The sequence below is a fragment of the Taudactylus pleione genome, unplaced genomic scaffold (assembly GCF_031769625.1).
Source record: "Taudactylus pleione unplaced genomic scaffold, aTauple2 ptg001807l, whole genome shotgun sequence".
NCBI classification, from domain to species: domain Eukaryota; kingdom Metazoa; phylum Chordata; class Amphibia; order Anura; family Myobatrachidae; genus Taudactylus; species Taudactylus pleione.
In genome coordinates, this window is record NW_028286204.1 from 203,034 (window position 1) to 347,212 (window position 144,179).

Here is a 144,179-nt window from a genome sequence, read left to right on the forward strand (position 1 = left end):
AAGGCTCCCCTCTGGAGCAGACTCATCCGCCTGTGTCTCTGTTAGGAAAAATGAGAAAAGACTCACATTAGAATCTACATATTGGCCCACTAACATTTCAGAGTTGGTGACATCAAAAGATTTACCTGGGACAACATGAGGAGCTACAAAGTCTGGCATGTCCGTATCCATGTTGGACACGCCAAACACCTCCACAGGCTGCACACACCCCTGTGCCAGCTCTTCTAAACCCGTCAACTCCAATGACACAGGGGTGGGACCCCCACCTGTCACCCTTGCATGCCTAGCCCTGTCCGCGAGTTTTTGCTTTAGGCGATATTTGAAGTCGGCCCATCTGTGAGAAAAAATGGAAGCCATTATCCTTTTGTTTAAAATGGTGTTTGTTTTTAGGGGGGGCAAGGGTTTACTTACCGCCGTTTGACATCCCGGGCTAGACGGACATAATCACCCACCCTATTGACAGCAACGGCTACCTCTTCCCACATTCTCCACTTCTGGCTTATACTCATATTCCTGTCTGCCTGTGGCAGGATGTCCACACACTTCTGAATCAAAACCTCCATCTCCTTTCTTGTGAAATGTGGCTGCCTTTTTTTTTTGGCAGCTTTGGCCGGAATACTGGGCCCAGCAGCCTCTTCCATGTCATCCTCCTCACCTATTTGTGTAAATATTCAGATTTCTCAAATTCACAACTTGCCCAATCTTATGTTTCAAATTAATCATTGAGACAAAATGCATGAAAGACTTACCGCCTGACTCTTGGCCATTGTTTCCCTGGTCTGTAGCCATGTCTGAGGTCCAAACAAGAAATACACCAGAATTTAAATGTGTTTTCGCGACGTATTTATACATGCGTCCTTATTTTGCGGCCGCATCATTGATTGTGCGTTCCTATGATCCCTCCTTAATTTGTGCGGGAAACGAAACACTATTTATGGCTTGGTGTGTCTCGAGTCGAGGGGGCGTTTTTGGATTGTTGGAGGTTACCTTGGTTGGAGTTTCTTGTTTGCGGATAAAGGAGTTGGCGTTTGGAGTTTATTTTGTTTGCTAGGTTTGCGTTTTTATTTTCCGTTCTCTTTTTTGGTATATTTTTTTTTGGCCTCGTTTCTTGATTTGGTAAGTTTTGTGAAGTCTAACTTTGGTTCAATTGGTGTCTCATTGTGTTTCTTCTTGTTTTTAATTTTTGGATCCATAATTTCATATCTTTTAGCATTTTTTTAATTTCGGACCCAAAGACCTTTTGATTTGGAATCTTATATATTTGCTCTTGGTAAATCCATTTTTTATCTTGTATTTGCGAACTAATTAGCGCATTTTTCTCATTTTGTTTATTAACTTGCATTTGCGAACTAATTAGCGCATTTTTCTCTGTTTGTATAGTGACTTGTATTTGCGAACTAATTAGCGCACTTTTCTCTGTTTATTAACTTGTATTTGCGAACTAATTAGCGCACTTTTCTCTGTTTGTTTATTAACTTGTATTTGCGAACTAATTAGCGCATTTTTCTCAGTTTGTTTATTAACTTGTATTTGCGAACTAATTACCGCATTTTTAAATGCTTATTAATCCTGTAAAATTTTTGGTGGTTGCCCATTGGCTTTTTTGGCTTACATTTCAACCCATTTTGATGTACTGTGTGCAATGTCGTTTTGCTCTTTGGCCAAATGTGTGTTTCGCATATTTTAAGTTTTGTCTATCACAAAATTTAGAGACATAAATGCACACACTAAAATTTTTCAAATAATTTTTGTGATTAATTTCAGTTTGGCCGTATCATGACAATACCCCGGGATGTAAGCAGCAATGGATGGTATCATCAAGCTAAGTTGTTCTTAATTTTCTTTTGGGGTGGGTCCAAAGCCTTACATTCCAATCTTGCCATTTCAGGTTGATCTTGGGCGGATTGTTCTGGCCATGCTCCCGGAAGCCGACCAACCTCAATCTCGTCCCAGGCGTAGGCATCGTAGGCGTGCAAGGCCCCAGATATTTCGAACACATGTCACCCTTTTTGGAATGCCCGATGATGAGGTTTTAAGACGCTACCGTCTTCCTCCCAAAATCATCATAGACACTCTCTCATTAATAGAGAGTGATCTTGAGCGGCAAATTGACAGTCCAACAGCAATACCACCACTTACGCAATTTATGGCGGTGTTACATTTCTGTGCCTCAGGATCGTTTCAAACAACGGTGGGAATAGTGGCGGGCATCTCACAATCCTCCTTTTCCAGGATCCTGAGGGCAGTGATGGAGGCACTTTACAAGCACCTCCATCATTTTATTAAAATGCCTTTGGATATGGGTGCCCTTAGTGTGGCCAAGGCCAATTTTTACCAAATAGCTGGCTTCCCACACATCATAGGGGTTGTGGATGGTACTCACATACCACTTCAGCCTCCAGCATGGCTGGAGGCAATATTTTGCAACCGAAAACACTATCACTCCCTGAATGTAATGGTGGTATGTGATGCCTCCCTCCAGATCCTGTCCCTGAATGCAAAATTACCAGGAAGTGCACATGACTCCTTCGTCATCCGGCAATCAGGGATATGGCACAAATTAACCAACCTACAAGCTGGTGATGCGTGGCTTCTGGGTAAGTGTAGACCTTTAGTACATAACAATGTTAAGCTTGATACACAGTGATCCTGATGTTGTCTATTCTTTTTCACAGGAGACAGTGGATACCCTTGCATGCCCTGGCTGCTCACTCCTTATTTGGCTCCCACACCAGGTCCACAAAGTGAGTTTAATACCGCACTTACAGCCACCAGGCAAGTGGTGGAGCACTGTATCAGCCTTTTAAAAGGCCGATTCAGATGCCTCCACCGCTCTGGTGACGAGCTCATGTATTTGCCAGATATAGTTTCGAAAATTGTGGTCCTGTGTGGGATCTTTCACAACATCGCCATAAGGAGTGGTGTTCCAATGCAGCCAGAGGATGCCTTACCTGAGGATGGCCCCCCCGAGGTTGGTCGGAGGTCAGTATGTGGGGGGGGCCATATGCGATGATGTGGTGGCCCGATATTTTAGGTAATTATTGACCAAACAACAGTGTGTATACCCAATGTGTTACGGTTTTTTAGCGTTCATCTTTTTTTATATTAATTCTTGCACCATCTTCTGTTTGTTTGCATAAGCTTTGGCACTCCCACGATGACTACTTCCTGCTACCCTTCAAAAACCTTTATGTGGAAACTTCAGGAATATATTCTGACACCAATATTGCAACGCCATATTTTTGAAATCATGTGGGCATGGACCTTCGTCAACCAGTTCTTGATTTGTTGTGTGTTTGTTTCGTGTTTTTGGTATGTGGTGTATTTCTAATTATCACTGTGTGTTTTGTTTGTGAGTGACCACTTTGTATTTTGATTTCTGTTGTGAATAAATATTTGGAGAGTGTAATTTGTTTCCTTTTTGGGCACGTTAGAAACAAGTGTAAACAAACTCCCAAACGTTAATTTTACCTAAGGGGTAACCCAGTAATGAAGCAAGTGGAGCTAAAATGTAATATGTTTTCGGGGTACTAACCAACACAACAAGGAATCCTGTACAATCAGTTGCCTTCGTAAGATTGTCCTAAGCAGTTTGGCCACCAAATAGGAACCTGAAAAATGGTGTAAACTATCATGTTGACCACCACAAAAAAGGAAAATGACATTGGTACTGGGAGGTGTTTCTTGTGCCTGTTTGCATTCAAAATACAACACACAATCTGTAGTGAGTTTCTGGGGCAATCCTTGCTTGAAGAGTCTACTTATGTCAGTGTAAAGAATCTTGGATTTACTCCAAACGCATGAGACAGAGCTTGATTTAAAACTGATTTATTATGAAACAATTAGAAAATAAAATTAAAAAAAAACTAATTCCTAAGGAGGACCAACAGATGGTCAAGGCCCTGCATAAGCCCGGTGACCTGCTCCCGCATACGGCCCACACAATTAAATATTTGTTCCCGACGCCTCTGTTCCTCTGTGGGTGACAAAAGTTTGGGGATTAATAAATCGATACTGAAGCAACATTCTAAAAAAACACAAAACAAGCAAACCAAAACTTACAAGCTTGTGGGCCAAAAAAACATTACACGGATAAAACCCAGCACCCCAAAATGTCGTAGGCCAAAAATACAAGGGCCCTAAAAAAAGGCACACAGGTGTGATATGTGTATGGTGACATCAGCAGGAACAGGTAAAGACAACCCCCAAAAATACCCTAAGGCGACAGAAAGCCAAAAAAAATGGGGACGACACATGATTACATACAAACAGTTTGTGGTGTCCAAAATAAAATTTCAAAACATACCGTTCTCCAAAACGCCAGAGCCAGAAGCCACTCCCTGGACCACCTCGGAGGTGGCTACATTCCCCAAACCTAGGGGCAAGGTGTTTGAGGAATCCTGGGAGGGGGTATTTGGAGGAGGGACGGATGGAGGAGAGGGGGAATTGGGCTGGAGGGGAAGTAGGCCCGAAATTTCGGCCACAGGGTCTGGGGAGGAGGGGGTAATAGACGAATTGGGGGTTGGAGAGAGGGGCCGGGACCGGCGTCTTGTCTGGCGATGCCGCCGTAGTGTTTGCTGTGCCTCTAAAAAATGAAAAAAATATTGTGGTTAGTTTCAACAGGAATCCAAAAAAAAAAAAAAAAAAAGACTCAATAGGACAGACATGAAAACATGCACATGCAGATATGACTACAATGACTCAATAGGACAGACATGAAAGCATGAAAACATGCACATGCAGATATGACTACAATGACTCAATAGGACAGACATGAAAACATGCACATGCAGATATGACTACAATGACTCAATAGGACAGACATGAAAACATGCACATGCAGATATGACTACAATGACTCAATAGGACAGACATGAAAACATGCACACGCAGTTAGGGCCCACAAGATAAACTTGAAAACCACAGTCCAGAACACTTACTTTCCGCAATCTGCATGCGAAAGCATGCCAGCAAGCGGGGCGTCCGCTGGTGCAGGTCCGACCAACTGCGCTCCAGCTGGCCAATATGTCGGCGTGAGCCGAAGGAGCGCAGGCGTCGACGTACCTCCGCATATGCGGAACGCTTTCGCCTATTGGAGATGGGTGGAGGATGACTGGTGATCCGCCTGTCCATCACCTCCGTCAGCACCAGCAGTTCGCGCCTGGTGAATGCGGCGGATCTCATGATGGCAATGGTGTTTTTTTGGCAAAATATTTTTAATAAAGCACCCCAAAAAAATTTGATTGGCTAATGTATTTGGGAAATTAACAGGACAAATTCTATTGGTTAGTGTATGAGTCATGTGTCCGACAGGGCCACAAATCTCTTGAGAGTTATGATAGGCTTGATGCAGTGACATGCGTAAGCAAATTTAAATAAAGAAATGAACCACAGAAAAATTGTGGGGAGACAAACAAATAGAACAATTGTTTAATTGGGGCTAACATGTCTTTTGAACAATAAAAGCGAAGGTTTCAGCCGTACGTATTCTGCGAGCAAATACAAACACGGACAAGATTAAAGTTTTTTGCATTGTGTTGAAAAAAAAACAACAATTAAGCTAATTGATACATTGATTGACATGATACGATTGAGGGAGGTAGGCAGAAAAAACGAGCAGGTCATCGGAATCTGACAGTCCCACTTCCGGTTTGTACTTGTGCGTGCGTTCCCTTCAAGCCATTTCGGGGATGTACGCTCGCTATTTGGCACGCTCGTTAGTTAGAGGAGGGGTCGCCTGAGTTTGGGGCGGATTTTTAGCTGCGTACGAAAATACGAGCGAGTGCTTGAATTAAAATATTTTTTTACGTACGCCGAACGTACGTACGCCCACTTGCGAGTGGGTCTGAATCAGGCCCAATGTCAGGGAAAGCCCAGCCTGGTGTGGTCCCATCTGATATGACAATGTCAGGGAAAGCCCAGCCTGGTGTGGTCCCATCTGATGTGACAATGTGAGGTAAAGCTCAGCCTGGTGTGCTCCCATCTGATGCGACAAGGTCAGGGAAAGCACAGACTGGTGTGGTCCCATCTGATATGACAATGTCAGGGAAAGCCCAGCCTGGTGTGGTCCCATCTGATGTGACAATGTCAGGGAAAGCCCAGCCTGGTGTGGTCCCATCTGATGTAACAATGTCAGGGAAAGCCCAGCCTGGTGTGGTCCCATCTGATGTGACAATGTCAGGGAAAGCCCAGCCTGGTGTGGTCCCATCTGATGTGACAATGTCAGGGAAAGCCCAGCCTGGTGTGGTCCATCTGATGTGACAATGTCAGGGAAAGCCCAGCCTGGTGTGGTCCCATCTGATGTGACAAGGTCAGGGAAAGCCCAGCCTGGTGTGGTCCCATCTGATGCGACAAGGTCAGGGAAAGCCCAGCCTGGTGTGGTCCCATCTGATGTGACAAAGTCAGGGAAAGCCCAGCCTGGTGTGGTACCATCTGATGCGACAATGTCAGGGAAAGCCCAGCCTGGTGTGGTCCCATCTGATGCGACAATGTCAGGGAAAGCCCAGCATGGTGTGGTCCCATATGATGTGACAATGTCAGGGAAAGCCCAGCCTGGTGTGGTTCCATCTGATGTGACAATGTGAGGTAAAGCCCAGCCGGGTGTGGTCCTATCTGATGCGAGAATGTCAGGGAATGCCGAGCCTGGTGTGGTCCCATCTGATGTGATAATGTCAAGGAAAGCCCAGCCTGGTGTGGTCCCATCTGATGCGACAATGTCAGGGAATGCCCAGCCTGGTGTGGTCCCATCTGATGTGACAATGTCAGGGAAAGCCCAGCCTGGTGTGGTCCCATCTGATGTGACAAAGTGAGGTAAAGCTCAGCCTGGTGTGGTCCCATCTGATATGACAATGTCAGGGAAAGCCCAGCCTGGTGTGGTCCCATCTGATGTGACAATGGCAGGGAAAGCCCAGCCTGGTGTGGTCCCATCTGATGTGACAATGTCAGGGAAAGCCCAGCCTGGTGTGGTTCCATCTGATGTGACAATGTCAGGGAAAGCCCAGCCTGGTGTGGTTCCATCTGATGTGACAATGTCAGGGAAAGCCCAGCCTGGTGTGGTCCCATCTGATGCGAGAATGTCAGGGAAAGCCCAGCCTGGTGTGATCCCATCTGATGTGACAATGTCAAGGAAAGCCCAGCCTGGTGTGGTCCCATCTGATGTGATAATGTCAGGGAAAGCCCAGCCTGGTGTGGTCCCATCTGATGTGATAATGTCAAGGAAAGCCCAACCTGGTGTGGTCCCATCTGATGTGATAATGTCAGGGAAAGCCCAGCCTGGTGTGGTCCCATCTGATGTGACAATGTCAGGGAAAGCCCAGCCTGGTGTGGTCCCATCTGATGTGACAATGTCAAGGAAAGCCCAGCCTGGTGTAGTCCCATCTGATGTGATAATGTCAGGGAAAGCCCAGCCTGATGTGGTCCCATCTGGTGCGACCACGCCAGGCAAGTGGTTAAAGAATAAAAATACAATGTGCTACTTATAAGATTATGGACAATTATGAGTTCACTTGGTTAGTTTTATAATAAATATATGTATGCGACCTGATACAGAGTTGTATACAAAGTGACACTATCTGCGATTGTTACCATTGCGCATGAGTCCGAGGACACCCGAGATCAAAGGCAGTTAGGCCATAGGGCTCACTGGGAAGATTCCTGGTGGGCTGATGTGTCTGTTGGGCCACCTATCAGCTGGGTGACTTTTTTGTAACATGTGGTCCCACCACTGCTAAGCCAGCGACAGACTCCACAACAATGGCTTCAGCAGGCTCCAGAAGTACAGGATCCGTAGTCTCATTGCTCTGGCTCCCCTCCCTCGACCTCCCTGGTCTATATGGTTCCTCATGGTGTGGCAGCTCCCCCAATCCCGCTCGTTGCCCCTGCTGCTCCTTCACCATCTTCTGTGGTTTCTCATCACCCCTTATGTCTGAAGGTTCAAAACTGGAGAAATGACTTATGGCGCTGAAAATCGGAACCCACTATGCGACAAGGCGCTGGCGAGTTACATGCTGTGGACGCTGGAGCCCTCTAGGGTGCAGAACATGTGGGACATCCCTATCCCTGTACAGATCAGCTAATGATTTTACCTGCAATTGCAGTGATACAAATAGTCAGTAAATGTCAGCCAATATGTAAAATAGTATCCACACAGCATTCAGTGCTCATATATTGTTACCCACAGTCTTAATGTTCAGTCTTAAGTGATGCCCCAAACTGTTAAGTGGTGAAAAAATCCACTGTACAGTATATAGGGCCTCATTCAGACCCACTCGCAAGCGGCTGTCTGCTCGCAAGTGGGTCGATGGTGTGCACTGCGCATGCGCACGACGGAGGGAGCTCCGTCGTGCGCATGCACCAGACGCGACGAGCGAAGGACTTTCCTTCGCTCGTTGTGTCTGATCAAAGGGGGCGTGCTGTCGATGTTGATTGACAGCACGCCCCCTTTGGTGGGCGTGCCGGGGGCGTGCCTGCCAGACGGAGGCGTTCCCAAGGGAACGCCTACGTCAGAAGCCGGCCCCACTGACATCACTAGTGTTGTCAGTGGGAGTGATTTTGGCTCTGATAGAGCCAAAATCACTCCAGGGCTTGTGGTCGAAAACCCCGACCACAGGCTTCTGGTCGCACTGGCGATGGTCGCGATGGTCAAGACCATCGCGACCATCATCCTGCACGCTCGTATGTGCTGTGGGTGGTGAAGCACACAGCTATACGAGCGTCCAGGAGGACGCTCCATTTTTATGGAGGACGGCCCTCATTCAGAGTGAGCGCTCTGCTCAGAGCGTCCGGCTCTGAATGAGGGCCATAATGTCTATGGAGCATCGATACTGTGGTTTCCCATTTGATTATGGTTATATGGTAGTTGGAAGAGAGCAACTCACTGCAGAAGCTGATTCCCTACAACCAGACTTCATTATACAGTGTCATTTTCTCACCACCTAACAGTTTGGGGCATAAAGACACTGATACAAAACCAATTTATCAATTGTCTGAGCATTAAGTCTGAGGACAATATATGAGCACTGAATGCTGTATGTATACAGCGACATGTTTTTCTATATATTGCTCACAATGATTGGACTATATCAGAGGTTCCCAAACTCGGTCATCAGGACCCCACACAGGTCACGTTTTCCAGGTCACCCAGCAGGTGCACAGGTGTATTCATTACTCACTGACACATTTTAAAACATTCACAGGTGGAGCCAATTATTTCACTTGTGATACTTTGAGGAGGTCTGGAAAACATGCACTGCTTGGGGTCCTGAGGACCGAGTTTGAGAACCTGTGGACTATATTATTGGACTAATTGTATCGCTGCAATTGAATGCTAAATACAGTGGAAAATTAATTTTTTACATATTGGTTCACATTTATTGGCCTACATTTATGTCACGGCAATTGCAGGTGAAATCATTAGCTGATCTCTACAGTGTACATATCAAATAACACTTTACCATTATTGTTTTCAAGCCGTATCACATTTGCTTGAAGCGGTGACCACACCTCAGACTGGACACAGGGTTTTTGCCGGGTTGGCCCTTATCCGGTACTTGGAGATTATTATTATTATTATTATCCTTTATTTATATGGCGCCACAAGTGTTCCGCAGCACCTTACATAGTACATAGAACTAATAAGTGAACAAGAAACAAGTAACTTACAGTACATTACAGTGCAGGACAAGGACACAACTTATATACATTGCTGCAATAGTGATTAAATCACTCACATTAAGCAGCCGGGAGTTATCAGTCACGTGTTAGGTGCCCTTATGGGGAGTAAGGAGTAAAAAAAAATGTAAGGAGAAGCACATGAGGGAAGAGGGCCCTGCTCGTGAGAACTTACATTCTATAGGAGATGATGTGTAATAGGGGTAAAAGTGATTTGTGAGGCTGGACATTATATCTATGCTGCTTAGGGCGCCAGTGTACCAGTTATTGTATTATTATAACCTCGCACACAAACCAGCTGGCTGGGGAGCCCATACATTACCTCATTACATACATTACCTCATTACATACATTACCTCATACCACACACACTGCTGCCCCTCCGCTGTTATACAGCACTAGTAGTAAATGGGGCAGTGTTTCCCAACTCCAGTCCTCCGGCCCTACAGTGCATGTTTTCCAGATCTCCTAGTTGGTGCACAGGTGTATTCATTACTGACTGACACATTTAAAAGATCCACTAGTGGTGATAATTATTTCACTTGTGACAGAGGACATCTGTAAAACATGCTCTGTTAGGGGTCACTGAGGACTGGAGATGGGAAACACTGACTTAGGGGCTCTTCACAGCTGGAGGTATTCTAGACACAGCTGACAGGAGTAACCCCCTTTTGAACACAACATTGTAATAGCAGAGAGCAGTAGCATGTGCCTTAAATGTATGTGCAAAGTGGTATATTCTGTCACGTATTGAGGACTTTAATTTATGTATTTGTGAAAGTTATCACTAGCAGAGGATGAAATGCCGCCCAGGTTTCACTTCCATCCTCTTTGTGGTACAGCAGAATACGTTGTAACCTCTTCGTGTGTAAGGTCCGGCGACTGTGACATGCTCCGCCTTTTGTTGGTGTAACTCTGCCTACCATTGCTTGTGGCCTTAGCCAGGTGTAGCGATGGACTAATCCTGCATACTCTGGTGTTGGTTCCACTTACAGTTGATTTGGTGCCGCCCACGTGAGGACATTTTTAGTTCCCAATCCGCCCCTGCCCAAGGCGTAGATACGCATCTCTGTAGATATGTTTAACTATACAGAATTGCACGGTAGTCAGCCAAGTCTTCTTAATAAATGGGCATAACTGGGAGGCAATGAGGCATCGCGTGTAGGATAATGTGCTGTGAGCATGTCCTGGGTGCGGAGCCGGAATTGGGGGCTGTTCAGTGGCGAGCGCCTGCAGCGATCTGCCCGAGTGCACCAAGCACAGGGCCGGTGACAGTCAATGCTAATAACCATGATGGCTGCGCTCACAGGCGGGTGCACAGGGGCCATGCAACTCACTGACTGCGGATTGAGAAGCGCAGCTATGCCACCACAGATGCAGCTGCTTTGCCTGTGACCCTGAATCAGGACCACAGAGTAACTGCACAAACCGCGGTGCAGTGTAAGGTGGGGGGGGGGAAATGTACTTCACTTTCTTTTAGCACGCAGGGTAAATGCTGACTGCTTTTGCATGTGGCACACACTGGGCCCTCTATCATTACGCTGCCATCTAGAGCTAGGCCACGCCCCTCCCAGGTCCTACAGACAAGGTAGTGTCTAAATCCCCTTCACGCAGAGGACCCTGATGTCATCAGCAAGTGTCCAGCGTCATTCCTTACCATCCAAGTGGGCATAGAGGGGGAATATAACCTTGTGGCTTGCGCAGCGAGCCACCGAGCCGGAAGCATGGCGAGCGCAGCGAGCCCGTGAGGGGACAACTTACTTCTTTAAGTGGGGACAACTTACTTCTTTGGCTGGCATTAATGGGCATGAACTGCACTTCCGCCCTCACTCACGTCACTTCCAGGTCCCTAGCATGTAGGTTAAATAAGCTCTACTCTACAGGCAATGGGGTTCATCAGGGGTGCCCCAAAGTGAGTCCAGTCCTGATAATTATTATTCTGCCACGTCTGCTTTATTATTCCCCAGAGGTAATGCACCACGGATGCACACTGCCGGGGCGGGATAAGTGTATCTGTCCTCAACATCATCTCTGGATTTTGAAGCCAAGAGAAACAGCTCATTACATCAGGTCCCAGGTCACTGCGATCTTCAGGTTTGTCATCAGCTTCAAAGGTTATCAAGTTATGTGCACATGAAACCCCCCCCCCCCAGGAACATTGCCCAGAACATTGCTGTGCAGAAACGTAGGGACTGGACACTGCCTGAAAGGTATCAATGACAATATGGGGGTAATGGGTGAGAATAACTGCTCACATGTATTATAGGGTAATACTGACACTAATACAATAATGTAAGGATTACATAACACTCATCTTGTAGCAAATACTAAATGGCACATCACTAATAAACATGGAATATAACAGAAACATCGCAATTCCTATGTTGCAGGCTAAGGATATAGTAAAAGAACAACCATTAAAGTAATGGGAAGGAAAACACATTACAGGAGATCACAGAAGCAGAAATGCTCATTCAAGGTCTGAGGCAGGAGCAGCATGTTGATGCCTTTCCATATAATTAAACTTTCACCAGATCCCTGATCATATTATCTCACTATAGCCAGATCCCTGACATCATATTATCTCACTATCACCAGATCCCTGATCATATTATCTCACTATCGCCAGATCCCTGACATATCATATTATCTCACTATCACCAGATCCCAGATCTTGTATCATATTATCTCACTATCACCAGATCCCTGATCTTGTATCATATTATCTCACTATCGCCAGATCCCTGATATATCATATTATCTCACTATCCCCAGATCCCAGATCTTGTATCCTATTATCTCACTATCACCAGATCCCTGATCTTGTATCATGTTATCTCACTATCACCAGATCCCTGGCATATCATATTATCTCACTATCACCAGATCCCTGACGTATCATATTATCTCACTATCGCCAGATCCCTGATATATCATATTATCTCACTATCACCAGATCCCTGACGTATCATATTATCTCACTATCGCCAGATCCCTGACGTATCATATTATCTCACTATCACCAGATCACTGATCTTGTATCATATTATCTCACTATCACCAGATCCCTGACCTAATATAATATTATCTAACTATCACCAGATCCCTGATCTTGTATTATATTATCTCACTATCACCAGATCCCTGACCATGTAATATTTGATCTCACTATCACCAGATCCCTGATCTTGTATCATATTATCTCACTATCAAAGAGATCCCTGATCTTGTATCATATTATCTCACTATCACCAGATCCCTGCTCTTGTATCATATTATCTCACTATCACCAGATCCCTGATCTTGTATCATGTTATCTCACTATCACCAGATCCCTGGCATATCATATTATCTCACTATCACCAGATCCCTGACGTATCATATTATCTCACTATCGCCAGATCCCTGATATATCATATTATCTCACTATCACCAGATCCCTGACGTATCATATTATCTCACTATCGCCAGATCCCTGACGTATCATATTATCTCACTATCACCAGATCACTGATCTTGTATCATATTATCTCACTATCACCAGATCCCTGACCTAATATAATATTATCTAACTATCACCAGATCCCTGATCTTGTATTATATTATCTCACTATCACCAGATCCCTGACCATGTAATATTTGATCTCACTATCACCAGATCCCTGATCTTGTATCATATTATCTCACTATCAAAGAGATCCCTGATCTTGTATTATATTATCTCACTATCACCAGATCCCTGACCTTGTATTATATTATCTCACTATCACCAGATCCCTGACCTTGTATTATATTATCTCACTATCACCAGATCCCTGACCTTGTATTATATTATCTCACTATCACCAGATCCCTGATCTTGTATCATATTATCTCACTATCACCAGATCCCTGATCTTGTATCATATTATCTCACTATCACCAGATCCCTGATCTTGTATCATATTATCTCACTATCACCAGATCCCTGATCTTGTATCATATTATCTCACTATCAAAGAGATCCCTGATCTTGTATTATATTATCTCACTATCACCAGATCCCTGACCTTGTATTATATTATCTCACTATCACCAGATCCCTGACCTTGTATTATATTATCTCACTATCACCAGATCCCTGACCTTGTATTATATTATCTCACTATCACCAGATCCCTGATCTTGTATCATATTATCTCACTATCACCAGATCCCTGATCTTGTATCATATTATCTCACTATCAAAGAGATCCCTGATCTTGTATTATATTATCTCACTATCACCAGATCCCTGACCTTGTATTATATTATCTCACTATCACCAGATCCCTGACCTTGTATTATATTATCTCACTATCACCAGATCCCTGACCTTGTATTATATTATCTCACTATCACCAGATCCCTGATCTTGTATCATATTATCTCACTATCACCAGATCCCTGATCTTGTATTATATTATCTCACTGACTAGTGGTTATTGATATCAACAATTACTAGTATATATACATATAGCAAATGTTATTAAATGTGGTTCTTATCATAAAGATTTAGGTTACATCCCCCCCCTCCACACATTCAATGCCCCCCACCCTTTTTTATCCATGACCCCCGCACATAAACATTTTCTATGGTGTTTTTTTTATCTAGTGGGGGTTTTTTTGTTACCTCGTTGGTTATTATATATACAAATTCACCTGTTAATAATTTAACAATGTTTTAATTACCTGTAAAGTTTGTAAAATGTTTTGGAGGAACACTACAGCATTTTCTGTAAAATATTATGTATATATATATGTTCAAACAAAGAACCAGCACATCCACTTTTGAAATGCAATATATATATATATATATATATATATATATATATAATATATATATATATATATACACACAAAATGATAATGTTACTATTTGTGATTATTATGACAAACTGATTTTGTAAGAGCGTCAACTTATTTAAAATGATTGATAGTCTTCCCAAGCCCAAAAAAACCATAATTGGACGTATTCTTCCTTTTTTTTTTTTTTTTAAAGACTGCAAATAGATCACTTTTTAATAATTAAAATAACGGTGAATATAATTTTCATTACAGACTGACGTCTTATTATTTATTACATTGAAAGTATAAAATGATGATGGACCCATTAAGAAACATTTTAACAAGCATGACTAAAAAATTTATTTAAAATTGTATAAGTGTGTGTATGTGTGTGTATATATATACACACACATAGTTAAAGTGAATGTACTAACGTAATTTGTACTGAATAAACTTCGATGTAAGTGTGAAGTCAGAGTGGTAAAGAAGATTCGTGCTCTCACCTGTCCATTCACATTCTTATACAACCTGAAAATTGCAGAATAAAGCTATGCAGCATTTGTGGGCTACATGCAGCAGCCGCCAGTATTTACCCTGCATGCAGCAGCCAGTATTTACCCTGCATGCAGCAGCCAGTATTTACCCTGCATGCAGCAGCCGCCAGTATTTACCCTGCATGCAGCAGCCAGTATTTACCCTGCATGCAGCAGCCAGTATTTACCCTGCATGCAGCAGCCAGTATTTACCCTGCATGCAGCAGCCGCCAGTATTTACCCTGCATGCAGCAGCCAGTATTTACCCTGCACGCAGCAGTAGTAAGGCCCCTGTAGTGCCCCCAGTAGTAAGGTCCCTGTAGTGCCCCCAGTAGTAAGTCCCCTGTAGTGCCCCCAATAGTAAGGCCCCTGTAGTGTCCCCATATGATGCCCCCAGTAGTAAGGCCCCTGTAATGCCCCCTGTAGTGCCCCCATATGATGCCCCCAGTAGTAAGGCCCCTGTAATGCCCCCTGTAGTTCCCCCAGTAATAAGCCACTGTAATAAGCCCCCTGTAGTACCTACAGTAGTAAGCCCCCTGTAGTGCCCCCAGTAATAAGCCCCCTGTAATAAGCCCCCTGTAGTGCCTACAGTAGTAAGCCCCCAGTAGTAAGCCCCCTGTAGTGCCCCCAGTAGTAAGCCCCCTGTTGTAAGCCCCCTGTAGTGCCCCCTGTAATAAGCCCCCTGTAATGCCCCCAGTAGTAAGCCCCCAGTAGTAAGCCCCCTGTAGTACCCCAGTAGCAAGCCCCCTGTAATTCCCCCTGTAGTAAGCCCCCTGTAATGTGCCCCCAGTATTAAGCCCCTTGTAATAAGCCCCCTGTAGTGCCCCCCCTCCCCCCCTCACGCGCACACACATACAAAAAAAATAAAAATACTTACCTTAAACCCCGCTCCATTGCCTGCTGCCGTCTGTCCCCGGCGCCCGCTCCTTGGAACTATGCGAGTGACGTCATAGGGCACTGAGGGACCCGGAGCTCAGGAGTGAGCTTCGTCCTCCGGCTACCGCCGGGGGGAGAGAAAGAACCGGGCGCCCGCTGGTAACACACTAGCGGACGCCTGGCAAAAGGAGGGTGCACCCTCCGTAGTTACACCACTGGAGGTGGAGCGCCGATCAGCGGCGCTCCTTCTTCATTCCGCTCTGCAGCAGTGCCCGGAATAGCCGGGTGACAATGGAGCCAGGTGCCCCCTTCAGGGCTGGCACCCGGCGGCAAATGACTCCATTGTCTCCGGGAGTTCCGCCACTGCCCTGCATGCAGCAGCCGCCAGTATTTACCCTGCATGCAGCAGCCAGTAATTACCATGCATGCAGCAGCCGCCAGTATTTACCCTGCATGCAGCAGCCAGTAATTACCCTGCACGCAGCATCAGCCAGTAATTACCCTGCATGCAGCATCAGCCAGTAATTACCCTGCACGCAGCATCAGCCAGTAATTACCCTGCACGCAGCATCAGCAAGTATTTACTCTGCATGCATTTGCACCCCCCACCCCTCCTGCTTTTTGTTGCATTGTTATACTAACTCTAAATCAGCCCCACTGTTGTTCTGGTTAAAATATATTATTGCTCGGCAAAACCAAGTTATTAGTTGGTTGTCCCAGACATGTCGCAATATGAGCATAATTCAATTAGAGGGAAACATTTTGAGCCTCTCATGTAAAGGTCGGATAACACGTCCTATACTGACATCTCCTGGTTGTTTGGTCTTTTACACTCCACGACTTCGAGATACAGTTTATGCCCCAGGGGATCTGTTCAGCATTAGTGACGATGTTGTCCCGAATATATTCAAGCAATATTGACACAATCATTTTTATATTATAATTTTTTTCCCCTTAAACTTTGCAGGGATAGTGGCTGCATTAACGCACTGTCCCTGCGCAGTTCATGAGGTCATTGTTTTTGGAAGTCTGAAAACAGAACCTTCCTTTTCTTGTTCTGTGCGGGCTCGGTCATGCGCTTACTTACACTGCGAATAGTCTCCTTCCCTGCAGTGTGGTGACCGCCATGTCCAGCTCCAGCCTCCCAAACCTGGCTACATTTATTATGTGTACACAGGCTTTATATTAGTCTATATACATTAATATTTATGTGCTTTTATATATACAATTTATAAATATATTTTATATATAAAAGCACATAAATATAAATGTATATAGACTAATATAAATCCTGTGTACACATTTTAATAACTTAGTTTCGCGAGGCTGGAGCTGGACATATACTTGGTGGTCGCCACACCACAGGGAAGGAGAATGGGGTGTAATTTCAAATTCCTGCAGGGACTGATGGGAAAGTTTCCTTCCGCCCCTGCAGTTTTTAGGATAATTAAGGATTTTCTCGATATAACGCAATCCTGAGATAGCCATATAAAGTAAAGATTTATCAAGTATCTTAACTTTTTTTGCTTAATGAATAGCAAAAAAATGTTAAAGCACTGTAGGGAGCAAATTGCCTGTTCCTTACAGTGCAATACTCTAAGAGATAGCTATTAAGGGAGAAGATAATTGCGTTATTTTAAGGAAAATTTGTTGGGACAAACTCATTGGACACCTCTTCATTATTAATTAGGCAATAATGAATTCAAATTACCCCAAAAATATTTTTTTTTGTTAATTTATGCTTCCCAAATTTAATTAAAGCCATTATTTAAATGAAAAATAACTGCTTTAGTTTTTTTTATTTATTTGTTTTTACCCCAATATCACCTTTTTGTTTTCTACTTTTTTCGTGGGTTTTTTATTTTATTTTTTTGGTTTAATTGTTTGTAAGAAAACTAAAAAAGTTTGCTTTTCATCATATTTTATATATACCTAATCTACTCTTTTTTTCCGTTCATTGCCGGGACCCCCTCTCTCTATCATTCCCAGCCCTATACCTACTGGCATGACGGGGAAAAGCAGAAGAGGGGTGTCCTATTAGACAGTGAACCTCCTTTCAATTTCTCTGAATAACATCTGTTACACACATTGGAGATAGCATAATATTACCTAGGGCATAGTTATACTTTGGAATAAGGGGACTGCACCCCAAATTGATAACACCCTCCAGTTCCCCAGTATTTGTCTTACAGCGCTGCAATTACATGGGTTATTATTACACTGGGACACCAGTATGAACTGTACGCCACTGTCATGATTTACTCATATGCTTACACGCAGGGCCAGATTAATAATGGGGCGGATGGAGCTACAGCTCCAAGCCTCCACAAAAAAATAGGCCCATCAACATGACAGCATGATTACCAGCTGCCTAACTAGCAATAAATAGTTTTTCTAGTTTTCCCCCTAAAAACAAAAATATGCAATTTTTGTATTTCTATGTAGTTAGGGAGACATAGGGCCTGATTCAGAGCCGCTCGCAAAAAGCGAGCGCTCGCTCTGAATCAGGGCGGCCGCATGTTTTTTTTGTTCGGCCTCCTGGCCGCTCGCTAAGCTGTGGGTGACCACCCACAGCTTTAGCGAGCGGCCAGATGATGGTCGCGACCATCGGGCTTGCGATGAGACCCTTGTGGAAGGGTGTCGTCCGTCACAAGCCCCAGTGAGCTTCCGGCTCTAATAGACTCATGATGTCAGTGTGGGCCGCCCCCAAACGGCAGGCGTTCCTTCGGGAACACCTCAATTTGGCCAGCCACACCCCCCCCCGACACGCCTACCAAACGGGGCGAGCAGCGTCGATCAACATCAACAGCCGCCCCTTTTGGATGCGAGCTCCGGAGTGTACGCACTGCCTGGCCATCGACCCGCTTGCGAGAGGGTCTGAATCAGGCCCAGAGTGTTCATAGTGTAGGAGTGTACACACCATGGTGACTTTGATCACACCCACACAGCACCGATCACAGCTCTTCCCCTTCTCAGTGTAGGCCCTTGAACATTTTCAGCTCCAGGCTCATGTGGGCCTTAATCCGGCCCTGCTTACACGTATATAATAAGGGGGTGTTTAAGGTATGCTTATTATATATATGTTTTTCATGTCTTGTGACAGATAATCACAGCTTGTGCTGCTAATTGTCTCTCTTACGAATGTAATATTTTCCCCTCGGTTCTCTATACGGCCGGATGATAATACTGACACATATTTCTGATATTTTCCTTAAGACCATTGTTATTTAGATGTCAGCTCGGTGGCTTTGTAAAAAGAATGTCTATATATATATATATATATATATATATATATATGTATGAGATGGATTAATCTCAGTAATTTTTGCTACATGCAGGGTATACTTTCTGTTTTTGGAAACTGTGAATTACAAATATATGTGTGAGATTGATTAATCACAATAATTGTTACTACTGTATATGTAAAGTATTTTTTTTTACTTTGTTTTCTTCTATTTCTTCCCTATGAAAGATTTTAAATAAATTGCATTATTAAAGGTTAAGTTTTGATTACTATTATATACTTTTTCAGTGGGGATAACTTGATAAATCGCTATAACTTGATTAAGTACCATGAGGAACAAAATTGGGGGTCTATTTACGAAGCAGTGTTCGGAGACAAAGTGAAAGGAGATAAGGTACCAGCCAATCAGCTCCTAACTGTCATTTTTCAAACGCAGCCTGTGACATGGCAGTTAGGAGCTGATTGGCTGGTACCTTATCTCATTTCACTTTGTCTCCTAACACTGCTTAGTAAATAGACCCCCTTGGATGTATATACTGTGATATATACTGTGATACAAAATGAGAAATCATAACTGTTTGCTTCCTGTTAAAGTGCGCCCCCAACAAGAGTCCCCTCTTTCCTTCCTCTTAGGACCATTTCATATCATTGAAGCTGACTCTGGGGTGCACCACTTGTAGGCTTAGTTCCACTGTCACCCGGTGGAATCACACAGTAAAATACTAAGCTTATTCTCTGAATTCAATACTTCAATACCTTACTGCAAGTTCAATAGGGAAACACATCAATTTTCTCTTTTCCATATGTGAATTTGAGCCTTTTTTATGCTCAAGAACCTGTGCGGTCAGTCATTCTTTCCTTCATCATTCACTTAGGCCCAGTGGGATGACTGAGGCACGAGGCACTACATGAACCAATACTCATGATTGACTGTATGGACTATTGGACTGGATTCTGAAGAATGTTGGTTCTTTCTCACAAAATGGCTGCTTATTGATTCATCTCACACAAAATGGCTGCTCATTTTATTCATCTCACACAAAATGGCTGCTCATTTTATTAATCTCACACAAAATGGCTGCCTACACTGTCTGTCTGTGGCTGGTACGCTTCATAACATAACATAATGGAGATTAGAAAACACATAATGGCTGCTGGAATTAGTGAGAGGATTTTAGCTGAATCGGTTGCAGTCCTTATCAGCGAGATTAGATGTGATGTATTCTGTCACTGTGACCGAAAAACAAACAAAGTCATCCTGACCCATCCAATTATTAACCAATTTTATTCAATGTCAATTAAAATGTAGCATTAGAAAATAAAAATGCATCTAAAATGTAATATAAATAAATTCATATTTATCTCCAGCTAAGAGGAAGAATCTGTTTCATTAAATATTTCATTTTTTATGTTACATTAATATAAATTATCCTCGTTGTACAAACAAGCTGAGTATTTGGCAAGAAGTTGATTATTGACCAGTGGTAGCGGATTCCAAAATGACGTGTTCCAGGGTAGATTGGTATAAATACGCCGGTCGGTTCTGTGTCAGCTATTCACCATCATCATGAGGGGAATCATCCTAGCACTACTGCTCGCACTAGCGAGTAAGTGACCACGCCGGATTTAGCTCTCTCTTATAGATAATTCACTGTATATTAGATGCTTCTTAGTGTATTTATTATATCTATTAGGCTATTTAAATTAAACAATTAATTGATATTGCATTTACATTACATGTTTATAGAATTTACAATTAAAACGTAATATAAACTGTTAATTATATGCTAAGTTTTATATATTATACCATAACTTTTTTTTTCTCATTGCAAACCAATAACATTTTCCCTTTGTCTCATCTCTTTCTTATAGGTAGTGAAAAATCAGATATCGGTAAGTGTATTATTAATTATCTGTATTTCATTCGCAAAACGTTGAACGTAAACAGAGACAAATACATTTCATGGAAGAGAATAACTGACCGGCTCCGTCGTAATGGACGAGTGTCTTTCTCTTTTTCATAAGGTCGATGAGTGGGTTAATTATGGTCAATGGGAAACCGCTATTACATTACTTTCTTCATATGCGTAGTATAAAAATAGAAAAACAACGAAATGCGTAAGTCACATGGGAGAGATGTATCAAACCTTCTAAAGTGTAGTTACCCATAGCAACCACTCAGCTTACTGGCTATCATTTATCTAGTACAGTCTATAAAATGATAGCTATAATCTGATGGGTTGCTATGGGCAACTTCACCTGCCCTCTTTTGGAGGCTTTATCCATCTCCCCTAAAGTACAATGAGTAACTGGTAAACTTCACAGGTGGTCCGGTATGACCCCCCCACCCCATATGACTGAAATATGTCCTGCATAGGCATGAGTAGCGGCATCACCAATATTTGGGGGGCTCAAGCACCCACAGAGCTGGTGCCTAGGCCTGGGGTCATGCTTAAAGTGCACCACTATCGGTTCTGCTCACAAACTTATTACCCAGAGTGCATTATCCGAGCTTTAGGAAAATGTGCTATGTCCTGTGAGTGCATACCTATAAATAATACACCACTAACGCCTTCATTGTACATTCATTTCAGAGCAACTTTTAAGTCCCTCCAAGACCTATGTGTACAGTTATGAGGGAATCGTCGTGAATGGTTTACCAGACAATGGCTTGTCCAGGGCTGGCCTGAAGATGAACGTTGAAGTTGAGATCAGTGGCTTTGCCCAGAGAACTTTTATCCTAAAGGTAATGTCTGGGGGACGGGTTTACAGTAATGGAACCCGTAGGTAGACCACCGTGGGCGAGCCATTCCACTTCCACTTTAATAATTTCTTGGTACTTTGCCTTCCGTGCCACAGAGCAGGGGATACACTGCACAGTGTGGTCTCTGGTGGTATGCATATATAGTTTATGGGAGCTGAATATATTTGGGGAAGGGGTGTGACTGTAGCTTCCTAACCACAGGCCGATTCAGTGGCTGATATCAGAGGACAATAGCTTGCATGCAGTTGGACAACCTTACACGCTGTCATGTATAAGACATTCTCTAACGGTAATGGTATTCTAGCAGTTACTTTTAAATAAATATTTATGATTGTTGCATAAGGCCAGTAAAGAAATGAGCCACAACCATATTATTTCCCTTTGCAATGTGCTAGTTATAATGCAGATATAGGCACTTTTTATCTGATTTACGCCTCTCAGGACACTTAACCCACTATTAGCATTGTGTATGGTACAGGGGCAGATGTATGAAGCTCTGGAAAGTGATAAAGTCAAGAGTGATAAACGACCAACCAATCAGCTCCCAACTGTCATTTTTCAAACACAGCCGTAACATGACAGTTGGGAGCTGAGTGGCTGGTCAGTTATCACTCTGCACTTTATCACTTTCCAGAGCTTCATACATCTGCCCCTGTGGACTGTTATCAGGGACAGTAACAGACTGTCGGACCCTGTTAGAATACAATGAGGGGGGGGGAGTTGACTTTTAAAATTGAAATGTCCTTTTTGGCAATGGTCTTCCTTTTGTTTTTTAGTTGTCTTTAAGACTTCAATTTATTTTATTTTTACAAAGCTGAGTGATTTTCATTGCAAGTTGTGTGCACGTCCCCTAAGGCTGGCTATACATATATATTGGGCAGATCAGCGAGCAACGCTCGGCCTATGATTGTGGATTTAGATTTGTGTGTGCGCTGTGGTATCACATGGGCACAATAATAAGGTCCTCAGTTCTCATATCTTTTCCTTGTGTAATGATGCCCAGTACTAGGGAGCGGACTTGTGCTTAGCAAGCGTAGGGGGTTATGTCAGTCTTCCCTTTGTTGCTGTCCGCCAGTTACCCTCTGTCACACCCCTAATGACACCACATTACGTCACGTCATGGAACCCCATGCTGGCTTTTAGTCTCCTTTGTATCGCACATAACTAAGAGTAACAGGAAAGTGTCGGGGAGAGGAGAAGAAGACAAAACAATGGTTACGCAATTATACAAAATATGTATAATGCAACAGCAGGACAATTATTATAATGTTCCCCATCAGACCGTCCCCATTACTGTGCCTGTGACTTCCCGATGATAACCCTGCGCTGTTACACGTCCCCAACACTGATCTGTTAAATCTTTTTGTTCTCTAGGTCCAAAGAATTGACGTAAAGGAATACCATGGCCAGTGGCCCAGAGATCCTTTCACTCGATCTCCTAAACTGACCCAAACCATTGCAGACGAGATGAAAAAGCCCTTTAAGTTTGAATACCACGATGGCCGAGTTGGGGACGTATTTGCCGCAGAGGGTGTCTCGAAGACAGTGGTCAATATCATCAGAGGAATCCTCAATTTGCTGCAAGTCCATGTCAGGAAGTCACAGAATGTTTATGATATGGAAGAGGTTTGTGTTCCTAACACTGTCTCCGTCTGATGGATACGGGGGGGGGGGGCTACGCCAATTCTGCAGTCTTTTACTGACGCCAACCAGTGGCAGAATATAAGGTCAGCTGTGGGTAGCTGGCCAAGGAACCCAATACACATATAGCCTCCATAACATTGGCTAGATGTCCTTTAGAGGTCCGTGCCAAAGACTTGGAACCAGTGAGAGTAAAGGGGGCAATGTTTGAGCACGAGACAGATCACGTTGTAGAAGGGATCAACTCACACAGTATTTCCCTTTTGTAGGTTCCGTGGTTATTCCGGGTTTATATTGGTTGCTATGGGCAACTTCTCCACTGTTTGGCACATCTAATCCCATAGTAATCTCTAAACACTGTGTTAAAATATCCAAAAATGATATAAATGTAAACTCATTGCAATACATAGCCGAGCTAATTAGGATGCATAGTGGTTCCATTATCACAAGTCCACATTATACCTTGCAGGAATAATGCTTCTAAGTACTGTACCCCTCTGAGTCTATCACACCACCCAATGCAGTCTGTTGCCCAGCATGGCACTCACACCAGTATTGTTCTCCCCTATACAGGACAGTATTTCTGGAAGGTGTATTACAAGATATGTGGTCCAGCCAGATAACCGGAAGTCAAACTCCATCATTCTGATTAAATCCAGGGACCTTGCCAAGTGTGAGGACCGTGCGGTAAAGAGGGTGGGCATGACCTTCCTGGAGCCCTGCATATCATGCCAACAGGTAAGAGTGAATGCCCATGAAACCTCAGGCCGCCTATGGCTGCTTGTTCCCGCTGGCCGGACGCATGTGTTGGGCAGAATGGAGCATGGCTCAGGCCTGTACTCATCAGCTGTTTGTTTCATCAGAAATCCAAGCACTTGCGCGCCATGCTGACAGCTACCTACAGGATCAAGGACAAATCACAGGGAGCCGTCATCGAAGAAGTGAAGGCCAAGGAGGTGTTCCAGTACTCGCCATTCTTTGAGCTTTATGGAGCCGCTGTAACAGAAGTCAGGTAGAGTATATACCCAGGCGGCCATCTTATCTCCTGGCAATGCGGCCATCTTATCTCATGGCAATGACATAGAAATCTCAGATGGGCAGACAGGGCAGGTGTCTATGGCCTCCTACAGGATGGGGCACTGCTGCAATGCCAACAGACTACAGATCACCACTTGTTCCGGTACTATAATGAGCGTATCGGCATGGTAGATGAAAGCAAGACGTGATTTCTCTTTGTGGTAGTTGTAAGCATTGGTGGGTGCGTTTATTAGAATGCATTTTACTAATTCACGAAGAACCAATGACATTAATGTGCTACTTCCTAACTTACTGTCCTATGAAACTGATCGGCTGTTTTGTCACGAATATTGGTCCAACCCACAAAGTTTCTGCCTTTGCTATATTGTGCGTAGGCAATAAGAGTTGTGTATTACCGAGCTTGTCCAAGTAACCCAATAACAAGTCAGATGTTCACAAACAGCACAAGCAAATCAAAAGCAACGTACACTTTATTTAAATAATGGGAGGTATGCCAAAGTATTATGTACCTCACCATGCTTTCCAAAATGTAGTATTCCAGACAGCAAGTGTGCCTCATGCCTCAGTGAGGCCACTAGTCTCCGATGAATATGGATAAGTTGGATAATGGTTCCTCAGACCACAGCGTGAGGGTGATGTGTCAGCTTCAAAGCCTAGAAACATGTCTACTTAAATATTTATATGGTGTCTCTCATTACATCTTATATTAGACTGAGATAAAATAATAATGCCAGCAAAAGACACTGGTGAGCATTTATCATCACCGGCCGATAAGGACAACTTGCGCGGACTTATAATCAGGTGTCATGTTTATAAGTAATGTGCAAACATTCAGCTCCGGCCCAGACCCAATATTACGCGGAATAACTCCAATAACTTCTCTTCTCTTCCAGACAAGTTCTCACCTTGAAGGATATAAAATCCAGTAAGGTCACCGAACCTCGTGTGCAACTGGAAAACCGCGGGGGATTGAAGTACCGATTTGGCTCTGAAGTCTTCCAGATGCCACTACACTTACTGAAGTCTAAGAACCTAGAGGCACAGGTGAGAAAACATCAGCCATACTGTATAAGGGACAGATATCAGGATAGCCAAATATGGCACCAACACGCACAGGCCCTGGTCTGTCCTCAGGCAGCTGCCTAAGGGCAGTAGAAACCGAGGGGCAGCACTTTTCAGTGTGGCAGAGGGTGAAATGTGAAGAGTGGGCACAGAGTAGTTCAAATATGCACAGAAGGGCTGAGTTTAGTACAAGGCCGAGGGGGCATTTAGTTGTCCCAAAGCGTCAGCGGAGTCTTCTAGCTATTGTTCCTTGTCATTATAACTGTATTTGATGACTTAAGAACACACTGAATCAGTGAGGAGATTGTATAACAGAGGCAGACTAGAGCCCTGGTGTAACACTGTCGTGTCTCTCTCCCTTGTCAGATCGCTGACACTCTGCAGCACCTGGTACAGAACAACCAGCAGCAGGTCCAGGCAGAAGCTCCAGCTAAATTCCTACAACTGATCCAGCTCCTGCGGGACACAGACCCCGAGATCTTACCGGCCTTAATTAAGCAGTATTCGGACAGACCTCTGTACAGGTAAGTGGCCCACAGTGGCTGTAAATTACTAATGGTCTGTGAACTGGATCTGTAGAGTAGATCACAAATTAACAAGGTCAATTTTTCGGACTTAATAGTATATGAATATATGCAATGGGATATATTTTTCTACCCAAGTATCCCCCCCAACAAAAAAAATGACTTGACTATTTTCCCTACTGTTCCCTATTGCCAATGCATGAAGAGGTTCAGCAAGCATTGTAGTGGTTTAAAAACACAGTGTCTGGCATTGCTCTGTATACATCAATCAATATATCGTCAATATCTCAATATACATATAGTCTAAAAATGTTCGTTTTATGATTTGCAGGCAATGGATGATAAAAGCAATCCCTCTCATCGGATCAGAGGAAGCTCTAAAGGTTGTCAAGCATAATATTCCAAATCAAAGCACACAAGAAGCTGCCATGTCTCTTAGTCTGGCCATGCATTACACCAGAGCCAGCCAGCGGGCCCTACAGACTGCAGCTGTAAGTCTGACTCCCCACATTATTGCAAAAAGTCATTTATCTTCTTCATAAGAATGAAAGTGATTCTAACATCAGTGCAAACTCCAGTAAATAATGTTTGTATAAGCTGCGTTGTGATGTCATTGCTTATACTCGGTGAGATCTGATGTCATCACTTCATTATTGGTTGGGAAAACCGTATGTACTATAAGGAAAAAGGGAGATATTAGACGTCACCTTGCATAAAAGCTTTGTGTCTTATCCTTTATAGTAGGGATTTCACATTTGTTCCAAAGGCGCACTAAAAACAACATCAGTTCCTTCCTATAATAAAGTAGCAAAAAGCAAAATGGAATTCATGATGATTGTAAATAGTATCTGGCCATTTTGTGGACTGTTCCATTATCACTTAGACCTTCAGTGTCAATGGCTGCATTTTCAAAATGGCTGCCAACACTGAGCGCATGCAAGCACTATAATACTTACAACACTACGGGTTTTTTTTTTAACAAATTTACATTTTTAGTTGTTATAGTATTTCTGCCTTACATTATCTCATAGTATTTTTTATTTTTTTTACAAATTCTTTAGTTTTTTGGGCTTTTTTTTTTTTTTACACCGAACCAAACATAATTTTTTATAGCAATTATTTCAATTATTTGAAGTAAAAGTTATATATTTATATGTATATTTTTCCCTCAACAGGATATATTGTTGGATAGCAGAGTTCAGAATTCCCCAGTGCTACACAAGGCGGCCATGTTGGCCTATGGCACACTGGTCAACAGATTCTGTGCAGTTTTTGAAGTGTGCCCAGAATCGGTTCTGCAGGTGAGCGGTTTCTCCTATCTTAGGTGGCTCGGTGTTGGGCTGCATTACAATGTAACTTATTGTGCACCAAAACCAATATTTTACCTAAGCTGATTGGCGAAATAACCCATAGCAACCAATCAAGAACAAGCTTTGATCGATCTATTGCAAGTTGAATATTGAAAACAAGCGTCTGATTGGTTGTTTTGGGTTTCTGCACATCGTCCTTCATGTCGGTCATGTTACTTAGTCTGACATCTCTGTTACTGGCTTATTCAACATAGGCTGTAAATAACTCTTTGCTTCACGTTTCAGCCCCTCCATGATTTCGCGGCTGAAGCAGCCAACAAGGCCCGCGTCGAAGACACCATTCTGGCTTTGAAAGCTCTGGGAAATGCCGGACAAGTTGCAAGTATCAAGCGCATCCTGAAATTCGTACCAGGATTTTCTTCCAGTGCTTTCCAACTGCCAGTCAGAGTCCAGGTTGATGGTGTGATGTCCATGAGGAACATTGCCAAAATCGACCCCAAGAGAGTAAGTACCTCGTACAAAAGTGAAACAATGGGGTGTTACAGTTACTGACAATTCCACGTCAAGCCCTGACACTATTTATACCAGCAGATATGCAGCAATATAAATGATGGATTTATACGGTCAAAGGGGTTGTGGCTTCAAAAATGTTTTATGGGTTACCTGAACCACGCATATAGGAATGTATAAATTAGGCATAGATTTACTAAATCCCTCTGTGTAGGCTGTGAACGCACTCAGGGAGCTGCCTGCCCTGTTTTTGGTCCATTCTGAGGCCATCATCATCATCCCAGTGACATCATACTAATTTCCAATGATGTCACATGTATACTTAGCTTCTAGACCACACCCACAAATTATTGCTTTCCCGGGAGGATTATCCCTCCTCAGTGAGAATGGCAGGAGATGATTTACTAAGCCCATTACAGATTTAGGTAAAGTCTTAAGAAGGGTACACTCTAGACGATTTTTTACACGATTTGTCGTTTTTCAACGGATTGGAACAACAAATCGTTCAAATCGTCCAACGTGTATGCTCCCGCAGCGCCGTTCGTCACATCCTCGTGTCGCCCCTACATGAAGCTCAGTCTGAGGATATAGTCTACGGTTTTCCGCAAAGCGTGCAGTATGTAAGCACTACCAGGTGATATGTTAACATTGTGTAACTAACGATGAAACGACCGAACGACGCACAATATATCGTTGAGTCATTTAGAAGATTGCACAGTATATATGCACTATATCGTTTGTCCGGGAAATCGGGACGACCATCCCGTCGGTTGCTCAGTGTCTAATGTGTACCCAGCTTTATACGGAATATTTTCTTTTTTTTTTTTTTTTATCAAGATTTTTATTGAGATTTTAAAGCATTATAAAATAATATAAAACAATGAATATCACATATCCAAACATATTATCGTTTAACATAAATCAGATTAAGAATATATTCGGAATATTTTCATTTTAGTTCCTTAATATTTACATTAGTTACATTTAAAGAGAAAATATATAAATATGATGAGAATTCCCAAGAATGTAGGTATCTCCTGACCGTAGCCAGTGCTCCCGTGTTTTCCACGTGTTATACCTGCTGACTGCTGTAGCCTATAATGGTCCCTGTTATAATAAGGCCCCCTGCAGGGTACTCTGGTAATATTAGGAGGCAGGCCATCATCTAACTCTCACAATATGGTCCTAAAATTGTATTTAAATACATTTTATGCCATCTGTGGAACTCTTTCTAGACGTGTGAAACCAGCGCATTAAATATCTTCTGAAATTAGGACCGCAGACTCCAGAAAACAACCTTTTATAAGCAACAGAATAATGAATATTTTTATATTGTAAAACATGTAGACGTCAACGTGTTTACCCCTCTGATAGTATCACCCATTACGTCTCATGACAATAAATTGTCTTTTATTTTTTATTTTCAAGGTCCAAGAAATTCTGCTCAGTGTCTTAATGAACCATAACGTCCACACTGAAGTCCGAATGATGGCGGCCGCCGTTCTCCTGGAGACCAGACCCCCAGCAGCCACAGTGACCACCATGGCTCTTGTTATACAGAAAGAGAGCAAAGTAAACCTGCAGCTGGCTAGCTTTGTGTACTCTTATCTGAAGGCCTTGACGCAAAGCTCCGTGCCGGAGTACCTTGAACTGTAAGTGTGAAATATCCGGCACCAGATGTTATTTGTCCCTCCAATTTTTTAGCTTATTTTTATTTATTTTTTTTAAATTTTTTATTATTTACTCATCAAATTTGTTATTCTTACTCTATTTACGGTAGGAATGCAGCCGCCAACGTTGCCATAAAAATCCTGAGTCCAGTCCTTGACAAACTGAGCATGCGCTACAGCAAAGTGATTCACATCGACACATTTAATTGTAAGTAATAATGACGAGGGACATTTACGAAACTGGTGGCTGAGCAAATAAAGGTGCTATAATGATGTCACATATAGATTACTAAATGATAACAGTATAGAAATGATATATATATATGTATATATATGTGTGTATATATATATATATATATATCAGCCTTTAAATGCAGTGCTAAACGAAATGCGATTACAGATATTATGCAAATTGTAGCGTTCAGTAATTTCATGTTATTGCACTTCCCAGCCTATCATAAAAGTGCAATATCCCACTGTATTTGTTTCTACAGACCCCCTGATGTCTGGTGCCACTGCCAATGTTATTATTATGAACAGTCCCACCACCATGCTGCCAGTTGCCGTCATCATTAAAATCAGAGGCTACATAGCTGGTGCATCCACAGATATCGCTGAGGTAAGGATGACGCCACGCACCCTGCCTTACGCAATGCATGCAATCCCGCCAGCTCATCTGCATCATCATTTGCATATTGTTTGCAGTTTTCTCTACGGGCTGAGGGTCTCCAGGAAGTTCTCAGGAAGCAAAACGTTCCCTTTGCTCAATTCTCTATGAGGAAAAATATTATCAAGATCATCAAAGCGGTGGGTGCCTGACATTCGCCGAGATTTGTCTTTGAACGTTTCTGTATTTTTGCACGGTTTAGGCATTAATGTGTCATCCTGGTCTGTTCCGTAGCTGGCGGGATATAAATCTGTGCCATCTGAGTCGCCTCTGTTCTCTGGCAACCTTAAGGTGCTTGGCCAAGAGGTCCACTTCTGTGAGGCCACGAAGGAAACCATTCAGAACGCTGTGAAGGTGGGGTATAAAATGTATTTATCTGGCATACTCAGAAAACTTCCGCCTCGTTTCATCCGTGACATCTCTGGTGTTTCTCGCTGTATTTAGATGGTGACGGAGCCTGCCTCCCGGCATTCAGTCATTAAGAAAATCATTAAGAACATTCTCGGTGGCCTTATAGGGCAATGGGCTCACCCGGTGCTGCTGGCCGAGGCACGGCACATCATACCCACTTCCATGGGTCTTCCCCTGGAGCTGGGCGTTCACTCGGCCGCTGTGGGCAACGCTGCTTTTAATAGTAAGATACGTTTTACTTTCCTTCAATAAGCTTCTTGCAGCAAAGTTTCCATTGGCGAGCCTGAAGCTGCTGTCACTGGGAAGTCAGGATCAGGCGGATTCCTCACTGGTCAACTCCTAAGTGTTTTCTCTCACTGTTACTTTTACTGCTATTTGGTTTCTTGTTCTTAATGTATCTGTGTTTACACTTACTATATATATATATATATTTTTTTTTTTAAATAATAAATGAGTAATGTGTTACACTTTTCAGTTGATATGAAAGCGAACCCTTCCCCGTCCAGTGACCTGAGTATTGCCCAGCTTCTGCAGTCCAGTATCCAGCTGCACGCCGATGTCACTTCCAGGTAAGCAGATGGACCATGACCACACATGGACCATTGTGTGATAGAGACAGTCTTGTGGGCACATGTACCAAACTACAGTATATCAGCCAGTTGATTGCTGATGTTTTTGTACTTGCAGTATTTCAATGCATACTGTGGCAACTATGGGAGTAAATACACATTTAGTACAGTCCGGAATTGAATTTCACGCAAAGATCCAAGCCGTCACCCCCACAAAGTTCACTGCGAAAATTGATGCTAAGGAGAGAAACGTCAAGATTGAGACTTCACCAAGCCAGCAAGAGACCGATCTTATAATAGCCAGGTAATGTGTGCACTGCGCGTTTCACATTTCTACTTGTGTGCTGTACTTCAACATACTGTACAGCTAAAATACATAATAATTGTATCATGTACATGATTAATGTATTACAGCATAGAGTATTAAATAATTTTATACCGTTACTTTTCATAACCATTTCATATTGCTTAATCTATCGGGCAGCTAATGAGGGGTTGATAACAACATGTCAGCAACGCATTTAGCATTGTTGATTGTGAACTGTACTTTGTAATACACAATACAATATGACAATTAATGTATCATGGTAAAGAGAATAAACTAGATAAATAATTTTATACAATTACTTCTCAAATACATTTTGTACTATTTAGTATATTGGGTAGTTTGGGAGGGGATTAAAAACAAGATACTGTGTGTACAACACACGTGTCTGAGATCGGTGTCACCTCTAGCGCACAAGGTAAATTTCATAGTAATGCTAAAATATAATACAACAGAGAGCACAGTGTATGAACTGGTAGCAATAAGGGATAGGGCGTACAATACTACAATGTATTGCAAAAGTTGACTTTAAATCACATTTTACGTTCATTCAAGAAAAAAAAGCACAAAAAAAAATAAAAAAAACTGCAAATTGTGGCGCTTCTATAACGATCGGAGACCTCTCGCAGCAACATGATTAATGCATTATTTTATTGCTTCCATATTCGCTTCTACTTTTTACAACAGAACTCAAGCGTTCGCGGTATCCAGAAACCTGGAAGAATTGGATGCATCGAAGAAGACGCCCATCGTGGCCAAGGGAGGCGATCAGGACGTTCTAAGGAAACATTTTGAGAAGAATGACAAGGCATCGGCAGAGGGCACCAGCATGATGGTAATGTAGAGAGAAGCAGAACCTTCTGACCTGTCCTCATTCCACTCTGACACTTTGGGGTGTCTCCGTCCTACCCCATTCACCCCACACACAGCAGAAATAATTCCCCTCCGCCTGCCCAGCTGTAATCACGAGCTATACATGGCGATGGTAAATCACAAATGAAAGACTGTACCGCCTCTATGAAACACCTTGTCAATTCCCTTCTCCCATTGTGCCACGCTTTGGAGCTGACGTAGAGGTCTATAGGGGTAAACTTGTCTATCTATACTCAAAGGTTTGTATCTAGCTTTTATATCCAATATAGTAACATTGTTTCTGTAGATGTGAACAGAAACGTTGTTTGCTGCCATGCATAGGTCCTGTATTGGGGGCATGAGCAAGTGTGCATCAGGAGCATGGCGGCCAAGGTCGGGCACCAAGACGGGCTCGGGTACTCTGCACCTGGCCCACCCCCATCTTGGTACCCCTGAAGTTACAAAAGGACCATCTTTAACACTAATCTTAAGGGTCTCTCATTGGCTGCTGGCAGTGCATTGAGAGAGAGATTACCTAGATCACCATTATAGCCTTCTCTATGTGGTTCTCTGAAAGACCTCACTAAACACTTCAGTACTGTTGTGAAGAGTTCTCGATGAGCAATTATTGGCAGATAGAAGGTTCCTTATGAACAAATGCCCATTGTGCCTACATGCAATGATTTGCTCTACTCAGAGACAGTTGAAATCTTTATGGCAAATTCATTTTTTTTTGGATTTTTTTTATTCATCAGAGCAAAAACATAGCACATCACTTCTCAGAAGATAGTTGGTAATCGCATTACAGTGATCGCATGTACTGTAGCTAATCAAAATAATACAATAAAGGAACCACATCGTTTTTGTCATACAGTTTTTGTTATACTGGAAAGTCCTCACGAGAACTGGTCAGCCAGCAATATTAGCCCTTTTTTTTATAAAAAAATAAAAAATAAAAAAAATGGATTTTGTGTTTTCAGGAAGGATCTTCAGAAATAGTGCCCAAAAAATATGCTTACCCTGGAGAAACAGGACAACATCAATATTCACCTTCTCAGCTGTTCCGCGCCTGCTTGAAGATCCCAAAGACTCACTTCAACCTGTGTCTACATCACAAAGCCCATAACGCTGCTGGCCGCAAACACAGCTTTTTGTATCAGATCGTAGGAGAGCATGAGGTCAAACTCACAGTGAAACCAAGTAAATAACTCTCTATAGCTTCTCTTTAAAAAAAAAAAAAAAATACAAAAATCTCATGGAATTCCTTTGGGGGTCCCTCAGGTGGTGTAACCTCTGCTCTGTTTGCAGCCACAGGTCAGAAAGAGGCACCTATCGAAAAACTGCAACTGGAAGTAACAGTTGGACCCAAATCGGCCTCAAAAATCATCGCCCTAACCGACCTAGAGAAAGAAGGCGAACAGCTGGAGGAATCCGAGATCCATAGGAGGCTGAGGACAATCCTTGGAATTGATGACCTCTTGGTGAGCATTCTCCTCCCCATTTAATCTGGTTAGTGTGTGTTGCGCCGCCGTTGGGTGGTGGTGTAATATCTGGCTTAGAGTATTCACACGTGTTTATTGCAACATTGCAGGCCAGGAATCATAGCTTGCGGGCAAACAAGAAAAAGCCTCACCATCAAAAGACTGACGTTGTGGAGGCAGCAAAGCAAAAGAAGAGGCAAAGTAGCAGCAGCAGTAGCAGCAGTTCCTCACAGTCTTCTCAATCGCAGTCATCCAGCAGCTCCCAACAAGCTAAACAAGGCCGTGACAAAGTGAAGGATGGAAGAAGGCCCCATTCATGGGAATCCCAGCAAGAAAGAGACCAAGGCAAACATCATCAACCAAACCACCGGAGCAGCAGCAGCAGTAGTAGCAGCAGTAGCAGCAGCAGCAGTAGCAGCAGCTCTAGCAACGGACATAGACGTCAAAGCAGCAGTAGCAGCAGCAGTTCCAGTCAAGATGAAAGCAGCAGCTCCAGCCAACGACACAACAAGAACAAACACCAGCAAGGCGATTCCGCACAGAAACACAGACAGCAGAGGACACGTCCCCTGGCCAGCGACGAAAAGGTACGTATATTTGTTTGTGAAACGCTGTGAAATCCATAAAATAAGTTAAGGTGGCGTATAGACATTGGAGATCGGTTAGTGCCATTCCTCCAGCGCTGGCAAAGTCATTATATTTTAGTTGTATCTCAAAAATAAAGCTGCAGTCACACACGGTAAGGTATCTGGTTTTTACTTGTAATGCCTAATTACTAAATAATAAAAATATATATATATATAAATCAACTTGTTCTGTGTTCAATTGAGATGCCCTGCTTATAACTTTTTCTTTGGATGTTTTTTTTTTTCCAAAAAGTTGGCTGAAATCTACGAGCTGCGGTTTAGGAGACCTCAAAGACAGGTACGGATTTTGAAACATCCTTTACACAGGTAACGTGATAATCTGCAGCCACTGAGGCTTTCTGCAATAACCGCAAGTCATGAAATATGTCCAAAATGACGTAAAAAAAAAAAAAAAAACTTTAGAATAACTTTTGTCCATCAGACAAAGCAGAGTCTGCCCAATCGAATCACATATTAATTATAAAATGCAGACTGCACTAGGTAAGGAGACATCATACATATATACCATATGTGTGAATACAGTATGTGTGATGAGCATACGTCGAATGTGATATTTGGCTTTTAACTTTGCTATCACACTGGCGCAGAATTTTAAAGTCAGGCAAGCCATTTTGTATATTTTTTTGGATACGTGGTTAATATTACACACTCTTGGCCAGCTCTATATACCTGCATAGGCAGCACCCAAGCCGATCCACCCCCCCCCCCCGTGTCCAGCTGCAAAATTTGCACCCGGTGGCTGAAATTGCTCCACCCTGTAAATCAGCTCCAAATCGTCTCCCCCTATGGTTAGTTTGAGGGGCTCTGCTGAACATCTCACAGAGGAGGGTGATTTCAGGAGCAATGTTAAACACATCTTAGCAGATTTCAGGCATGCTGTTCCAAATGACAGAAAATGACCTTATCCAGAAAACCTCCAGAGTATTGCAGACAATAGATTTCATAATCTCCTGCCGATTCTCCCATTCCAGCATGTACGGACAGCATCAGGCCGCCTTCGCACGTCGCAGTCCAGTTCCAGATCTGCAAGCAGTAGCAGCAGCAGCAGCAGTAGCAGCGAATCTTCTAGAAGACCCCAGTCACGTGTGAGTATGATGGGGGATATAACTTTGGAAGCATTCTCTTACTCAGGAGGGACTATACTGGTCACCTGAAGTAGCAGAGGTCCACTAGTAGTTAATATGACACGTAAAGTATTATGCAGGTCTTACAACCATTTTAATTTCGATGGGACAATTACGATTTGATCGCACCAGCGGTTTGCGGAGGTTGGGGGGTATTACACTGTTGCACACAGGAGCCCCCAGGGCGTGCACCATAAAATAAAAAGGCCACAGCCTCGCGCCCTCCTGAGTCATAGTCTAGCAATGTTGGGAGGTATGAATACATGTAAGCTCTTGCTTGACTAAAGACATCATAACAGATACGTTTAGTTAAAGCTCAGTGTGAATAAACAAAAAACGGTGCTACACAACGCTCCATATATACTATATCGCAGCCAAAACCTTTTATCCATAAAAATTAACATTTAACCATCAATCACATTGTAACACATTCAATTGTATTTTTAGTCCCGATTCCTTGGAGAAAACAAATCCCCCAGCTGGGTGGTCACCGCTCAGGCCGTCAGAACCGACAATAAGAAGCAGGGTTACCAGATAATCGCGTATACTGACTATTATTCATCCAGGCCTAAGATACAGGCCTATGTCGTGGACATTACTGGAGAAAGCCGCTGGAGAGCCTGTTTCAATGCACAAGTTCGAAGCCAGCACGAAGCTCAGGTATTGGCCTAATGCAACAAGAGTCCGCCAGAGGCCTCAGTCGGCCATATTGTGTATATATAACACATCTATACTGGCCACTGATCGACCAGTGTGTCCCACACAGATAGACCTCATGGCATATCTCTTTGTGATATAGGCTGATTTGAAGTGGGGCCTGAACTGCCAGCAATACAAAATATCTGCCTGGGCCGAGACCGGGCGAATGGGTAACCAGCCAGCGCTGAGGCTAAAAGTGAACTGGCCAAGAATCCCATCCAAGCTGAAAACCACAGGACAACTGTAAGACAATGATTTAACTCCGCTTGATTCATCTGTATGATACATGGTCATGTTTTATTAACATTATAACGTGTGAATTATAGGTGTTATAGCGTCAATGTTTCCATCAATAATCTCAGGAGACTTTCATGGCCATATAAAATCACTATAAACAATGAAATTATGATACATTATTATAAAACATAAGGGTAAAATGTATGATTATAAAATATAATACACAACCGGTAGGACTACATGTAAAATATCCTGCAGTGATGTCATCACTTGTATTTATAGAGCAGTGATGTCACGCCTGTAAAATACATCTTAGATTCTAAAAGCGGTGATTTTGGGTGATGTGCATGTATGAAAGGAGGTTTCAGAAGCAATCGGCTGTTGTCAGACAGCTGTGAAATCACCATCACTGTTATAAGGTATAATATAAGGAATAATCAGGATTAGCATTCCCCTAGTAAATCTCCTCGGTGCGGTTTCATGTACTTGCTGCACTATGCAATCTGATATTGGCAGAAGGTGAGAGATGATGTATAATTCTCATGCATTGTGATCTGTTATTCCAGGGTTGGCTGGTATCTCCCAGGAGCTGCCTTCCTGTCAGGATTCTCTCAGAAGACACAGAGGAACCCATCCGGACAAGCAAAAATCGTCATGTCTCTCAGCAACCCCAGGACCATGAACGTTTTAGTTAAAGTGCCACAGGTAACCTCCCGATTCTTACCCAAGGTTATATTATATTGCCCAAACTTATCAAAGCTTGTATCTGAGAGACGTCTCCATAATGTCCAGTAAGAGACAGTGGCGGAGCTTCCTCCCCGCCACCGGGTGCCAGAGTCCTCCACTCCACCACCCGGAGCCAGGGTCCTCCACCCCACCACCCGATACCAGGGTCCTCCACCCCACCACCCAGTGCCATTGTCCTCTACTCCACCACCCAATGCCAGGGTCCTCCATCCCACCCCCCGGTGCCAGGGTCCTCCACCACACCACCCGATTCCAGGGTCCTCCACCCCACCACCCAGATCCAGGGTCCTCCACCCCACAACCCGATGCCAGGGTCCTCCACTCCACCACCCGATGCCAGGGTCCTCCACTCTGCCACCTGGTGCCAGGATCCTCCACCCTACCACCCGATTCCAGGGTCCTCCACCCCAGCACCCAATGCCAGGGTCTTCCACCCGAAGCCAGGGTCCTCCACCCCACAACCTGATCCCAGGGTCCTCCACTCCACCACCTGATGCCAGGGTCCTCCACTCCGCCACCCAGTGCCAGGGTTCTCCAACAGCTGTTAATTTGCAAATTGTTAATATTGTATTTTGGAAATGTATGTTTATTTTTGTGTGTGTGTTTTTTGACTTATAGTTTGTATTAATTAATGTGTATTGCTGTCTGACTATGTGTCATCCTGAATGCAGACCACTCTGTACTACCAAGGTGTGAATCTCCCCGTCGCAGTCACCGCCGCCTGGTACGCACGCCCTGCTGACATTCAGGTCCCTACTTGGAACGTCTTTGCTGATGCTCACAACAGCTTAGCCGACAGACTTCAAGGTTAGAATGGCGATGATGTGACCCCGTCACATGTATCTGTATTCTTACACTGAAATATTAGGAAATGCCCCCCGCCCTTATACATATACCGTTCAGTCTGATCACGTATAACTACCAAACAGGTATTATATATATATATATATATATATATATAAAATATATATATATATATATATATATACACTCACACACATATGCACAAAAGCAGAAGACAGTCACATGCTACACTGTGCTCTACCTGCTAAATGTGATAAATGTCTCTGCATTTCACAAAACATTCACCTGTCCTCATAATCTTATTCCGTATTCCAGGACGATGCACAATAACCAACAACATGGTAAAAACGTTCAATGATGTGAAATATAATTACACAATGCCTGGCAACTGCTACCACATTCTGGCTCAGGATCGTACCGATGAGTTTAAGTTCCTGGTTATGGCAAAGAATTCTGTGCACAACCCAGAATACAAAGATATTAATATTAAGTTGGGAGAGTTGTAAGTAAACTCCTATAGTAATGATCTATTATGCTACTATATATTTGTACTGCTATTATATTTGTGCTATGTTACTACTATTATATTTATAATATTTTACTAGTACTATATATGTGCTGTTACTATTATTATATTTATAATATTTTACTAGTACTATATATGTGCTGTTACTATTATTATATTTATAATATTTTACTAGTACTATATATGTGCCAAGTTACTATTATTATATTTATAATATTTTACTAGTACTATATATGTGCTGTTACTATTATTATATTTATAATATTTTACTAGTACTATATATGTGCTGTTACTACTATTATATTTATAATATTTTACTAGTACTATATTTGTGCTATGTTACTACTATTATATTTATAATATTTTACTAGTACTATATATGTGCCAAGTTACTATTATTATATTTATAATATTTTACTAGTACTATATATGTGCTGTTACTACTATTATATTTATAATATTTTACTAGTACTATATTTGTGCTATGTTACTATTATTATATTTATAATATTTTACTAGTACTATATATGTGCTGTTACTACTATTATATTTATAATATTTTACTAGTACTATATATGTGCCAAGTTACTATTATTATATTTATAATATTTTACTAGTACTATATATGTGCTGTTACTACTATTATATTTATAATATTTTACTAGTACTATATATGTGCTGTTACTACTATTATATTTATAATATTTTACTAGTACTATATTTGTGCTATGTTACTACTATTATATTTATATTTTACTAGTACTTATTTGTGCTGTTAATATTATTATATTTATAATATTTTACTAGTACTATATTTGTGCTATGTTACTACTATTATACTTATAATATGTTACTAGTACTATATTTCTACTATGTTACTACTATACTGTATAAGCGATGCATTACATCCTGTCTATATTATATTGATGAATGCTTATTTTATTACCATATTTCTTATATATTATTTTATTATTATTTTAAGCTAGTGTTATATCAGGATTATATTATATTGCATTATATAACAATAATGTTGATCGATAATGTTATTACATTATTAAAAAAAAATCTGATGTTAAACCCATATTATATTTATTAATTAGTTCAAAAAAATACAGTAAATTATGTATTAGATACTTGATAAGTTCCATTAGTGATATGATACATTATAGCTCTATTATGTTACTGATATTTTAGGATAAAAATATTATACTGTTATGCTAAAACTCTTCATCAGTCTTGTCATCTAGAAGATAAATATCTAAATAAAATGTTCTATTACTTAGCTAGATAAAGTCTCTTTTTGCACGTGCCTCTTTTCCAGTGACATTGAGCTGTACGCCAAATCCGAGGAGCCCATGGTGAAAATTAATAACATAGAAATTTCCAAGGACAGACTCCCATATGAGCCCAGCCAGGGTAAGTGCGCCTTATAACACAGCAGCGTAAAGATTAAAGGCACACGGAGGCTCTGAGATAAACAGATTATGACAATAAAAAGGTTATAGCAGCTAATATATATATATGAGAGATCTCTAACATATTACTGGTGTTAAGTCATATTAGCAGAAACATATAACTATTATAATCAGTAGTGTTGACATCACTATATCAGTATACATGAACAACACGTGTGTTATAGGGGATAACGTATCTAAGTACTGTTAGATATAAGCATATTCATTTAATTTGTTTATTATTACAGTACTGGGTATAATGCAACAAGTGTTACCCCTTTGTGCACCAGGCAGTACAGTTATGTCCCCTCGTGATGATCAGAGCACATTTTGTTTAGATTACAAATTAAAAAAATATATTTTTGGGGAGATTGGCTGAAGCGTGCGGGGTCCTGAAGGGGTTACCGATGGTTTGGAGTTTACTCTATGACTGGAATCTATTAGCATATGTATGAGATGACTCTTTTCTATGTCTCAGTCACTGCCCTGCTATAGATGCTGATTCAGAGTTATTTGTAGCTCCCATTTCTATATAGATCAGTGGTTGCCACCATTGGGTGCCCGCACTTGGCATCATGTACACTACGCCACTGACCGATTCTGTAATCTGTTTCAGATCCAGCTGTGCGCATTGAGAAGATAGAGGGAAAACTTGTCTTGTCCGCACCGGACTTTGGTATCGAGAAGCTGACTTATGATGGAAAGTCCAGCGAGGTAACTGTACAGCTGAGCACTCATTGCTGGACAACGTGGCCTCCCGTGTGGCTGGCCACATTTTATAGAGCCGGTCTATAGGTTGGACCCAGGGGATCACATCGGGGACCATTCGGTTGGCCACTGACCACTGAAACACGTACATTGTAGTCATTGGATAATCATGTTTTCCACCCTTAGAGATACAATTGCCAATAAATGGTATTATTCTCAGTAGTGGGTGGTTTGCAGGATGCGCAAGAAGTTATCCAGAGAAATTGGCAACCGAGTCCCAGCTCTAGGCTCCATTCAAGCTTCCATCCTCCCCCAAATGCCATCCAACAAGCTGTATATGCCTTTGGCACTGTATACTGGCCAATCAATGTACATCAATAGATATATATATTTTAACCGTCTTTTTGGGTGACCATACAGAGCTGCGTAATATGATTGGCACTATATAAATAACCAATAGTCATATAAGTAGTGTGGGTTGGTCAATGAAACAGAGCAGAACCGGGAGTGCGCGAGGCTTACAGCGTTCCCCATGTCCTGCTGGCCATGGCGCTAATAGCTTGCCTCTCATGCAGGTCCTCACCGCAGTATGGATGAGAGGTCAGACCTCTGGTATCTGTGGCCACCATGATGATGAAACAGAACAGGAGTTCAGGATTCCCGATGGATCTGCAGCCAAGGATGAAGGAAGCTTTGGCCACGCTTGGATCCTGGCTGAAGAAGCCTGCAATGGGGGTAAGTGAGGAACCAGTAAACATGGCTGTCAGCTGGATTAGCGGCTATCGGTCTGCATTTCAGGTTAGCTGCTCCTTATACAGAGTACATTCAAAGGCCAAGAACGCGGCCTATTCTGCATGCGAATCGAGAAGTCCATGTGATTTATCTCATGACCTTATATAGATTATATTATATATACAGTGTATATATATATATATATATATATATATATATATATAATGTTACTATAGATATCTGAGTAGAAACCGGCCATATTCTTCACAGTCCTAGAAAATGTAAATATTCTAAAAAACCTTTTCAGTGCAGTTCCCAAAACAGGATAGTTTACCTGAATGTCCCTTGGTACATGTCGTGCCAGGAAATCGGCATTTGTATGACTAGTACCGTCATCCAGGGAGAGGAAACAAATACATAACAAATGTACAGAACAGAGAACAAATTGACCAAACTGGAGGAAAACTCCAATTAATAAAAATATAAAGTCAGGACTATGTGATGGTGACATGGTTGGACTCGTTCCCTGCAGATGGTAACTAATTTTCCCCATGCGGGAACCCAGGTATTACTTATAGAGCAGGGTACAAGTGATAGGTGCCCGTGTGCACTCAGGTATACTGGAAATAGTATAAGCGCCCGTGTGTAATAGTATGTGCGCCCGTGTGTAATAGTATGTGCGCCCGTGTGTAATAGTATGTGCGACCGTGTGTAATAGTATGTGCGCCCGTGTGTAATAGTATGTGCGCCCGTGTGTAATCGTATGTGCGACCGTGTGTAATAGTATGTGCGCCCGTATGTAATAGTATGTGCCTTTCTTTTGCAGCCTGTAAACTGATGCAGTGTATGATAAAGGTAGAAAAACCAGAAATGGAGGAAAGCAAATGTTACTCCATGCACCCAGTTCTGCGTTGTGCTAAAGGCTGCACCCCAACATCCACCGCCCCGGTCTCTGTCGGCTTCCACTGCATCTCTACCGGTGAGTCTCCGTCATCGCCTAACGTTAGCCATGGAGGCTATATACTGTACACTCATTTCATGTCTAAGGTACAGGCAGTATGCATTTATCCATTGGAAAGTGTGGGGTCACTTAGGTGATAAATCTGTATTCCAAAACTGGAAGAGATCAAACATAAATGTACCGGAGATATCAGCACATTACACAAGACCAGGTGTAAGGTCCAGAAGGGCAAAAAGATAGCACTTATTCATGTCACAGGAGTTCATCCCACTACTAAATGTGTCTGTCTGTCTGTCTGTCATTTGTTTCCCAGTAAATTATCCCAAACAATTTCAGCTTCATTACATTTTAACTGTTTCAAAGCAGCAACTGTCTGACACCATCCTTAGTATCTGCAGTAAGTATATATTGTGTCCTATCAGTCACATTGTGTTTCATTGGCCTCAGTGGTGCACAATCTCAATACAGATATAAAGGAAGGTTTTAGACAATTGCTGCTCTTACAAAGATAAACTGTAATAAAGCTATCAGAAACTATACAGGACAATTTACCAACAGAAGCAAAAAATCTAAATGAATTATGTGGGGAACCCAAGTACCTTAGTAAATCAAAATAATATGATTTGCAGTTACTTCAAACCAAGCATACATCTTCCTGTCATTCCCAATGTATCAGGTACAACTGTCACCACAATATCCCCTGTATATCAGTCACAATGTATCACGTAATAACTCAGCCACAATATGCCATATACAGGTTCCGGCCAGCCACAATATGCCTTATACAGGTTCCGGTCAGTCACAGTATGCCGCATACAGGTTCCGGCCAGCTACAATATGCCGCATACAGGTTCCGGCCAGCCACAATATGCCATATACAGGTTCCAGTCACTCACAGTGTGACGCATACAGGTTCCGGTCAGTCACAGTATGCCACATACAGGTTCTGGCCAGCCACAATATGCCATATACTGGTTCCAGTCAGTCACAGTATGCCACATACAGGTTCCGGTCAGTCACAGTATGCCGCATAAAGGTTCTGGCCAACCACAATATGACATATACAGGTTCTGGCCAACCACAATATGCCATATACAGGTTCCAGTCACTCACAGTGTGCCGCATACAGGTTCCGGTCAGTCACAGTATGTCACATACAGGTTCCGGTCAGTCACAATGTGCCACACACAGGTTCCGGTCAGTCACAATGTGCCACACACAGGCTCTGGTCAGTCACAATGTACCACATACAGGTTCCGGTCAGTCACAATGTGCCACACACAGGTTCCAGTCAGTCACAATGTGCCACACACAGGCTCTGGTCAGTCACAATGTACCACATACAGGTTCCGGTCAGTCACAATGTGCCACACACAGGCTCTGGTCAGTCACAATGTACCACACACAGTAAATGTAACCTTTCTATTACTCATATACAGAGTATAACAAGGGTAAATAACACAATACTAGGGTAATGAGACTGATTTATATACCCCATCTCCATGTGCCACTTGTATTTGCCAGATATTAACCTTTTTCTTCATGTATAGATTTGGAAGAAGGGCAGATGCTAACGGACAGACATGAAGACTTTACAGACAAAGTGGACGCACACACCGCCTGCTCCTGCGAATCCCTTCAGTGCGCAGCTTAATAATCCTCGCCGTTCCTGTCACGGGAACCTCTTGTTTATACCTAGAAATGTTACAAGTAAAAATAACACAAGAATGAGCTGTTATGATAGCCCCAATCAACCCAATCGCATTCTCACAACCAAGTGTATAGTTCTTCACTGTAAACCCTGAAATTTTCAATAAATATCTGCATCCACAAAATACTCTTCTGTATGGGGTCGTATTATTTTATCTTTTTTACTAATGTGTAATTTTTTTTTTCTTAAATGTAAGTGTTGGAATTTGCAGCTGTATTCCAGCAGGACTAATGTCTTAAATCCCAGACCAGCACAGTATCCAACCCTCCAACATGGCCCGTTCCACCCAGTACAAAATGTGGCCATTTATCCGGCGTTTTGTGCATGCGCTGTGAGGAAATTGCCAGGAAAATGGGGGCCGCACCATTTCCCCAGCGATGTGCGCATGTGCAGTAGACTCTGGGCACACTCAAGCGCCCAGAGTCTACTGATTCTGCGGTGGCCGGCCAGCCGCGTCAGTCGGCCGCAGGGGCAAGTGGAGGGGGCCTGTGACGAGGGGTGCACACGGGCCCCCTCCTCTCTAAAGACGCCCCTGCCATATATATTTATTATTTGTTTGCATGCACAGTAAATACTGTCTGATTTAGATTTATTGTTGAACTGCAAATTACATCTGAGCTTGGACACGCTCCTCCCAAATCTCTCTCTGCACATCTAAATTCTGCTCCACCTGCAGTGCAGCCTGGTTTTACCAAGGGGCAAAGTTACTGGCTCTTTTTTGCTTTAGTCCTAACTTAGAATCAGACCCCAGGGACCAACAAATGTCATACAGAAGGTCAGGTCAGATGAGCAAATCACTGGCCCCGGGTGCTGTGTGTATACAGTATATACTGTGCAATAATCAAACTGAGCTCATCCTCTTGTTATAATTAACATTCTGCTGACTCCATTCACAGAATTAATATAAAAATGGAGCATTCTAAATTAAAATGGAGTATTTTCAATAACAGCAAGAATCACATTTCAGGAGGTTTCATACAAACCCCAAATTGGATAAAAAAAGGAATGCTGCCTCTGACACAAAATCCCACCCCATAACCTCAGACCTCCAGGTGACACACAATCCCACCCCATGCCCTCAGACCTCCAGATGACACACAATCCCAGCCCATGCCCTCAGACCTCCAGGTGACACAAAATCCCATTCTATGCCCTCAGATCTCCAGGTGACACACAATCCCACCCCATGCCCTCAGACCTCCAGGTGACACACAATCCCACCCCATGTCCTCAGACCTCCAGGTGACACACAATCCCAGCCCATGCCCTCAGACCTCCAGGTGACACACAATCCCAGCCCATGCCCTCAGGTCTCCAGGAGACACACAATCCCAACCCATGCCCTCAGATCTCCAGGTGACACACAATCCCAGCCCATGCCCTCAGATCTCCAGGAGACACACAATCCCACCCATACCCTCAGACCTCCAGGTGACAACCAATCCCAGCCCATGCCCTCAGATCTCCAGGAGACACACAATCCCAGCCCATGCCCTCAGACCTCCAGGTGACACACAATCCCAGCCCATGCCCTCAGACCTCCAGGTGACACACAATCCCAGCCCATGCCCTCAGACCTCCAGGTGACACACAATCCCAGCCCATGCCCTCAGACCTCCAGGTGACACAAAATCCCATTCTATGCCCTCAGATCTCCAGGTGACACACAATCCCTGCCCATGTCCTCAGACATCCAGGTGATACACAATCCCAGCCCATGCCCTCCGATCTCCAGGAGACACACAATCCCAGCCCATGCCCTCAGACCTCCAGGTTACACACAATCCCACCCCATGTCCTCAGACCTCCAGGTGACACACAATCCCACCCCATGCCCTCAGACCTCCAGGTGACACACAATCTCACCCCATGTACTCAGACCTCCAGGTGACACACAATCTCACCCCATGTACTCAGACCTCAAGGTGACACACAATCTCAGCCCATGCCCTCAGATCTCCAGGTGACACACAATCCCACCCCATGTCCTCAGACCTCCAGGTGACACACAATCCCAGCCCATGCCCTCAGACCTCCAGGTGGCACACAATCCCACCCCATGCCCTCAGACCTCCAGGTGACACACAATCCCAGCCCATGCCCTCAGACCTCCAGGTGACACAAAATCCCATTCTATGCCCTCAGATCTCCAGGTGACACACAATCCCAGCCCATGTCCTCAGACATCCAGGTGACACACAATCCCAGCCCATGCCCTCAGGTCTCCAGGAGACACACAATCCCAACCCATGCCCTCAGATCTCCAGGTGACACACAATCCCAGCCCATGCCCTCAGATCTCCAGGAGACACACAATCCCACCCCATACCCTCAGACCTCCAGGTGACAACCAATCCCAGCCCATGCCCTCAGATCTCCAGGAGACACACAATCCCAGCCCATGCCCTCAGACCTCCAGGTGACACACAATCCCAGCCCATGCCCTCAGACCTCCAGGTGACACACAATCCCACCCCATGCCCTCAGACCTCCAGGTGACACACAATCCCAGCCCATGCCCTCAGACCTCCAGGTGACACAAAATCCCATTCTATGCCCTCAGATCTCCAGGTGACACACAATCCCTGCCCATGTCCTCAGACATCCAGGTGATACACAATCCCAGCCCATGCCCTCCGATCTCCAGGAGACACACAATCCCAGCCCATGCCCTTAGACCTCCAGGTTACACACAATCCCACCCCATGTCCTCAGACCTCCAGGTGACACACAATCCCACCCCATGCCCTCAGACCTCCCGGTGACACACAATCTCACCCCATGTACTCAGACCTCCAGGTGACACACAATCTCACCCCATGTACTCAGACCTCAAGGTGACACACAATCTCAGCCCATGCCCTCAGATCTCCAGGTGACACACAATCCCACCCCATGTCCTCAGACCTCCAGGTGACACACAATCCCAGCCCATGCCCTCAGACCTCCAGGTGGCACACAATCCCACCCCATGCCCTCAGACCTCCAGGTGACACACAATCCCAGCCCATGCCCTCAGACCTCCAGGTGACACAAAATCCCATTCTATGCCCTCAGATCTCCAGGTGACACACAATCCCAGCCCATGTCCTCAGACATCCAGGTGACACACAATCCCAGCCCATGCCCTCCGATCTCCAGGAGACACACAATCCCAGCCCATGCCCTCAGACCTCCAGGTTACACACAATCCCACCCCATGTCCTCAGACCTCCAGGTGACACACAATCCCACCCCATGCCCTCAGACCTCCAGGTGACACACAATCCCACCCCATGTCCTCAGACCTCCAGGTGACACACAATCCCAGCCCATGCCCTCAGATCTCCAGGTGACACACAATCCCAGCCCATGTCCTCAGATCTCCAGGTGACACACGATCACAGCCCATACCCTCAGACCTCCAAGTTACACACAATCCCACCCCATGTCTTCAGACCTCCAGGTGACACACAATCCCAGCCCATGTCCTCAGACCTCCAGGTGACACACAATCCCAGCCCATGCCCTCAGACATCCAGATGACACACAATCCCAGCCCATGCCTTCAGACCTCTATGTTACACACACAATCCCAGCCCATGCCCGCAGACCTCCAGGTGACAAACAATCCCAGCCCATGCCCTCAGACCTCCAGGTGACACACAATCCCAGCCCATGCCCTCAGATCTCCAGGTGACACACAATCCCAGCCCATGCCCTAAGACCTCCAGGTGACACACAATCCCAGCCCATGCCCTCAGACATCTAGATGACACACAATCCCAGCCCATGCCTTCAGACCTCTAAGTTACACAAACAATCACAGCCCATGTCCTCAGACCTCCAGGTGACACACAATACCACCCCATGCCCTCAGGCTTCCAGGTGACACACAATCCCAGCCCATGCCCTCAGACCTCCAGGTGACACACAATCCCAGCCCATGCCCTCAGACCTCCAGGTGACACACAATCCCCCCCCCATGTCCTCAGACCTCCAGGTGACACACAATCCCAGCCCATGTCCTCAGACCTCCAGGTGACACACAATCCCACCCCATGTCCTCAGACCTCCAGGTGACACACAATCCCACTCCATGCCCTCAGACCTCCAAGTGACACACAATCCCACCCCATGTCCTCAGACCTCCAGGTGACACACAATCCCAGCCCATGCCCTCAGACCTCCAGGTGACACACAAAACCCAGCCCATGCCCTCAGACATCCAGATGACACACAATCCCAGCCCATGCCCTCAGACCTCCAGGTGAAACACGGTCCCAGCCCATGCCCTCAGACCTCCAGGTGACACACAATCCCAGCCCATGCCCTCAGACCTCCAGGTGACACATAATCACACCCCATGCCCTAATACCTCCACCTGACACAAAATCCCATCATATGCCATCAGTTCTCCACCTGACACTAAATCAAACCAATTACCATTTGGACTACCAGGTGATACACATTCCCATCACATTCCCTCAGACCTCCACCTGAAAAAAAATACCACAACATGCCACTCAGGCTTCCCATTTACCATCAAATCCCATCAGATCCACATACTCCAAACTGTCAGTCAATCCCACACTTATCCTCCATGACACACTCCCTTGATGCTGTTACTCATTGCGAGTACCAGTGACCACTAAGTAGTAACTTAGCCAATGATAATCTATTTCAAATCTCCCCAATTTGCTTAATATATCCATGTATAGCCTGTCTTGCCCTTTGTAATCTATGTATTACACATAGTATTCTGTATCTCCCCTATTATGTGTAATCTCACCCAGGCATTGCCTATTCTGCCCAGTGTAAAGTACAGGGGCGTCTTAAGAGAGGAGGGGGTCCGTGTGCACTCCCCGTGCTGGGCCCCCTCCTCTCTTCCAGGTGGCCCGCAGCCGGCTGACGCGGCTCGCCAGCCACCAGAGCATTAGTAGACTCCGGGCTCCACGGCGGCCATTCTCCGGCATTCTGAGCAGCGCTGACACCCGCCGTGGGACCATGGACAGGTAAGTTTTAAATAATATGGGTGCAGGGTGTGTGGTGCGGGGCCCATGTGCCCCGCACACACTGCACCCATTATAGATACGCCACTGGTAACGTATGTACTGCGGCCAAGATGGCGGCCTCGCCTGGTACCCCCGTGTGTAGGATGAACAATTCTTGCAACTGATGACCCAAAGTGGCTGCCTCACATTTGTGTTATATTCATGGTTTCTTGAGTCCTATTGGAGAACAGGGCAATAGAAACAAAATGTATTATTATTAATATTATTATTATTATTGTTGTTTAATTATGAGTCACTTATCAAGTTATGATTAAACTAATTGAAATTGCCTCACAGTTTCCGCACTCTCCTCACTAACAGCTAAAATTGTTATTCCAATGCCATACACAACAATTATTCCCCTCACCTCTTACACAGGCACAGTGACCTTACACAGGCACAGGGACCTTACACAGGCACAGCCACCTTACATGGGCACAGTGACCTTACATAGACACAGCCACCTTACATAGGCACAGCCACCTTACATGGGCTCAGCGACCTTACATAGGCACAGCCATCTTACACAGGCACAGCGACCTTACACAGGCACAGCCACCTTACATGGGCACAGCCACCTTACATGGGCACAGCGACCTTACACAGGCACAGCCACCTTACACAGGCACAGCGACCTTACACGGGCACAGCCACCTTACATGGGCACAGTGACCTTACATAGGCACAGCCACCTTACATAGGCACAGTGACCTTACATAGGCACAGCCACCTTACATAGGCACAGCGACCTTACACGGGCACAGCCACCTTACACGGGCACAGCCACCTTACACGGGCACAGCCACCTTACACGGGCACAGAGACCTTACACGGGCACAGCCACCTCACATAGGCACAGCCACCTTACACAGGCACAGGGACCTCACACAGGCACAGCCACCTCACACAGGCACAGCCACCTTACACAGGCACAGCGACCTCACACAGGCACAGCCACGTTACACAGGCACAGCCACCTTACACAGGCACAGCGACCTCACACAGGCACAGCGACCTCACACAGGCACAGCCACCTTACACAGGCACAGCCACCTTACACAGGCACAGGGACCTTACACAGGCACAGAGACCTCACACAGGCACAGGGACAGCCACCTCACACAGGCACAGCCACCTCACACAGGCACAGCCACCTCACACAGGCACAGCCACCTTACACAGGCACAGCCACCTCACACAGGCACAGCCACCTTACACAGGCACAGGGACCTCACACAGGCACAGAGACCTCACATAGGCACAGCCACCTCACATAGGCACAGCCACCTCACACAGGCACAGGGACCTCACACAGGCACAGCCACCTCACACAGGCACAGCCACCTCACACAGGCACAGCCACCTTACACAGGCACAGCCACCTCACACAGGCACAGCGACCTCACACAGGCACAGCCACCTTACACAGGCACAGGGACCTTACACAGGCACAGAGACCTTACACAGGCACAACGACCTCACACAGGCACAGCCACCTTACACAGGCACAGCCACCTTACACAGGCACAGGGACCTTACACAGGCACAGCCACCATACACAGGCACAGCCACCTTACACAGGCACAGGGACCTTACACAGGCACAGGGACCTTACACAGGCACAGCCACCTCACACAGGCACAGCCACCTTACACAGGCACAGCCACCATACACAGGCACAGCGACCTCACACAGGCACAGCGACCTCACACAGGCATAGCCACCTAACATAGGCACAGCTACCTTACACGGGCACAGGGACCTTACACGGGCACAGCCACCTTACATAGGCACAGGCAGAGCCACCTTACACAGGCACAGCGACCTTACATAGGCACAGGCACCTTACACAGGCACAGCCACCTTACATGGGCACAGCGACCTTACATAGGCACAGCCACCTTACACGGGCACAGGGACCTTACACGGGCACAGCCACCTTACATAGGCACAGCCACCTTACATGGGCACAGCGACCTTACATAGGCACAGCCACCTTACACGGGCACAGGGACCTTACACAGGCACAGCCACCTTACATAGGCACAGGGACCTTACACAGGCACAGCTACCTTACATAGGCACAACCAGCTTATATAGGCACAGGGACCTTACATAGGCACAGCCAGCTTATATAGGCACAGCCACCTTACACAGGCACAGCCACCTTACATAGGCACAGCCACCTTACACAGGCACAGCCACCTTACACAGGCACAGGGACCTTACATAGGCACAGGGACCTTACATAGGCACAGCCACCTTACACAGGCGCAGGCACAGCCACCTTACATAGGCACAGCCACCTTACATAGGCACAGGGACCTTACATAGGCACAGCCACCTTACACAGGCACAGGGACCTTACACAGGCACAGGGACCTTACACGGGCACAGCGACCTTACACGGGCACTGCCACCTTACATAGGCACAGCCACCTTACACAGGCACAGAGATCTTACACAGGCACAGGGACCTCACACAGGCACAGCCACCTCACACAGGCACAGGGACCTCACACAGGCACAGCGACCTCACACAGGCACAGGGACCTTACACAGGCACAGCCACCTTACACAGGCACAGGGACCTCACACAGGCACAGCCACCTCACACAGGCACAGGGACCTCACACAGGCACAGGGACCTCACACAGGCACAGCCACCTCACACAGGCACAGGGACCTCACACAGGCACAGAGACCTCACACAGGCACAGGGACCTCACACAGGCACAGGGACCTCACACAGGCACAGGGACCTCACACAGGCACGGGACCTCACACAGGCACAGGGACCTTACACAGGCACAGCCACCTTACACAGGCACAGGGACCTTACACAGGCACAGAGACCTTACACGGGCACAGCGACTTCTATTTTCTACCTTCTGTTTTATGTCACTGTACACTGTTTGGGTATCCTGATAGATGTATTATTATTATTATTATTATTATTATTATTATTATTATTATTATTATTATTATTATGTCACCAGTAATTGTTCTGGAGTGGACATAAAAGTCCTGATTACCTGTGACCTGTCAATCATCTGTATAACTCCTCCCCTTTCTTCCAGTCTGGACGGTGCGGGCTGTCACTCTCCGGTATAACCCCTCCCCCTTCTCATATAATTCCTCCTACCTGAGCTGTGCGGGCTGTAACTCTCCGGTATAACCCCTCCCCCTACTCATATAACTCCTCCTACCTGAGCTGTGCGGGCTGTCACTCTCCGGTATAACCCCTCCCCCTCCTCATATTATTCCTCCTACCTGAGCTGTGCGGGCTGTCACTCTCCGGTATAACCCCTCCCCCTTCTCATATAATTCCTCCTACCTGAGCTGTGCGGGCTGTCACTCTCCGGTATAACCCCTCCTACCTGCGCTGTGCGGGCTGTCACTCTCCGTTATAACCCCTCCCCCTTCTCATATAATTCCTCCTACCTGAATTGTACGGGCCGTTTCGCTTCTGCATAGCTCCTCCCCCTCCAATAACCCCTCCTCCCCGGCAGGAACTGTGCAGTCTCCTGGCCGCCGCTGTGCAGGGAGGATGGGGGTGTGTGACGGCGGCTGCTGGGTCCTAAGTCTCCTCCTCGTCATCTCTGTGTGTTCTGCTGCCCCCTGTCCCTGCTCAGACCCCGCTCTCTGTCAGCCCATCACAGAGACCCGGGACCCCGAGGTACAGGCTGGGTGTCACTGTGTGTATGTGTGTGAGGCACAGGCTGGGTGTCACTGTGTATGTGTGTGAGGCACAGGCTGGGTGTCACTGTGTATGTGTGTGAGGCACAGGCTGGGTGTCACTGTGTGTGTGTGTGTGAGGCACAGGCTGGGTGTCACTGTGTGTATGTGTGTGAGGCACAGGCTGGGTGTCACTGTGTGTGTGTGTGTGAGGTACAGGCTGGGTGTCACTGTGTGTGTGTGAGGCACAGGCTGGGTGTCACTGTGTATGTGTGTGAGGCACAGGCTGGGTGTCACTGTGTGTGTGTGTGAGGCACAGGCTGGGTGTCACTGTGTATGTGTGTGAGGCACAGGCTGGGTGTCACTGTGTGTATGTGTGTGAGGCACAGGCTGGGTGTCACTGTGTGTGTGTGTGAGGTACAGGCTGGGTGTCACTGTGTGTGTGTGAGGCACAGGCTGGGTGTCACTGTGTATGTGTGTGAGGCACAGGCTGGGTGTCACTGTGTGTGTGTGTGAGGTACAGGCTGGGTGTCACTGTGTGTATGTGTGTGAGGCACAGGCTGGGTGTCACTGTGTGTATGTGTGTGAGGCACAGGCTGGGTGTCACTGTGTGTGTGTGTGAGGTACAGGCTGGGTGTCACTGTGTGTGTGTGAGGCACAGGCTGGGTGTCACTGTGTATGTGTGTGAGGCACAGGCTGGGTGTCACTGTGTGTGTGTGTGGCACAGGCTGGGTGTCACTGTGTATGTGTGTGTGGTACAGGCTGGGTGTCACTGTGTGTGTGTGTGGCACAGGCTGGGTGTCACTGTGTATGTGTGTGTGGTACAGGCTGGGTGTCACTGTGTGTGTGTGAGGTACAGGCTGGGTGTCACTGTGTGTGTGTGTGTGGTACAGGCTGGGTGTCACTGTGTGTGTGTGTGAGGCACAGGCTGGGGGTCACTGTGTATGCGTGTGAGGTACAGGCTGGGTGTCACTGTGTGTGTGTGTGAGGTACAGGCTGGGTGTCACTGTGTGTATGTGTGTGAGGCACAGGCTGGGTGTCACTGTGTGTATGTGTGTGAGGCACAGGCTGGGTGTCACTGTGTGTGTGTGTGAGGTACAGGCTGGGTGTCACTGTGTGTGTGTGAGGCACAGGCTGGGTGTCACTGTGTATGTGTGTGAGGCACAGGCTGGGGGTCACTGTGTATGCGTGTGAGGTACAGGCTGGGGGTCACTGTGTATGCGTGTGAGGTACAGGCTGGGTGTCACTGTGTGTTTGTATGTGTGTGAGGCACAGGCTGGGGGTCACTGTGTATGCGTGTGAGGTACAGGCTGGGGGTCACTGTGTATGCGTGTGAGGTACAGGCTGGGTGTCACTGTGTGTTTGTATGTGTGTGAGGCACAGGCTGGGTGTCACTGTGTATGCGTGTGAGGTACAGGCTGGGTGTCAATGTGTATGTGTGTGAGGCACAGGTTGGGTGTCACTGTGTATGTGTGTGAGGCATAGGCTGGGTGTCAATGTGTATGTGTGTGAGGCACAGGTTGGGTGTCACTGTGTGTGTGTGGCACAGGCCGGATGTAACCTGCATTTATGATGGAGTCATGGGGCCTGAGTCGGGGTTGTACGCAGCCCTATGGGGCCTGAGTCGGGGTTGTACGCAGCCCTATGGGGCCTGAGTCGGGGTTGTACGCAGCCCTATGGGGCCTGAGTCGGGGTTGTACGCAGCCCTATGGGGCCTGAGTCGGGGTTGTACGCAGCCCTATGGGGCCTGAGTCAGGGTTGTATGCAGCTCTATGGGGCCTGAGTCAGGGTTGCACGCTGCCCTGCAGCCCTATGGGGCCTGAGTCGGGGTTGTACGCAGCCCTATGGGGCCTGAGTCGGGGTTGTACGCAGCCCTATGGGGCCTGAGTCCTGAGTCGGGGTTGTACGCAGCTCTGTGGGGCCTGAGTCCGGGTTGTACGCAGCTCTGTGGGGCCTGAGTCAGGGTTGCACGCTGCCCTGCAGCCCTATGGGGCCTGAGTCGGGGTTGTACGCAGCCCTATGGGGCCTGAGTCGGGGTTGTACGCAGCCCTATGGGGCCTGAGTCCTGAGTCGGGGTTGTACGCAGCCCTATGGGGCCTGAGTCGGGGTTGTACGCAGCCCTATGGGGCCTGAGTCGGGGTTGTACGCAGCCCTATGGGGCCTGAGTCGGGGTTGTACGCAGCCCTATGGGGCCTGAGTCGGGGTTGTACGCAGCTCTATGGGGCCTGAGTCCGGGTTGTACGCAGCCCTATGGGGCCTGAGTCGGGGTTGTACGCAGCCCTATGGGGCCTGAGTCGGGGTTGTACGCAGCCCTGTGGGGCCTGAGTCCGGGTTGTAGGCAGCCCTGTGGGGCCTGAGTCCGGGTTGTAGGCAGCCCTGTGGGGCCTGAGTCCGGGTTGTAGGCAGCCCTGTGGGGCCTGAGTCGGGGTTGTAGGCAGCCCTGTGGGGCCTGAGTCGGGGTTGTAGGCAGCCCTGTGGGGCCTGAGTCGGGGTTGTAGGCAGCCCTGTGGGGCCTGAGTCGGGGTTGTAGGCAGCCCTGTGGGGCCTGAGTCGGGGTTGTAGGCAGCCCTGTGGGGCCTGAGTCGGGGTTGTAGGCAGCCCTGTGGGGCCTGAGTCGGGGTTGTAGGCAGCCCTGTGGGGCCTGAGTCGGGGTTGTAGGCAGCCCTGTGGGGCCTGAGTCGGGGTTGTAGGCAGCCCTGTGGGGCCTGAGTCGGGGTTGTAGGCAGCCCTGTGGGGCCTGAGTCGGGGTTGTAGGCAGCCCTGTGGGGCCTGAGTCGGGGTTGTAGGCAGCCCTGTGGGGCCTGAGTCGGGGTTGTAGGCAGCCCTGTGGGGCCTGAGTCGGGGTTGTAGGCAGCCCTGTGGGGCCTGAGTCGGGGTTGTAGGCAGCCCTGTGGGGCCTGAGTCGGGGTTGTAGGCAGCCCTGTGGGGCCTGAGTCGGGGTTGTAGGCAGCCCTGTGGGGCCTGAGTCGGGGTTGTAGGCAGCCCTGTGGGGCCTGAGTCGGGGTTGTAGGCAGCCCTGTGGGGCCTGAGTCGGGGTTGTAGGCAGCCCTGTGGGGCCTGAGTCGGGGTTGTAGGCAGCCCTGTGGGGCCTGAGTCGGGGTTGTAGGCAGCCCTGTGGGGCCTGAGTCGGGGTTGTAGGCAGCCCTGTGGGGCCTGAGTCGGGGTTGTAGGCAGCCCTGTGGGGCCTGAGTCGGGGTTGTAGGCAGCCCTGTGGGGCCTGAGTCGGGGTTGTAGGCAGCCCTGTGGGGCCTGAGTCGGGGTTGTAGGCAGCCCTGTGGGGCCTGAGTCGGGGTTGTAGGCAGCCCTGTGGGGCCTGAGTCGGGGTTGTAGGCAGCCCTGTGGGGCCTGAGTCGGGGTTGTAGGCAGCCCTGTGGGGCCTGAGTCGGGGTTGTAGGCAGCCCTGTGGGGCCTGAGTCGGGGTTGTAGGCAGCCCTGTGGGGCCTGAGTCGGGGTTGTACGCAGCCCTGTGGGGCCTGAGTCGGGGTTGTACGCAGCCCTGTGGGGCCTGAGTCGGGGTTGTACGCAGCCCTGTGGGGCCTGAGTCGGGGTTGTACGCAGCCCTGTGGGGCCTGAGTCGGGGTTGTACGCAGCCCTGTGGGGCCTGAGTCGGGGTTGTACGCAGCCCTGTGGGGCCTGAGTCGGGGTTGTACGCAGCTCTGTGGGGCCTGAGTCCGGGTTGTACGCAGCCCTCTGGGGCCTGAGTCAGGGTTGTACGCTAAGCCAATGTTTTTGTAAATGGAGCAGTTTTTTGGCCTCTGCGTCATGGTACATTACCGTAGTCTTTATTTGCAAGTTGACGGGAAAGCAGGGAGCGTTTGGGGGAGGCAACGGGTAGTGTCGGCTGAAAACTCAGGCGTGTCTCTACCATGTGGGGGCGTCTCACATCCTGTACGCAGGAAACATGGCTCCGGCGTCTGTTATGGCGGCCATTCTGAGTGACCATAGACTTACTCCAGCAGTGGATGTTTGCATGGTCTGTGTGCAATGCTGGTATGTGTATGAATCCTGCCACTCGCCCACAGTATGTCGCACTTAGAAGCTGAGTATCAGAGGCTGTAAAGGGTTTCATAGCGTCACACTGGAAGATGCCCATCTGAGCATTAGAAACCATTCTGCTCCGTGTGTGCCTCATTTCTAGGCTAAAGTAGCAGCTGCTGGATCCCCCTTTTCCTAATCTCTTTGCTGCACCCATAGAAGGGCTCCGGCTGCCCCTTGTAACAGAATCTGGGTCAGATGGGGACAACTTTATCAGGTCTGTGGTGGGGAATTGTTGGTGCTGCCTCATTAGAGAGGAGAATTCATCCTCCAACACTCTGGGGTCAGTCTTATGAGGTGCGAGGTGCGAGTTACTATTTTCATTTCGAGTTATTCATTTTGCATCCAATTAGCAACTCGGACTGATCAGTCAGACTGAATTCACAACTTTCCACTCGCACCTCTCTGAGGGTGAGAGATGGAAAGGAAAATCTTTATTTTAAGGTTAAAGTGTCATGACACACTGCTTGGACCCCCCCCCCCCCCCCCCTCCCTAATGACTAATTAGGCAATCGGAAGTTTCCAATCAACTTAATTAGTCCAAATTATTACATGCCATTTTTGGGGGGTAAAAAAAATTAAAAAATCACACCAAAATCAACTTTTTTGTTTAGTTTAGGCACCAGACATTTAATTACGATAATTTTTACGTTAAAAAATAATTGTTTTTATAAAAAAAAATTAACTTTATCAAGATGCCCTCAAAGTACCCCAAAATCATCCTTTTTCCTACTTTTTTTGCATTTTTCATTTAATTCGTTTGAGATTAAATGAAAAAAGTTTTTTTTTTTTTTTATATATATATAATTTTCATGCATTTAAAAAAAAAAAAAAACACAAATCAGCCATTTACCACCATTTAAAAACCTACAGTACCTTCCTAATGCCCACAAACATCCGTCTATACGGTCCTGCTAAAGAAATTATCTATTTTGGGGGGTCCAGGATGGTCTCCCCACATTTTCATGCACTCATTTGGCAGTCAGTTCGCACCCCTCCGCTGCGAGTAGTGAGAATAGGCATTTTTATTGGATTGGAGAATTCTCGGGAGCGCGCTTGGCTGCAAAGTCTGCGAGTTTCAATAAACTTGCCATTCGCACCTAATTGGATTGAGGGTCTCATTCAGACCTGCTCGTAAGCGCTGTACGCTCGCAAGCGGGCGGATGTTACCCAAATGCGCATGCGCACGACGGAGGCTGCTCATCCATCGTGTGCATGCGCGAGTCCCGGCGAGCGACGGGGAAGCCGTCGCTCGGGGTCTCGCCCCAAAGGGGGCATGCTGTCGATGGTGATTGACAGCACGCCCCCTTTGGTGGGCGTGCCGGGGGCCAGCTGTGGTCACCCACAGCTATGCGAGCGGCCAGGAGGCCGCTCCAATTTTAGGTAGGCCGGCCCTGATTCAGAGCGAGCGCTCTGGTCAGAGTGTCCAGCTCTGAATCAGGCCCTGAGCCCTATGATGGGCGTCCTCTCCGCCCCTCTCTGGTCGCAGATAACCTGCAGGGTAGCGTTGTGTGCTTCCCATACTATAGATGGGGAGGATGTCAGCAGTAGCTGTAGCGTGTTCTATTGCTAACGCAATCTCTTGTTATAACGTCTCATTGAGGCACCAGGTAGGAGGGCGTTGTAGCAGGTGGGGAACGGTCTGCCCCAATTCTATCACTGCATGGTCGGCCCAAGTGACGGAAGAGACCTAAACCCCGCGGGTATTGTGTTCATCCATTCTATAATAATATAATCAGTGTGTGTAGACAGACCATGTGGGGCGGAATAATGAGTATAATCCTTGGCTACACGCTGTGCATTATAAAGGCCATGCATACTTGGAGTGTCAGTGGGCGATACTGCAGGTTGTTCTGAGCTGCACCTGTTGGGTCAGTTCCTCTCCTAGGTGCTGCTCTATCCCTTCCCCTCCCAGAGGAGACCTTTATCAGTGTGCTATACCCTCCCTAAACCAAAGAACTCAAGCATGGCCTCCATTCTCTGCAAAGCCTGAGCCTCTGATGAATGAACCCCGGTGCCTATCCACTAGATGATTGAATGATATCGATATCGTTCGATAATCGTTTGCAGATTGTTTAAAAAATTGGTCTTGACATCTATCATCGTGCAAACATGCTGGTCAGCGGTAACGCCAGGTTCAGCATGTTTGCAGATGATTGATTGTGCCTACACTGAACGACTGCTCGTACAGTGTAGGCCAGTGGTACCCAAACTGTGCACCGCGGCACCCTGGGGTGCCTCGGGACACTTGCAGGGGTGCCTCAGGTTGGTGGTCCAGCACCAAGTCAAATTATTTATTGTCAATGTGATGTGAATATGTGGACAAACAGAAATTCACACCTGTCCCCACCACATAACTGACCCTAAGGATGACCGGTAAGCACAATTTACTTCAATTTACTAATTTACTACATCTTATTCTGAAGTTCTCAATAACAAACTTATAGATTAGGGGGTGCCGTGAAAACAATGCTGATACTCTAAGGCGCCGTGATTCCAAAAACGTTTGAGAACCACTGGTGTAGGCACATCACAGACTAAGGACTGCACGATTACAGTGTCTTGTGCCTGTCTTCTAGTGGATGGGCAGCATTAGTCCTGCTCACAGAACAATGGGCCTTATTCAGAGCCGCTCGCTGTGAATCAGAGCCGGGCTTTTTTTTTTTTGGAGCTGCCTCTTGGCCACTCGCATAGCTGTGGGTAACTACCCACAGCTATAGCGAGCGGCCATGATGATGGTCGCGATGGTTAAGACCATTGCGACCATCGGGCTTGCGACGAGACCCTTGTGGTAGGGTCTCATTCATCGCAAGCCCCAGAGAGCTTTCGGCTCTAACAGAGCCGGAAGCTCTCCACTGACATCACTCGTGATGTCAGTGGGGCTGCCCCCAAACGGCAGGCATTCTCATGGGAATGCCTCCGTTTGGGCAGCCACCCCCCGGCCCGCCCACCAAAGGGGGCGAGCTGTCACTCAACATCGACAGCTCGTCCCCTTTGGTGCGAGACCCGGAGCGACGGATTGCCCGTCGCTAGCCGGCTCTCGTGTATGCGCATGATGGAACCGGCTCCGTCGTGCGCATGCGCTGTGGGCCACCATCGACCTGGTTGCGAGCGCTCAGCGCTTGCAACCTTGTCTGAATCAGGCCCAATGTTCTGAACCATGTCTGTGCCTCCAGGCTACAAATTATCAACCTAACCTGTGCAAACAATAGTAGCTCCAAAAAAGCATGTTTGCAAGGACGGAATTGTGCTGGATCACCCCCTGTGTCTCTGCAGTGTCAATGGGAAGGCATAAAAAAAAAAATAATAATAATAATAAACATTTTTGGAGAATATATTTTTTTTCCCCACTAGAATTCCCACCTAGGAGGTATTTACACCCCAACATTAGGGCCCCCCGTGATTGCCAGCCCAGGGGCATGTTTATGTACCCTGTGGATAGATTGGCCCCGTCAGATCTGGGGACTTAATCACATCAAATAACTGGCCACTTAATTGTCACCTTTTGTTCCTGGCGTACATATTACATTGCGTAAGTGTCATATTTTTCTATCCTGTTCATTTATGGCTGTATCTGATCTTTGTATGTTACTTATTCTGTTTGTTTTTAAATCCTTTTGTACTTACCTGGTTATATTACACCTAACATTTAATAAGTTGTGTCCTAAATTGACCCTGATCATTTTGTTATAAACATGACTGCATTAACTCTTTGCGTGCTTGGACAGGATCTGTGTTAACCCTTTGAATGCTGGTGCATTTTAACTGTTAATGAACAAAGGGGGTCAGTCAGACCTACTCGCGAGCGGCAGTCCGCTCGCAAGTGGGTCGATGGTCCCCACTGCGCATGTGCACGACGGAGGGAGCTCCGTCGTGCGCATGCGCGAGACCCGGCGAGCGAAGGACTTTCCATCGCTCGGGGTCTCGCACCAAAGGGGGCGTGCTGTCGATGTTGATTGACAGCACGCCCCCTTTGGTGGGCGTTCCGGGGGCGTGCCTGCCAGACGGAGGCGTTCCTATGGGAACGCCTACCGTCTGAAGCCGGCCCCACTGACATCACTAGTGATGTCAGTGGGAGTGATTTTGGCTCTGATAGAGCCAAAATCACTCCTGGCCTTGCGGTTGAGAAACCCGACCGCAGGGTTTCTCTCGCAAGTCCGATGGTCGCGATGGTCACCATCTTGTTGGACGCTCGTATATGCTGTGGGTGGTGACCCACAGCTATACGAGCGTCCAGGAGGACGCTCCATTTTAATGGAGGTGGGCCCTGATTCAGAGCGAGCGCTCTGGTCAGAGCGTCTGGCTCTGAATCAGGGCCAAAGTGCACAGTGTGTATCGGTAGGTACATTTGTGTACGTGTCCTGGGGTCATACTGCCCTCCTTTAGTAGGTTGTGGGAGCCATAGGCGTGTGTGGATGTGAGAAAACGGCCTCGGGGTGCCCCAGCCAATCTGTTACCTGTGTGAGTGCTGAATCCTGTCTCGCTCCTTACGGCGAGCTTCCACGTCACAGACTCTGTGCTTGCGGCCTTTTGTGACATCAGTGTTCCAAGGAGGAAAATAGAGTTGTCCCATTGTGTACTATTACATATAACCTACAATCTGATGCCGGGGGACTGACGATCACTGTGACGTTGTTGTTTCCAGGTCTACGTGTTTTATGTCGGAGGTAAAACCTGGAAGAACTATGACTGGTCCATGGTCACCACAGTCGCGTTGTTTGCGCCGTATGATCCGGAGCTCATGTGCTACGCTCACTCCAGAGGCGCCAGATTAGTCCTGAAGGGTAAGTGTGCCTCGCTGGCGTGACCTAGAGGACACGTTACAATGAGAGATCGCTGTGTGATAGTATAAATGCAGCCTCTCAGTTTGCTAACATTGCATCAGCTGCAGATTACCTGCCCCCAGTGCCTGTAAGCGGAAGGTGCGTTTTTATGTAGCCTAAATCTTTTGACTCTGGTGTTTCAGGTGATGTCCGTCTGACCGATATTGTGGATACACAGAATAGATCTGCGTGGGTCAGTCAGAAGGTGAATTTGGCAAAGAGTCAGTACTTGGATGGAATTAATTTGGACATAGAACAGTCCGTGCTCCCATATACTGCAGAGTATTACGCCCTGACGGCTTTGGTGCAGGAAACTACTGACGCTTTCCATAGGGAAATCCCCGGATCTCAGGTGAGACACAATCTCCGTATAGCTTCATGTCACACGTCACAGGTGTAAGACGTATTGTCTGTACTTAGTACCTGTTTCAGGTCTGGACGCTAGTGTGTGGCTGAACGCAGTTTTCCGATTGTCAGAAAACTGTACATGCGCAGGACACATTCTACGTATGTGCAATCTCGCTCACAGATCCCCCCCCCAAGCCGCAGATTGAGTGACATGGTGCGGCGTTTGGGGGCCTACCTGGCCAGCGTTCACGGAAATGGGGGGCATGTTATCCTGAATTTCCTGGCCTCGCAGGCTGATGGCCGGAGTAAGCTGAAGCTTACTAAAAGGGGGCACTGCTGCCGCCATCGTGACCGGTCGCAGTGTTGATCCGAGGGGCAGTGTCTACGGACGCTGCACTCAGATCACTGGGAGGCATCTGCTTCCTATAGTCTTCTCCTGCAGTTATTTAATATTATATATGGACGGTATTACTCACCAGTTTCCTTGCGGCTGTACAATACCGTCCAGACCTGATTCGGGACCTTAGTACAGCAGGAGAAATGTTTCATACAAAAGGCACAAACCTGTAACTCTCCTTCTAATATAATAAAATTCCCCATTAATGACCTTTTATTGCATTCCTTCTTACACAACTCTTGTAGGAACAAATATCATTGTGCATTGAGCACATTCTCAGCTCCCAGTATTCAGATATGGTTCCGCTGTGTGAAGGGGTCTGACCTGGTTTGGAAGAGTGTTTCATATCCCGGGTCGGAGACGGGATTTTGGTGGAAAAGGGGTAATAGTAACAAGGTTATTGACAATGGGAAATACGTGTGACCATCACATGGTGTGACCCGGTACAGAGCCCTGTTCTGTTCTCCCAACTACAGTTCAGTTTTACGGAATAATAATTCACATTTTGTGGACATTGGCCCTCATTCAGAGCCGGACGCTCTGAGCAGAGCGCACGCTCTGAATGAGGGCCGCCCTCCATAAAAATGGGAGCGTCCTCCTGGACGCTCGTATAGCTATGGGTCACCACCCACAGCCTATACGAGCGTGCAGTTTGTTGGCCGCGATGGTCGTGACCATCGCGACCATCGAAACTGCGAGCCGGCGCCTGCGGTTGAGGTTTTCAACCGCAAGGCCCGGAGTGATTTTGGCTCTATCAGAGCCAAAATCACTCCCACTGACGTCACTAGTGATGTCAGTGGGCCGGCTTCTGACGGGAGGCGTTCCCTTGGGAACGCCCCCGTCAGGGAGGCACGCCCCCGGCACGCCCACCAAAGGGGGCGTGCTGTCAATCAACATCGACAGCACGCCCCCTTTGATCAGACACAACGAGCGAAGGACTTTCCTTCGCTCGTCGCGTCTGGCGCATGCGCACGACGGAGCTCCCTCCGTCGTGCGCATGCTCAGTGCAGACCTTCGACCCACTTGCGAGCGGACAGCCGCTTGCGAGTGGGTCTCAATCAGGGCCATTGTTTTAAAATAACTGAGTGTCTGAGACCATAAGGAGCTACAGTCACTCTGCATTGCTGTAAGCACTGGTTATTCTCTATAGTAGGGTGCTCCTAACAAATCTATTATAATCTGATCTGAGTACACCTAAGGGTATAATTACTAAGCAGCAGGTTTTTAAGCCACAGGATCTAAGTCTGTAATAATAAATGTAAAACACGACTGGTTTTTCATTTAATATCATTGACAATTGGCGGCTTTGAATAGCTGCCGCTTAGTAAATATTCCCCGTAGACCTGTCAGACTGCGGGGGTTCTGTGGTGTCGGCTCCTTCCACCAGGTACCAAGTGCTTTGCTCTCATTGTATTATTACAGGTACCTGTGCTGAATGCATTGTAAGGTCTCTGGTAATATTAGATGATCTTATAGACTGACGTTCTCATGAATCCCGCCCTGCACCACGTCTAGGTCACCTTTGATGTTGCGTGGTCTCCCCACTGCATCGACCTTCGTTGCTATAACTACACCGGTATTGCCGAGCTGTGCGACTTCCTGTTTGTTATGTCCTATGACGAACAGTCTCAGATCTGGACAGAATGTATCGCTGGAGCAAACGCACCGTTCAACAAAACCATAACTGGTCAGTTTACAAAGCGTCATTGGTTTTTACCAGTTTTAAAAGCGATGGTGTTTACAAATCTCCATTACCTGCAATTCAGAAACACAGCGTCAAATTCTGATTGGTTGCTAAGGGTTACTTATTTTTCTGTACTATCCTTTATATATTCTCTTGTTGTGCTTGTCTCCTTCATCTGTACCCCCTACCCATCCCGGTGATCACGGTGGCAATGGCATACGACTGTCCTCTGGTTGCACCTCCGATGTTATACCCCTGAACACTCCTTGAAGATCGCACTATGGCCCTCATTCAGAGCCGGACGCTCTGAGCAGAGCGCTCGCTCTGAATGAGGGCCGTCCTCCATAAAAATGGAGCGTCCTCCTGGACGCTCGTATAGCTGTGGGTCACCACCCACAGCACATACGAGCGTGCAGGATAATGGTTGCGATGGTCTTGACCATCGCGACCATCGCCAGTGCGACCAGCAGCCTGTGGTCGGGTTTTTCGACCACAAGCCCTGGAGTGATTTTGGCTCTATCAGAGCCAAAATCACTCCCACTGACATCACTAGTGATGTCATTGGGCCGGCTTCTGACGGTAAGCGTTCCCTTGGGAACGCCCCCGTCTGGGAGGCACGCCCACCAAAGGGGGCGTGCTGTCAATCAACATCGACAGCACGCCCCCTTTGATCAGACACAACGAGCGAAGGAAAGTCCTTCGCTCGTCGCGTCTCGCGCATGCGCACGACGGAGCTCCCTCCGTCGTGCGCATGCTCAGTGCACACCATCGACCCACTTGCGAGCGGACAGCCGCTCGCGAGTGGGTCTGAATCAGGCCCTATATCCCTTCTTTCCCCTCATCCTAACTGCTCACATTGGGCCTCATTTATCAATGATTGGTAACTCGCTGTGTATGATAAATGGGGAATCGGTATGTATGACCACCGGACGGGGGGCCGGCAGTAGAAATCCCGACACCGGCAGCCCGATGCGCGAAGATCCCAACAGCCAAGGTAAGTATCCTAACTCTCCCCTTTACCCCCCCCCCCCAACCCTGCCCCCCCTTAGGGGTGCCTAACCCTAAGCTCCCTCCCCCTGTACCTAACCCTATCCCCCCCCTCCCCGCACACTAAACCTAACCCCCCGGGGGGGTGCCTAACCTTCCCCCAGGGGTGTCTAACCCTAACTCCCCCCTTCCCCCCCCCCCCCCCAACCCTGACCCTCCCTTAGGGGTGCCTAACCCTAAGCTCCCTCCCCCCCTAGTGCCTAACCCTATTCCCCCCTCCCGGCACACTAAACCTAACCCTCTGGGGGGGGGGGCCTAACCCTAACCTTCCCCCAGGGGTGCCTAACACGAACCCCCCCCTTCCCCTAGCCTAAACCTAACCCCTCTCTACTGCGGCTAGGAGGTCCCGACTCCTGGCTTACCTTCATTCGGTATGCCGGGCGTAGGGATTTTGGCGGGTGGGTAATGATAAGTGTCGGGATTTTGACGCCTATCATTAGTCCCATGCCGGGATTTGACAGTCAGGAAGCCGGCAGTCGGCATTTCGACCGAAGGCTTCCTGTCTACATACCGATAAGTGGTGCTCCAGCCAGTCAGCTCCTTACTGTCACTTTCCCAACAGATGACCGTTGGGAGCTGATTGGCTGGAGCACCGTTGTCATAGGCAATGATCTTTACATCTCGTTACATATGATAAAACTCGTTGATTAATGAGGCCCTTTCTTTTTTTTATCCTACATGTCTGACTCTCTGCCATCTCCACCTGAATGTCCCAACACCTACTTCATATGAGCTGACGATCTTCCCATTAGCTGATCAGCCTCACAGGGGACAAGACCCTTCCCTGTCCCCCAACCCACCGCCTCTGCGTCATCATTCACTCGGCTCCACCTGGCATCCAGTCACTCTCCCGGCCCCATAATAAAGCAGTCATTAAATCGCCAGGAAAGGGGGGGATATACTTTAACACTAAAGATCAGATCACTTCTAATAAAGTAGTAAATATTTATAATCCAAAAAGCAACGAGCCCATGAGATCTCAATGCAGCCACACACACAGGGAATTGGATAAAAAACCTATAGGACTCAATATTTAATAACCACCATTGTCCTATGGTCTCCACCTACCCCTGCGTCTGTTTAGTCGGTAAGATTTCATGAGCAGGGCCCTCACCACTGTACGTCTCATGTCTACCCATCTTGTAGATGTTTGAGTTCTTCCCCGGCTAAATCACCGCTGCAAGTTTGAGGACCTCATTCAGAGGCGGTCGCACGGAGCGATTGGTCGTAGCGAGCGATTGTTTTTTTTCAACTGCGCATGCGTGTACATGGCAGTGCGCGTGCGCAAGCCTGTCTTTCCGACCGCAATCCTCTTGCTCGTTAGTCAGTACGAGGTCGTAGCTGTGATTGACATTTCGTGCCGTCTGTGGGTGGTAACGGGAAGGTGCTTGTGAACGGGGGTGTGGTGGTGCGCACGCAGGCGTGGTTGACCTTTAAAAAGGGCGTTTTAAGGGCGTGCATATATTACTGAGCAAGTCATCACACACGTCATCTCGTTGCAATAACGACGCTACTGCTCGCAGAGCTAAGGGTAGCCCAGGGTCTACCTTAAGCATTGCGAGTGCAGGCGATGGTTTCTGCCTCAACCGATGTCTGTAGGCAATTAACAATGTAACAGGTGTTAATCGTGCTGACGTAGGTTGCCGCCTGCGACCGACTCTGAATTAGGCCGTAGAGATAGGGGTGTGCTTTCATTGTTGTGGGTGTTTCCGCGCTTACGATGTGCGTTGCGATTGAGCGCTCGTTTTGCATATTCTCGATCACTTTGGGTACGACCGATCGCCCCGAGCGACCACCTTTGAATGAGGTCCTGAGTCCTCACATTTCTTCTGTCATTATTTTACAAACATCTTTATTTTCCAGGTTATGAGCAGTTTATTAATTCTGGAATCCATCCTAAAAAGATGGTAATGGGTGTCCCCTGGTACGGCTACGACTACACCTGTCTCCAGTTGTCAGAGGTAATGTTACCCCCACAAATAAGTGTGTACACACATTGGTACCTGTGCCCTGGGGTCTCCTCCGGCTGTGTCCATCGCGGGAGATGTATTAGTGTAATCCCCCCTGGGGTGTCTGCAGCCATATACACCGGGAGCAGAGGCCATTACTGCCACACAAACCCCCCCTCCATAATCCGTGTCTAGGTAGAAGCACGATCACATAGTATCACACAGTAACCACATGGTGCAAGTTGGGGCTGTCTACATTTGTATAACAATACAACTGGGTCCGAGAGACCCCTCAATACACCATGGTAGTGGCTAGGTCATTTGGGAAAGTGAGGTTTGGGGCATTTGTCAGTCACAGAAGAACAACCTTATCTTTTGGTGCCATATGTAGATATATGTATATATATATATATGGTTGAAGATAGTACTGAAACGTTCTATTGATCCTTTGGTTTCTGCTTGATTTATTGAGAGGGGAGTGCTGCACCTTCATGCTTCTATATATATATATATATATATATATATATATATATATTCTCTATCTCTGACTCTAATCAGACACCTGTTGCATTATTTTAGAAGTGCATGTTTCCATTCTCTGTTTCTGTTGGACTAACGACTTCTCCATGATATTCCCTCCAGGCTAACCAGTGCACACTGGAGAAGAAGCCGTTCCGAGGGGCTGAGTGCAGTGACGCAGTGGGACGCCAGGTGCCGTACCGTACGATTGTGACGCAGGTCAACGGTTCGATCTCTGGGAGATTATGGGACGATGATCAGAGAGCCCCTTTTTATCATTACAAGGTTACTGGCACTTTGTTTGTGTTACGTTTACTTTGGAAGAAGTTTTTTCCTTTTTAAACATACGGTAAAACAACTTTTGCAGACAAGATAAATAAAGTGATGAGGGCAAAAAGGAACGTCTCCATACACTGCGACGGCAAATCCTTACGGTCCAGTTATAAACCATTAATGCCAGCCAGGATTGGACATTTAGGGCCATATTCAATTAGAACATAAAAGTCTGTTTCCGCTATACTTTTTCGCCGATGACGTCGTTTTCGCCGATTTCATTAGTCTCCGTATTCAATTTCAACATCTTTTTGCCGGTGCGAAAACACAATGCAAGTAATAGGCGAAAAAGTTTTGCCTATGAATAACCAGCGGAAAAAAGTGAGGAACTGGGGTTTTGGGGTGCAGAGATGCGGAAGCCACCCTGTAACCTTTGTACACCCCCCTTGATCCAAATTGTGTAAAAAAGGCAAAAAAATACACAAAGGACACCCCCAAAAGAGCACTTTGAAAAAATGGGTGAAAAAAAATCAAAGTGGGGGTACAAATTCAAAAACTAGCAAAATAACCTTTGGGGGGTCTGGATGTATGGGGGGAGGTGTATTTTTGGATTGCAGGTGTTTGCTGAAAGTGCGTTTTTGGCGCTTTTTAATGCTTGACTTTAGCAACATTAAAATATGCTTGCACCCATTTTCATGTACCCCAAATTTGATGGGAATACTTATTTCCCCCCCAAAAGTTGCAAAATGCTATTCTTCACCACTTGTTGACAGACGCTAATTAGCTCCTATTGAGACCATTTAAACCCCCCAAATACCTTTAGCAGGGCTATTCGGGGGTACCCATAGTGATCCCCCATGTCAGACCATTTTTTGGGGGTGTCAGGCTGATGTCCCCAAAACTGACAACTTCTCGACCCATTTCAGTTTCGCCGGGTCCCGTTTTCGCCGATTTGGAATTGAATACGGAGATAAGCGGAGACCAGCTCGATACTTTTTCGCACCCAAAACCAGCGATGACGGCAAAGTCTGGTGACGCACTTTTCGCTTCTAATTGAATATGGCCCATAACATGTTGTGATCTCAGAGAAGGAGAAAATCCAAAAACGACATGCACTTAAATATGCAACTGAAATAAAACTGGCATTAAATATACTTAAATACAGTGAACCCGACAGCACCCTGTCTCTATATATAATATACTATGGGGTAGATTTACTAAGCCGTCAGGGTTGTTTACCATTTACTCCATTTGGCCCAGATGCGATCGGATGTGAGCGTAGCATTCCTGCCTGAATAAACAATGGTCTCCTGGTTACATTTACTAGAGACAACCGGTTAGTGGTAAATTGTAACTACTGTATCCTATAATCACTGCGAGTCTTCTGGATATTACTTTCTAAAGTTAAATACATGATAAATTCTTCCAACAGGACTCAAAAGGGAGAATCCATCAGGTCTGGTACGACGACCCGGAGAGCATTACTCTGAAGGCGGCTTATATCAAGAAACTTGGACTTCGGGGGATCGGTATGTGGAATGGAGACCTCTTGGATTACTCCAATGACACTATAGCCCAGCAGCAAACCAAAGACATGTGGGAGGCATTGCTGCCATAACTGCTGTCTAGGTGCCGCGTGTGCGGCTGTGATGGCGAGACGCCAGCCTAGGTGAGCGCGCCGGGTAGTGTAAGGATACTCTGAGCTGGCATTTGTACTCGGGAGTCTTCCCTCCAAGCTTGGTGCTCACAGGCCTGTGCTGTGCAACACGGAAACTGAATTATCATGAGCAAGATTATGTTCTATGGGTGGTAGTTTTATTTGTATCTCATATATAGTTATATTGCGTTTTTTCATCATTATACAATAAAATCTGCGAATGTAACAACACTCATAAGTACATAGCGTTCGTGTGTGTGTGTGTGTGTGTGTGTGTGTGTATATATATATATATCACACGGACTGGTATCCTGATTGCACAATATGACAACTACATTAATACAGCATGGCAGCCATTACAATGGTATAGGCTCCATACTAGATATGTAGAGACAGGTAATTTATAGTAGCTTCATTCTGTCTCTATGTAATGCATGCTGGTAGTGTTTTTTTGTTGTATGCAAGGATTCTATAGGGGTGTACCTTCTCCTGTAGCCGGGGATGCACCAGTCTTATATGGCAGAGTACCGGGGATGCACCAGTCCTGCTGCTGGATCCAGTGAAGTGGCAGACTACCGGGAATGCACCAGTCCTGCTGCGGGATCCAGTGAAGTGGCAGACTACCCGGGATGCACCAGTCCTGCTGCGGTATCCAGTGAAGTGGCGGACTACCGGGGATGCACCAGTCCTGCTGCGGGATCCAGTGAAGTGGAAGACTACCGGGGATGCACCAGTCCTGCTGCGGGAACCAGTGAATGGCAGACTACCGGGGATGCACCAGTCCTGCTGCGGGATCCAGTGACGTGGCAGACTACCGGGGATGCACCAGTCCTGCTGCGGGATCCAGTGAAGTGGCAGACTACCAGGGATGCACCAGTCCTGCTGCTGTGTGATCCAGTGAATGGCAGACTAACGGGGATGCACCTGCCATGCTGCGTGATCCAGTGAATATTGGATCAATTCTGGTAGAGAGGATTCGGGAGTATGTCCTGTGCACGGCACAAGGTCTTTTGCCCGCCAATTGGGCAGACTGGGCCTATCCAGGAACTGAACCACAGATTTCCAGATCCCAGGACAGTAATCCCTATGAGACAATTCGTCACAGTACATCCTCCAATCTCCCTGCTGCAACCCCACCTCCCCCACCATCCGCACCTCCTGGCCACCCCATCTTGTGCTCTTTCAGCCCCACCACGGGTGATGAGGTCCACTCCCTCATCTTGTCCTCTACCCCTTCCACCTGCGCCCTTCACCCCCTCCCTTCTCGCCTTCTATGCTCCCTCTCCTCCACCGCCTGCTCCCACCTTGCTCACTTTTCAACTTATCTCTCTCCACCGGCATCTTTCCCTCATTATTCAAACATGCTTTTGTCTCGCACATTCTTAAAAAACCCAACCTCAACCCGTCCTCACCTGCCAATTACCGCCCTATCTCTCTTCTCCCTTTTGCCTCCAAACTACTTGAGCGGCTTGTCTACAGCCGCATCACCAGCTATCTCTTTGACAACTCCATCCTTGATCCTCTCCAATCTGGCTTTCGCCAACGTCACTCCATTGAAACTGCCCTGGCCAAATTCACCAATGACCTGCTTGTAGCCAAATCCAGGGGTCAATTCTCTCTGTTCATCCTCCTGGACCTCTCTGCAACCTTCGACACTGTGGATCATCCTCTTCTCCTCCGCACCCTTCAGACCTTTGGCATCTCTAACACCGTCCATGCCTGGTTCTCTTCTTGCCTCACCAACCGCTCCTTTTCTGTGTCTGCCTCTGGCTCCACCTCCCCCCCTTCCCATTGGTGTCCCGCAGGGTTCTGTCCTGGGCCCACTGCTCTTCTCCCTGTACACTTCTAAACTAGGAGAACTCATCAGCTCCTTTGGCCTCCAATACCACCTCTATGCCGATGACACGCAACTAAACCTCTCCTCTCCTGAACTCTCCCCTTCTCTCCTCTCTCAGGTATCCAGCTACCTGTCCGCCATCTCTGCCTGGATGTCCAAGCGCTCTCTGAAGCTCAACATGGATAAAACCGAACTCATCATCTTTCCCCCTAATAGAGCCTCCACTCCAACCAATCTTGCTATCACTGTTGACAACACAATCATCTCCCCTGTCCCCCAACTTCGCTGCTTGGGTGTCACCCTTGACTCCACCCTCTCCTTCACACCCCACATTCAATCTCTGGCTCAATCCTGTCGGTTCCAGCTACGCAACATCGCTCATATTAGGCCTTCTCCCAGAATGCTACCAAACTGAATATTCATTCACTAATAATTTCTTGGCTTGACTACTGCAACCTTCTCCTTACTGGCCTCCCACATTGCCATCTTGCCCCCCTCCAGTCTGTTCTCAATGCTGTAGCTAGAATTATCTTCCTCTCCCGCCATTCCACTTCTGCTGCTCCCCTCTGCCAAAACCTGCACTGGCTCCCATTCCCCTACAGAATCCTCTTCAAACTCCTCACCTTCACATACAAGGTCCTCTCTAACTCTACTGCTCCACCCTCATCTCCTTACATACTCCCTCCCGCTCACTCCGGTCTGCCAATGACTGTTACCTCTCCTCCACCCTGGTTACTTCATCTCATGCTCGTATCCAAGATTTTGCTTGTGCAGCCCCCTTCTCTGGAATGAGCTCGCTCGCTCGATCAGGCTCTCCCCGACCTTGCAGAGCTTCAAATGTGCAGTGAAAACCCTCCTGTTCATCAAAGCATACCCTTCCACCACATAACCGTATAACCAAGTGTCTGTCCCTCCTGCCTCAGCCATCGCCACCATGCCTACTTCCTGCACTCAGGCACCCCTCTACACACTCATGCCTCATGTCATCTGTCCGTCTCCCCTCTCCCCTAGATTGTAAGCTCCTAGGAGCAGGGTCCTCCTCTCCACTGTCTCACAGCCTTCTTCTCTAGCACTTCTATAACAGCCTCCACCTTCAGAGGTGTACTGTGTATGGAGAATTGTGTTGCTAATTGTTACTTGTGCTCTGTTTATAAGTTGGTTACTGTATTGTAATGTTCTGTGTACCCTTATAGTTTGGGGACCTTCTTGTATACAGTCTGGATAGTACGGACTCCATATTTTTTTTTATTCAGTCTAGTTGCAGGTTCTGTGGGGTAAAAAGACCTGATCCTATGAGACTTGAGCTGCATGTGATTTAAAGTTCTCAACGGGAGGATGGAAATGTTCCTAAACCGTCAGGACTGGTGCGGCCTCCAGCGCAATAATGAATCTCTTTCGTGGGTGTCTGGTTTTTTAATTTCAATAAAGAAGATAAAAGTATTTACGGAGTTAGAGGACTCCAGATGCGCGTTCTCAGATGGCGATTCTTCAGGTGATTGATGAAAATATTTCTCATGCAGAATCTGGAGCAATTGAATAAACCTCTAAATAAATTGGAATCTGAGAAAGTGATCATCTTATTAATATATAAGTATAAGTCTTTGGGTGTAACCATTTCTGCCTCAGCAGTAGTGCCTACGCAATATCCCTATTTCGAAGAGAACCTCTTATATCCTATTTTTTGGAACAAATAAAAATGTTTATAGAATATTTTTAAAGTACAATTTTTACAAAGACCGTGGTAAATTCTTATAACGCAGGTCAGTGCAAGAAGAGAAGGCATTTTCTTTTCCAATTCATTTTACCAGAAATATAATGAAGAGATGAAGGGGAAATCTACCTATCGGTGGGTTTGCCGGGGTTCAGAAACTGATGGCGGGTTCTAAGCCCTAATACAGCATTTACAACCTTCTAAAAAGAACATTCCACCAATCCCAATCACCACACATAGCACTGTTTGTTTAAACTAAAATAATAATTTATTTTTTTTATATTTCGTGGCATCCACTAAAATTCTTAACTAGCCCTAAGCATTTAAACTTCAGCTGGTAATGGAGTACTAGGCTTGACCAGTCAGAGTTGGTTTAACCATATCTGGGATATTGGCTGTGCTTTATACCAACCCACCTGCCAAAGGCATGTAACCTAATTGGGCGGGATTAGGTTTAGTACATCTAGGATTTGTATACTTTTAATGGGGTAAAATCTGTTGTGTGGTTTGTTGGCGGTATAGTAGCAGTTTAGTAAATCAGTAGGATGTAATCCTGCAGGTAAAACACAGAATTCCATCGCATCGTACATTTCCCCTGAATTAATACTCTGTAAAGTACATCCGTGTGTAGCATGGTCAGAGCATTATCAGTAAGGGGTCACGTTGCATACAGCGGGGGGGATGGCTAATACATAGGTCCCCTTCTTGTGAGATGATTCGGCTTTCAGAACATATCAGACGATACCTGTTTTCTCATCTGAAATGGAATATGTCACATTACTTGATTTCAAATATAAGCAAGAAGAGTTCCACTCCGGCGCGGTCAGTGTTCCTCGTATTGATGAAATATATAATCAGTCTCTTACTTTTTGTAGTAAGTTTATCAAAAATATTCCTTTATAATGTCAAAAGTTCTGTTCCAGAGAGATGATTCTTTCTTTCACCTTTTTTTTGGACTATGCCATAAAGCAGGATTCCTTCTTAAACAAGACGACAAGATATCATAGCGCAATATTGTTTGATATACAACAACACAAGTTTAATAGAGAAATCAAACTCACATTTGGTTAAAAAACATAAACATATCGCATCACACCAAAATGCATGCACACTATGGGGTTACAAAAAGACCTGGATACCAGCGAGCCTCAAGATGGTAACGGCAACAGGTTGGGGGGTTTCTGGACACCCACCCGCTCCTTGCTCTGTCCACTGGTGCCACAGTCCAAAACTCCCAGATCTTGCCCGCTCAACGCGTTTCGGACTGTATTGTCCTTCGTCAGAAGCGTAGTGGTGAGATTACCTAACAGGGTGTAAATACCCTCCTTCATGGTCACTTTACCTCCCACGCACTGCCGTTATTCCCGCTCTTTCAGGGACCGGAAGTAACACACAAACAGCAGGAGACAACTTCCGGCTCTGGTGCGTTCCTTTCACCGGAAGTAATCATCTCCATGCGCCCTACTCCATCCTGGCGCCGTGACGTACTTCCGGCGACCGGCGGATGTCTCCTATGGTGGTGTCCAATAAACGGGACGCAACACTGGCATCCTATGTGATCCCGGTAATGTGTTCCAAAGCCCGGAAGTAGTCCATTTCATAGGCTAAATATTGCCAAGTCCCGGACAAAAGTGCATCGCATATGATAAAGAGGAAAAATACATATATATAAAGAACATGTATATAAAAGAGGAAATACAACAGTAAAAACACAAAGCATAATAAAATTATAAAATGTCGATAGACTAATAATTCAATTGGTAATAAATAATTAAAATTTACAAGTTAAAAACATATTAAGGTGGGATTACTAAAATAGGCACTAAGACATATGTCTTAACTAATGGCTGTAAATATGCATCAACCACAGCAGAAAGATTTGAGGTGATGCTGTTCAGAGATGATGGGTCTTCCCGGAGGGTGGAGGGGGTCCTCATGGATTTTTGGTAAAGTATATTTCTACTTCAGGGTCCATAGGGTATCCACAGGATACCTTGGGGTATAGGTGTGACGTCAGTCGCTGGGCACCATAGAGTTAAGCTTTTCAGCCTCCCAGGATGCACTAGGGTCCCCCTCCTATACCCCGCCCCCGAGCCAAGGCACCTCAGTTTAGTTTGGTGCCCGGCCGGCGTCGGGTGCACCTGTCGGAGTGGGGGCTAGAAGAGCCCCTGAAGCTTTCTTCAGTGCAGCTGTGGCTGCACATCTGGATGTACAGCATGGACAGTCAGTCCTGACGTCCATGCTGTCTTCCCTACACCCCCGCCGGTACCAGAACGCCGGTACCGATCCGGGGATGCTGGTGAGCATCTGGGGTCACAGCTAGCGGTGACCCCAGATGTTCCGGACCATGGCCGGATCCAAGGGGGACAAAGGTAAGCAGCGGGGTCCCGCGGTGGGTCCCCGCTGGTCACATGGTCCTAAGTCCCCAGGCAGGGGGCTCCCTGGGGACTGGCTGCAGCGTGGAGCCAGGCGACCAACCTGCGCTTTCCACTACCCCCTGGGACAGCGGACCGCAGCAGTGCGGTAGCGCTGCGGCGTCCCAGGGGTTAAATGCATGCCAGGGGAGCGCGCCTTCCCTGTCTCACAGCCGGCGCCTCCCCCGCTGCACACAGCCCTCTCTGCATGCTGCCGACTGGTCCTGTGGCAGCGCTCCTCCCCCAGGCCAGCCTCCTCTCTGCTCCTCGGCGGCCATCTTCTCCAGAACGCATGGTGAACGCTGCTGGAAGCGCTGGACGGAAGCATCGTGGTCTGGGTCCCCCCGCATACCTCTCCTCCGCTGTGGCTCAGGTCTGTGTATGCAGCGCTGTGTCCTACCAGGCCCTGTGTCTGTGTAGTTGAGTGATCAGCGCTGTTAGTGCAGGAATTGTTATTTCTCTGCATTGTATGTGACTGTGCTAGCGCTGCCTGTAACTTTTCTTCTCTAAACTGTCAGCTTTATTACTGTCCCTGTTCTTTCTGCTAAAGCCCTTGCGGTGCGGTGCTGCAGGGTGGTCTCTCGCCTATTGAATACTTAATTGGTGAGAGTGGTCACATACGTGGTGCCATCATGTCTGAAAGTGATTTTCCCCTCCGGCTACAGTGTACCACGTGCAAAGTACCGTTAGCGGAGGGGGAGGGTAGCGCGGAGGGCCTTTGCCGGCAGTGTTTGTCCATGGCGCGGCCTATTACGGTTACAGCACCGGTACAGGAGCCGCCCTGGGCTTGTTTCGCTCAGGCGTTAACAGCTTTAGTGGGCCAGTTAGCTCCGCAGCCCGCGTTTACTCCGATGGGTTTGTCCCAGCAGTCTGTGGTGTCGTCACCCATGCAGGGGTTCCCACGACAATTGGTGGTACCCCACAGTCTCCCTATTTCCCCGCTCCCGGGTTCTCAGGAGCCAGCGTGGGTTAACTCCCTGACGAGTTCTGTACAGCACTTGTCGGATGTGTTGCAAGGGGAGTCTGTGATGCGGCCTCATAAAAGGCCGGTGGCGTCTCTGTCCGCTCCTTATGAGGATGACGAAGGGACGTCTGATGATGGGGAGATTCTGGATCCTTACGATCAGGAACCTCTCCATACTAAGGACGCTGATGCTAAGTCCAAAGTATATATTCCTGGACTTATTCGGGCGGTCCGCACAGCCTTGGTGATTGAGGACGAAGTTCCCCCAGCGGCTAAATCTAAGTATGCCTTTTTCAAAGATGTGAAGGGCGATGCCACAGTCTTTCCTCTTTCGGGTCAGTTGGTGGACCATTTAGAGGAGGCATGGAAACAGCCTGGCAAGCGATACCAGCCGCAGAGACGCATGGCGGTGGCTTATCCGTTCGCGGATAATTATTTTGCTAAGTGGAAATCCCCTCCACAGGTGGATTCTCACGTGACCCGTCTTGTCCGTAGTGCCACATTGCCGATGCCATCCATGTCCTCCCTTAAGGATGCTACGGACTGCAAGGTAGAAATCTGCCTGAAGTCCGCTTATTCCCTTGCAGGGGGGGCAGCACGGCCGGCTACGGCCATTTGCTGGGTTGCCAGAGCGATGGAGCGCTGGGCGGATTCATTAGAGGTTTCTTTTGAATCCGACTGTCCGGCCGAACAGGCGGAGTTGATTGGCAATCTCCGTGATTCGGCCACCTACATCAACGAGGCGGCTCTAGACATTAGTACTCTGGTGTCTAGAATTTCTTCAGCAGCGGTAGCTGCTCGTCGCACCTTGTGGCTGCGATCCTGGAAGGCGGACGCAGATTCCAAGAAAGGTCTGGAAGCGTTGCCGTTTACCGGAGAAGTTCTCTTCGGTCCGGATCTGGATAAGATTGTGGCCACGCTGGCGGCAGCCAAATCTGCTTGTCTCCCGTCGGCCGCTGCTCCTTCTGGTTCTGGACCATCGTCCTTTCGGTCATCTAGGGCCCAGGGCAGGCCCAAACCACAGTCGTTTCCTCGACAGGCTGGCCCTAAGAAATCGGTCAAGCCCCGGAAGCAGGCATGGAGTACCAGACGTCCGGCCCCCAAGCCAGATGACAAGCCTGCGGCCTGACGGTCCGGGCCTCCCTTTGGGGGATCCCAGGGTGGGAGGCCGCCTGCTACAGTTCGCCCAGTGTTGGTCGACCACTACGACAGACACTTGGGTTCTGGAGGTGGTTTCCCATGGATACGCCCTCTCCTTCCGGCACAGACCCCCGGCTCGCTTCTTCACCACGGGTCTACCATCAGACCGGAACAAGGCTACGGAGCTGCGGAAGGTATTGCACACTATGCTCCAGGCTGGAGTTATAGTGCCTGTTCCATTCTCCCAGAGGGGCCAGGGTTTCTATTCAAATCTATTTTTGGTACAGAAACCCAATGGGTCATATCGTCCGATTCTCAACCTCAAAGTACTCAACAGGTCTTTGCGGGTCCCGAAGTTTCGGATGGAGACCCTACGGTCCATCATTCTGGCGCTGGAACCTGGGGACTACATGGTGTCATTGGACATACAGGACGCTTACCTGCATGTCCCTATTCTTTTGCGCCATCAACAGTTCCTCAGGTTTGCAATCCGCAGCGACCACTTCCAGTTTCGGGCGTTACCTTTTGGCCTGGCAACAGCACCACGTGTTTTCACCAAGGTGATGGCGGTCATGGTGGCTTCTCTGCGGCTGCAGGGAGTCCGCATGTTGCCGTATTTGGACAACCTGTTATTGGTGGCAGGATCTCCAGAGCTCCTGTTACGCCACTTGGACCTGACCATTGCACTGCTGCAACGGCACGGCTGGCTAATCAACTGGCAGAAGTCCACTCTAATCCCGTCTCGGAGGATTCTGCATCTTGGAGCCTTATTGGACTCGGGACAGCAAAGGATCTTCGTGACGGAGGACAAGATCTCTGCTTTACAGTCAAGGGTGCGCAGTTGCCTGCACAGCCGCCGGGTGTCCTTACACTCGGCGATGAGGTTACTGGGCTCCATGGTGTCGGTGTTCGACATGGTGGAATACGCCCAGTTTCACTCCAGACCTCTGCAGCACCTGATCCTGTCCAAGTGGAACGGGCTGCCTCAGTCTCTGAAGTCCCAGACGATTGTGCTCACCCCGGAGGTTCGCCTGTCCCTTGCGTGGTGGTTACAGACGATCCACCTCAACAAGGGACGTCCGTTCTGGGTTCCAAATTGGGTCCTGTTGACAACGGACGCCAGTCTTCGGGGCTGGGGAGCAGTTTCGGGTCCACACTTGTTCCAGGGCAGGTGGACGCCGACAGAAGCGGAGCTTCCAATAAATATCTTGGAACTCCGTGCGGTCTTCAATGCTCTCCAGCAGGCACAGCGGTTTCTCTAGGGTCGCCCGGTGCAGGTCCAGTCGGACAACGCTACCACCGTGGCCTACATAAACAGGCAAGGAGGAACTCGCAGTCGGGCGGCTCTCGTAGAGGTCTCTTGGATCCTGGTTTGGGCGGAGCGCAATCTTCCGGCCATATCAGCAGTCTTCATCCCGGGAGTGCTCAATTGGGAGGCGGACTTTCTAAGTCGCCAAGACGTTCATCCGGGGGAATGGTCCCTGCACCCGGACGTTTTTCAACTACTGGTGGACAGGTGGGGTCTTCCAGAAATCGACCTCATGGCGTCCCGGCACAACAACAAGTTGCCGGTGTACGGGTCTCGCACAAGAGACGAAGGGGCGTCTCTGGTGGATGCTCTGTCCGTCCGGTGGACGTTCCGGTTCGCATACCTGTTCCCTCCGGTCTCCCTTCTTCCACGGGTAATCCGGAAATTCAAACAGGAAGGAGGGACGCTCCTGTTGATAGCTCCCGCGTGGCCCAGACGGCACTGGTTCTCAGACCTTCAGGGTCTGTCCGTGGACAGTCCTCTGCGGTTGCCGCTACGACCGGACCTTCTGTCTCAGGGTCCTTGCCTTCACCCGGACCTGACTCGGCTGTCTTTGACGGCGTGGCTGTTGAGACGGCCATGCTGAGGTCCCGGGGGTTTTCCAGCTCTGTGGTGCGTACCATGTTACGAGCTCGGAAACCGTCTTCCGCGAGGATATACCATTGCGTGTGGCATACGTTCTTCCAGTGGTGTCGACCGAGAGGTTATGCACCGCGGGAGTTTCGTCTGTCTCGGATTCTCGCCTTCCTGCAAGCGGGACTAGATCATGGGCTTCGCCTTGCTTCTTTGAAGGTACAGGTTTCGGCCCTATCTGTCTGGTTTCACCGTAGGATTGCTACAATCCCGGATGTGCGCACCTTTATGCAGGGTGTTCTCCGCATTCAGCCGCCCTTTGTTCCACCTGTGGCGCCTTGGGATTTGGCTGTGGTCCTGAGGGCTCTCCAAGGACCGCCGTTTGAACCACTGGGCTCAGTGGATCTTAAATGGCTAACAGCTAAGACTGTTTTCCTTCTGGCCATTGCTTCGGCCAGACGTGTTTCTGAGTTAGGGGCTCTTTCTTGTAGACCCCCTTTCTTGGTTTTTCATGGGAACAGGGCAGTGCTCCGCACTCGGCCCGAGTTTCTTCCCAAAGTTGTTTCCCAGTTTCATGTTAACGAGGAAATAGTTGTTCCGGCCTTTAACTCACCGGGTCTTTCCGTGGGTGAGGCCTCTTTGGATGTTGTGCGGGCCTTAAGGACTTATGTTGACCGCACTTCTTCGTTTAGGAAGTCGGACGCTTTGTTTGTCCTCTATGGCTTCCGTAAAAAGGGTTGGCCTGCTTCAAAGCAAACTTTGGCAGCCTGGATCCGTATGGCTATTTCTGAAGCTTATCTTCATGAAGGCCTACCGGTTCCACCTTCTCTGAAGGCTCATTCCACTAGGTCTGTGGGTCCTTCGTGGGCAGCTCGACGTGGTGCCTCGGCAGTTCAGATCTGCAAGGCTGCTACGTGGTCCTCTGTCCATACCTTCGTGAGGTATTACAGGTTTGACACCTTCGCCTCTCAGGATGCTTCCTTCGGGCGGTGGATTCTCCTTTCTGCACAGGAGCGTCCCCACCCTTAAAGGATACTGCTTTGGGACATCCCCAAGGTATCCTGTGGATACCCTATGGACCCTGAAGTAGAAAATATGAGATATGGTAAGAACTTACCCTTGTTATCTCTATTTCTACGAAGTCCATACGGTTCCACAGGACTCCCGCCCTGTCGCACCTGTGCTGCAGATGGGCTTTGCTCTGGTCACCGGTTTTCCGTCTCCCTCTGGTGAGAATGTGATTCTTGTATGTGTCCAGATCTTTTTTCTCTCTCTTCCTTCTCCTCCTCCGGCCTATGGCTTGATAACTAACTGAGGTGCCTTGGCTCGGGGGCGGGGTATAGGAGGGGGACCCTAGTGCATCCTGGGAGGCTGAAAAGCTTAACTCTATGGTGCCCAGCGACTGACGTCACACCTATACCCCAAGGTATCCTGTGGAACCCTATGGACTTCGTAGAAATAGAGATAACAAGGGTAAGTTCTTACCATATCTCATATTATTGTAGGGACCGTAGCATATTTTAAATTTATAAAATCGTGCTCTGATTTATTTAATACACCATTCTCAAGATCCTTACCAGTAAGTGCCAAGAATTCTTTGGTGATCCTACTTGTTGGGTCACTTTTTAAAATTTTTAGTATGTGTTACCCTTTCCTAACTGTCCATTAATCTCTGCTACATATTGTTCCTTATCCATAAGGACGACCGTTCCACCCTTATCTGCTGGTTTAACCACCAGATCTACATCATCTTACAGATCAGATCTATCATCACCAGTGAAGGCGTTCATTTTAGAAAGTATCTTATTTATTTTAATTAATAACTACTTCTACTTCAATGGATGTTTTTATTTACAATAAGTTGGCACAGCCATGGGCACCAGGTTTGCCCCTAGTTATGCCAATCTTTTCATGGCATTTTGGGGAGATCATTTTATTTGGCTTAATGGCCAACTGGGGGCAGACCTGGTGTCCTGGCAATGTTTTATAGACAATGTTTTATATAATTGGAAAGGTACGGAGGAGGAATTGGTTTTATTTTGTCAGTCATTGAATGATAATGATTTTAACATTAATTTAACCTTTTCCATAAGTAAGGAGGAGATTGTTTGCTTAGATCTGAATATTTATGTGAAAAATGGAGTCTTGCATACGAAAACATATAGAAAGAGTACGGACTCAAATGGCTATATAATGAGGGACAGCCAGCAAAATGACAACTGGCTTGAGGGGATTGCGTTCAGCCAGTACTTAAGAGTTAAGCATAATTGCACTGAACAAGAAGTGTGATATACAGTTGAACGAAATGACAGATCGTTTCCTAGATAAGGGGTATGGTAAAGATTGCCTAAAAAAAGCTCAGGAAAGATTAAGTACTATAAATAGAACGGATCTTTTGGCAAATAAGAATAACCATAAAGAAGAAGGTAATACCAATAGGTTTGAATGGTCCTTCGTAAGTAGCTATAATTCACAATATAAAGAGATTGAAGGAGTTTTTAAAAAATATTGGAAAATTTTAAAACAAGATCCTGTGATTGGTGACAAAATATCAAATAAACTGTTATTTATAAAAAAAAAAGGCACCTTCATTGAAGGACAAATTAGTTAGAAGTACATTGGATAACAAGTAAAGGGTCAGTGATAGAAGCATGGGTTTTCACAGATGTGGAATTTGTACTATGTGCAGAACAGTTAAAGGCCCATCTAAAATTAAAACTTTTCATGCAAAAGGTGTGGATTATTCTATAAAAGATTTCATCACCTGCAACTCTAAGAATGTCATTTATGGATTGGAATGCAGGGGTGGTTTAATATATATAGGGAAAAGCAGTCGTAATCGAAAGAAAAGATTGGCAGAGCATGTTAATAATATTAGAAAGGGCTTGGAGATCCACACTGTGTCTGCACATTTTAATTTAACCCATGAATCCAATCCTTGCCAGCTAAAATCCTTTTGGGGGATCCAACAGTTAAATCCAACATGGAGAACTAAGGATTTGGAAATGAGACTTTCCAAATCCGAGATGAGATGGATTTATAAACTTAAAACCCTCGTACCTGGTGGGCTGAATGGAGAATTTGAGCTCAGGTGGTTTTTATGACATGTCTTAGTGCCTATTTTAGTAATCCCACCTTAATATGTTTTTTAACTTGTAAATTTTAATTATTTATTACCAGTTGAATTATTAATCGATTGACATTTTATTATGCTTTGTGTTTTTACTGTTTTATTTCCTCTTTTATATACATGTTGTTATATGTGTGTGTGTGTGTGTGTATATATATATATATATATATATATATAATATGTATTTTTCCTCTTTTTCATATGCGATGCACTTTTGTCCGGGACTTGGCAATATTTAGCCTATGAAATGGACTACTTCCGGGTTTTGGAACGCATTATCGGGAGCACATAGGATGCAAGTGTTGTATCCTGTTTATTGGACAAAACCATAGGAGACATCCGTCGGTCACCGGAAGTACGTCACGGCGCCAGGATGGAGTAGGGCGCATGGAGATGACTTCCGGTGAAAGGAACGCACCAGAGCCGGAAGTTGTCTCCTGCCGTTTGTGTGTTACTTCTGGTCCCTGAAAGAGCGGGAATAACGGCAGTGTGTGGGAGGTAAAGTGACCATGAAGGAGGGTATTTACGCCCTGTTAGGTAATCTCACCACTACGCTTCTGACGAAGGACAATACAGTAAGAAACGCGTTGAGCAGGCAAGATCTGGGATCTTTTGGACTGTGGCACCAGTGGACAGAGCAAGGAGCAGGTGGGTGTCCGGAAACCCCCCAACCTGTTGCCGTTGCCATCTTGAGGCTCGCTGGTATCCAGGTCTTTTTGTAACCCCATATTGTGCATGCATTTTGGTGTCATGCGATATGTTCATGTTTTTTAACAAAATGTGAGTTTGATTATCTATTAAATTTGTGTTGTATATCAAACAATATCGCGCTATGATATCTTGTCGTCTTGTTTGAGAGGGAATCCTGGCTTTATGGAATAGTCCAAAAAAATGGTGAAAGAAAGAATCATCTCTGTGGAAAAGAACTTTTGACACTATAAAGGAATATTTTTGATGAACTTATTACAAAAAGTAAGAGACTGATTATATATTTATTTCATCAAAACGAGGAACACTGACCGCGCCGGAGTGGAACTCTTTTTGCTTATATTTGTCTTTAAGGAATTCAAGGGTTCCTTTGAATTTACCACTGGCTGCAGTCTGTGCGCAAATTAAGAATAATCTTTTGTTTATACATTACTTGATGTTGTAGATGCAGAAAATCTAACAAATCTGTTTGTTTTTTTCATAAACATAAAGGCATCATAACCCCATGTAGATCATTAAATATCTGGTGTTGCAACGCTAAATGCTGTCTTTACATTTGCACCCTGAAGAGCAATTCTGGGCCAGGCCGGGTGTGCATAAACCGCCCTAATCCTATAGAAAAGGAAACATAATTTGGTAGAGACCTTGTCGAAATCGTTTGATAAATAAAATTTTCAGCCTGCGTATCACAGGGCAACAATTACATTATACAGAGGCACTTTCCAGCCCACTACCGTCTAACGTTTCTAAGGCGCGTATCCACTACACGAGAGTGGAACGACTGTATGATTACAACATCGTAATCGTTCATCATCCTGTGCCCACACTGAACGATATGTTATTCAGTGCAGGCGCCCTCCCTCATCCCCTAACCTGCACAACCTGACAATCTCGTCAGGTTGGCCTGCATGTTCAGGTGATGACAAATTCTGACAACGACCAGCGGGAGCGCACATCGCTGGTCGTTGCCGGCATATTTAATGCACGATTGAACGATAACAATGTTGTAATTGTTCAATTGCTCATTTTTCTTGAGTAGTGGATATGCACCATAAGCAAAGGATTTCTATGTGTGTGCTGTATAGAGGGGATGTAATTGGGTAGGATAGCTTATGGAGGATATGTGTGTGCTGTATAGAGGGGATGTAATTGGGTGGGATAGCTTATGGAGGTTATGTGTGTGCTGTATAGAGGGGATGTAATTGGGTGGGATAGCTTATGGAGGATATGTGTGTGCTGTATAGAGGGGATGTAATTGGGTGGGATAGCTTATGGAGGATATGTGTGTGCTGTATAGAGGGGATGTAAGTGGGTAGGATAGATTATGGAGGATATATGTGTGTGCTGTATAGAGGGGATGTAATTGGGTAGGATAGCTTATGGAGGATATGTGTGTGCTGTATAGAGGGGATGTAATTGGGTAGGATAGCTTATGGAGGATATGTGTGTGCTGTATAGAGGGGATGTAATTGGGTAGGATAGCTTATGGAGGATATGTGTGTGCTGTATAGAGGGGATGTAATTGGGTAGAATAGCTTATGGAGGATATGTGTGTGCTGTATAGAGGGGATGTTATTGGGTAGGATAGCTTATGGAGGATATGTGTGTGCTGTATAGTGGTGATGTAATTGGGTAGGATAGCTTATGGAGGATATGTGTGTGCTGTATAGTGGGGATGTAATTGGGTAGGATAGCTTATGGAGGATATGTGTGTGCTGTATAGAGGGGATGTAATTGGGGAGGATAGCATATGGATGATATGTATGTGCTGTATAGAGGGGATGTAATTGGGTAGGATAGCTTATGGAGGATGTGTGTGTGCTGTATAGAGGGGATGTAATTGGGTGGGATAGCTTATGGAGGATATGTGTGCTGTATAGAGGGGATGTAATTGGGTAGGATAGCTTATGGAGGTTATGTGTTTGCTGTATAGAGGGGATGTGATTGGGTAGGATAGCTTATGGAGGAAATGTGTGTGCTGTATAGAGGGGATGTAATTGGGTAGGATAGCTTATGGAGGTTATGTGTGTGCTGTATAGAGGGGATGTAATTGGGTAGGATAGCTTATGGAGGATATGTGTGTGCTGTATTGAGGGGATGTAATTGGGTAGGATAGCTTATGGAGGTTATGTGTGTGCTGTATAGAGGGGATGTAATTGGGTAGGATAGCTTATGGAGGATATGTGTGTGCTATATTGAGGGGATGTAATTGGGTAGGATAGCTTATGGAGGATATGTGTGTGATGTATAGAGGGGATGTAATTGGGTAGGATAGCTTATGGAGGATATGTGTGTGATGTATAGAGGGGATGTAATTGGGTAGGATAGATTATGGAGGATATGTGTGTGCTGTATAGAGGGTATGTAATTGGGTAGGATAGATTATACAGGTTACGTGTGTGCTGTATAGAGAGAATGTAATTGGGTAGGATAGCTTATGGAGGTTCTGGAATATGATAAACTGTCTGAAGAGATGAGTTTCAGGTATCGATACCCCTTAATCTATATACCCTAAATGTCGCTGTTTAGCGATACAAGTTGCATAAGAAATGATTGCTTTCCAATCCAATTGTGGTTCCAAAGCACAAAAAGTTATATTGCAATAAAAAGAAAGTTACACGTTTTGATCTAAAACAATTAGCGCAAAAAGCAAGTAAATACAAAGGTACAAACTGATACATACGCGTGCGCACTGGTCCAGTATGCAGTACTTCAATCCTGAATCTGCGGTCACCGTCACCCAAGGATATGGAGGAAATGACTGACTACTGCCCCAGCTCACAAGCCTGTATCCGGTACAGGTTTCAGAGACAACAAAGGCACAGAATAACAGATGCTCATTGGTTCCTGCTTCAGGTCACTCCGTTCATTGGTTATTTCATACGGTATCACTGGGGGTATGTCCAAGATCTTCAGATGTTGCTTTGTATGGTTTTCCCGCCGAAGAACTAATAAAGAAGACACTACATACAGAGATACATTCTAATCTATAATTCATATCTTTGCGAACGCATGATGCGATCTCCTTGCCGATAGAACCAGAGATCTGCAAATAAACAGGGATTTAGAATGGTACCAAACATGACATGTCTACTAGTTCTATACTTTACATACCATATACATATATTTCACAACATAATTATATGCTACTAAAACCTCTAATATTACGTTTAATGTGAGGGAACCTTTTTATATATATATGCGTTCACATATGTGCGTCCGTGTAATGTTCATATGTATATATGCATGTGAGTACGCATGTGAGCGTCTATGTGTATGCCTGTATGTTTATGTGTGTGTGTTATGTGCATCAGAGTATGTGTAATGGAGATATATTTATAGTCAGGTGCATTAATATTGGGACACTGACAGAATTTTCATATTTTGGCCTCTATTCACCACCACAATGGCTTTAAAATGAAACAAACAAGATGTGCTTTACCTGCAGACTTTCAGATTTAATTTGAGGGTAATTACATCCAAATCAGGTGAACGGTGTAGGAATTATAACGATTTCTATATGTGCCTCCCACTTTTTAAGGGCCCAAAAGTAATGGGACTATCAACTCAAAAGCTATTTCATGGACAGGTGTGGGCTATTCCCTCGTTATTTCATTATCAATTAAGCAGGTAAAAGGTCTGGAGTTGATTCTAGGTGTGACATTTGCATTTGGAATCAGTTGCTGTCGACTCTCAATATGAGATCCAAAGAGCTGTCACTATTAGTGAAGCAAGCCATCATTACGCTGAAAAATCAAAACAAACCCATCAGAGAGATAGCAAAAACATTAGGTGTGGCCAAATCAACTGTTTGGAACATTCTTAAAAAGAAAGAATGCACCAGAGAGCTCAGCAACACCAAAAGACCCGGAAGACAACTGGTGGATAATAGAAGAATTATTTCCCTGGTGAAGAAAAACCCCTTCACAACAGTTGGCCAAATCAAGAACACTCTCCAGGAGGTAGGTGTATATGTGTCAAAGTCAACAATCAAGAGAAGACTTCACAAGAGTGAATATAGAGGGTTCACCACAAGATGTAAACCATTGGTGAGCCACAAAAACAGTAAGACCAGATTAGAGTTTGCCAAACAACATCTAAAAAAGCCATTACAGTTCTGGAACAACATCCTATGGACAGATGAGACAAAGATCAACTTGTACCAGAGTGATGGGAAGAGAAGAGTATGGAGAAGGAAAGGAACTGCTCATGATCCAAAACATACCACCTCATCAGTGAAGCATGGTGGTGGTAGTGTCATGGCGTGGGCATGTATGGCTACCAATGGAACTGGTTCCCTTGTATTTATTGATGATGTGACTGCTGACAAAAGCAGCAGAATGAATTCTGAAGTGTTTCGGACAATATTATATGCTCATATTCAGTCAAATGCTTCAGAACTCATGGGACGGCGCTTCACAGTGCAGATGGACAGTGACCCGAAGCATACTGCAAAAGCAGCCAAAGAGTTTTTTAAGGCTAAAAAGTGGAATGTTATGCAATGGCCAAGTCAATCCCCTGACCTGAATCCGATTGAGCATGCATTTCACTTGATGAAGACAAAACTGAAGGGAAAATGCCCCAAGAACAAGCAGGAACTGAAGACATTTGCAGTAGAGGCCTGGCAGAGCATCACCAGGGATGAAACCCAGGGTCTGGTGAGGTCTATGCGTTCCAGACTTCAGGCTGTAATTGCCTGCAAAGGATTTGCAACAAAGTATTAAAAAGTGAAAGTTTGATTTAGGATTGTTTAGTTTGTCCCATTACTTTTGGCCCCTTAAAAAGTGGGAGGCACATATAGAAACCGCTGTAATTCCTACACCGTTCACCTGATTTGGATGTAATTACCCTCAAATTAAATCTGAAAGTCTGCAGGTAAATCACATCTTGTTTGTTTCATTTCAAAGCTATTGTGGTGGTGAATAGAGGCCAAAATATGAAAATTCTGTCAATTTCCCAATATCTATGCACCTGACTGTATATATATATATATCCCCAACTTTTATCCATTTTTGGCATATTTTAATATTTAGACATTGCCTGAACCCAATTCTAAGGTGTAAATAAAGGTTTACTTCTAAGCAGGGGAGACCAACAGCTGTTTGCTGAAGTCACATCGTCTGGTAGCTAATTCAAAGGTTTTCCTTTGCCTATTCAAAGTCTAAATGCCAGTTCCTTTGAACAGCAGTAGTATCGAACAAAAGGTATACAATTGTTAACGATAAACAGGTTCCTGACAATTATTTTTAACTTTGCATTTAGAACCCTTCTCTGGTCATATCACTATCTGTTACATTTTAATTATTTTTTAGAGACAGAGTTTCTCAATACATATGCAAACAACCACAGACATACACATTAAACCTGTTTTCCACACTCTGACTAAACCTTGTAGTAATATAAATATATATTTGTGTGTATCGGAATTGCGCTGATGCAGAGTAGCGTCCAAGCAATTCGTCATCAGACCATAGACGACTAGATCGTCAGAAAATAATTGCATGCAATCATATCCAAGTATCTGACTTTGACAGCCCACCGTTTGATAGCAAACATAAAACTATCACATTCTGATCGTAACCTTTCCAGTCATGCATAATAATGTATTATTCAATGTTCTAATCAGTATGACAAGTCGGTCATTGAACCATTAATAATGCGTTTCAAGAGGATAGAGCAACCCTTATACACACTCAGCGGATCTATACGGGACCATGGGTAGGATGTGGGATCTCATCGAACCTATAAAGGAAGTCTGGGGAAATGAGACTACATTATCTAGGATGTTTAAAGGAACATTTATTTATTATCTGTAGGCACTTTCAATGTCGGGGTTGTAATACAATCCTTCACTATATTAGCGTATGTGTTAATGTAGTTTGATCATACAAGTGGTGAGAGAGAGAATTAAATTTGGAGAGAATCATAACAATATCATTTTCATAGTTCCAAAAATAAAGAAAACATGATTTTTCTTATTCTGTTATCTTCGCCCAATGGGGTGAGGGCAAGCTTCTGGATGATCTGTATCTCGATTCTTCCAATATGTGTCTCCCAGGTGTATAGTAGGTGGATGGCCCTGTGGCCAGGTAAGTGTCTCCCAGGTGTATAGTAGGCAGATGGCCCTGTGGCCAGGTGTCTCCCAGGTGTATAGTAGGTGGATAGCCCTGTGGCCAGGTAAGTGTCTCCCAGGTGTATAGTAGGCGGATGGCCCTGTGGCCAGGTAAGTGTCTCCCAGGTGTATATAGTAGATGGATGGCCCTGTGGCCAGGTAAGTGTCTCCCAGGTGTATATAGTAGGTGGATGGCCCTGTGGCCAGGTGTCTCCCAGGTGTATATAGTAGGTGGATTGGTGCAGTTTCTGCATAACTTAATAGAATAAAAAATGGGATTGATAAATAGGCCCCTAAAGCAGAGGTAGCTCAGGGTGCTGTATATACTGTTGTTACTGGGACTGTGTCACTAACCTTTGTCCTGATTACCTGAGTGACCTGAAGCTGGGCTGGCTATAGCTCTGTGCTCACCTCCTAAAACCCTCCTACCTGGCAGGTGCAATATGATAATCTGTATAACCCCACCCCCTCCGCTGATCATTACCACTCCTAGCAAGGTACGTGCTGTCACTCTTCAGTTTAACCCCTCCTCCTCCGATAGCCCCACCTACCTAAGCGGTGCTTGTTTTTTAACGGTATAATGGAGCGTACACACGGTCAGATTTGTCAGACTTGTCAGATTTGTCAGATGAACGATTGAACGATTAAACGATCTGAACGATTTGAACGATTTTACCAAAGTTTTGAACGATTTGAACGATTGAACGATTTTTGACTGCATTAAAATGAATGGAATCGTCCAAGTCTGACTGCAAACCCATCAGATGTCAGATATCGTTATCTGACAAACGGGAACGCGCATCGTTGATCGTCCATCGTTCAGGCATGTCAGATATGAACGATTTTCCTTCAGATATGAACGACTGAACGATTTTTAAATCGTTATCGTTCATATCTGAAGGAAAAATCTGATCGTGTGTATGCACCATAACCCCTCTCCCCCCGACTGGTGCGAGCTAGCACTCCTATATAACCCCTCCCCCTTCTCATATAATTCCTCCTACCTGAGCTGTGCGGGCTGTAACTCTCCGATATAACCGCTCCCCCTTCTCATATAACTCCTCCTACCTGAGTTGTGCGGGCTGTCACTCTCCGGTATAACCCCTCCCCCTTCTCATATAATTCCTCCTACCTGTGCTGTGCGGGCTGTCACTCTCCGGTATAACCCCTCCTACCTGAGCTGTGCGGGCTGTCACTCTCCTGTGTAACCCCTCCCCCTTCTCATAATTCCTCCTACCTGAGCTGTGCGGGCTGTCACTCTCCGGTATAACCCCTCCCCCATCTCATATAATTCCTCCTACCTGAGCTGTACGGGCTGTCACTCTCCTGTGTAACCCCTCCCCCTTCTCATATAACCCCTCCTACCTGAGCTGTGCGTACCGTTTCTCTTCTGCATACCGTAGCTCCTCCCCCTCCTATAACCCCTCCTCCCCGGCAGGAACTGTGCAGTCTCCTGGCCGCCGCTGTGCAGGGAGGATGGGGGTGTGTGACGGCGGCTGCTGGGTCCTAAGTCTCCTCCTCGTCATCTCTGTGTGTTCTGCTGCCCCCTGTCCCTGCTCAGACCCCGCTCTCTGTCAGCCCATCACAGAGACCCGGGACCCCGAGGTACAGGCTGGGTGTCACTGTGTGTATGTGTGTGTGAGGCACAGGCTGGGTGTCACTGTGTATGTGTGTGAGGCACAGGCTGGGTGTCACTATGTGTATGTGTGTGAGGTACAGGCTGGGTGTCACTGTGTATGTGTGTGAGGTACAGGCTGGGTGTCACTGTGTATGTGTGTGAGGCACAGGCTGGGTGTCACTGTGTGTGTGTGTGTGAGGTACAGGCTGGGTGTCACTGTGTGTATGTGTGTGAGGTACAGGCTGGGTGTCACTGTGTATGTGTGTGAGGCACAGGCTGGGTGTCACTGTGTGTGAGGTACAGGCTGGGTGTCACTGTGTATGTGTGTGAGGCACAGGCTGGGTGTCACTGTGTGTGTGTGTGTGAGGTACAGGCTGGGTGTCACTGTGTGTGTGTGAGGTACAGGCTGGCTGTCACTGTGTATGTGTGTGAGGTACAGGCTGGCTGTCACTGTGTATGTGTGTGAGGTACAGGCTGGGTGTCACTGTGTATGTGTGTGAGGTACAGGCTGGGTTTCACTTTGTGTGTGTGAGGCACAGGCTGGGTGTCACTGTGTATGCGTGTGTGTGAGGCACAGGCTGGGTGTCACTGTGTATGTGTGTGAGGTACAGGCTGGGTGTCACTGTGTGTGTGTGTGAGGTACAGGCTGGGTGTCACTGTGTATGTGTGTGTGTGTGTGAGGCACAGCCTGGGTGTCACTATGTGTATGTGTGTGAGGTACAGGCTGGGTGTCACTGTGTATGTGTGAGGTACAGGCTGGGTGTCACTGTGTATGTGTGTGAGGCACAGGCTGGGTGTCACTGTGTGTGTGTGTGAGGCACAGGCTGGGTGTCACTATGTGTATGTGTGTGAGGTACAGGCTGGGTGTCACTGTGTATGTGTGTGAGGCACAGGCTGGGTGTCACTGTGTGTGAGGTACAGGCTGGGTGTCACTGTGTATGTGTGTGAGGCACAGGCTGGGTGTCACTGTGTGTGTGTGTGTGTGTGAGGTACAGGCTGGGTGTCACTGTGTATGTGTGTGAGGCACAGGCTGGGTGTCACTGTGTGTGTGTGAGGTACAGGCTGGCTGTCACTGTGTATGTGTGTGAGGTACAGGCTGGCTGTCACTGTGTATGTGTGTGAGGTACAGGCTGGGTGTCACTGTGTATGTGTGTGAGGTACAGGCTGGGTTTCACTTTGTGTGTGTGAGGCACAGGCTGGGTGTCACTGTGTATGCGTGTGTGTGAGGCACAGGCTGGGTGTCACTGTGTATGTGTGTGAGGTACAGGCTGGGTGTCACTGTGTGTGTGTGTGAGGTACAGGCTGGGTGTCACTGTGTATGTGTGTGTGTGTGTGAGGCACAGCCTGGGTGTCACTATGTGTATGTGTGTGAGGTACAGGCTGGGTGTCACTGTGTATGTGTGAGGTACAGGCTGGGTGTCACTGTGTATGTGTGTGAGGCACAGGCTGGGTGTCACTGTGTGTGTGTGTGAGGCACAGGCTGGGTGTCACTATGTGTATGTGTGTGAGGTACAGGCTGGGTGTCACTGTGTATGTGTGTGAGGCACAGGCTGGGTGTCACTGTGTGTGAGGTACAGGCTGGGTGTCACTGTGTATGTGTGTGAGGCACAGGCTGGGTGTCACTGTGTGTGTGTGTGTGTGAGGTACAGGCTGGGTGTCACTGTGTATGTGTGTGAGGCACAGGCTGGGTGTCACTGTGTGTGTGTGAGGTACAGGCTGGCTGTCACTGTGTATGTGTGTGAGGTACAGGCTGGCTGTCACTGTGTATGTGTGTGAGGTACAGGCTGGGTGTCACTGTGTATGTGTGTGAGGTACAGGCTGGGTTTCACTTTGTGTGTGTGAGGCACAGGCTGGGTGTCACTGTGTATGCGTGTGTGTGAGGCACAGGCTGGGTGTCACTGTGTATGTGTGTGAGGTACAGGCTGGGTGTCACTGTGTGTGTGTGTGAGGTACAGGCTGGGTGTCACTGTGTATGTGTGTGTGTGTGTGAGGCACAGCCTGGGTGTCACTATGTGTATGTGTGTGAGGTACAGGCTGGGTGTCACTGTGTATGTGTGAGGTACAGGCTGGGTGTCACTGTGTATGTGTGTGAGGTACAGGCTGGGTGTCACTGTGTATGTGTGTGAGGCACAGGCTGGGTGTCACTGTGTGTGTGTGTGAGGCACAGGCTGGGTGTCACTGTGTATGTGTGAGGTACAGGCTGGGTGTCACTGTGTATGTGTGTGAGGCACAGGCTGGGTGTCACTGTGTGTGTGTGTGTGTGTGTGTGTGTGAGGTACAGGCTGGGTGTCACTGTGTATGTGTGAGGTACAGGCTGGCTGTCACTGTGTGTGTGTGAGGTACAGGCTGGGTGTCACGTGTATGTGTGAGGTACAGGCTGGGTGTCACTGTGTATGTGTGAGGTACAGGCTGGGTCTCACTGTGTATGTGTGAGGTACAGGCTGGGTGTCACTGTGTATGTGTGTGAGGTACAGGCTGGGTGTCACTGTGTATGTGTGTGAGGTACAGGCTGGGTGTCACTGTGTGTGTGTGTGTGTGTGAGGTACAGGCTGGGTGTCACTGTCTGTGTGTGTGTGAGGTACAGGCTGGGTGTCACTGTGTGTGTGTGTGAGGTACAGGCTGGGTGTCACTGTGTATGTGTGTGAGGCACAGGCTGGGTCTCACTGTGTGTGTGTGTGAGACACAGGCTGGGTGTCATTGTGTATGTGTGTGAGGCACAGGCTGGGTGTCACTGTGTATGTGTGTGAGGTACAGGCTGGGTGTCACTGTGCATGTGTGTGAGGTACAGGCTGGGTGTCACTGTGTATGTGTGTGAGGCACAGGCTGGGTGTCACTGTGTGTGTATGAGGCACAGCCTGGGTGTCACTGTGTGTGTGTGAGGCACAGGCTGGGTTTCACTGTGTGTGTGTGAGGTACAGGCTGGGTATCACTGTGTGTGTGTGTGTGTGTGTGTGTGTGTGTGTGTGTGTGTGTGTGAGGCACAGGCTGGGTTTCACTGTGTGTGTGTGTGTGTGTGTGAGGCACAGGCTGGGTGTCACTGTGTGTGTGTGTGAGGTACAGGCTGGGTGTCACTGTGTGTGTGTGTGAGGTACAGGCTGGGTGTCACTGTGTATGTGTGTGAGGTACAGGCTGGGTGTCACTGTGTGTGTGTGTGAGGTACAGGCTGGGTGTCACTGTGTATGTGTGTGAGGCACAGGCTGGGTCTCACTGTGTGTGTGTGTGAGACACAGGCTGGGTGTCATTGTGTATGTGTGTGAGGCACAGGCTGGGTGTCACTGTGTATGTGTGTGAGGTACAGGCTGGGTGTCACTGTGCATGTGTGTGAGGTACAGGCTGGGTGTCACTGTGTATGTGTGTGAGGCACAGGCTGGGTGTCACTGTGTGTGTATGAGGCACAGCCTGGGTGTCACTGTGTGTGTGTGAGGCACAGGCTGGGTTTCACTGTGTGTGTGTGAGGTACAGGCTGGGTATCACTGTGTGTGTGTGTGTGTGTGTGTGTGTGTGTGTGTGTGTGTGTGTGTGTGTGTGTGTGAGGCACAGGCTGGGTTTCACTGTGTGTGTGTGTGTGTGTGAGGCACAGGCTGGGTGTCACTGTGTGTGTGTGTGAGGTACAGGCTGGGTGTCACTGTGTGTGTGTGTGTGAGGTACAGGCTGGGTGTCACTGTGTATGTGTGTGAGGCACAGGCTGGGTGTCACTGTGTGTGTGTGAGGTACAGGCTGGCTGTCACTGTGTATGTGTGTGAGGTACAGGCTGGCTGTCACTGTGTATGTGTGTGAGGTACAGGCTGGGTGTCACTGTGTATGTGTGTGAGGTACAGGCTGGGTTTCACTTTGTGTGTGTGAGGCACAGGCTGGGTGTCACTGCGTGTGTGTGAGGCACAGGCTGGGTGTCACTGTGTATGTGTGTGAGGTACAGGCTGGGTGTCACTGTGTGTGTGTGTGAGGTACAGGCTGGGTGTCACTGTGTATGTGTGTGTGTGTGTGAGGCACAGCCTGGGTGTCACTATGTGTATGTGTGTGAGGTACAGGCTGGGTGTCACTGTGTATGTGTGAGGTACAGGCTGGGTGTCACTGTGTATGTGTGTGAGGCACAGGCTGGGTGTCACTGTGTGTGTGTGTGAGGCACAGGCTGGGTGTCACTGTGTATGTGTGAGGTACAGGCTGGGTGTCACTGTGTATGTGTGTGAGGCACAGGCTGGGTGTCACTGTGTGTGTGTGTGTGTGTGAGGTACAGGCTGGGTGTCACTGTGTATGTGTGAGGTACAGGCTGGCTGTCACTGTGTGTGTGTGAGGTACAGGCTGGGTGTCACGTGTATGTGTGAGGTACAGGCTGGGTGTCACTGTGTATGTGTGAGGTACAGGCTGGGTCTCACTGTGTATGTGTGAGGTACAGGCTGGGTGTCACTGTGTATGTGTGTGAGGTACAGGCTGGGTGTCACTGTGTATGTGTGTGAGGTACAGGCTGGGTGTCACTGTGTGTGTGTGTGAGGTACAGGCTGGGTGTCACTGTCTGTGTGTGTGTGAGGTACAGGCTGGGTGTCACTGTGTATGTGTGTGAGGTACAGGCTGGGTGTCACTGTGTGTGTGTGTGAGGTACAGGCTGGGTGTCACTGTGTATGTGTGTGAGGCACAGGCTGGGTCTCACTGTGTGTGTGTGTGAGACACAGGCTGGGTGTCATTGTGTATGTGTGTGAGGCACAGGCTGGGTGTCACTGTGTATGTGTGTGAGGTACAGGCTGGGTGTCACTGTGCATGTGTGTGAGGTACAGGCTGGGTGTCACTGTGTATGTGTGTGAGGCACAGGCTGGGTGTCACTGTGTGTGTATGAGGCACAGCCTGGGTGTCACTGTGTGTGTGTGAGGCACAGGCTGGGTTTCACTGTGTGTGTGTGAGGTACAGGCTGGGTATCACTGTGTGTGTGTGTGTGTGTGTGTGTGTGTGTGTGTGTGTGTGTAAGGCACAGGCTGGGTTTCACTGTGTGTGTGTGTGTGTGTGTGTGTGAGGCACAGGCTGGGTGTCACTGTGTGTGTGTGAGGTACAGGCTGGGTGTTACTGTGTGTGTGTGTGTGAGGCACAGGCTGGGTTTCACTGTGTGTGTGTGTGTGAGGCACAGGCTGGGTTTCACTGTGTGTGTGTGTGAGGCACAGGCTGGGTGTCACTGTATGTGTGTGAGGCACAGGCTGGGTTTCACAGTGTGTGTGTGTGAGGCACAGGCTGGGTGTCACTGTGTATGCGTGTGTGTGAGGCACAGGCTGGGTGTCACTGTGTATGTGTGTGAGGTACAGGCTGGGTGTCACTGTGTGTGTGTGTGTGAGGTACAGGCTGGGTGTCACTGTGTATGTGTGTGAGGTACAGGCTGGGTGTCACTGTGTGTGTGTGTGAGGTACAGGCTGGGTGTCACTGTGTGTGTGTGTGTGTGAGGCACAGGCTGGGTGTCACTATGTGTATGTGTGAGACACAGGCTGGGTGTCACTGTGTATGTGTGTGAGGTACAGGCTGGGTGTCACTGTGTATGTGTGTGAGGCACAGGCTTGGTGTCACTGTGTGTGTGTGTGTGTGTGTGTGTGTGTGAGGTACAGGCTGGGTGTCACTGCGTGTGTGTGTGAGTCACAGGCTGGGTGTCACTATGTGTATGTGTGAGACACAGGCTGGGTGTCACTGTGTATGTGTGTGAGGTACAGGCTGGGTGTCACTGTGTATGTGTGTGAGGCACAGGCTGGGTGTCACTGTGTGTGAGGTACAGGCTGGGTGTCACTGTGTATGTGTGTGAGGCACAGGCTGGGTGTCACTGTGTGTGTGTGTACGGTACAGGCTGGGTGTCACTATGTGTATGTGTGTGAGGTACAGGCTGGGTGTCACTATGTGTATGTGTGTGAGGTACAGGCTGGGTGTCACTGTGTATGTGTGTGAGGCACAGGCTGGGTGTCACTGTGTGTGAGGTACAGGCTGGGTGTCACTGTGTATGTGTGTGAGGCACAGGCTGGGTGTCACTGTGTGTGTGTGTACGGTACAGGCTGGGTGTCACTATGTGTATGTGTGTGAGGTACAGGCTGGGTGTCACTGTGTGTGTGTGTGTGAGGCACAGGTTGGGTGTGTGTGAGGCACAGGCTGGGCGTCACTGTGTGTGTGTGTGTGTGTCTGTACAGAGCGGTGTGTACAATGCTGGTGATTTAGCGTTGGCCTGTCACCGCAATCTGATGCTGGGGGAATGGTGATGACTGTGACGTTCTTGTTTCCAGGTCTACGTGTTTCATGTCCGAGACAGAAACTGGATCCATTATGACTGGTCCATGGTCACCACAGTCGCGTTGTTTGCGCCCTATGACCCGGAGCTCATGTGCTATGCACACGCCAAAGGCGCAAGATTAGTCCTGACCGGTAAGTATGCCTCGCTGGTGTGACCTAGAGGAAACATGGCGATGACCAAACACGTATGTCATACTAACAGATGCCTGACATGGTAACGGCACAGAGGGCGATTGTGGCCAGACGGGTACAGGCAATGACCGCGAGCTGCATGTACTGTAGTGGCGGAGCTGGTACCACTTATGTATGTATGTGTGTGTGTGTATAGTTCACTCTAGGTCCGGCGGCATGCAGGGTGCTGGACCTAGAGCAAGGGCACTTCTGTGCGCGCCGAAGGCGCACCCGCTCCCGTAAAGGGGGCGTAGTCAATTAAAAGGGGGCAAGTCCTTATGACCCATCCCCTTTCCGTCACTCCTGGGGGCATGCCGGGCAGCCCCCAAGCGCCGCGGTCACTGTGAATGGATGCCGGGCTCATGCGCCCGGCATCCATTCACCAGCGGTGACTGCTGCTCTGCCGTTTTCCCCACCCGCAGGACACTGCGGCTCGTGGGTGGAGGACAGAACCCGCAGCTGTTTCAGCGGGGCGCCGCACTGCAGGGCCGGGTGCTTTCTGCCCTTCAGAAATAGGGCAGGGCGCGGCGCCCCGCTGAAACAGCCTATGTGTGTGTGTGTGTGTGTGTGTGTGAGGCACAGGCTGGGTTTCACTGTGTGTGTGTGTGTGTGTGAGGCACAGGCTGGGTGTCACTGTGTGTGTGTGTGAGGTACAGGCTGGGTGTCACTGTGTGTGTGTGTGTGAGGTACAGGCTGGGTGTCACTGTGTATGTGTGTGAGGCACAGGCTGGGTGTCACTGTGTGTGTGTGAGGTACAGGCTGGCTGTCACTGTGTATGTGTGTGAGGTACAGGCTGGCTGTCACTGTGTATGTGTGTGAGGTACAGGCTGGGTGTCACTGTGTATGTGTGTGTGTGAGGTACAGGCTGGGTTTCACTTTGTGTGTGTGAGGCACAGGCTGGGTGTCACTGCGTGTGTGTGAGGCACAGGCTGGGTGTCACTGTGTATGTGTGTGAGGTACAGGCTGGGTGTCACTGTGTGTGTGTGTGAGGTACAGGCTGGGTGTCACTGTGTATGTGTGTGTGTGTGTGAGGCACAGCCTGGGTGTCACTATGTGTATGTGTGTGAGGTACAGGCTGGGTGTCACTGTGTATGTGTGAGGTACAGGCTGGGTGTCACTGTGTATGTGTGTGAGGCACAGGCTGGGTGTCACTGTGTGTGTGTGTGAGGCACAGGCTGGGTGTCACTGTGTATGTGTGAGGTACAGGCTGGGTGTCACTGTGTATGTGTGTGAGGCACAGGCTGGGTGTCACTGTGTGTGTGTGTGTGTGTGAGGTACAGGCTGGGTGTCACTGTGTATGTGTGAGGTACAGGCTGGCTGTCACTGTGTGTGTGTGAGGTACAGGCTGGGTGTCACGTGTATGTGTGAGGTACAGGCTGGGTGTCACTGTGTATGTGTGAGGTACAGGCTGGGTCTCACTGTGTATGTGTGAGGTACAGGCTGGGTGTCACTGTGTATGTGTGTGAGGTACAGGCTGGGTGTCACTGTGTATGTGTGTGAGGTACAGGCTGGGTGTCACTGTGTGTGTGTGTGAGGTACAGGCTGGGTGTCACTGTCTGTGTGTGTGTGAGGTACAGGCTGGGTGTCACTGTGTATGTGTGTGAGGTACAGGCTGGGTGTCACTGTGTGTGTGTGTGAGGTACAGGCTGGGTGTCACTGTGTATGTGTGTGAGGCACAGGCTGGGTCTCACTGTGTGTGTGTGTGAGACACAGGCTGGGTGTCATTGTGTATGTGTGTGAGGCACAGGCTGGGTGTCACTGTGTATGTGTGTGAGGTACAGGCTGGGTGTCACTGTGCATGTGTGTGAGGTACAGGCTGGGTGTCACTGTGTATGTGTGTGAGGCACAGGCTGGGTGTCACTGTGTGTGTATGAGGCACAGCCTGGGTGTCACTGTGTGTGTGTGAGGCACAGGCTGGGTTTCACTGTGTGTGTGTGAGGTACAGGCTGGGTATCACTGTGTGTGTGTGTGTGTGTGTGTGTGTGTGTGTGTGTGTGTGTGTGTGTAAGGCACAGGCTGGGTTTCACTGTGTGTGTGTGTGTGTGTGTGTGTGAGGCACAGGCTGGGTGTCACTGTGTGTGTGTGAGGTACAGGCTGGGTGTTACTGTGTGTGTGTGTGTGAGGCACAGGCTGGGTTTCACTGTGTGTGTGTGTGTGAGGCACAGGCTGGGTTTCACTGTGTGTGTGTGTGAGGCACAGGCTGGGTGTCACTGTATGTGTGTGAGGCACAGGCTGGGTTTCACAGTGTGTGTGTGTGAGGCACAGGCTGGGTGTCACTGTGTATGCGTGTGTGTGAGGCACAGGCTGGGTGTCACTGTGTATGTGTGTGAGGTACAGGCTGGGTGTCACTGTGTGTGTGTGTGTGAGGTACAGGCTGGGTGTCACTGTGTATGTGTGTGTGTGTGAGGCACAGGCTGGGTGTCACTGTGTATGTGTATGAGGTACAGCTTGGGTGTCACTGTGTGTGTGTGTGTGAGGCACAGGCTGGGTGTCTCTGTGTATGTGTGAGGCACAGGCTGGGTGTCACTGTGTGTGTGTGTGTGTGTGAGGTACAGGCTGGGTGTCACTATGTATGTGTGAGGCACAGGTTGGGTGTCACTGTGTGTGTGTGAGGCACAGGCTGGGTGTCACTGTGTGTGTGTGAGGCACAGGCTGGGTGTCACTGTGTATGTGTGTGGCACAGGCTGGGTGTCACTGTGTGTGTGTGTGTGAGGCACAGGCTGGGTGTCACTGTGTGTGTGTGAGGCACAGGCTGGGTGTCACTGTGTGTGTGTGAGGCACAGGCTGGGTGTCACTGTGTATGTGTGAGGCACAGGCTGGGTGTCACTGTGTGTATGTGTGTGAGGTACAGGCTGGGTGTCACTGTGTATGTGTGTGAGGTACAGGCTGGGTGTCACTGTGTGTGTGTGTGAGGTACAGGCTGGGTGTCACTGTGTGTGTGTGTGTGTGAGGCACAGGCTGGGTGTCACTATGTGTATGTGTGAGACACAGGCTGGGTGTCACTGTGTATGTGTGTGAGGTACAGGCTGGGTGTCACTGTGTATGTGTGTGAGGCACAGGCTTGGTGTCACTGTGTGTGTGTGTGTGTGTGTGTGTGTGTGTGTGAGGTACAGGCTGGGTGTCACTGCGTGTGTGTGTGAGTCACAGGCTGGGTGTCACTATGTGTATGTGTGAGACACAGGCTGGGTGTCACTGTGTATGTGTGTGAGGTACAGGCTGGGTGTCACTGTGTATGTGTGTGAGGCACAGGCTGGGTGTCACTGTGTGTGAGGTACAGGCTGGGTGTCACTGTGTATGTGTGTGAGGCACAGGCTGGGTGTCACTGTGTGTGTGTGTACGGTACAGGCTGGGTGTCACTATGTGTATGTGTGTGAGGTACAGGCTGGGTGTCACTATGTGTATGTGTGTGAGGTACAGGCTGGGTGTCACTGTGTATGTGTGTGAGGCACAGGCTGGGTGTCACTGTGTGTGAGGTACAGGCTGGGTGTCACTGTGTATGTGTGTGAGGCACAGGCTGGGTGTCACTGTGTGTGTGTGTACGGTACAGGCTGGGTGTCACTATGTGTATGTGTGTGAGGTACAGGCTGGGTGTCACTGTGTGTGTGTGTGTGAGGCACAGGTTGGGTGTGTGTGAGGCACAGGCTGGGCGTCACTGTGTGTGTGTGTGTGTGTCTGTACAGAGCGGTGTGTACAATGCTGGTGATTTAGCGTTGGCCTGTCACCGCAATCTGATGCTGGGGGAATGGTGATGACTGTGACGTTCTTGTTTCCAGGTCTACGTGTTTCATGTCCGAGACAGAAACTGGATCCATTATGACTGGTCCATGGTCACCACAGTCGCGTTGTTTGCGCCCTATGACCCGGAGCTCATGTGCTATGCACACGCCAAAGGCGCAAGATTAGTCCTGACCGGTAAGTATGCCTCGCTGGTGTGACCTAGAGGAAACATGGCGATGACCAAACACGTATGTCATACTAACAGATGCCTGACATGGTAACGGCACAGAGGGCGATTGTGGCCAGACGGGTACAGGCAATGACCGCGAGCTGCATGTACTGTAGTGGCGGAGCTGGTACCACTTATGTATGTATGTGTGTGTGTGTATAGTTCACTCTAGGTCCGGCGGCATGCAGGGTGCTGGACCTAGAGCAAGGGCACTTCTGTGCGCGCCGAAGGCGCACCCGCTCCCGTAAAGGGGGCGTAGTCAATTAAAAGGGGGCAAGTCCTTATGACCCATCCCCTTTCCGTCACTCCTGGGGGCATGCCGGGCAGCCCCCAAGCGCCGCGGTCACTGTGAATGGATGCCGGGCTCATGCGCCCGGCATCCATTCACCAGCGGTGACTGCTGCTCTGCCGTTTTCCCCACCCGCAGGACACTGCGGCTCGTGGGTGGAGGACAGAACCCGCAGCTGTTTCAGCGGGGCGCCGCACTGCAGGGCCGGGTGCTTTCTGCCCTTCAGAAATAGGGCAGGGCGCGGCGCCCCGCTGAAACAGCCTAGCGGGAACGCTAATATCGGCTCATTCATTTTAATGCACCACTCAAGTTGTTTTTTCTTTAAAAAGAAAGCAAAAAAGACCCTGGTATGTGATGAGTATATATTACACTTATAGTATGAGTATGTATTACACTTATAGTATGAGTATATATTACACTTATAGTATGAGTATATATTACACTAATAGTATGAGTATGTATTACACTTATAGTATGAGTATGTATTACACTTATAGTATGAGTATATATTACACTTATAGTATGAGTATATATTACACTAATAGTATGAGTATGTATTACACTTATAGTATGAGTATATATTACACTTATAGTATGAGTATATATTACACTTATAGTATGAGTATATATTACACTTATAGTATGAGTATATATTACACTTATAGTATGAGTATATATTACACTTATAGTATGAGTATATATTACACTTATAGTATGAGTATATATTACACAGTGCTTACAAATAAACTGAGTTTTTATTTCTTTACATTTTTCTTTCATCAACGTCTCCTCTCCTAGCGGCGATCGCAGCCGTGCACACACGGGGCGTTCTGTGGGTCAGTATGTCTGAAGTTTCAGCACCGATTGCAGCCTCTTGTCTTATAGTAACTCCCAAACCTGATTTTGGCTCGTTACTTGCACATCTCGAACACACCTGTCCCTATGATCCTAAAGGAGGACTCTGGGGTGGCCAGACCAGGATGGAGTCATCATCCCGGCATGTGGGATGCCGACGGTCTGAATACCAGCGCCGAAATCCCGACAGGTCGGGATCCCGGCACCAGTATCCTGACCGTCTGCATCCCGAAGGTAAACATCGGGGTGTTAGGGGGAGGTTAGGGTTAGGTACTGGGGTTAGGCATCAGGGGGAGGGTTAGCCACCGGGGAGGAAGTGTTATGGTGCGTGGAGGGCGAGGTTAGGTTTAGGCACTAGTGGGGGAGGTTAGGTTTAGGCACTAGTGGGGGAGGTGTTAGGATTAGGGTACGGGGAGGGCGAGGTTAGGTTTAGGCACTAGTGGAAGAGGTTAGGTTTAGGCACTAGTGGGGGAGGTGTTAAGATTAGGGTACGGGGAGGGCGAGGTTAGGTTTAGGCACTAGTGGGGGAGGTGTTAGGATTAGGGTACGGGGAGGGCGAGGTTAGGTTTAGGCACTAGTGGGGGAGGTTAGGTTTAGGCACTAGTGGGGGAGGTGTTAGGATTAGGGTGCGTGGAGGGGGAGGTTAGGTTTAGGCACTAGTGGGGGAGGTTAGGTTTAGGCACCGTGGAGGGGGCGTTAGGGGAGGGGGAGGTTAGGCTTAGGCACTGGGGGAGGGGGGGGGGGAGGGGAGAGAGGTTAGGGAAGGGGATAGAAAAATACTTACCGCTTTTCTCTATGGGTGTCGGGATTCTGACCAGCGGCGTCCCGACAGCTGGGATTTCATACCCAACCCGGCCAGACCATGTTCGTCAGCACCTGGTGTTGTTGCTGATGTTTTGCTGGAACATACGTTTTGCACAGACTTAAGGGCTGTTATTGGTTGTTACTTGCTGTAGTGTGAAACCACGACCAATAACGCGGATGCCGGAAGGGATGGCACGGTGCAGCAGGATGTTGTGGTAGCGTTTGGCGTCCATGATTCGATCACGTATTCTGTAGTTTACAGCGTATATATTCAGTGTACACTGCGTGCCACCAAAAAAAACCTTCTCCAGGCGAGTAATTTTACGCAAACTATGCCCTGCATTTCTCTAAGCCACTATGGTGGATCGCTTTTCTATAACGCCATCCTGGAGTCACGAGACCACTTTACACGTCTTCACAAGTGTGCACAGTATCACAATACAAGGCCAACGCCAGAATTCTTCCACTGCGCATGTGTTATGAATCTGTTTCAAAACCGCATTGGGCGTGTATCTGACCTCACTACGAGCACCTTGCGACCTCGCGGCGTAATATGTTTATTATCAGACATTATCCGTCTGTTAGCATACCTCCCAGCTTCTTTACCTCAGGAAGAGAAACCTTTGCGCACAGCGCAGCCGAACTCCCCAAATTAGGCGTCGTGGTCTCGCAGTTAAGGGCGTGGCTTTGCAGGAATGCCGCACCCGCGAGTCACAGCAAGTGGCCTCATTTTTGTGCAAAACACACGGATCCAGTTCATCTTTTATAGAGAAATGGGTTAATCTGGGGGTGCATTGAAATCAATGAGTTGTAGTGTAATACAAGTGTAGCCCCAGACTATGGACACTTGCCCCTTTATTCGGTTGGTTCTTGGCCAATGTATTAAGCAGAACATATGTGGTGCCCCAGAACCTGGCTATACCAGCTGTGTAAGAACATATATATGTGTGTAAAAAGGGTACATAGACAATGTTTCCATACACTGGAATTTGCTTGCCTGTTGTATTTGCCATACTTCTTTCTCCTGTATGATATTTAGCACCCTGTGGGGGGGATGTAGTCACCGTACCACCGGACATAATACTGACGGCTAAAGACCGAAAGGCATCTAAATCCCGACACCACAAAGGGAGTCTTACGGTTAGGCACCACAAAGGGAAGCTTAGGGTTAGGCCCCACCCCGGGGGTCTTAGGGTTAGGCACCACTATGGGAGGGTTAGGATAGGGAGAGGAGAGGGCTAGGGTAGTTACGAGCCCCGTTCGGCATTTTAACTCTTCTGTCTCTCACTGTCGGTATTTGGTCCGCCGGGATTTGATCCGTCAGCATGCCATACCATGCCCCCCCTGTGAGGAGTGCCCCTGTGTAACCATTTGTATATAGTTTAACCCAATATTGTGGACAAAATTGTTTATTCTCTGCACCAAGAGATAGAACCAAGGGGCTGGAGGGAGGGAATAAAAAGCCCAGCTGCCGGACCAATGGTGAGTCCTCCGCAGGTCACATGATTGAGAATCTGCTGGAGGTGGCTCAGTTGGACGGTTAAGCCGAGTACACACTACACCAGGGTGGCCAGACTTTTGGACTCTGATCTATTTTTAAAGCTAAAAACCTTTTGTGATCTACTGAACCTGAAAAAGGGGGCGTGACCTTTACAGCAAGGGTTGTGGGGTCAATGCTTCCGAAATCACACATACTATCCCCAATTCAAATTACGCCACAGAGCAGCACAATCTTATTCGCATTACACCACCTAGTAGTGCCCCTTATTCACGTTACACCACATTGTTGTGTCCCTTATTCACGTTACACCACATAGCAGTGCCCCTTATTCACGTTACACCACATAGCAGTGCCCCTTACTCACGTTACACCACATAGTAGTACCCCTTATTCACGTTACGCCACATAGCAGTGCCCCTTATTCACGTTACACCACATAGCAGTGCCCCTTATTCACGTTACACCACATAGTAGTCCCCCTTATTCACGTTACACCACATAGCAGTGCCCCTTACTCACGTTACACCATATAGTAGTACCCCTTATTCACGTTACACCACATAGCAGTGCCCCTTATTCACGTTACACCACATAGCAGTGCCCCTTATTCACGTTACACCACATAGCAGTGTCCCTTATTCACGTTACACCACATAGCAGTGCCCCTTATTCACGTTACACCACATTGTTGTGTCCCTTATTCACGTTACACCACATAGCAGTGCCCCTTATTCACGTTACACCACATAGCAGTGCCCCTTACTCACGTTACACCACATAGCAGTGCCCCTTATTCACGTTACACCACATAGCAGTGCCCCTTATTCACGTTACACCACATAGCAGTGCCCCTTATTCACGTTACACCACATAGTAGTCCCCCTTATTCACGTTACACCACATAGCAGTGCCCCTTACTCACGTTACACCACATAGTAGTACCCCTTATTCACGTTACACCACATAGCAGTGCCCCTTATTCACGTTACACCACATAGCAGTGCCCCTTATTCACGTTACACCACATAGCAGTGCCCCTTATTCACGTTACACCACATAGTAGTGCCCCTTATTCACGTTACACCACATAGTAGTGCCCCTTATTCACGTTACACCACATAGCAGTGCCCCTTATTCACGTTACACCACATAGCAGTGCCCACAGTAGTAGTGTGTTTTATGCAGTGCCCCCTGTAGTAGTAACTCCTAATGTAGTGCCCCCAGTAGTAGCCCGCCCTCCCAGTGCAGAACTTACCTGACTTCACGCTGGGCACCTCTCTACACTGTAAATGCTGCCGCTGACTGGATTAAACTAGATCCAGCAGGTGCGCAGGCCCCTCACTACACCACACCAGGTCTCCTTAAATGTGCGGGGTGTCGCATTTGATCCGCCTCCCACTGCGCCTCTGGCTCCTCCTTCACTGGCCGCTGTCACTCACACTCTGGAGGTCCCTCACAGTGATGTCACTCTGCTGCTCCTGCAGTGAGCGCTGCCTTCCTGCTTCTGTCAGCTGCACTGGATTAAAGCCCCGGGTGCTCCGGTCTTATCGTTCAGCTGCCGCTGTTCCGTACTGTCGCTCTCACCGACGGCGCCTGTAACGCAGCTCCTGCTCCTTCCTCACTATTTATTTATTTTTTTACTACAAATTATTTATGTTCTCTTCTGATTTTTGTTGTAAATGTGAAAGTTGGGCTAATCTGCTGGGCGCTGTAGTAATAAGTGTAGTTACTGTAGTCCTGGTAAGGCCTCCGTCACGTGTTGGTGACTGATTCATACTAATCTCCTTTTCCTTGGATGTGTAAGGAGACGTCCAGCTGGATAATATTGTGGATCCACAGAAGAGATCTGCGTGGGTCAGTCAGAAGGTGAATTTGGCAAAGAGTCAGTACTTGGATGGAATTAATTTGGACATAGAACAGTCCGTGCTCCCATATAGTGCAGAGTATTACGCCCTGACGGCTTTGGTGCAGGAAACTACAGACGCTTTCCATAGGGAAATCCCCGGATCTCAGGTGAGACACAATCTCTGTATAGCTTCATGTCACACGTCACAGGTGTAACAGGCACAACCCTAAGGCTCTCCTCCTTTACTGTAATAAATAGCCCCAATAACTACTTTATTAAATATTATTTATTATAGAGGGGTGAAAGCCATTGTATTTCCCTACCTGTTATTGGGTTGTACGCCTCCAACACTGTCCTCTATGGCACCAAAAATCTCTGGGGTAATCTGTCCCAAAAGTGCCGATCCGTGTTAGTGCAACCCCTCTTACATGAAATGTAACAATAAAATCCGGCTTATATATATATATTATGTATGTATGTTTGTGTGTATGTGTGTGTATATATATATATTATATATAATCTCCTACTCTTCTAATTTTCCAAGCTGAACTTACTAGTTTTACAGAACACTCTCCCCCGTTTATTCATGCAGAAAAGAGATTGCGCTGGGGGGGAGGGGCCATAGACCGCGCACGCTCTTCCATCTAGAGGCACAGGGCGGGGGCCTATGGAGATGATTTCACCGGTGTCCCTCCCCCTTCAAAAAAACCCCAAAAAAACATTTTGCTATTGGACCCACGCTAAGCCCCAACTACGAGTGTAAACTAAGTAAGAAATTCCAGCGCAGAACCTGTCGTATTGGTGGAGCGCAGCGCCTGGCTCATGTGTACAGACCATGGTTTACTACATAAACAAAGTCAGGTTAAATCAGAAATATAAGATTCCAGGACATTTTCTCCTACAAGGAAATCTTACAGAAACATTGCTATATATTTGTAAGGTATTTAGTAGTATTGAGTGTTTTCTTGGCTTTATAGACTGATAAATTCTGCCCTGCACCACGTCTAGGTCACCTTTGATGTTGCGTGGTCTCCCAACTGTGTCGCCCTCCGTTGCTATAACTACACCGCTATAGCCGACCTGTGCGACTTCCTGTTTGTTATGTCCTATGACGACCAGTCTCAGATCTGGATAAAATCGATCGCTGGAGCAAACGCATCGTTCAACGACACCATAACTGGTCAGTATACAAAACCTCTCTCACAGTACAGTTTCCTGTAGTTGTGAAATCCGTTAAATAGGAGGTTATTTATGGAATCTGTATTTAATGCTGGCGGCTTAATAGCCGCCAGATCAAATACTGACAGCGGAACCCCAACGGACCTAATTCCCGACTGGAGCCCGTATTCGATTTGAAGCGAAAAGCAGTTTTCGCGTGTTTTTGGCGAAAACTTTTCGCCTGTTTGGATTTTACTCCGTATTCAACTTTTTCACTGATTATGCAGCTACTGACGGGTAATGGATGCTCCGCTGATAAATGCAGTAACAGCGCTGCCCTATAGAAGTTGGGATACAATGTTAATTTATTGCCATCAAGTCACCTATAATATAATATAATGAGTAACGGTTACAAATGGAATTATGATGCAAATGCCGCAATCACCCATCACCCACTTCTGTCATTTTACAGCTGTAAGTCGTCGTCATCATCATCATCCTCGTCTGATTTTCATTCATTTTACATATAACCCACATTTAATTTTTTTTCTCCAGGTTATATTCAGTTTATTAATTTGGGGGTCAATCCTAAGAAGCTGGTAATGGGTCTCCCCTGGTACGGCTATGACTATTCCTGTGTCCAGCTAACGGAGGTAAATATCTGGGGGAGCACACATTGGTCTCTGCGCTCTGATTCTCCTGTATAATCCCAGGGATCATTGCTGTACATAATGGTGCACACTGACAAGTGCAGGAGCCGATGTCACCATGATCCTTCTATAGTCAGTGTAGTGATCACCAAGGTGAGTGCAGCTACATACACCCAGAGGAGAGGCAGCGTGTCTTACACACACCCCTTCCCTAAAAGCTGTCTGCCTACACATACACCCAGAGGAGAGGCAGCGTGTCTTACACACACCCCTTCCCTAAAAGCTGTCTGCCTACACATACACCCAGAGGAGAGGCAGCGTGTCTAACACACACCCCTTCCCTAAAAGCTGTCTGCCTACACATACACCTGGTCAGTACAAGCACTATGGCGCAGTAGCCACACGGTTTATGTCTGTATTATAATACAACTGAGGCTAACAGATATTCACTGGAGCACAGAACTGAGCAGGTTACTCAAGCAAATGGGGTTTAAGACATTTTATGGTTATGGAGGTTCATATATTTCTCACGTTGGTGTCAGAAGTGGGTTAATATGTAGTATTTATATAAGAAATAGGTTATGAGTCAGTTAGTTGCCCCTTTTAGACTTATGAAATCTTCCTCATGTTCCCTGCAGACTAACCAGTGCAAACTGCACAAACAGGCTCTCCGAAGGCCTGACTACAATGCAGCAGTGGGTGACCAGGTCGGATACAGTACAATCATGAAGCAGCTGAACAGTTCGATGTCTGGGAGATTATGGGATGATGAGCAGAAAGCGGCTTTTTATAATTACAAGGTTGTTAATTGTAACTGCTGTATTCAGTAACCACTGTGTATCTTCTGTCTAAATTTATTTGTAATAATTGTTCCGACAGGGCTCACAAGGCAAAATCCATCAGGTCTGGTACGACGACCCGGAGAGCATTACTCTGAAGGCGGCTTATATCAAGAAACTTGGTCTTCGGGGGATCGGTATGTGGCATGGAGACCTCTTGGATTACTCCAATGACCCTATAGCCCAGCAGCAAACCAAAGACATGTGGGAGGCATTGCTACCATAACTGCTGTCTAGGTGACATCTGTGCTGCTGTGATGGCGAGATGCCAGCCTTGGTGAGCACGCCGGGTAGTGTAAGGATTCTCTGAGCTGGCATTTGTACTCGGGAGTCTTCTCCCCAATCTTGGTGCTCACAGGCCTGTGCTGTGCAACACGGAAACTGAATTATCATGAATTATCAATTATTATGTTCTATGGGTGGTAATTTTAGCTTTTATTTTTTTTGCATTTTTCAACATGATGCCATAAAATTTGGTAATGTTGCAATACTAAGTAAAGTGGGTCTGATTCTGAGATTTACGCTAATTCATTCACAACTGAAATCTCTTATGTTGCTAAAATATGATAATGCCTTCCAAAGCTTAGCCGCGCCTAGGGGCGCCCACCCCTACCTTCCCCTATCTATCTGATGACGTACAACAGCGTAAACGTCAGTAACATCGACACAGATCAGGCAGCCACGCAGCATGCAAGTAAAGTCTGACCCGCCTCAAACCCTGCATCTCTCCTGACTCACACACAACTCTCATTCTGCCAGTCTTCTATTGGATCAGTTCTGGTAGCAGAGAGGATTCAGGAGTATATCCTGCGCACGGTACAAGGTCTTTGCTCGCTAAGTGGGCAGACTGGGCCTATCCAGGAACTGAAACGGGCAGTGTCTTACAGATATTATGGGGAAATCTGGGCATGCTGGACCCCCTCTCACTCTCTTCCCAAACCCCTCCTCCAGCGATCCCCCTGCTCCAGCTTCTAATACACCCTTACAGATAAAATTGGGCAATTGCTGGTGGATCTTTTCTTTGCTTCGCCATGATATCTAGAAAGTCTGTGAGTGAGTGGGTGAGGCCAAACATCGTTTATAACACTTGGAGGATCTCACCTCTCCTATAAAAGGAAGCTTTGTGATAGCCAAATTCAATACTCTGTTATTTCCAACTCGCTTACGGGTTGTTCACGAAGGCTCAACCCATTTTTTTTTAAATACACAAAAGATGCGGATGATTGGCTGGAACGCCAGCCTCTGGCCCATCGCTGAAAGGACTACTCCTAATTAGGGATGAGCGGTTAAGAGTCTGTGGAATCCGAACCGCTCCGAACATCGGGCATCCGAGTCCACCCGAGCCGCGGCTCTGGTGTTCCCGTCTGACTCTGATCCCACTGCGAGGCCGCTCGTCATCCTCCCGATGTCAGATTCTCACGAGAGTTCGGCTCTACATAAGGCGCTGAGTCCATGTCTCATTTTTCTCCCACGCTCCGCACTGCGCTATACTCTGCTGATTAAATGGCTGTGTTAGGGGGCAATTAAGTGGCTGTGTCCAGAGACTCACAAGTGGCTATGCTGGCAATGTGACTGTATAGGGGGCACACTGCACGCTGATGTATGCTGCGCTATACTCTGCTGATTAAAATGTTGAGACTCACAAGTGCCTGTGTGTACAAAAAAAAAGTTTAAAACAACTATCAAGAAAGTTAAAAGTTTAAAAAGAAAAATTTTTTTTTGGGTGCCGTACCCCACTGTGCATACAAGCACCGTGACTCCTTGGACCGTAGCCCTCTGTGTATACAAGCACTGTAACTCCTTGGGCTGTACATCTGTGTATACAAGCACCTTTAATTCCTAGGGCCGCAGCCCATTGTGTATACAAGCACCGTAACTCCTTGGGCTCTACATCTGTGTATACAAGCACCTTTAATTCCTAGGGCCTTAGCCCTCTGTGTATACAAGCACTGTGACTCCTTGGGCCTTAGCCCACTGTGTATACAAGCACCGTGACTCCTTGGGCCTTAGCCCTCTGTGTATACAAGCACCGTAACTCCTTTGTGCCTTAGCCCACTGTCTATACAAGCACTGTGATTCTGCAGGCCATAGCCCACTGTGTATACAAGCACTGTGACTCCTATGGCCGTAGCCCTGTGTGTATACAAGCACCGTGACTCCTTGGGCCTTAACCCTCTGTATGCAAGCACTGTGACTCCTTGGGCCATAGCCCTCTGTGTATACAAGCAACGTAACTCCTTGGGCTGTACATCTGTGTATACAAGCACCTTTAATTCCTAGGGCCATAGCCCACTGTGTATACAAGCACCGTGACTCCTTGGGCCTTAGCCCTCTGTGTATACAAGCACCGTGACTCCTTGGGCAATAGCCCTCTGTGTATACAAGCACCATGACTCCTTGGGCCTTATCCCTCGATGTATACAAGCACTGTGACTCCTTGGGCCTTAGCCCACTGTGTATGCAAGCACTGTGACTCCTTGGGCCTTAGCCCACTGTGTATACAAGCACTGTGCCTCATTGGGCCTTAGCCCACTGTGTATACAAGCACAGTGACTCCTTGGGCCTTAGCCCTCTGGGTATACAAGAACCGTACCTCCTTTGTGCCTTAGCCCACTGTCTATACAAGCACTGTGACTCTGCAGGCCATAGCCCACTGTGTATACAAGCACTGTGACTCCTTGGGCCTTAGCCCTCTGGGTATACAAGCACCGTAACTCCTTGGGCCTTAGCCCACTGTGTATACAAGCACTGTGACTCCTTGGGCCCTAGTCCTCTGTGTATACAAGCACTGTGACTCCTTGGCCCTTAGCCCACTGTGTAAACAAGCACTGTGACTCCTTGGCCCTTAGCCCACTGTGTATACAAGCACTGTGACTCCTTGGGCCGTAGCCCTCTGTGTATACAAGCACCGTAACTCCTTGGGCTGTACATCTGTGTATACAAGCACCTTTAATTCCTAGGGCCATAGCCCACTGTGTATACAAGCACCGTGACTCCTTGGGCCTTAGCCTTCTGTGTATACAAGCACTGTGACTCCTTGGACCGTAGCCCACTGTGTAAACAAGCACTGTGACTCCTTGGCCCTTAGCCCACTGTGTATACAAGCACTGTGACTCCTTGGGCCGTAGCCCTCTGTGTATACAAGCACCGTAACTCCTTGGGCTGTACATCTGTGTATACAAGCACCTTTAATTCCTAGGGCCATAGCCCACTGTGTATACAAGCACCGTGACTCCTTGGGCCTTAGCCCTCTGTGTATACAAGCACTGTGACTCCTTGGGCCATAGCCCACTGTGTATACAAGCACCGTGACTCCTTGGGCTGTACCCTTCTGTGTATACAAGCACTGTGACTCCTTGGACCGTAGCCCACTGTGTATACAAGCACTGTGACTCCTTGGGCCGTAGCCCACTGTGTATACAAGCACTGTGACTCCTTGGGCCGTAGCCCACCGTGTAAGCAAGTACTGTGGCTCTGATGGCCGTACCCCACTAGAGGTTGAGAGGGCCCAAGGACAATTCCATCTTGCACTACCTTTCATTTCTGCCACTGCTGTGTGCCAATGTGTCATAGATGTGCTTTATACTGTGCCACTGCTGTCGCTTAGTAACCAGTCAGCTCACTGCAGCCTTTGGCCAATAATGGTGAAAACAATTTTATAAGCTGTGAGGTGGTCTAAAATGACTGGAAATTAATGTTATTGAGGTTAATAATATTCTAGGAACAAAAAAAGCCCAAATTATGTGATTTCAGCTTTTTTGGGGGCAATTTTTGTAAAAAAAACAAATCCAAAACCGGACGACGAATCGGCGCCAAATCCAAATCCAGCAAAAATGGTCCGACGCACATCCCTACTCCTAATCATATGTTACTTCTCACTTGGTTTCATTTATATTTGGTTTCTTGTTACCAAAAGGTGCCTTTCTCTATTCATCTTCAGGGAGTGATGGTATACTTTTTTTTTTACTTGTGTTTGTACTCCACCAGGGAATACATTAGTACTACGGGAGTACTATTCAAGCATCGCTTAGGGTCATTTAGTTCATTACCCTTATTATTTATACTTTGTCATTATCTGCTAATTGAGTATGAAGGGGGGGTTAGGGTTTTAGGAAATTTAGAGTAGTTAGTGGTGGGTTGGGGGTTAGGGGATCCAAGTATACCTAGGCAAGGGGATAGGTCATACAGGGTGGGGGGTTATGGGAAAGTTTACTTTAGGTTATGTACGGTTTGTACTATTATTGTGTTTAGATTTGATAGTCTGGCGGATATAATTTTTTATTCCATATACTTCATTTATTATATCCTGCTATGTGATAATTTTATGTTAGTTACTTCATGTTGAGATATTTGGTCTACTGACCACTTTTTGATATGTCTTCCCTACGACCTGCTTTTAATCAGCTTTATGTTGTGTGGACCCAAATGGTGCCTTCAGGTACACGTTCATATATCCATATTGGTCTTAAGCTGCATACGTATGATATGTTTTACTTTCTCATGCCCGTTATTTTTTTTACAGTTAATGTGGTCTTTATAGTGTCTCCGGTCACATTTTATATCTGCTAACACTGCTGTGCTATACTTTTTTATCTTGTCTGGGTGTATTCAAAGAACAATTTCAAGAAAAATGACTTGATGATAATTAAATGACTTGATGTAAAATAAATAAAAAATTACTTGATATAAAAATATAAGTCTTTGAGTTTAACCGTTTCAGATACAGCAGCGCTTGCACAAAATCCCTATTTTGAAGAGAACATTTCTTAACATCCCTTTTTCAGAACAATTTTAAATATTTTTATAGAACGTTTAAAGTACAATTTTTACAAAGACCACGGTAAGTTCTTATAGAACGCAGGTCAGTGCAAGAAGAGAAGGCATTTTCTTTTTTACTGTATTTAATTTTATTTGGTATATTTTCCCTTCATCTCTTCATTATATTCCTATCAGCAGGTTTGCCGGAGTTCAGAAAATGATGGCGGATTCTAAGCCCTAAATACAGCATTTATTACCCACGTGGCACTGACCACACCCAATGCCCACGTGGCACTGGTAACACTGGCACGGCATTGATCATGCCCACGTGGCACTGGTAACACCGGCACAGCACTGGTCACAACTCCTCTGCCTCTTACTATAGACCCTTTAATAGGACCCCTTCCACCACGTACACAATGCTCTGCTCCTGGACTTCCCACCTCATTTATGACTGCAGACACCTGTGTTGGACTAATGAAGTAATGAGAAAGGAGCTTCAAAACCGGTGACTGCAATCATACATGAGGTGAGAAGTCCAGGAGCAGAGCCTTGTGTACGTGGTGGAAGGGGTCATGTTGGAGAGTCTACAATAGGCCCTTGTTCATTTTCAGTCCCATGCCCATGTGTCCCTTAATTTGGCTCTGAATAAACCAGGAACAGGGAGGCAGAGCCTCCCCTGTCATACCCCCTGTCAGACTGCAGAATTTTCACTATAACTTATAAATATCTCCTTTGTATTATTCTGATTGTTTTCATAGGAAAAACTCCCCAACATTGCAGCCCTCCCTGGAAAATACAGGGTGAGATGAGGCAGTAAGAGCTCAGCCTCACCTCTGATAGCTCAGACACTGCCTGGAGCTGGGGGCTGGGCCACGAAGCAGCCAATAAAACACAGAGAGAAAGAGCTAATGCTTCACTGTGAGGGGGCGTGCCTTGAGCTCTGAAGGACACCCCTGACTATCAAGTGACCAGTCCAGGAAGTACTCTGGCATCGGAGCTCAGCAGCAGCAGCACTGAGGAGGGAAGGAAATTGGCATATGCAGACATACGAACACAACGGAGTAAGAGGTGGGGAGGGTTCGCTGCTAGGGGGAGATTGTGTGTGTGTGTGTGTGTGTGTGTGTAGGAGAAAATATTTTGTGGGGGGATCTTCTGCGCTAGTGGGAGATATGTGTGAGGGGGATCTGTGCTACGGGGGAGATCAGTACAAGTGGGGCCGGTTCATATACATATGAATGTATGTATGTGTGTGTAAATCTGGCTCTGTACTAGCCTGTGCCTCCCCATCAATTGACCTGAGCCAGCTAATCCTAAAGGCCCCGATATATCAGTGATGTATTGGCCCAATTCACTGATCCCCAGACACCAGGGTCGGGGCATCGGTGAAATGCAACATGTTGGATTTGCCGATCCAAATATAATGGAGACGCACAGTGCGGTGAACAACATATCGTGCGCTCATTTGACGCCGCACGATCTGTTGAATGACTGCACGATATGTCGTTCACCAGCCGCCTCCACAAGCATGGGGTCGTTCATCAGATTGACAGATTCAGCACCATGTAGGCTCGATCCCTCGATGTAAAGAACGACCCCGCGGGAGCGCACATGGTCGGTCTAGTGCATACACATTTACCGACATGGACGTTATGTCGTCCCGATTCGACGACATCGTCTAGTGTGTACCCAGCTTAAGCCTGCCTTCTGCAAGGACTGAAGAACAGCACGTAGGTGATTCAGGTGAGTGCTACAATGTTGTCAAAGTAAGCGACAGCATAATTCTGAGGCGACCGCAGTGCTGCGTCCATACGGCACTGAACAGATGCAGGTACACCATGGAGAGCGAAGGGCACAGGTGCAAATTGATGCAAACCTACCGTGGTAGAAAACACTGCCTAAAGTCGGGTGCATACTATACCAGTGATTCTCAAACTCTGTCCACACAACCGCACACAGTGCATGTTTTCCAGGTGACCCAATAGGTGCACAGGTGTATTCATTACTCACTGCCACATTTTTAAAAAAATTCCACAGGTGGAGCTAATTATCTCACTTGTGATTCTGTGAGGAGACCTGGAAAACATGCACTGTTTGGGGTCCTGAGGACCGAGTTTGAGAACCTGTGCACTAGACAATATGGCGGATCGGACACATCTTCTAGTGTGTACGGACTATTGCGAGCTCCCGTGGGTTGTTCATCATATCTTCTGCAGTGCTGGCTGATCAGAAGATATCACCTTGCTCTTGGATGTGGCCACTGAACGATATATATTGTGTGGTCGGCTGACATATGGTTCTGTCGGTCATGCCATTATTATTATTATCATTTATTTATATGGCACCACAAGTGTTCCGCAGCGCCTTACAAAGTACAAAAACAAATTGTAGACAAGTGACTTACAGAACAATACAGGACAAGGACATGGATAATATATATTGCTACATTAGCGACCATATCACCCAGATAAGCAACAGAGCATAAGCAACCAAGTGTTAGGTGCCCTAGTGGTGAGTAAGAAGTAGATGACACTATAGTAGGGAGAAGCACAAGAGGGTAGAGGGCCCTGCTCATGAGAGCTTACATTCTAAAGAGGTGGGGGAAGACAAACAGGAGTGACACAGATGGGGTAGGCGGGGAGGAAGGAGCATGGAGCAGCGGGTTAGGATGAGAGGTATGATGGAGTAGTGGGTCTTGAGAGCCCGTTTGAAGGATTGCAAACAGGTGGAGAGTCTGATGGGGAGAGGGAGAGCGTTCCAGAGGTGGGGAGCAGTGCAGGCAAAATCTTGGAGGCGGGAGTGGGAGGAAGTAATCAGCTGGCATGAAAGGCGGCGTGCATTAGTTGAGCGAAGATCGCGGAGAGGAGCGTGAAGGAAGATGAGATCAGAGATGTATATGGGAGAAGATTGGGTGAGGGCTTTGTGAGCGAGCGTGAGAACCTTAAATTGGGTTCTAAAAGGGGAAGGGGAGCCAGTGGAGAGCTTGTAGGAGAGGGGAGGCAGATGCCATCTGCCAGGATCGTGTAGTGTGTACCCAGCTTTATGCTTTGTACTTGATCTGCTGATGACCCCTACTAAGACCAAGGTTGGGCATGTCTGGCAGCGAGGAGCTCACTCCCCTGAGGCATATGATCTGCATCAAACTGTAAAACTGCTTTTACCTTGGGGAGGTCTATCACTACATCCCGTGTGTGATTAACAACATGGCACCTGGGGCAGGAGCCCCCCTCCCCACATAGAGCTACATCACTGGTGTGAAGGGGGCACTGTGGCATAATGTGGGCTGGGGGCACTACAGTATATAGAGCACATTTATAGTGCTGGGAATATTTACACATTATATTATATAAAACATCACCAGCACATCATAGTGACAATGTTTATTTTGTAGGGGCTCCCACAAGCCTTAGTCCGACCCTGATCACATTTAGGACAGTACGAGGGGGCTACACCCTCTGCTAGTAGATCCTTCTATTATGCTTAGTGGTAACTTATATTGTAGCTCTTATTAATTGTTCCTATTTTAATACAGGGATTCTGTAGGGCTTCGGTCAGTATTACCCTAACCGGCCGTCATGGTCCGCTCACGTTTCAGGTACTAAGGATATCCATGAATAAGCACAGGTGGCTTAATTATAAAGGGGCCTATCCACTAGGCAATTTTGACAGGCGATTGCACGATAACGACTTCGTTATCATGCAATCGCTTGTTAATCGCCTGCAAATCGGGCATGTAAATGTCAAAAACGACCAGCGATGCGCGTGGCCGCTGGTCGTTTTTGCCATCTTTCATCGCCCATACATGCTGGTCACCCTGACGATCCCGTCAGGGTCAGCATGTACGGGGAGAGACAGCCATGAAGAGAGCACCTAGCATATACTGTAAGCTGGGTACAGTCACCTCTTCCGCCTTTCTTGTGTTCTCTGCAAGACACCGCACACAGCTCAGACACTGCCGCAGGGAAACCTCACAGTCACAGCCTGATGACGCTGGACACTCACATGTGATCTAGACTGGACCAGTAAACGTTACATGTAGTCACATCACTAGACATAGAAACGTCTTTTAGTGGATAAGCCCCTTTACCTCAGTCAGTTCGATTTTACCCACCTGTGCAGACCCTGGGCTATCCCTATTGACTGGACTTAGTGGCCCATGAAGCCTGGGTTTGGCAAGCGCTGAGCCAGGTGAATCCTGGGAGGTTAAGTCCTTTCTCTCATGTGAGAGTCTCTCCCTGCCTCAGCATCTGATAAACTCTGGAAACCATCTTGGCTTTACGCCAGTGCCCCTCGATGAACTTCCCAGCGCACATCAAGTTACAAACCCCCTCTGGATGGAACTTTAGGGGCATTTGCACAAATTTGGGTGCACAGCTGGTAAAAAGCTGTATATGCCCTGGGTAGCGACTGTTTTACCCTCAACAAATTACTTCCAGTTTATTCTTTATGATCTTTCATCAAACTGGAAATGTGCGTTTATAATGTATAAATAGGTGGTAACAAAGGGTCCAAGTGCTAAAAATGATTTGACAAATAATCTCATAAGTGTTCTGAAATATAATTGTATTGTACTGAGCTTTGGTAGGTTCAGCCTCAAACTTTCTAAAGGTTCCAAAAGTACTGTAAGTGTATGTATACAGAAAACCTAAATATTCCTCAGCGCTAATAGTAATATTTCTTGATATATGATAAAAATGATCAACACCAATGTGTAAAATAATAAAAAGTAAGAGCACAGCAGTAAGTTCCAAACACTGAATAAGGGAAAAATCCAATCTAAGCACGAGAAAAAAGAAAAAGATGAGAAACTGCGCTATTAGCCGAATAAAAGATATATTAAATAGTGTAGTGTCAAGACACATTCTTATTATATTGGGTTTTTTTTTACAATTGGTATTAAAATGATATTATTAATAAATATATATATGTATATTCTTAAAATATCACTCCACGTGTGTAGCCCTTAAAATAATTCATCACGTTGAAAAAAAAAATGAAATATAGGAGTATATTTACTAAGAATCATGTCTGGCCCCGTATTAAACGTGCTGGGTAATGCATGGACATGAGTGAGTATGTTTCAAACAAACTCACAAATTTACTAAGAATCGTGTGTGACTGGTGTTTTCAAGTGTGTGAGTTCAGTCGTATTTGGAGTGCAAGCGAGTGAGGGTGTAATTAAATACTAAACATTCTGTGTGTGTGTCTTGTTTTTTTAAATATTTTTTCCAGAATAGGGATATCGGTGCCAGCATGCTGGCACTTGTAGTTCTACAAGTGCCACAGGGCAGGCTGCCGTGGATGGGTAGTCCTACTGTAAAACACAATATTAACCCTTTATTTATACCATTACTCCTGCACCTACCACCACCAGGGGTGCAGGGAAAGAGCCCACAAGGGATGATTGGGACGGGGGACCCTATTTGTTGTGGGGTGGTCTCCACTTTCTGAGGATTGCCAGCCCTGGGCTGGTTTACATAAAGGCAGGGGACCCCATGCTGTCTCCCTGCTATAGTGTAAATCCCCCCCCCGATTTTCCTGTGCCAGAATGGGCTCAGCGGTCCAGGGCTGGTTATGCTTTTGGGGAGGGGACCCCAGGTAATTTTCTTTTAATTTAATGTACCCGTTTATTACTGTATTACACATAGAAGCCTGCAGAGATTACAGTGATCTGTGCAGCACTTCAGCTGAACATGATGGTCTATTTCACACTATTTTGTCCCGTTTGCTCCATGTACGATCGTGCTAGTAGACCCGATTCTTGGTAAATCCCCATGTTCTATTCCTGTCTAAGGAAAGTACTTGCGAGTTTGGCTGATGGTGTATTGACTTCTATTTGAATTTAATTGTATTGGATTCCAATATTTGTATATGTCTACTTCATTTTTTGTCCTGATATGGATGTGTTTGTATTATGATATTTTTGTATATCTGTTCATTTGGAACCTTTAATATAAACAGAATGCACAAAAAAGAGAATACTACAAAGAGGATATTTATAATAGTTTCTTTACATTTTCCTTATAATTTTTATAGTCAGAACTCTGGAGTATAGCCAAGTATGACAGGTGAGGCACTGCCTCACCTCACCGCACATCACTGACTATAGTATAATTCTCCGGCATTTCTCTCACATACCGATGTGGTTGCGGGTTTCGTCACCGTTGCTACCAATGCAAACAATGTAAGTAAATAAAGAACAGCACAATGTGAGAAGATTTCTTTGTTGGTTCAAACCATAGTTCCCGACATTCAGCTCCCTCCTTCCTCTTGTGCAGAACAGAGGTCGGAATGGGAGATATTTTGAGATAAGTGAAGAGATACATGTTGGTGTAGTTTGGTTAATAGCCTTACGTGTAAGTAAGAGTATTTTATATTGCATACAGTAGACTACAGGTAACCAATGGAGGGACTGACAGAGCGGATCAGCAGATGATGAATGTTTAGCGAGGAAGATCAGTCCCAACACCTTGATCTCTTTGTCATGTTCCTCACCCCATTCCTAAACAATGTTTGCAGTGTGGCCGGGCGCATTATGCCACTGAGAGAGGGCACTGCCATCAGGGAGATATACTGTTGCCATGATGGGTTGTACTTGGTCTGCAGCAATGGTTAGGTGGGTGGTACGTGTCACAGTAACATCCATATGAATGCCATGACACTGCCCCCGCTGGCTTTCCTTCTTCTTCTTATAGCGCTTCCTGGTGCCATCTCTTCCCCAGGTAAATTACGCACATGCCCCCGGGCGTCCCCATGATGTAAAATAAAACGTCATTCATCAGACCAGGTCACCTTCTTAAACTGCTCCATGGTCCAGTTCTGATGCTCACGTACCCATTGTAGGCGATGGACAGGGGTCAGCATGGGCACTCTGGGCCTGATTCAGACCCGCTCGCAAGCGCTATGCACTCGCAAGCGGGTCGATGGTTGTGCATTGCCGCCTGCCGTATTAGAGCTGGAAGCACACTGGGGCTTATGGCACATGAGACCGTACCACAAGGGTCTCGTCGCAAGCCCGATGGTCGCGACCATCGCCATCATCACCTGGCCGCTCGCAAAAGCTGTGGGTTTTCACCCACAGCTTAGCGAGCGGCCAGGAGGCCGTTTTTAAAAAAAAAAAAAGCAGCCGCCCTGATTCAGAGCGAGCGCTCGCTTTTTGCGAGCGGCTCTGAATCAGGCCCTCTGACCGCTCTGCGGCTACACAGCCCCATACGTAGCAAGTTGCAATGCAGGGTGTGGTCTGACACCTTTCTAACAAAGCCAGCATTAACTTATTCAGCCATTTGTTCTACAGTAGCTCTTCTGTGGGATAGGACCAGACAGGCTAGCCTACACTCCCCACACGCACCAATGACCAGACGGGCTAGCCTACACTCCGCATCAATGACCAGACGGGCTAGCCTACACTCCGCACCAATGACCAGACGGGCTAGCCTACACTCCCCACCCGCATCAATGACCAGACGGGCTAGCCTACACTCCCCACCCGCACCAATGACCAGACAGGCTAGCCTACACTCCCCACCCGCATCAATGACCAGACGGGCTAGCCTCCGCTCCCCACACACATCAATGACCAGACGGGCTAGCCTCTGCTCCCCACACACATGAATGACCAGACGGGCTAGCCTACACTCCCCACACACATCAATGAGCATAGGGCGCCGGTTCTCTTTCCTTGGACCTCTTTTGGTAGGTACTAACCATTGCATACCGGGAATACCATACAAGACCTGCCAATTTGGTGATTTTCTGACCCAGCCGTCACAATATGACCCTTGTCAGTCGCTCAGATACTTACGCTTGTTCATTTTCCTGCTTCCGACACATAAACTTCAAAAACTGAGTGTTCACTGCCTAATATATCCCAGCCCCTGTCAGCTGCCATTGTAACAGGATAACAAAAGTGTTATTCACCTCACCTGCCAGTGGCATAACAGTATGGCTGATGGGTGTATATATAACGGTATGGCTGATGGGTGTATATATAATGGTATGGCTGATGGGTGTATGCATAATGGTATGGCTGATGGGTGTATATATAACGGTATGGCTGATGGGTGTATATATAATGGTATGGCTGATGGGTGTATGCATAATGGTATGGCTGATGGGTGTATATATAATGGTATGGCTGATGGGTGTATGCATAATGGTATGGCTGATGGGTGTATATATAATGGTATGGCTGATGGGTGTATGCATAATGGTATGGCTGATGAGTGTATGCATAATGGTATGGCTGATGGGTGTATATATAACGGTATGGCTGATGGGTGTGTATATAACGGTATGGCCGATGGGTGTGTATATAACGGTATGGCCGATGGGTGTGTATATAACGGTATGGCCGATGGGTGTGTATATAACGGTATGGCCGATGGGTGTGTATATAACGGTATGGCCGATGGGTGTGTATATAACGGTATGGCTGATGGGTGTATATAACGGTATGGCTGATGGGGGTATATATAACGGTATGGCTGATGGGTGTGTATATAACGGTATGGCTGATGGGTGTATATAACGGTATGGCTGATGGGTGTGCATATAACGGTATGGCTGATGGGGGTATATATAACAGTATGGCTGATGGGTGTGTATATAACGGTATGGCTGATGGGTGTATATAACAGTATGGACCTCATCACCCTCCCATGTGAGTGGGCACTCACTTGACCTGGTCTTTACTCACCGTTGTGATATTTCTGATTACTCTGATTCCCTATTCCCCCACTCTGACCATCACCTTCTCTTTTAATCTATCCCTCTCTCCTTCCCCTCCTTTACCTCCTAAGGCTACCATTACTAAGCGTAATATTGAGGCTATTGACACTGTTGTTTTTTCCTCCCTGCTGAACTCTCTTCTCTCCCCTATCCTTTCTCTCTCCTGTCCTGAACAAGCTACTTCCCTGTACAATTCCTCCCTTACTTCTGCTCTTGACTCTGTTGCTCCGGCAATAGCTACTCACCCTCGCAGATCCACACCACAACCCTGGCATTCCAAATGCGCCAGATACCTGCAAAAGTCTTCAAGAATTGCCGAGCGTCAGTGGAGAAAATCATGCTCTAAAGCTGACTTCCACCAATTCAAATGTATTCTCTCTTCCTACAGTGCTGCCCTGTCTCTCTCCAAACAAACATATTTCAAGAAGCCCATCTCCTCCCAGTCCTCAAACCCCTGGTGTCTCTTTGCCACTTTCAACTCCCTCCTCTGCCCTTCCCCTCCTCGCCTCCCCACCTCGCTCTCTGCCCTTGACTTTGCCACCTACTTTACATCTAAAATTGACTCCATACGTGAGGACATCATATCCCATCAGGCCCTCAGCACTCCTCCCCCTCCTTTCCCTGACCACCGCTCCACTTCGGTCTCACCAACTCTCCCCTGTTTCTGGAGAGGAAGCCATGGTCCTCATCCGATCCTCCCCTCCTTCCACCTCCCCTCTTGACCCTATCCCTTCCCATCTCTGTTACCTGTCTCCTTCTGCCTGTTCCCATCTTGCTCACCTCCTTAATCTCTCCCTATCATCTGGCACTGTCCCTTCTGCATTCAAACATGCCCTTGTCTCCCCATTCTAAAAAAACCCACCCTTGATCCTAACATACTTTCCAACTATCGACCCATCTCTCTTCTCCCTTTTGCTTCCAAACTCCTTGAGCGTATTGTCTACAACCGCCTTACCACCTTTCTTTCCTCCCACTCCCTCCTTGACTCATTTCAATCTGGCTTCCATTCTCTCCACTCTACTGAAACTGCCCTCACGAAAGTCAGCAACGACCTCCTTGTTGCCAAATCCAAGGGCCACTACTCTCTGCTCATTCTCCTTGACCTCTCTGCTGCATTTAACACTGTAGACCACCCTCTCCTCCTGTAAATCCTTTACTCTCTTGGTTTACGTGGCACTGCCCTCTCCTGGCTTTCCTCCTACCTCTCTGATCGTTCCTTCTTTGTGTCCTCTCATGACTCCTCTTCCCCCCACTTCCACTAACAGTAGGAGTTCCCCAAGGTTCTGTTCTTGGACCTCTCCTTTTCTCCCTATATACATCCTCTTTAGGTGAACTCATAAACTCCTTTGACCTCCAATATCATCTCTATGCTGATGATACTCAAATGTACCTTTCCCCCCACGCTCCTTACCCGTATCTTCAACTGTCTCTCTGCTGTCTCTTCATGGATGTCCCAGCGCTTTCTTAAACTTAACATGTCTAAAACTGAGCTGATCATCTTCCCACCCTCTTCTACTTCATCACTTCCCACAATTTTATTATCTATTGATGGCACAACTATCTCCTCTAGCCCCAAAGTCTGTCTTGGAGTTATCCTAGACTCCTCCCTCTCCTTTAAACCACACATTCAGCACCTCTCGCATTCTTGCCATTTCCACCTAAAAAATATCTCCAGGATTAGACCCTTCCTCACCCAGGATGCTACTAAAATCCTCATCCACTCACTGGTCATCTCCAGATTGGACTACTGTAACCTTCTCCTAGCTGGCCTCCCAGTTTCTCACCTCTCTCCACTACAATCGGTTCTCAATGCTGTTGCTCAGCTCATCTTCCTCTCCAGACGTTCTATATCTGCTTCCCCTCTCCTTCAAGCCCTACACTGACTCCCCTTCCCCTTCAAATGCCAATTCAAGGTTCTTACACTCGCCTATAAAGCCCTCACCAAATCCTCTCCCACATACATTTGAAGATCCCAACAGGGGCTGGTAAGTAACCTAATCCTCCCCCTAACCCTCTCCCGGTGGTGCTTAACCGTAACCCTCCCTTCCTGCACCCAAAACCTAACCCTCCCAAGTCGGTGCCTAACCCTAACCCACCCTGGCAGCTTCTTAAATCCCCCCATCCCTGGCCTAACCCTAAGCCTAACCCGCATACTTACCTTCGGGATGCCGACGTCAGAATCTTGATCCATTCGGGATGCTGGCGTCGGCATTCTGATGGGCATCTGGATTCTTCTGTCCGGAATCCTGTCTGCCGGCATTTTGACTGGATCCCGGTGGATGGTTAGTGTCTCCCAGGTGTATATGGTATGTGGATGGCCAGGTAAGTGTCTCCCAGGTGTATATGGTAGGTGAATGGCCCTGTGGCCAGGTAAGTGTCTCCCAGGTGTATATAGCAGGTGGATGGCCCTGTGGCCAGGTAAGTGTGTCACAGGTGTATATAGTAGGTGGATAGCCCTGTGGCCAGGTAAGTGTCTCCCAGGTGTATACAGTAAGAGGATGGCCCTGTGGCCAGGTAAGTGTCTTCCAGGTGTATACAGTAGGAGGATGGCCCTGTGGCCAGGTAAGTGTGTCACAGGTGTATATAGTAGGTGGATAGCCCTGTGGCCAGGTAAGTGTCACAGGTGTATATAGTAAGTGGATAGCCCTGTGGCCAGGTAAGTGTGTCACAGGTGTATATAGTAAGTGGATAGCCCTGTGGCCAGGTAAGTGTGTCACAGGTGTATATAGTAGGTGGATAGCCCTGTGGCCAGGCAAGTGTGTCACAGGTGTATATAGTAAGTGGATAGCCCTGTGGCCAGGTAAGTGTGTCACAGGTGTATATAGTAGGTGGATGGCCCTGTGGCCAGGTAAGTGTCTCCCAGGTGTATATAGTAGGTGGATAGCCCTGTGGCCAGGTAAGTGTCTCCCAGGTGTATATAGTAGGTGGATGGCCCTGTGGCCAGGTATGTGTCTCCCAGGTGTATATAGTAGGTGGATAGGTGCAGTTTCTGCATAATTTTATGATAAATAGGTCCCTAAAGCACAGGTACTGTAGCTCAGGGTGCTGTATATACTGTTATTACTGGGACTGTGGGCCTGATGCAGAGCCGCTCGCTCTGAATCAGGGCGGGGATTTTTTTTTCTTCAGACTGCTCGTTAAGCTGTGCAAGCCCTAGTGGACTGCCTGATCTAATAGAGCAGGAAGTCCACTACTGACATCATTAGTGATGTCAGTAGGGCCGCCCTCAAACGCCAGGTGTTCCTAAGGGAACGCCTGCGTTTGCCTAACCACCCCCCCACCCCGCCTACAAAACGGGGCGAGCTGTCAATCAACATCGACAGCCGCCCCGTCTTGTAGTGAGACCCGTAGCGACGGAGCTGCTGTCACTGGATGGGTCTCGCGCATGCGCACCCTGGAGGCGGCGCATGCGCAGTGGGGGACCATCGACCCGCTTGCGAGCACTGTGCGCTTGCGAGCGGGTCTGAATATCAGGCCCAGTGTCACTAACCTTTGTCCTGGTTACCTGAGGAGTGACCTGCAGCTCCTCCCCACCCTCCTAAAGCCCCTCCTACCTGGCTTGTTTATTTGTTAAGGTTGCTTGTCTGTGTGCCGGACCAGAGTTAATTATATCCCTTTTAACCAAAGTCCCGGGTCTGAGCTGGGATTAGGAACATACATTTTTTTTTTACATGCAGGGTAAATACTGGCTGCTTTTGCATGTAGCCCACAAATGTTGGACAGCTTTATTTTTACACTGCAATTTTATATGTCAGATTGGACACCCCCTCCCAAATGTAAATCTCTCTGCACATGACACATCTGCCCCCCTGCAGTGCAGCACGGTGCTACCAAGATGCACAGTTACTGGCTCTATCTTACTCGAGACGGCTGTTCCCATGCGGTAAACAAAATTACACTGCCACGTAACCCGGGTCTAACCCTGCTCGCTACCAGTGGCGGTTCAAGGGGTGGACAAGCAGGGCTCTCACCTGGGATGCTGCGGCCTGAGGGTGCAGCCGCAGTCACCTCGCCGTCGTCATATAATCTTATGGCGCCTGCTCGCTCTTGCCACCATTTGTTCCCTCCCTCTGGGAGTCCCAGTCTCCCAAAATGACGATGGCCACACAAGAGAGAGAGAGAGGATGGAGGAGCAACAGCAGCAACAAGGAGGGACCCGCCTGCCTTCACAAGGTAAGAATTAGGCAAACGGCACTCCTCCCCCTGGCAAACAGTGCCCTCTCTGTGCGGCCCCGCAATTAGTATTTTTTTTATTTTTGTGCCCATGACCTCACCCCAAATCAGGCCACGTTGGCTAAATAACTCGGATTATTGCCATGTCTAACTCAGTGTAAAAGGGTCCCCGAAAACTAGCCTGGGTCCACTGACCCGGCAATCCAACCCGCATAGAAAGCAGCGAATTGCGAGTAGCGAGTTTATTTCATAAACCTCGCACACTTTGCAAGCATGCGCGCTCCCGAGAATCCTCCAATCCAATTAAAAATGCCTATTTGCGTTACTCGCAGCAGAGGCTTGCATGAAAAAGTGGGGAGAACGTCCTGGACCCTCCAAAATTGATCATTTTGTTAGCAGAACCGTATAGAAGGCTGTTTGTGAGCATCAGGAAAGTACTGAAGGGTTTTAAATGGTGTCAAATGGATGATTTCTGGGAAGTTTTGGGGTTTTCAAATGCAGAAAAATTATAAAAAGCAAATTTTTTTGTTTAATCCCAAAGGAATGAAACGAAAAATGCAAAAAAAAAGTAGGAAAAAAGGAGATTTGGGGGCACTTGGAAAAAAAAAAAAAAAATGATAAAAAATATATATTTCAAATAAAAAATTATTGTAATTAAATTTGGGGTGTCTAAACTAATGAAAAAGTTGATTTTGGGATAATTTGAGGCCGTTTTTTTTTTACCCCCCAAAATGACGTAATTATTGGTCTAATTAAGATAACTGGAAACTTTCGATTGCCTAATTAGTCATTAGAGGGGATGTCTAAAAGGTTCAGCCTGATGTCCTGACATTTTAACCTTAAAATAAAGATTTTCTTTCTTATCTCTCAGGGAGGTACGAATGGAAAAATGCAAATTCCCTCTGACTGATCAGCGCCGGTAGCTAATTGAATTGCAAAATGAATTTCCTGTGCGAATTAGAAGATAAAACCGCACCTCGCACCTCACCATTCACACCTAATGGAGTGACTGCATTGTATTATGTTCTGAGGCTGCCGGGGGTGTGTACAGTACAGCAGACACCTGCAGTGAGGCGTCAGACTGGAGTTGTGACTTGTGATTGGTTCACAAGGTCAAGGAAGTTTGTATATAATCTCTGCCACAGAACTCGCAGAACCAGAAGAGAGCTGTCACCCACCCACCCAGCACCTGAGACTACACTGAGCAGTCACATACCACTAATAAGGTGACTTACCTGTCTGCTTCCCCTATCCATTTATTTCTAGCTGTCTCTTTGTATATCTCTCTCCCTGTACTGTCTGTCTCTCTGTACTGTCTGTATCTCTGTATATCTCTCTGCACTGTCTGTCTCTCTATATATCTCTCTCCTTGTGCTGTCTGTCTCTCTGTATATATCTCTGTACTGTCTGTATCTCTGTATATCTCTGTACTGTCTTATCTCTTTACTGTCTGTCTCTCTGTATATATCCCTGCACTGTCTGTCTGTCTCTCTGTACTGTCTGTATCTCTGTATATCTCCCTGTACTGTCTGTATTTCTGTACTGTCTATCTCTTTGTATGTCTCCCTGTACTGTCTGTATCTCTGTATATCTCCCTATACTGTCTATCTCTCTGTATATCTCCCTGTACTGTCTATCTCTCTGTATATCTCCCTGTACTGTCTATCTCTCTGTATATCTCCCTGTACTGTCTGTCTCTCTATATCTCTCTGTACTGTCTGTCTCTGTATATCTCTCTGCACTGCCTGTCTCTCTGTATATCTCTCTGTACTGTCTGTCTCTATATATCTCTCTGTACTGTCTGTCTCTATATATCTCTCTGCACTGTCTGTCTCTATATATCTCTCTGCACTGTCTGTCTCTCTGTATATCTCTCTGTACTGTCTGTCTATATATCTCTCTGCACTGTCTGTCTCTGTATATCTCTCTGTACTGTCTGTCTCTGTATATCTCTCTGTACTGTCTGTCTCTGTATATCTCTCTGCACTGTCTGTCTCTCTGTATATCTCTCTGTACTGTCTGTCTATATATCTCTCTGCACTGTCTGTCTCTCTGTATATCTCTCTGTACTGTCTGTCTCTCTGTATATCTCTCTGTACTGTCTATCTCTTTGTATGTCTCCCTGTACTGTCTGTATCTCTGTATATCTCCCTATACTGTCTATCTCCCTGTACTGTCTATCTCTCTGTATATCTCCCTGTACTGTCTATCTCTCTGTATATCTCCCTGTACTGTCTATCTCTCTGTATATCTCTTTGTACTGTCTATCTCTCTGTATATCTCCCTGTACTGTCTATCTCTCTGTATATCTCCCTGTACTGTCTGTCTCTGTATATCTCCCTGTACTGTCTGTCTCTCTGTATATCTCCCTGTACTGTCTATCTCTCTGTATATCTCCCTGTACTGTCTGTCTCTCTATATCTCTCTGTACTGTCTGTCTCTGTATATCTCTCTGCACTGCCTGTCTCTCTGTATATCTCTCTGTACTGTCTGTCTCTATATATCTCTCTGTACTGTCTGTCTCTATATATCTCTCTGCACTGTCTGTCTCTCTGTATATCTCTCTGTACTGTCTGTCTATATATCTCTCTGCACTGTCTGTCTCTGTATATCTCTCTGTACTGTCTGTCTCTGTATATCTCTCTGTACTGTCTGTCTCTCTGTATATCTCTCTGTACTGTCTGTCTCTATATATCTCTCTGCACTGTCTGTCTCTGTATATCTCTCTGTACTGTCTGTCTCTGTATATCTCTCTGTACTGTCTGTCTCTGTATATCTCTCTGCACTGTCTGTCTCTCTGTATATCTCTCTGTACTGTCTGTCTATATATCTCTCTGCACTGTCTGTCTCTCTGTATATCTCTCTGTACTGTCTGTCTCTCTGTATATCTCTCTGTACTGTCTATCTCTTTGTATGTCTCCCTGTACTGTCTGTATCTCTGTATATCTCCCTGTACTGTCTATCTCTCTGTATATCTCCCTGTACTGTCTATCTCTCTGTATATCTCCCTGTACTGTCTATCTCTCTGTATATCTCCCTGTACTGTCTATCTCTCTGTATATCTCCCTGTACTGTCTATCTCTCTGTATATCTCTTTGTACTGTCTATCTCTCTGTATATCTCCCTGTACTGTCTATCTCTCTGTATATCTCCCTGTACTGTCTATCTCTCTGTATATCTCTCTGTACTGTCTATCTCTCTGTATATCTCCCTGTACTGTCTATCTCTCTGTATATCTCTCTGTACTGTCTATCTCTCTGTATATCTCCCTGTACTGTCTATCTCTCTGTATATCTCCCTGTACTGTCTGTCTCTGTATATCTCCCTGTACTGTCTGTCTCTCTGTATATCTCCCTGTACTGTCTATCTCTCTGTATATCTCCCTGTACTGTCTGTCTCTCTATATCGCTCTGTACTGTCTGTCTCTGTATATCTCTCTGCACTGCCTGTCTCTCTGTATATCTCTCTGTACTGTCTGTCTCTATATATCTCTCTGTACTGTCTGTCTCTATATATCTCTCTGCACTGTCTGTCTCTCTGTATATCTCTCTGTACTGTCTGTCTATATATCTCTCTGCACTGTCTGTCTCTCTGTATATCTCTCTGTACTGTCTGTCTCTCTGTATATCTCTCTGTACTGTCTGTCTCTCTGTATATCTCTCTGTACTGTCTGTCTCTCTGTATATCTCTCTGTACTGTCTGTCTCTCTGTATATCTTCGTGTACTGTCATACACAAGTTTTAAAACTCATTGTGTATGGGGGCGTGGCTTAACTGCTTCACGGGGAGTCCCTCCTACCATCTGAGCGGTGGCCCATTGCTTCAGCCCACAGACCTGCGGTGCCGCACTTCTCTCATCGCCTCTTCCAAAGCTGGCGGTGTGCCCCTGGCCTGTACATTCCTTCCTACCTAACTCGAACCTCTGTCTCCGGGACTACCTCTGACTCCCAATACAGCACCTGCGCTGGTATATCCTGGGTCTCTAATTTGCTAGACTCTGTTCTTTGTATCTCTACTGCTCTCCTTATTGGCCATAGCTCTGGCTCTTCCAATCCGTTTTTTGGCTCCTACTGAGGGATTGATATACAGTCTACATTCCCTCCCTGACGGCTGCAACATGTACTGACTGAAACCTCACCCCCTCCCACCCCTAATTAGTACACGTGGAGTTTTTTTTTTTTACCCCCACATCCATAATGCCTAGAGGAAAGAAATCCTCTGTAGGAGACCTCACACAATACCTCACGAAACATAAACCCCTGTCTGACGCCAAAGATATCGCACCAGTTTCGGCTCCTGACCGCTTTAACTCAGAATTGGAAGAAGATGACCTCTCTCCCATTACTCGCAGAGACTTTCTTATACTGTTCAAAGAACTAAAGGATGTGAAAAAATCTGTTCAGTCTCTTCATACCATGCAAGCAGAAATTTCTGCCATTGGTTCCAGAACAGACCAACTAAAACGTAGAGTTGAGGAGGTGGTTACATTCCAGCAATCTTACGATACTGACCTCATACAGCTACGCCAAGATGTTGCTCCACTTCAAGACGGCCAGGAAGACCAAGATAACAGAGCCCGACGTAACCACATCCGTATCAGAGGTATTCCTGAAGATGTTGAGCTCCCCCACCTTGAGCTCTATCTCAAAGGCCTGTTCACGCAACTCTCTCACTCTACTCCAGAAGATCACCTGCTCCTAGACCGGGCCCATCGTGCGCTGAAACCGCGCTCTCAATCTTCTCCTCAACCTCGAGATGTTATTCTACATATGCATTACTTTACAGCCAAAGAGACCATAATGAGAGCGGGTTCGCAAGCTCCCTTCTGTCACCTTTAGGGATGATACTCTCCAGATCTTTCAGGATGTTTCCCCTTTGACTCTTGCTTAACGTAGGGACTTTAAGCCTCTTACCACCCTGCTTTGCCATCATAACATACCCCTTTGGCATTCTAATATGGCACCAGAACCAGCTACATGTGGCTCGATCTCTCCTTGAAGCTCAATCTCTTCTTCCAACGCTGGGTATATCCAAAGAACTTGTCCCTACATCCTTTGCCCCCCTCCCCCAAAGGTCTCAAAATACGACTCGACGCCCCCCTCCATCAGAATGGTCTGCTGTTCCTGCGTCTTCCATGTCTTCCACTTCGATCCCTGAAACCTGAGATCCTCTAAAGGTTTACTGTTGCATTGTTGTTATGGTTTCGTGGTGGGGCCCCTCCACTTGTGAGGACACCCCCCATTATGAATACTTTCTACTTTAGTCTCACTATTTGCATTTAGAATGTATTTAGTCTATTTTTGATCTATTTCAAGAGGTTTATGTAATTATGCCTTGGTGAAGCTACATTATAATGGTTATAATGTATATCTCTACATATGCATATATTAACTGTTCGCTCATCACGGTTTTATTGAGACTCTGTTGAACTGTATGTATGTACATGTCCATAAGTACGCAAACCATGTCTCTTAGTTTGTAATTCGGTTTTGTCTGGGATGATTTATCCCTCGATTCATTCCCATTCCTTGTTTATTGTTTTTCATGTTTCTATTGTATTACCCTTTCCCATTTATATGTTTCCCTCCTTATGTTGTTTTCCATTTTTGCACAACTTTGGCTCACCTATATTTTCTCCTACTTCTTGTGGTCTCTTTCCCCTATTTTTATTTATTTTTATTTATTTTTTTGTTTGTTTGTTTCCTTTACTTTCTCTCCCCATACTCCACCTGTACGCTATTACGCTTTTTTTCTCTCTCTCTCCTATCTTTACTATATTTAATATTATCCATGTCCTGGTCCTGTAGTGTATTGTTCTGTAAAGGAGCATACACACGGTCAGATTTGTCAGATGAACGATTTTACCAAAGATTTGAAAGATTTTTGACTGCATTAAAATGAATCGAATCGTCCAAGTCTGACTGCAAACACATCAGATGTCCGATATCGTTATCTGACCATCGGGAACACGCATCGTTCATCGTTTAGGCATGTCAGATTTTCCTTCAGATATGAACGATTCAACGATTTTTAAAATCGTTATCGTCCAGATCTGAAGAACAATCTGACTGTGTATCTGCACCATAAGTCGCTTGTCTACAACTTGTTTATGTACTTTGTAAGGCGCTGCGGAACATTTGTGGCGCCATATAAATGATAATAATAATAATGTAGGGCTTGTGGGAGGGCCCTATTTTTTCTCTATGACATCACTGTGGATATGCGGCCCATTTTTTCCGCGCCCCTACAGGGTTTTATACCCATTTACTGACCTATGTGCTTTATTAGTGCATAGTTCCCCTCCCCTTTGTCAGCACCCATGGCCTTGGTCTTCTGTGCCATTTGGCCGACCTACCTCCCTTTTCCCTCACCGGTTTCCGTTCCTTCTCATACAGGACAATCCTCTCCTTTCTATATGCCTGACGACGTGCCACTCTTGCTTACCTTTCCATCTTCAATTGTTTTCTTTTCTAGCTTTCCTCTCGACCGTCGCGCATGGGTCTTAAGGTACTCTCCTTCAATGTGAAGGGCCTCAACAGCCCCCAAAAATGTAGCAAACTCTTTACCACCCTTAATTTATACAAAGGGGACTTAGTATTCCTCCAAGAAACCCACTTTTTGCGAAATCTCCATCCAGAACTTCGCTCTAAAACCTATCCTACCACCTATCACGCGACTCTAGGCAGAAAAAATGAGGCGTTGCTATCCTCTTTGCACGCCACCTCACTTTTTTAATATGATCGACTCTTACGAAGATAAGGAGGGCCGCTTCCTTATTCTTGTGGGTACTCTTAACAATACTCTCTGTACCGTTGTTAATATATATGCCCCTAACCAAGCCCAGCCTGCTTTTTTCACTAGACTAGATACCCTTCTCTGTCGTAAACGGCAGGGCTCCTTTATTGTATCTGGTGATTTTAATGCAGTTCTGAACCCCTCACTAGATAGATCTACCTCGGGGGCCACTGGCTCCAACAGGATGGATCTCCGTAACTCTAAGGCATTGCTTGATCTCATGAAGTCCCAGCTTTTCTATGATTCATGGCGGGTTCGAGAGCCCCTTACTTGGGACTATACCTTCTTCTCCTCTGTGCACAACTCCTATTCCCGTATAGACATGATCCTGCTCAGCCACGACCTAGCCCTATGACTTGTGGATGTTCGAGTCCATCCTTTGATATGGTCTGATCACGTTCCTGTTTCAGCTGAGCTCTCCTGTATCACTGAACGTCCTCGTCCAACGACATGGCATTTGAATGATACTATTCACTCTCGTGACACGATCACCCATCTCAATACCCTTCTTACGGATTATTTTCCATTAAATGCTCTCCCAGGGACTTCTCCCTCCACTCTCTGGTTGGCCCATAAAGCTGTCCTACAGGGACATCTGATTAGTATAGCCTCCAAAACTAAAAAAGATTTTCTAACTCTTATTAACTCCTTCTCCATCCGAGTCCAGCAGCTGGAGTCACAACATAAACAGTTCCTTAGCCCTTCCCTTCTCGCTGTTCGACATTCTCTCGCTCTCCTCTTTTCCCAATGCACAGTTAAATGTCTAAAATAGTTACGCCAAACCTTTTACGAAAAGGGAGATAAGGCTGATAAGATTCTGGCATCTCGGCTCCTTACGAACCCATAGAAATATCCTCATAATTAAAAATTCCAAAAATCACCTTCACAACCCGGCAGCTATTCGTTCTGAATTCCAGAGCTTCTACAGTAACCTGTACAACTTGCACTGTGCCTTATCCCCTACTTCTGTCCCACCCATTGAAACGGCAATTCAAGAATTTCTTTCCACTGCCAATCTTCCTCAGCTGTCTCATGAGGCGATCCGAGGTTTGAGTGAGGAAATCTCGGAAGAGGAAATCATAATTTCCATTAAACAGCAGAAGTCCGGCAAGTCCCCAGCTGCATACTATAAAACATTTATGGAACATCTGGTTCCCCACCTGCACTCACTATTTAATGATGTTCTACAGGGGGGCTCCTTCCCTACAGACATGCTAGAAGCCAGAATCATTGTGCTGCCTAAGGAGGGTAAGGATCCGCACAATTGTGCTAGTTATAGGCCTATTTCCCTCCTCAACCTAGATGTTAAAATTTTTGCCAATAGACTTTACCAAGTCCTTCTCTCCTTGGTCCATTATGATCAGGTCGGCTTTGTGCCGGGACGTCAAGCTCGGGATAATACCCGTAGGACCATAGATTTAATCCATACCATAAATTCTAGGAAGTCCCCAGCTGTTATCCTTTCTCTCGATGCTGAAAAACTATTCGATAGGATCTCCTGGACCTTTATGTCCCAAACCCTACGATCATTTGGGATATCTGGAGACTTCCTGACTGGTATCATGGCACTATATTCCACCCCTTCTGCTACTGTTTCCATCAACGGTGTCCCTTCCAACTGTTTTCTTATCTGAAATGGCACCAGGCAGGGATGCCCTCTGTCCCCTTTGATCTTCGCCCTAGTGATAGAACCTCTGGCCTCCCTCGTCTGACTAAACCCTAGCATTCATGGAGCGCAGGTTGGGAATTCATCTTCCAAAATTACCCTTTTTGCCGACGACATTTTACTTACCCTTACTCAGCCCATGAGATCTTTATCCAACCGTTACAATTTATTAGACTGCTATGGTGTGCTCTCCGGATATAAATAAATTTTTCTAAATCTGAGGTCATGCTCCTTCATAACCCCCACCAAGACGCTGAGGCCCTTAAATCCTCCTACAGCTTTAAACGTCAACATAGATAAATCAAATACCTTGGGGTCTTCCTGACATCCCGTTATGATCTTTTATATCAGGAAAATTTTCCCCAGCTTTTTACGAAACTACAAGTGGATCTGACTTCCTGGAAACAGCTTCTACTCTCGTGGCTGGGCAGGATCATCGCAGTCAAAATGAATATTCTCCCTAAGTAGCTCTACCTTTTCAAAGACCCTCCCAGTGGCTGTTCCCCTTACCCTCCTTCAGAAATCTATCAACCATTTTATTTGGAATGGTAAACCCCCTCGGCTATCTTCGACCATTCTTAAAAAACCTATTTCCAAGGGGGGTAGAGGTCCCCCGGATTTTAAGCTCTACTACCTGGCTTCACACTTTTCCCAAATTGTTTCCTCCTACTCCCCCCACTGAACGTCCTCCTGGCTTGATATTGAATCTAGCTATATCAATTCCCCGGATTTATCTTACCTATAGGGCCTACAAAGGAAACACCGCCCTTCTCCCTCTAACCTTCCTCGAACACATAAATTCCTTTTACACTTATGGGTTTTATACTTACTTAAATTTGCTATTACCACTCCTATTTCTCCTCTTACCCCCATATGGTGTATCCCCAATTTCCCCCCAGGTTTGCATATGGCTCGCACAAGGTCGTGGATAACAGCGTCCCATAAATTTCCTGCTGATTTTAGCTCACAGGGGCTCTGGCTTTCTCTCTCAGACCTACAACTGCAATGTCCAACCCAATCCCTAAACCCCTTTGAATATTTCCAAATAGGACACTTTTTAGGCTCCTTGCCACAGGCCCCACCTCTCCGCGACCTCACTCCTTTTGAACGACTCTGTAAATATTGCCCCATGTCTAAAGGGATGATTTCTCAAGTATACGGCTTTCTTATAGATGCTGCTCTGCCTACTAATAATCTCCATGAATCCTCTTGGGAGATAGATCTTGGCCCTCCACCTGACGAAGAGGCTTGGGACTACATGAGACTTGCAATTGCTAAAACCTCTATCTCTACCCGGTGTGGTATAAGAGATAGACAGTAATTAGTTAGACAATATCTAGATAGACACCTGATGTTAGACAGGGAAAAGAGTTAGACATAAACAAAAGTCAGACACATTAAAGTTAGACATGTAAAAAGTTCGACAGGTACAAGAGGTCGACAGGGTCAAAAGTTCGACATAAAAATGGTCGACAATTATTATTTTTTGTTTTTTAGCCCTAATCTTAACCCTAACCCTCCCTCCTGGTGCCTAACCCTAACTTTCTGGATAAGTGCCTAACCCTAACCGTGGGGGTAAGTGCCTAACCCTCCAGTAAGTGCCTAACTCTAACCCTAAAAAAAAAAAGAAAAAAATTTGTTGACCATTTTTGTGTCGATCTTTTTCATGTCGAACTTTTGACCCTGTCGATCTTTTGTACCTGTCGAACTTTTTTTTTTTAAATTCTTTATTTAGAAAGCTCATAAAAAAAAGTAACATAGAAAAACACAAATATAATGAAGAGTGTACGTGAGCCATTTTTTTCAATAAAGTAAATAGTAATAAGCATGTGGGGGGGAGGGTAATCAGCAGAGGGGGTGGGAGAGTATTGGGGGGGGGGGATTGGGAACAGGACTATCAAGAGAAACAAAATATCATAGAAAAAGCCAAATGCTGGGCAAGAAGTGTTATAAGGTAGAAAGAAAAATGTGCCGGTTGGAGAACAGGAAAGAAGAATATTCAGTCAGTTAGGAAAGTTTGCATAGGGAAATCGGAATAGGGGGATCAAACTCAACCACCGCGCATGAATCACACATGGGTAGTGAGCAGGGAGCAGAGGTAATGAAGTGTTGTCATATGAGAGCCATGGAGCCCAAACTTCAGAAAATATATGGCCTCTATCATGAAGATAGTAGGTAATATTTTCTATTTCCGCTATATGTCGGATTTGTGATTTTAGGGCAGTTAGGGTTGGTGGAAGAGGGTTTTTCCAGTTACGGACAATCAAACTTCTAGCAGCAACTAGAATGTGGGACAACAGCTTAACACAGCGGTTGCTGAGATCAGAAGGGGGGCAACTTTAAAAGGAAGGTCCATGGGACTTTTGGGATAGTCTCCAAAGAGCGTGTTCAGGAGAGCATGGGCCGAGGTCCAAAAAGGCTCCCTGTCGAACTTTTTAAATATCTATCTTTAGTGTGTCTGACTTTTGTCTGTGTCAAACTTTTATCCTTGTCTAACTATTAACTGTCTAACATCTGGTGTCTATCTAGACATTGTCTAACTAATTACTGTTTGTCTATGGTCCGGAACCCATCTCTACCCGCCTTAAAGAAACTTCTGACAAATTGTATTACCGTTGGTACTATACCCAGCCCATATGTTCCCTTCTGCTTCACCTCTATGTTGGAGAAACTGTGGCCTCTGAGGTACCCTCTGTCATATCTGGTGGACCTGCCCAACTCTTGAACCTTTTTGGACCTCGGTTCATGCCCTTCTGAACACTGTATTTGGGACCCCGATTCCGAAAGACCCATGGACCTTCCTTTTAAGTTACCCCCCTCCTGATCTTGGCAACCGTTCTGTTTAAACTATTGTCCCACATCTTAGTTGCTGCTAGAAGTTTGCCCGTAACTGGAAAAACCCTCTTCCACCGACCCTCTCTGGCCTAAAGTCACAAATCCGGCATATAGCGGAAATGGAAAATATTACCTGCTATCTTCATGATAGAGGCCATATGTTTTCTCAGGTTTGGGCTCCATGGCTCTCATACGAAAACACATTGCCACCTCTGCTCCCCACGCTCACTACCCATATGTGACCCACGCGTGATTGCTGAGTCTGCTCCCCCCAATCCGACCCCTCTGTGACAAACCCCCCTAATTAAATGAATATTTTTTTTCTGCTGTTCTCCAAATGGCTCGTTTTTCTTCCTTATAATGCTTCTTGTCTAGCATTTGGTATTCTCTATGGTATCTTGCTTCCCCTGGTAGTCCTGTACTGCCCCCCCCCCGCAACACCCTCCCACCCCCTCTACTGACCCCTCCTCAAATGCTTATTGCTAATTATTTTATCCAGAAAAATGGCTCATTTGTAATGTTTATTATACTTGTGTTCTTCCATGTTTTCTCATTCTGTGAGCAATCTAAATAAAGAATAAGAAATAAAAAAAACTAATTGTGTATGATACATGGTGCTCCAGCCAATCAGCTTCTGTCATTTTTCAAACCGGTGACAGTCAGGAGCTAATTGGCTGGAGCACCATTTATCGTGGCTTATGATATAACTTGTTAATAAATGGGCCCCTAAGTTAGGCTGCTTTTGGATTGATTTGGGCTTGTTTTTCATTTCAGATTTGGGAACACTGCAGGCAGGAACTGTGCAGTCTCCTGGCTGCCGCTGTGCAGGGAGGATGGGGGTCTCTGACGGCTGCTGCTGGGTCCTAAGTCTCCTCCTCGTCATCTCTGTGTGTTCTGCTGCCCCCTGTCCCTGCTCAGACCCCGCTCTCTGTCAGCCCATCACAGAGACCCGGGACCCTGAGGTACAGGCTGGGTGTCACTGTGTGTATGTGTGTGTGAGGTACAGGCTGGGTGTCACTGTGTATGTGTGTGAGGTACAGGCTGGGTGATACTGTGTGTGTATGAGGTACAGGCTGCGTGATACTGTGTGTGTGTGTGTGTGTGAGGTACAGGCTGGGTGATACTGTGTGTGTGTGTGTGTGTGAGGTACAGGCTGGGTGATACTGTGTGTGTGTGGTACAGGCTGGGTGATACTGTGTGTGTGTGTGAGGTACAGGCTGGGGGATACTGTGTGTGTGTGTGTGTGTGTGTGTGTGTGTGGTGCAGGCTGAGTGATACTGTGTGTGAGGTACAGGCTGAGTGATACTGTGTGTGTGTGAGGTACAGGCTGGGTGATACTGTGTGTGAGGTGCAGGCTGAGTGATACTGTGTGTGTGTGAGGTACAGGTTGGGTGATACTGTGTATGTGTGTGAGGTACAGGCTGGGTGATACTGTGTGTGTGTGTGTGTGTGAGGTACAGGCTGGGTGATTGTGTGTGTGTGTGTGTGTGGGTGATACTGTGTGTGTGTGGTACAGGCTGATCGCCCGTGCATACTTGCTGATGGACGGCTATATCTCCATCGGCTGTGCAGCACGTCGTTCACAGACATATCGCTGGTACACACTGGCCGACGGGCACCAGATATATTGGCCGATCAATTGATCGACCAATGTATCTATCAGTGTGTACCCAGCTTTAGACACAGGCTGATTGTCTCTCTGTGTATGAGGCACAGGGTGCATGTGTGTGTGTGTGTATGAGGCACAGGGTGCGTGTGTGTGTGGCTTTACAGGGCGGTGTGTACAATGCTGGTGATTTAGCGTTGGCCTGTCACCGCAATCTGATGCCGGGGGAATGGTGATGACTGTGACGTTCTTGTTTCCAGGTCTACGTGTTTCATGTCCGAGACAGAAACTGGATCCATTATGACTGGTCCATGGTCACCACAGTCGCGTTGTTTGCGCCCTATGACCCGGAGCTCATGTGCTATGCACACGCCAAAGGCGCAAGATTAGTCCTGACCGGTAAGTGTGCCTCGCTGGTGTGACCTAGAGGAAACATGGCGATGACCAAACACGTATGTCATACTAACAGATGCCTGACATGGTGACGGCACAGAGGGAGATTGTGGCCAGACGGGTACAGGCAATGACCGCGAGCTGCGTGTACTGTAGTGGCAGAGCTGGTACCACTTATGTGTGTGTGTGTGTGTGTATATGTGTGTGTGTGTATGTATGTGTGTGTGTGTGTGTGTGTGTGTGTCATTATTGTCCTTTGTTTATATGGCGCCACAAGGGTTCTGCAGCGCCTAACAAAGTACATAAACAGTTGAGCAGAACAAGAGAACAGGGCCGGATTATAGGGAGGGCGAAGGGGGCGGTCGTCCCGGGGCCCCCACACATAAGGGGCCCCCACACACTGCCCAGAGTCGCCTCTGCTATTAACAGCATTTAGCTGTCTCCGGCGCTGCTATTGTTCCTAACAGCAGCCACCGAGGAGCTTACTACAGGCAGAGTCTCGCGAGATTTAACTTCATCATCTCGCGAGACTCTGACTGGAGGAAGCTCCTCGGTGCCCGCAGTCAGTGACAGTCAGAGGGAGCCGAGGCGCCGCTCCAATATAAAGAAGAGTTGAGTCATGGTTCCCTCTTGGTGCACCTCAGCGGTGCAGAGCGCTGACAGGCAGGTACTGCAGCCCTTAGTGTGTATAATATATATATATATATTTAGAGAAATCACAGGGGCTCTGCACTCACCAATAAACATAATAAATAGTGGGGTTTTGGTTCATGAATTGATCAATGCATTTAAGCTTGCAGCCCCCGTCATATACCATGTTGCACCCCAAATCTAGGAATGGTGAGTGCCGTGGATTAGTGCTTTTTGTTTATTTTGATTAATTTTTATAATTAATCATTTTTGGGATCACATTTTCTCATGCACCCCTTTTAACTAGTTATCTAACTTGTGTCAGCTGATTTCCTAGGTGCTTTGCAACAGGTGTGCTTGGTGACTGTCTCACGTTTAAAAGCAAAGTTGCTGTGAGCTTTAAACCTTGATAGCATATCCTGAGTTTAACACTGATGTGATGGCTATGTCCATGATATAATTCTGAGCAATAAAGTAGGGACTTGCAGTAAAGAGGGGTCCCGTGACGATGGGCTGCAAGCTTAAATGCATTGATCAATTCATGAACCAAAACCCCACTGTTTATTATGTTTATTATTGTTAGTTATTATTGTGAGTGCAGAGCCCCTGTGATTTCTATTTAAACAATGTGGTCACATACCATCTTGCACCCCAAATCTAGGAATGGTGAGTGCCGTGGATTAGTGCTTTTATATATATATATATATATATATATATATATACACACACACATACAGTATATATTGCTATATATACATTATATTTAGCTATATATACTGTCTGTATATACACACACGTGTGTATGTATGTGTGTGTGTGTATATATGTGTATATATATTAGGGGTGAGCGGGTTCGGATTTCTGAAATCCGAAACCCCCCAAGCCCCCCCGATCCGAGGCCGATCCGAGTCAGGCTCGACTTTTCCCGCCTGACTCGGATCTGAAATCGAGGCAAAACGTCATCATCCCGCCTTCCGGGTCTCGCGGGTTTTGGATCCTATATAAGGTACCCGCGTCGGCGCCATTTTCTCACTCGGCTGTGGACAGTGAAGAGGGAGGGTGGGAGTTAGGGCTGGCTGGGCTGTGTAGTGTAGTGTAGTGTAGTGTAGTGCAGAGTAGTGTTGTGCTGTGCTGTGCTGCGCTGTGCTGCTGTTGTCCATAGGGGCTGTGTCCACTACTTCAAAGTCCATAGGGGCTGGCTGGACTGTGTTGTGCAGTGTCCCAGGCCTAAAGGGGTGCTGTAGTGTTGTCCAGGGGGTGCTCTGTCCGTCGGGGGTGCTCCCCCCAAGTGCTAAAATTCTTTTTATTTTTTCTGTGTTTGTGAATTGTGTGCGCAGTAGCCGCACGTGCATCAACAAAGTAGTGCCAAGCGTGCGCCTGTGTCATAAGTAAAGGGCCGGCTGGCTTGACCGTTAAAGGGTGCTGTAACCCCCAAAGTACACTCCAAACAAAATAAAAAAATATTTTCTGTGTTTGTGAATTGTGTGCACTGTGGCTGCATGTGCATCAACAAAGGAGCAGCGCCAAGCGTGCGCCTGTGTCCCATAAGTAAAGAGCCGGCTGGCTCATTTCTTAAAGGGTGGTGTAACCCACAAAGTGCACTACTCTCCAGCAAAAATAAAAAAATATTTTCTGTTTTTGTGTGCGCCTTAGCCGCACGTATATATCAATATAACATAAATGGAGGACCAAACTTTCTCCAATAAAAATAAAATAGGGAAAGATCAAGAACCACTTCCTCCTAGTGCTATTGCTGCTGCTGGGAGTTGTTCATCATCCCAGAGAGGAAGTAGGAACACCACTACTTTTACTAAACAATTGACCCTCCAACAGTCCTTAGCGATGAGGATGAAGTACGACAGCAGTCATCCTGAAGCAAAACGTATAACTGAGGCCTTGACTGCTATGTTGGTGTTAGACGTGCGTCCGGTATCCGCCATTAGTGCAGTGGGATTTAGACAATTGATGGAGGTAGTGTGTCCCCGGTTCCAAATCCCGTCTAGATTCCACCTGCACCCTCAAAGCAGCAGCGACAAGCGTGCGTCTGTCTGTTAAAGTGTGGTGTAACCCTCAAAGTGTGCTCCACAAACAATAAAAATATTCTTCTTTTTTTTCCTGTCTTTGTGAAATGTGTGGGCTGTAGCCGCACCTGCATCCTTAAAGCAGCAGTGACAAGCGTGCGTCTGTCTGTTAAAGGGTGGTGTAACCCTCAAAGTGCTCCAAAAAATAAAAAACTATTTTTTTTTATGTGTTTGTGACTTGTGTGCGATGTAGCCGCATGTGCATCAACACAGTAGCAGCGCCAAGCGTGCGCCTGTGTCATAAGTCAAGGGCCGGTTTGGACATCTGGTCCAGACTGAAGGACGTGCCAACAATTTCTGACAAGTCTACTGTCACTGCATATGATACTGTCCTCAAAGCAGCAGCGACAAGCGTGCGTCTGTCTGTTAAAGGGTGGTGTAACCCTCAAAGTGCGCTCCACAAACAATAAAAAAATTCTTTTTTTTTCTGTCTTTGTGAAATGTGTGGGCTGTAGCCGCACCTGCATCCTTAAAGCAGCAACGACAAGCGTGCGTCTGTCTGTTAAAGGATTACATCGGCGACAGCATCCAAGTAGGCATGTCAGACAGTCCGTACCTGTACTGGCAGGAAAAAGAAGCAATTTGGAGGTCCCTGTACAAACTGGCTCTATTTTACCTGAGTTGCCCCCCCTCCAGTGTGTACTCCGAAAGAGTGTTTAGTGCAGCCGGGAACCTTGTCAGCGAAAGGCGTAGGAGGTTGCTTCCACAAAATGTGGAGAAGATGATGTTCATAAAATGAATTATCAACTCTTCCAGGGAGACCAGCCTCCAGAACGTACAGAGGGACCTGTGGTTGTGGATTCCAGCGGGGACGAATTAATACTCTGTGAGAATGAGGATGTACACACTGAAGAGGGTGAGGAATCGGTGGATGAGGAGGATGAGGATGACATCTTGCCTCCGTAGAGCCAGTTTGTGGAGGGACAGATTAATTGCCAGCTTGTTTTGTG

At 46.9% G+C, this 144,179-nt stretch overlaps 4 protein-coding genes across 5 annotated transcripts in view; all 4 read left to right on the top strand.

Moving 5' to 3' along the window:
• The first annotated feature begins 20,695 nt into the window (after positions 1-20,695).
• On the top strand, positions 20,696-44,245 carry LOC148436333 (vitellogenin-A2-like). Its single transcript, XM_088465029.1, has 35 exons — positions 20,696-20,735; positions 21,001-21,021; positions 21,723-21,874; positions 23,267-23,518; positions 24,107-24,271; positions 24,397-24,545; positions 25,465-25,615; positions 26,000-26,157; positions 26,489-26,648; positions 27,333-27,458; positions 27,753-27,971; positions 29,406-29,629; positions 29,758-29,855; positions 30,142-30,266; positions 30,353-30,454; positions 30,549-30,668; positions 30,759-30,948; positions 31,201-31,294; positions 31,413-31,598; positions 32,307-32,454; positions 33,452-33,671; positions 33,780-33,952; positions 34,063-34,539; positions 34,832-34,876; positions 35,571-35,684; positions 36,171-36,383; positions 36,523-36,665; positions 37,226-37,364; positions 38,078-38,213; positions 38,526-38,712; positions 40,058-40,152; positions 40,807-40,904; positions 41,474-41,633; positions 42,457-42,609; positions 44,142-44,245. Exons 1-35 carry the CDS (start codon positions 20,696-20,698, stop codon positions 44,243-44,245), a joined length of 5,337 nt encoding a protein of 1,778 aa, XP_088321155.1.
• Positions 44,246-52,807: 8,562 nt separating this feature from the next.
• Positions 52,808-69,966, top strand: LOC148436334 (di-N-acetylchitobiase-like). The gene is made up of 7 exons (XM_088465030.1): positions 52,808-53,014; positions 61,694-61,832; positions 62,015-62,223; positions 64,132-64,303; positions 67,211-67,308; positions 67,939-68,100; positions 69,521-69,966. Exons 1-7 carry the CDS (start codon positions 52,886-52,888, stop codon positions 69,704-69,706), a joined length of 1,095 nt encoding a protein of 364 aa, XP_088321156.1. The 5' UTR covers positions 52,808-52,885; the 3' UTR covers positions 69,707-69,966.
• A 21,102-nt stretch (positions 69,967-91,068) lies between these two features.
• On the top strand, positions 91,069-114,235 carry LOC148436335 (di-N-acetylchitobiase-like). Of its 2 annotated transcripts, XM_088465038.1 has the most exons (7): positions 91,069-91,248; positions 97,501-97,639; positions 106,878-107,086; positions 107,928-108,099; positions 108,633-108,730; positions 109,366-109,527; positions 109,607-114,235. In XM_088465038.1, exons 1-7 carry the CDS (start codon positions 91,120-91,122, stop codon positions 109,790-109,792), a joined length of 1,095 nt encoding a protein of 364 aa, XP_088321164.1. In that variant the 5' UTR covers positions 91,069-91,119; the 3' UTR covers positions 109,793-114,235. The 2 variants fall into 2 exon arrangements, with proteins under 2 accessions (XP_088321164.1, XP_088321163.1); XM_088465037.1 differs by lacking the exons at positions 91,069-91,248; positions 97,501-97,639 and adding an exon at positions 101,456-101,590.
• Positions 114,236-128,368: 14,133 nt separating this feature from the next.
• Positions 128,369-144,179, top strand: part of LOC148436336 (di-N-acetylchitobiase-like) — a 40,476-nt gene continuing 24,665 nt past the window's right edge. The window contains exons 1-3 of the mRNA XM_088465028.1: positions 128,369-128,450; positions 139,294-139,481; positions 140,386-140,524. Of these exons, the coding sequence (XP_088321154.1) occupies positions 139,353-139,481; positions 140,386-140,524 (268 nt within the window). The 5' untranslated portion in view covers positions 128,369-128,450; positions 139,294-139,352. The remainder of the gene's footprint in view (positions 128,451-139,293; positions 139,482-140,385; positions 140,525-144,179) is intronic.

Coding starts and splice junctions, on each gene's coding strand:
- LOC148436335 (XM_088465038.1), top strand. CDS start 91,120: ATGGGGGTGTGTGACGGCGGCTGCTGGGTCCTAAGTCTCCTCCTCGTC. Junction 108,731..109,365: donor CCTGTGTCCAGCTAACGGAG/GTAAATATCTGG, acceptor TGTTCCCTGCAG/ACTAACCAGTGCAAACTGCA. Junction 109,528..109,606: donor CGGCTTTTTATAATTACAAG/GTTGTTAATTGT, acceptor TTGTTCCGACAG/GGCTCACAAGGCAAAATCCA.
- LOC148436334 (XM_088465030.1), top strand. CDS start 52,886: ATGGGGGTGTGTGACGGCGGCTGCTGGGTCCTAAGTCTCCTCCTCGTC. Junction 61,833..62,014: donor CGCCAGATTAGTCCTGAAGG/GTAAGTGTGCCT, acceptor CTGGTGTTTCAG/GTGATGTCCGTCTGACCGAT. Junction 68,101..69,520: donor CCCCTTTTTATCATTACAAG/GTTACTGGCACT, acceptor TTCTTCCAACAG/GACTCAAAAGGGAGAATCCA.
- LOC148436333 (XM_088465029.1), top strand. CDS start 20,696: ATGAGGGGAATCATCCTAGCACTACTGCTCGCACTAGCGA. Junction 21,875..23,266: donor AGAGAACTTTTATCCTAAAG/GTAATGTCTGGG, acceptor TTTGTTCTCTAG/GTCCAAAGAATTGACGTAAA. Junction 38,214..38,525: donor CTTAGCCGACAGACTTCAAG/GTTAGAATGGCG, acceptor TCCGTATTCCAG/GACGATGCACAATAACCAAC.